A 130,006-nucleotide genomic window follows, 5' to 3' on the forward strand; every position below is an offset into this window, starting at 1 on the left:
CTGGAATGGTATATGGTCTGTGCTTGAGAAGGGTGTTGGACTAGAAGACCTCCAAGGTCCCCTCCAAATTTGTTATTCTGTTTTTCAGAGAGCAACAAAGTCCCCTAGATCTTACTATGCATTCTGAGAACGCCAGTAGTTCAAATGTAGTCTTAAACATAAATATTACAGTTGTGTTTAAAAGAATTTGGTTCTGTGTCATAATTTTTATCCAATTCAAAAGCTAGTACATAATACTGGTAGTTGTTTTATATATGAAACGTCTTTCTGTTGTCCTAGCAATCTGGCCATAATCATGCTGGCTTTTGTTCAGAAGACTACGGATAATATCAGTGCAGAACTTCTATCCATTATTGCAACTAGTTTTATAATGTTCATTATTATAAGCAAACACTTGCAAGATGCCATGAGCTACCTAGTTCCATCACTGAAAGCCATTTTCACTAATATTGATATTTTTAAATGAATAGGACTGGTGATCAAATAGATCCAAAAACAGTCCATCTATACTTTTCATAGAAGCAAACAAGAAGCTTCCAGCTCTACAAACAGGTTAGAAACTGTCAGAGCTGAAGAAGCTTCTTGGATGAGAAGTGAAATGTCTTCAAAAGAAAAAGAAAAAAAAAACAAGAAAAAAACAAGAAAGCCCAGTTGCCTCCTGAAAAAGCACCTTTGGGACAACCATGACCCAGATGACTGAGAATCGCTACAGACTTTAAGCAGGTTAGAAAATTATCCTATGGCATCAGAATTTCCCCACACGCTCTGCCCACAATGTCCATTGAGTAACACACTGAATATGGGTATTAGAGAAAATTAATAAATTACTTAACAATAAATTATCTATAGGAAATAGCCTTACTACCAATTTCATAGTACCAAAACCTATACTGCCTATTTTTAACTCGCAGGTACTTTTCCAATGCTTAGGCAGATACAAATTTTTACATGAAATTCTATGAATTGAACCTGGAATGATCTGAATATATAATATTGTGCCAATAAATATTTACCCCATTTATTATGTCTATTAGAATTGTTTAGAGCCGAGGTGGCGCAGTGGTTAAATGCAGCACTGCAGGCTACTTCAGCTGACTGCAGTTCTGCAGTTCGGCGGTTCAAATCTCATCGGCTCAAGGTTGACTCAGCCCTCCATCCTTCCGAGGTGGGTAAAATGAGGACCCGGATTGTTGGGGGCAATATGCTGACTCTGTAAACCGCTTAGAGAGGGCTGAAAGCCCTATGAAGCGGTATATAAGTCTAACTGCTATTTAGTAATTTAATAGCATTGAATGGCACCCCATAATAAACATAAAAATGATTAATACTTCCAACTGGAATAAATATAAAATCATTCAAAACCAATATAAAATACAATTAGAAAATGAAAATAAAGAGAATAGTCTATGGCAATGATGGCTAATTTTTTTGTCTTTGCGTGCCGAAAGGTGCCCACACCCATAATGCAATGTGCAAGTGACACCCCTCTATGCGCCCCATTCCCCTATGCATGCACGTGCAACCCCCGCCCCATTTTGAGCCTAGCAGGTCTCCCTGATGGGACAAAAATGGGGCATGTATGCGCGCTGCATCCCCTGCACCCCTGTACCCCTCACATCTCCCACATGCATGGTAGAAACCCCAAAATCAGCTGGCTGGCGGAAGGCGTGTGCGCATGCGCAGTAGAGCTGAGCGGGATGACAGTTCACGTGCCCGCAGAGGGCTCCACATGCCACCTGTCGCATGCATGCCATAGGTTCGCCATCACGGGTCTCTGGTGTAAAAAAGCATTGTAATAAACTGCAAAAGATAGGCTACTGTTGTTCAATACATTAAGCTACAAACCAACTACCATGTGTTTTAGCCCAATGTTTTTTGTAAACTGAGCCTGTGTCATTAGTTATGTTTCACTGTGTGTGTCAAAAAATAGGGTCTGTTGGCAAGAGAAGTGGGAGAGAGACTTTTTGCCCCAATCTTCCATTGTTGTTTGCAAGTGTCCCTGAAAAACTCTGACCAAGGATGGATAGAGAGCATGCGTGCAGCAGCCTCAGGGGCCAGTGTGAGAAGGACAGAGTCCTACCCCTACTATTAACTGTGAACAGTACATTGCATATAATTCCACGTTTTATGCTTCAAGAGCTGAAAGATATCATTTTAAAACTGGAGCAGGAAAAGATAAATCCAGACTGTTTTTTGGATGGTCATGGGTGTGTTGAAGATATCATCCATTTTTGTGGGGTTGCTGAGGGATAGCTTGCTAATGTCTTCTCGTCATTTCTGTTGACAGCTAGACTGTCCTATTACAGGTGCTAATGTACTGTACAATTATAACATCAGTTACCATTCTTGTAAGACATCACTGGAACAATTTTGTATAGCATGCAATTATATTCTGACCAAATAGTTACTAATTTACACATTTTATTCAACTTAACATTTTAATTTTCCAGTACATAGCTGCTAGTCCATAGACATGAGTCATGATGTGTAATGTTTAAGAAGCTGCATGATTTTTTGCTTTTGCTGAAACAAATATAGTTATATTTTCAAAAAACATTAAAATGCTTTTCAACTGTTGCTAATAAAGAGTATTGAAAAGAGTTATAAGCCATATCTATGATGTTAGATTTTCTGTGACTATACATAAAGAACAGTTCATAATATTTCATGAAAGGTGCAAACCACTTCATGACATTAAAAGTAACAATACATTAAGTGCTTGAAACTTACAGAATAGTAGAAGACCAACTACCTACTCCGTTAAAAAAAGACTAACAGCTAGTGCTGGTGCAAAGCAAAAAGGCCGAGTAAAAGTTGTAGTAACAGTAGTCTTTATCTTCATAGGTTCAAAATGTTAAAGGCATGCTGAATAAAAGCCACTTCTGCTAATTGGGAAAAATGGCATGGCTAAAAGTGTTACAGGTACACATCACATTGACATATGTTTGTCAATCTATGGTAAAGTAAGATTGTGAAAGCCTGATACTCAGAAAGATCCCATTGCTTTTGAATTGTTGGAAGAAGATTATTGAGAATACTTTGGACAGAAAGAAAATCTAATATTAGATGAAATAAAATCAGATTTTCACCAAAACACTCATCAGCACTCATTCTAAACACAACGTGAGACGGCTATAGAATCGTGGGAGAAAACGTTGAGAGGCCAAGAGAAGGCAAGGTAATTCGATGCATTCCCCGATAACACAAAGATGAGCTTCCAACAACTCAAAGGAGCAGTTACTGACAACCACAGCCACCTGGTCACAAAACGTCTTGACCGAACGATTTAACCAAGAACAGTCCTGAAAGGAACGCCGTCAGAATAGCTGCTGTGAGCGGTAGCGGGAGAGCTGTTGCCCTCCAGTTGTCTTTGCTCTTGTTGCCGGCCTGATTCATCAGGCTCTTCATAGGCTTGAGGGAGCTTTCAGGTGCAGCCACATTTTGCACAGCCCCCGCCCACCCATTACAAACCCAGAAGTTCGGTCCTAGGCGATGCAATACCCTTCTCTTTTCCCTAGAGGTCCCTAAGGAGTCTCTCGCTTCCTTTGTTCTGAATGGGGCCCTTCCCTTCTCCGGTTGCAGAATCGGAACATGCGCAGGAGAGCCCCGTGTGCCCTACCTCCACTACCACGGCCGCCGGGATGGCGATACCGCCATAGTGCCCGGATGTAACAGCCGAAGCGTCAGGTTCGCCCCCTCCCCTTTCGAACCTGTATATAGCGCAGCCAGCTTCTCCGGGTTGGGCGACACCATTTGGGGGGAGTGCGGGAGGGGGGAAGGCTACACGTCGTGAACGCTGCGCTCCGCTGGCGGAGGCCGCATCCTATCCACCCCGCGGAAGGAAACCGGCAAGCTGGTCGGCTGGCTGTTTGGATTTGCTTTTCAGGTCTTTGTTGTTCCGGCGTTTCTGGGAAGGCATCCCTACGGCCTCGGGTTCCCCGGGTTATTGGCGTCAGCGACCCTCCCGGTGTTGTCGCTGCACCGCAAGGGACACCCCCACCCCGGCGAGCTGAGTAACAATGAGCAATTCAAGGAACAACCGAGTGATGGTGGAGGGCGTCGGTGCCCGCGTCGTGCGGGGCCCCGACTGGAAATGGGGCAAGCAGGATGGCGGCGAGGGCCACGTGGGCACTGTGCGCAGTTTCGAAAGCCCCGAGGAGGTAGTGGTGGTCTGGGACAACGGCACGGCCGCCAATTACCGCTGCTCGGGAGCCTACGACCTGCGCATCCTCGACAGCGCGCCCACAGGTGAGAGGGAAGTGGGAGAGCCAAGATTAGTAACAGAGTTGGAAGGGACCTTGGAGGTCATCCAGTCCAACCCAGGAGACCTGTACTAGGGATTCGAACCGCCGAACTGGGGACCTTTCTGATCGACGAGCTCAGTGTCTTAGCCACGGCGGGCGCTCGGGGTGGGGGTTTAGGTCTTGGGGGAGAAGTGTACGGGTTTTAATTCTCTTTAGGGTTCAGCGAGTCTCCCTGCCGGCGGTGCGACTGTAGACGCCGTCGGGACACTTGGGAGTTTCCCAAGAGCGGGCGAGGGTTGTTAACGACTCAGACGAGGCCTTGTTTCTCCGCAGGGTTCCTAATCAAGGAACTCCCTGCTTAAGAGGGGTGTGAACGGGGAAGCCCATGGCAGAAGTTGCACAGGGACCTTAAGAGCTCAGTCAATGTTAGAGCACAGAAAATGTTGAAGGGTCATTTAATAGGAAAGGAAAGAGGTGTGTAATGAAATTGACCCAGAGTGTCAATTGAAAATGCAGGTTATTACTGGGGATGGAGTGCACCCCACTCTTCTGCCTTCAGGCAGTGGAGTTAAATCCTACATGTCTAGGTTTGCCCCTTTGGAGGTTAATTTCTATGTAAGAAGTTAGCTCAATTGGAACTTTTTAGTAAGATTTGGAGTTTCTTAAGTTTAATGGAAAAAACGCCCCCTTTATTCTGTGGGACACACATGCACAGGACATATGATTGTGCTATATAAAAAGGATTTTCTGAAGCAATATTGCAAAGCATCTTTCATCTTGGACTTTTCTTCGAGAGACTGTTTCAGCATCCTTTTAAAAATAAGTATAGTGTTGAAGTTAAATATTGGGAAGGTTCTTTTTTTGTCTTTGTAATAAGGTCATTATGTCACTGAGTTACTCATTTTTTAAAAATAGTTTTTGATCCAAGTTTGGAAAGTTTTATCCCAATGCTTAAGATACATTTAGTCTTGGAGAAGATGCCCATTGTAGCTTATTCAGCAACAGGGAAATAAATTTATATTTACATTGCTGTTTTACAATAGTGAGGAAATGTCCATTGTCTATGGCCTTATTTTCTCAAATAATTATTTTAATATGAAAAATATCAGGTTTTTAGAAATCAGTTGTTACTGAATTAATGACACTTCTGATATTTTATGTATTCAATTTCTATAGCTGTCCATCTAAACCAATGGCTTTAGGCAGCTTACAATTAAAAAATATGCAATATTAATCTTTTATAACAAAAACAATAGAAAATGAAATAAATATTCATTGAAAATAAACATGCATTCTAGCAGAGATACTAAGCTAGCTAACAATGAAGCCAGGGAATGGGGCACTTAGCACATTCAGTACCCTAGGCTCAGGAACAGCTAGATTTCTAGAGCTTTATGAAAGGCAAATAGAGTTTGGGCCATTCTCATGTCGGAGTTGAATATCCACCAATATTCCCACGAATAAGGGGCTACTGCAGACAATGGCCATCTTCTAATTCCTACCAGCCAGCACTGACTGTCAGGATCTGCAGCATGCTGAATTGCTAAATTGAATTGGATAAGTAGAGATTCTTGGAAAAAGGTAGTCTCTCAAGTAACCCATGTAGGACTTTAAAGGCTTAACCAGCACCTTGAATTACACCTGGAAACATACCAGTAAAGGTACTCTAGTAGTAGTGGTGTTACACTTGCCATAAATCTGGAAACATTTACCACCTGCGCAGTTATATTCTGTTCCAGTTCTATACCAGTTTCTGAATACTCTTCAGTATTAGCCCCATGTAGAACATGTTTCAGTAATCTTGATAAGAGGTTACAGTAGTGTGAGATACTGTGCTACTAACAGCATTCCGGTCCAAGAATAGGTGTAGTAGGTGCACACACCCTCAAAGGTGTGCAAAGACTCTCCTAACCATGGCTGCCATCTGCTGTTTGAGCAGGAGCTATGAGTCTAGGACAGGGGTGACAAACTGGAGGCCCTCAGGCTGGATGCATCACATGCAGACCACGCCCACCCCAGCTCCGCAAATGGGGAAAATGTCACAAAACATCACATGACAGCAACTTGATGTGGTGAGTTTGACACCCATGGTTTAGGAGGACCCCCAGATTGCACAAGAGGTCTGCCAGGGGTAGTGCAGCTCCATCCAGAATTAAGGATGGAATTACCTGTATGTAGATATTGGACTGCCCTTTTTATTATTAAACAATTACCATTGAAGGCAGCTTCATTTTTTATGATTAAGAGATACATGTTTGAAATCTCATTAAATTGGTGAACATAGTACTAGAGCTTAAACTCAGATGTGGGATGGAAAAAAGATTGCTAATAGCTTCTGTAGAAAGCTTTTCATTTCATTAAACTGTACATTTTTAGAAATTGATTAGCAACATAATTAGAACTACTAGATACCAGATAAATTAGGTTCTGTTAGAATTAGGACTGGTGAGATTCACTCTCGTGCTTTCAGTTCCTTCATAGTCTCCCTTAAGATTTCAATATGCAAGAGAGGTGTTTACTATTGAAGTATCATGTTCATATTAGAAAAATGAGAATTCCAGTTGCCAGTTTAATTCCAGTTTAATTTAGTGGGTCTTATTCCCATGTAAGCGCACATAGAATCCTATTTTACTTTTAGAATATACAAGTAGTCCTTGACTTACAACCATTTAGCAAGTGACCTTTCAAAGTTACAACAGCACTGAAAACCTTGACTTATAGCCATTTTTCACACTTTATAAACATTATAGCATCCCTGTGGTCACATGATCAAAATTCAGCTCTGATAGTTGCAGTGAACTGGGGTAATGTGATCATCTTTTGCCACTTCTGACAAGCAAAAGATAATGGGGAAGCCAGATTCAGTAAACAATAATTTTTGTAACTTAACAACTGCAACGATACACTTAAACCGTGGCAAGAGAAGTTGTAAAATTGGACAAAATTCACTTAACAACTGTCTGACCGTGTTTCCCTGAAAATACGACATGTCCTGCTAATAAGGCCAGGCCTGGTTTTTGAGGTGGGTATAAATATACACTCTCCCTCAAAACTAAGCCCTAGTGTAAGGGTGCCATGGCAAGTACAGGAGAAAGTTCTTCCCTTCCCCAGTCACCTCAGCGCTTCTCGGCTCCTTAATTGGATCAATTGAGCCGATCCAGCTGCCATTCAAAAAACAGCTGATTTGCGGGTGCTGCTCAGGCTATGGCCTCTGGCAAGTGCGGCTGCTTTTGCCATCAATTGCGGCCCCAAAAGCAGCAGGAGGCCAAGTGATGTACCCCACACGGCTTGCACCGGCCTTCCGAAGGGTACTGTAGCAGCAGCTGTCCACATTTTTTTTAATCATTATTTCGTCCCAACCCACGTGACCCAGTGAGCCACATGGATCAGGACAAAATAAGGGTAAAAAAATTGTGGATAGCTGTTGCTACAGTACCCTTCGGAAGGCCGGCTTGAGTCTCCTGCTGCAAAAGTGGCTGCGCCTGAGACTGCTTTTGGGAGAGGAGGCAAAGGGGAAGCAATCAGCTTCATCTCGCCCTTTCCCTCAGCCCCCCTTCGGCTGAGCTCAAGCAGAGAGGTGGCCCGCAGGGTGGGAGGAGTTGGGCTGCGAGACATGCGTCCTACCCGAGACTTGCAGCTCTGTCGTGTTCCTCACTGTTTTGTCCAGGAAGTTGAACTGGCGAGATTTTTTTTTACAGGGTGCTTCCTGTAAAACTCCTCCCACCCTGCCCCAATGCTAACAGAATCCAGGCTGCTTCCTTTCCCCACCGTCTCTTTAGCGAGACGGGTGGCAGGTGGGGTGGAGGAGAAGTGAGAGGCGTGGAGCGAGACGTGGCTTCTCTTGCCGTCTCTTCTCTCCCCCCCCTCGCCAGGCATGGCAGGCTTCCTCTGCAGCTTCCAAGCCGGGGCAGAGAGGAGGCAAAACGATCATCCCTGGGGATGAATCAGACGCTTCACTGGAGAAATTGCTCCATGCCAGCCCAGGCTTCCTAAATCTCTTGCTCCTCAGATTGTCCCCCTCAAAGAAAGCCCAACCTGACACAGAGCGATGATGGAACACGTCACAGCAGTGCCGGCCAGCTGCTCGGCCGGCACAAAGAACAGGGAGGTGAGGCGATGGGGGCGACAGGACATGCAGTCCCATGCTTGCTGCCTCCTACATCCCCAAAATAATAAGCCCCGCCCTGATAATAAGGCCAAGGGCATATTTCATGGGTGAAAAGAAAATAAGACCCTGTCTTATTTTCGGGGAAACATGGTAGCAATGGAAATTTGGGGCTCAATTGTAGTTTTAAGTCAAGGATTGCTTGTTCCCTTGGCCAAATATTTTATTTATAGCTTTTATAAACACATTTTGATTCATCAAATATTTTATACTTTTTAATGGCACTGTCTTTTTTAAGTATAATATTATTAATATTCAGTATAAAATATAGAAGCTGGTGAATATCTGTGGTTTCATCTTTATTACGTTATGGATCAATGCTTTTAGCAATTAGGAGTTTCAGTTGAATCTAGTTTTCTAGAATAAAGAGGATCTCCATAGATGTCCAGAATGTTATGAATTCTAGTCATTTAAATATTGTTTAATTGTTGGTATTACTTATGCAAATCATTGTAATACTATAGGAATTTGATTATAAAATTAGAATTGTGTATTTGATACTAAGATAGCCATATATATTCTTGTGTAACAATAATTTGGTAGGAAATGCCAGGCTAGTTCAGTGATGCATTAGATTCAATAAGGCATTTGTGTTTGGTAGGCCCAGCTCTAAAGTTTGAAATAGAAGGGAAGGCAACGTAATAATGATGGAACTCACCTAATGATGTTGAAGATTTCTTGTAACTTACTAATTCTGAGAAGAATTCAGACTCAGACAGAGAACTGACGTAGCTGCCCTTTTAAGAATGCTGTTCCTATCTGTGATGTTTGCTCTTTTTTTCTTGTTAATTTCTTTAATTGACTCCTAGTTCTATTATTTTGTGATATTACAGTTTTGTTCTTTCTCTTTCTATACCATGAAGAGAAAAGCCCATTTAATTTATAGTAACTATATTCTTTTTTAAAGATATAGTGTCTAGAGCCATGGACTGTTTTTATAATATATTTATATATAAATGTTGATGATAATAACTGAAGTTTAATCAGTTCTAATATGTAAAGAGTACCTGTAGTGTATTTGCCTATCTGGCAGATTGGATTGTGTTTAATATGTAATTATAGACCCAGTATCTTATATACATTCATATTTGATCATTTGACATAATTAGTATCTGAAGCTATTATGTGATTAAATTGAATAATGTGGGCATTATAGGATGTGGTTTGAAAAGTAATTGAAATTATAATATACTCAATGCCTAAACCTCAGTGTTTTTGTGTTTGTTTTCATATGTTCTGTTTAAAATACTATGTTAGTTGTATAACTATTTATAGGTATTAAACATGATGGGACTATGTGCGATACTTGTCGCCAGCAACCAATAATTGGTATTCGATGGAAATGTGCGGAATGTACAAATTATGATTTATGCACAGTATGTTATCATGGGGATAAACATCATCTAAGACACCGCTTTTACAGAATAACCACACCTGGAAGTGAAAGGTAACATATAATTAATTTTAAAACTATATTATTTAGAAAAGTTCCTGCATCTAAAATGTTCATTAAAGTGAAATATACTGTTTTACATTAAAGCAAGTCTTAGATTTTGGCAACGAATATTTTTAAATAACTTATTTTTGATTGGGCATCTCTTTAACCTATCATCAATATTATATTTTAGGGTATTACTGGAATCTCGCCGTAAATCAAAGAAAATTACTGCAAGAGGAATCTTTACAGGTGCCAGAGTGGTACGAGGAGTTGATTGGCAATGGGAAGATCAGGATGGTGGCAATGGACGCAGGGGCAAAGTAAGAGTTCAGAGTACCATTACTGTTTCCTGGACAGTTCATGACTAGTAGCATAATATATGTTTAATATTTCTTTGTATTTTCCTTCTAACTAGCATCATTTATCTGTTCTCTGTGCCTTTAAAATATAAATATTGATATGTTTACTGACTCATCCTGGTGTGAGTCACTAACAGTATAATAATACTGTAGTATACTGAGGTGATGGTATAATAAAATTATTTGATGAACAGGTAGTTAAAATTCATGATGAATATGATAAAACCAGACTATAGTATATTTCTAAGAGGTGTTTTATGGCAGAAAATTTGTTGGTCCATCTCAATTGCATCTGATCAATGATGACGTGTAATACTTCTTTCTTGGTAAAGATGCTAATCAATCTTCCTCAGAAAACTTAATGACATAATGTTTAGTGCAAGGTGTCAAACTCACGCCATGTTGTCATCATGAACATATCAGGATTCCCCCCCCCCCCCCTTTGCTAAACTGGGCATGGGTGTTGCCAGTGCATGATGCATTGTTCTTGTGGGCTGGGAGTTTGACAGCCCTGATTTAGTGGACTTCTTGAATATTGTGGTTGGCTTATTTATCTTTGATTATGTAGTCTACATGTTTATTACTTTTTAACTTATGAGCAGACTACTTGAAAAAACATGACCTCCAAAAATACAACTGTTATTAAGTTTTGAGTGGGGCTTCATTACCTAAATCACATATTGTAAGAATATAAAATACTAATAGGAAATATTGCTGCCTTAAAAAGAAGCAATAGTGATAACTGCTTTTAAAAAAATAAGAGGAGACCCACTGAACTGTACTGACCTTAAGATAGTTTGATTAGGCTTCAGCCTTGCAGCCCATAAGTGGTTGTGGGTCACATTGCAGTTTTTGTTTTTGGCTACAAGGTAGAGGTTCATGTAGTTACCCTGACAGATGACTGTTAGGGAATAGAGAAAGAGTGCATTCCTGCTTTTTTGATTTTGATTAGTGTTTGCTGATTAACCATAATATTCTTCTAACAGCTTGCCAGACAAGACTTGTGGCACCATGTTTAAGTGATTTGGGTCCTTTCCAAATGACTCAATATAAGGAATTGGTGTGGAAAATGGGAGGGATGTCTCTGTTTTGCCTGCTGGTCTTTGGAGAATTCCATTGGTCCCTCATATTTTTAGTCATCGGTGCAAAGACATAGAATATTATTCAAATGCTACTTTAATGGATTTCTTTTTATAGTTCTTTGTTCTTTTTTTTAATGATGGTTTGTATTGTAATATATTAGCAGATTTTTGGGTGTAACCAATTCAGTGTTTTTAGAAAAATAACAAAGATTCTTGCCGATTGTGGGATGATCATGGTTTTATTTTTTTATTTTTGGTAATAAGCATGTATCCTTTTTATTTTGCTAGGTAACTGAAATCCAAGATTGGAGTGCATCAAGTCCACATAGTGCAGCATATGTTTTATGGGACAATGGAGCTAAAAACCTTTACAGAGTTGGCTTTGAGGGCATGGTAAGAAGTAAAACAATACAAAGAACCGAAGTATTTCATGATGAAGTAATAACAGCCTGTGCTGTGCTATTTTCTTTTGTGTTATCCTTCTGTCAGTTTGCATGCTATTAGGCGCTTCATTGTTCCTACAGCTATAGGGATAACTAATGCATATGCATAAGTCTGATTTCAGCCTAATTTTTAAGGTGGCTTCTATCTTTGTATCTATAATATGTATTGTTCTAAATAGGTGACATTTCTATAAAATAAAGCTAATATATTTAATAGTAGAGATTGCTGTAAAACAGTTCCGTGTTGTAGTTAAATATTTGGATTATTCATAAAACTTTAATTAATGTTAATGCATTATAGTCATTATTTTTTGCTTGAATAATTTTGGTTTCAGTGATACTAGGGCTACAGCTAACATTTTATTTTGTTTTATTTCACATGTACATTATTTCTGCAATCATTACATAACAAGAATATTCTTGTTAGTGAGCATTTTTTAGTATTAGTAAAATTATTCATTTCTTGTGAAAATTGGTTTTATTGGAGTTTGTTGTCTTTATACAAATTGATACACTAATCAAGATGCAAAAACCTCCCATTTTCTGTTTGGTAATAAAATAGTGTGATGCAAATGTTGGGAAAAGTGTATTTTGTTCAATATTACGAATTAGTATAAATAAGCCATCATGTTAATCTTGCAACATAAACAGAGCATAATCAGCCAAGGTGCTTTGTTGATTTTAAAATCACTTTTTGAAAAGTTTTACATTTGAAATTCATGGTGTTGCATGTTCAAACATAACTATAGTTAAAAATAGCTTACTAAGTTCCATACATGTACATGATTTCCTCCCATGCTTTGATTTTTTTTGTTTTGTTCTTGTTACCAAATTGCAGGGTGCAAGTGTGCAAATGCAGAGGTTCTGCCTTGTATTGCGTAGTTTTTGGAAGTATCAGTTACTGATTTTTAAGATTGTTGTATTTATATTATTCAAAGGAGAAGACATTATTCTTTGCATCTTGCATATGCCAGTTTACATTTCTGGAACTTTTGTCTCTTGACAAAAAAGAAACAGTTCTTTGTAGTAGCACATGATTGGTGTATACACCACCTGTCCCTTTATTTGCTCCCTGAGTTGCAGTTGATACAAATTAAAACCCAGCTTTCTTCCCATTTGCTTCCTACTTCAATATATATGCTTTGAACAACCTTTGTTCAGCGCATATTGCTTCAGAGATAGAATCAGATTTGGATTAGGCATGGCAAGAACAATTAGATAAGAGGAAAATTAGAATTTGTTGCTAGGTGTACTAGCTGGAGATACTCTTTAGATTGATTGATTGATTATTTATTTATCTCCCCCTACAAGATGACCTGTATGTACACTGTAAGCTTGCAAGACTGTCTTATTTTGTACATTTTTATTTGACTTTGCAAACGCACATGTTCCCAAATGTTTGAGAAAACTCTGATTCAGCATTATCACTGATTTTATAAGAGATTAATGTGCCTCAGTTAGACAAGGCTTTGTTGAATGTGTATAGAGAAGGAACTTGGTATGATTAAAATGAGAAAGAAATGAAACTTTTGATAATCATAATAGCAATAGCAAGCAATGGCATTTAGATTTATATATCGCTTCCCAGTGTTTTACAACCCTCTCTAAGTGGTTTACAGTATCAGCATATTGTCCCCAACAATCCGGGTCCTCATTTTACCGATCTCTCCGAAGGATGGAAGGATGAGTCAGCCTTGACCTGGTGACTTGAACTGCCAAACTGCTGGCAGCTGCCAATCCGCAGAAGTAGCCTGCAGTACTGCATTCTAACCACTGTGCCAGCACAACTCAAATGGCTATATCCTGAGTTATAATTTCAAGGCTTGAGAATTAATTTAAAATTGTCCTTTTCCAAATAGTTTGTACAGATTTACTACAAAATAAATGGCAGAATTTCCTTTTTTTTGTTTGCCCTGAACTAAAGAACAAATAGGGCAAAGGTTACGCAACAATTCCTTACATATTTACTGGTAATAAGCTTCACTTAAAATAATCAGACTTGCATCTGAGGAAACGTACTATGAATTTTCATAGTAGAACACTCTTAACATCTATAGGAAAGTATTAGTCTGCTATTACTTTATGAATTATTGAAAGCTTTAAAAATACCATTTATCAAGTCATAATAATTATCTCACTCAATCTTACGATGCATATATTGGTTCAGAGTTAAATCCTCTGTATGGATTTTTATTTCTTCTAGTCAGACCTTAAATGTGTCCAGGATTCAAAAGGAGGATCCTTCTATCGAGATCACTGTCCTGTGCTTGGTAAGATACAGAATCTGAATTCTGATACTCAATGCATAAAGCTAAAGGGATATATGTGTAGGCAATTTAATAGATGATTGATGACATTCATGACAGTGGTTATAAGAAAAATGCCTGCTTACGTAAGGAATCTATAACTCTTAGAGGTAAATGCAATAAGTGAATGTTGTTTATTGGGATTCACAAATATAGTGATCGCTGGACTCCCTGTCAAGGAATGCAGAAGAGCAAGGCTGCAAGTTAAATGTTTTCTGAAATTATACATTACTTCATTACTTCTACAGCCATAACCTAGCATCTGATGAGAATGTGGGTAATCTTACTATGGACTTATTTGGAGCTGCTAAATTCTATTTCTTTAACATGATTCCAAGCCTGCCATTTCTACTGATGCTGGTACCTCTTAACAAAAAGTGTCCATTATTATGCCATTATATTGATTTCATTCATACTAAGGAAAAGAGAAGAATCTGATTATCTGCGTCTTTCCCTTCCAGGTCATCAGGCAGAAATAGTTTGTCTTCTTTCACTGTAGAATTCAGAATCCTTTAGAGCAATCATATGCAAAGATAGAACATTATGTGCTGCCCAGAGAACATTTTACTTAATATTTATTGTATTTTTCCAGACTATAATTGCATAAGTTTGTCACATGAAGTGGTAATACTATTCCCTGATTTCACTTTTAGTTATGTAATGCTGCTATGTTTCTACATTACTGAGATTAGACTAATAAAATAGCAATGTACCCTTCTATATGATTATGAATTATGTGTGTTTATGGATGAAATTTCCAAAGCATACATTCTCTTTAAATTCTTAACTTTAGGAGAACAGAATGGCAACAGAAATCCTGGTGGTTTACAGATTGGTGATCTAGTAAACATTGATCTTGACTTAGAAATTGTTCAGTCATTGCAACATGGTCATGGAGGATGGACTGATGGAATGTTTGAAACCTTAACAACTACTGGCACAGTTTGTGGAATAGATGAAGATCATGACATTGTTGTACAATATCCAAGTGGGAATAGGTATATTAATTTATTTTTCATAAAGCAAATCATTCTTATTATACAAGTGTTTAATTAGTGTTTTATATTTACTGTTGTGTCTTGCAAGATCTCTAAATAAGAATGGAAATGCTAATTCATGTTGATGATGTGGCTTTCGGGTAAATGCCTTGGGCTTTATTTTATATTCATTGCCCTGTATAGCAGGGATGTCAAACTGGTGGCCTGCAGGTCGGATGCATCATGTGATGCGATTGAGTTTGACACCTATGCTGTATAGTATTACTAGGAAATATTTCCACCAATTAATAGCAGCTTAAAGTATATTCCATGAGTAATCTGCATTACTTTTGTTATAAACACATCAAAATACTATAACAAATAAGAATGTTATATTTTTATGTTTATTTTTTTATATGTTTTATACACAAATTAGATCCTTTAAATTACCCCCTCAAATAGAATTTTCAGGAATATAATAATTAATATAGCCCAGAAATATCTTTAGATTCTCCATTCTGCATTCTGTGTCATTTGTCCATTTCTTATGTCTTGCAACAAAATTATAATTATTAATAGCATCTATATTAGTTTTGCTTTATATATATATACACAATAAAGATTATTTCTATTTTTTGTAAAACTTTGTACATCTGCTATTTACCTTGACTGGAGAAGTGCCTGTTTAAAATATTTAGTTTAGAACCTCTTTAACAGTATGATAAAGGAAGGTTGGTTCAGGGGTGGGTTCCGGCTGCTGCTACTGCTGGTTCACTCAGGGATGCGCTTTCTACCCGTGCTTGATGCACGCTATGCATGCATGCACAGTACTAAAAATGCTGTGCATCCGCAGAAGCAAAAAACAAGGTGGTGGTGCCTGTGGTGCAGCCGAGAGAACCGGTTCGGGGGCATAGCAGGCCGAATTACTACCTACTTGGCCGAACTGGTCTGAACCAGTAGGAACCCAGCTCTGGGTTGGTGTTACTCACGAGCACTACTTAACCAACAGTTCAAATTTGAATAGTACATTTTCATCCCTTTCCAAATACTTTTGTAAAGAAAACTACCCAATTCTTTTTCTTTAAGAATATTTGATCTACTTCTGTTTCCTGCTACAGTCTAACAGCACTTTTATAGCTTCAGCCTGAAAATCTGTGCAGTTCCTTACCTAGAGGCATTAGGTACACAAATATTTTTCAGGGGAAACTGTCAGCAACAGTATCCTTAACTCTTTGTTCAGTTAATTCTCCTTCCTCTAGTCATAAACAACTCTTTGTTGAGATCATACTACATAGAACAAGGAAACATTTTTCTAGACCCCTTAGACAGTTTTTGCTTAGAATACTTAAAAATCTGATTTATGACTACATTCTTAAAAATTAATATATGAGCAGTTTTATTTTTCAAATATCAGACTAAATTAAAAGGCATGCTGAGTCAGACCAAAGGTTTATCCAGCATTGTGTTTTCTATAGTGGCCAAACAGATGCCTATAGGTTGTCTTATGCTATTGAATGATATAATTATTTTGTTATTGTTGGGTTTTTCTTTAAAAAAAAAACTTTCCCATTTAGCTTTAAAGGATGACCCAGGTTTCCAGTATTGTGAGAAAAAGTATTTTTTCTTTCTTTCTGACTTCCTTTACGATGTATTACAGTAATTTGCTTAATTCCCATATTTCCAATGTTTCATCCAAGGGGAGATCTTTAGTGTCTTGGTCATGGAGTTGGAAGGAGCGGTTTAGACTCTTGATTCCAATCTACTAGTTCATGCGGAAATCCAAATTAATCTACTTCTACCATAGGGCTCTCTTGCTTCTGTTTAAACATACCCAATGAAGAAAAGTTTATCAAAATTGTTCTCATTCTAAAAAAATTGCTTTGGCTTTCTTTTTTGTGAAACTGATATTGGCAGTCATATATTTTAAAATCCTTTTTAAAATTATTGTTAGATGAGATGTGCAAAATGTTTTCAATAAGGACACTTTTTTGAATTCAGACCATTGTTTCAGGTTTAAAACAAATCACTCTGAACTCGTAGCAAACTTTACCAGAAATGTTCCAACCTGCAACAGAGTAAGCTTGAAACAGCTCTGGTAAAGTCAAAACAAATTTGTTAAGTTTCTTTTTTAAGTTGAAAAAGACTACATTGAATTCTGAGAATACCTCTAATACTTAACATGAATTTATCTTTTTTCACAATTGTCACACATTAAGACAGTGTTTTCCTAGTTATGTTTTACAGCTTAAAATCCCTTTGCTAGTCAGTCATTACAAGCTGATGCTATTTTTTGTCTGTATACATTCCATATAAAGTTATGATATTGTTTTTCCCTCTAGTTTATATTGAACTATATTTGCAATTTTAATTTCCATTCTCCAAGTTTTTTTATTCATACGCCAATACTTTTTTATTCAGGCCTTTGAAGTACATTAGGGTCAAGAAACAGACATCAGAGGGAATTCAGGAATGCTACTTTATTGTTACAGGATATAATAACAGAATCTTAAAAGCCTCTCAAATTTTCTTTCAGCTCTATTTTATACCAAACAAAATTAAGGCAGAATTAATCTGAGCTTCTTTCCTACATTTTCTTCTTTCTCAGGACTGAGTTGATATTTCTCTTCCCTTAATGATTCATTCCTTTACCAAGTCTAGCTCTTCATTCTTTTACACTTTTGCTACTGTTGCTGCTGCTGCTGCTTGTTGTTAGCTTGGTATTTATTATTGTCAACTACCTAACTGATAACTGAGATGCAAATTAATATCAGCTCAAGTACAAGCACATTTTGCAACATCAACTCTATTTCTTACATCCATCAGTCTGTTTATTCTTAGCCTATGCTTTTTTTCTGAAACAACATTTTGTAAAATGTTTTCTTTTGTCCATGACTATTAAATTTGCATTAATAAAAGCTGTAAAAAGTTTTAGAAAGTTCAAATATCTGTCAGCTTTATCTGTCAGTTCATCCTAACTGCATAGTTAATGGTGCTTTGAAAGATTTGTAAGACCTATCTTTTGAGCACTACCACGATTCTTTAATAAGATTTATTCTACTACCTCCTTGATATTCATTAGAGTATCAGCAGGTCTACTTAGAATAAACCTTAATGTAACTGGCTTGTAAAGTACTGGATTGCCTTTAAATTGCTTGATTTTTTAAAAAAATCCTTGAATCATTTTCACTTGAACTAATAATTTGTATCCTAAAAGCAATGTTATAAAAACAATAGCAATAGCAATTAGACTTATTTACCGCTTCATAGTGATTTCCAGCCCTCTCTAATAATAATCAAGCATCTTTTGCAAATGGGAGGCAAAACTGAACTGTGCAGTTATGCTTTCATAAAACTATAAAACCACTTGCCATAATAATGTTATTTTTACTTTTTAGATGGACCTTTAACCCTGCTGTTCTTACTAAAGCCAATGTTGTCCGAAGTGGAGATGGTGTGCAAGGTGCTGAAGGTGGTGCTTCACAATTTCAAGTGGGTGATCTTGTCCAAGTTTGTTATGACTTAGAAAGAATTAAGTTGCTTCAAAGGGGACATGGTGAATGGGCTGAAGCAATGCTTCCTGTAAGTTTATATAAATATATTTGTTGTTATGTAATTTGAAATAAAATGTAGATAAGTTTATTTCAGAACTGAAGTGAAATCTTTCAATGAATGACAGTGAAATTTTAGAAAATTATGCAAATTATGTCCACTGGAGATAGGTTTCTCATTCTGGATAAATCCTATTGATAATCAGGTATAATGAATCAATCAGGAAGAAATGACTTTCTGTTTGGATAGTTTATTCCAGCAGTTACCATTATGACACAGTAAACAATGCCCTGTTCCCTTGAAAATAAGACCTATCCTGAAAATAAGGCCTATCATGTTTTCACACATGCGCCTAATATAAGCCCTACTCCAAAATAAGCCCTACTTAGGAGTTCGCGCAGCCTGCCGGCCACTCATTCTATCTGGTTGCTCTCAGAGCTACAGTTGTGAGGTGTGGTGGTAGAGCTGCCCCATGCACCCAGCACCGGCTTACCTCAGGGCTCCTGCAGCTAGGCCATTCACGCCTCAACACCTGCCTCATGATGACAGCACTGGCAACCATGTGCAACAGCAGCCCACATGGCTGATGGCCTACTTTTTCTGCTTGCTCATGGCCACAATGGAGCAGGAGACCAAGTGGTGTGTTGTTGCCATGGCTGTGAGGCAAGGCAGGTATCGGGCGTGTCCTAGCTGTGAGGGCCCTGAGGTAAGCCACTGCGGGGTGTGGGGCAGCTCCACCATCACTACCCCGCCTTGCGGCAGCAGCATTAATATACCACATGGACTCCTGCCTCACTATAAACAAATAGAAAAAGTGGGCCCTCCTGGGGGGGGGGAATAAGACACTCTGTAAAATAAGCCCTAGTGTTTATTTTGGGGCCCAAAAGAAAATAAGACTCGGTCCTATTTTCGAGGAAACACAGGTAGTTATGAATTTGGAATGAAGTTTGATGGAAATATTAGGTCTACCTATTTTTTAAGCATTATTGAGTATTGACTAGGAATATTGTTGAATATGAATCACAGGTAGTCCTCAACTTACAACCACTTGTTTGAAGTTTCAATGGCTCTGAAAAAAGTGACCAATGACCGTTTTTCAGACTTTCAATCATTGTAATGTTCCCGAGATCAGGTGATCAAAATTTGGATGTTTGGCAACTGGTTCATGTTTATGATGGTTTGCTGTGCCGCAGGGTCATGTGATCATCTTTTGCAACCTTCTGACGAGCAAAATCAATGGGGAAGCCAGATTCAATTAACAACCATGTTACTAACTTAATAACTGCAATGGTTCACTTAACTCTGGCAAGAAACATTATAAAACGGGGCAAAATTCACTTAACAAATGTCTTGCTTAGCAACATAAATTTGGTGCTTAATTGTGGCCGTAGGTTGAGGACTATATGTATAACATTCATTCTCTCAACTATATCTTGCTTTATCTTCTAGGATTAGACATTTGTACAATGAATTTCTAGTATCTTAAATATGTGAAAATCATCTGGTAGAACAGATTTCCCCAACTTTGTGGACCGGCAGGAGAGGGGCAGAGGAGATGATTCGTGCAAGCAGCCATAAAGTGTACACAGCTCCATTTGCCCAAACGTGCCACACAAATGTAGTGCGCACACAACACTCACCTGTTGCTCGCGCAAGTGAGGATATGTATGTTTATGGGCTCTCCAGCTGTTTCCACAGCCCAGTTGCAAAATCCTCACAGGTTGGGGAACTCTGCGGTAGAAGATCACTTAGCTAAAATGAGTTGTATTATTTGATTACTGAATTTATTGAAAATAATAAAAATATTTTATTGAAATGATAATAGAAATTAGCTTATTTTTTTACATACCAATGATCTGCAATCATTCATTATTAGGTCAACCTTCACAGAACTTTATTGAAATATAGCGTAAGATGCCCATATAAAATGGTGATTTTATAAATAAAATAATATAAATAATATTAGTTTTCTTTAATCTAGACCCTAGGTAAAGTTGGAAGGGTCCAGCAGATCTACTCGGATAGTGACTTAAAAGTAGAGGTTTGTGGAACGTCTTGGACATACAATCCAGCTGCTGTGTCAAAGGTAGCCTCCGCAGGATCAGCTATAAGCAATGCATCTGGTGGTAAGTTACAAGCTAATAAATACTAAAGAAATTAACATTTTGAAGTCAGCTATGTTTCTTAGTTTTAAATTTTTGTTGCTGTCTTTTAAGAGCAGTTTCATTTAGAATAGTTCTAAAATACACAGTGTGCAGTCTACTCTTGGATATTTTGTTAGATACATGAATTACGATTTTATTTATTTATTTATTTAATCAATTTATGTGACCTCCTGACTCATAAATTGGAGCCTTGGTTAACTAACAGATAATTAAATATGGAATAAAAGGAACCAATGAACATAAAAACCACAAAACCACAGCACATACAATGCATTGGAGGCCAATTACAGCATGTTCTCATTCCAAAGCCAGTTACCTCAATGGGCTTTTCTCCTGATCTGCAGAGAAAAAAACAGGCTATTATTACAGACGCATTCTTCTTCTGTCCTTTTGGCTCCATCAGTTTTTATTCAACAACTTTATCCCTACTGTACAGTAATTGTTCAAATGATAAAATGTTTTAAGTTTTATTATCCCTATCTTTTGTTTGCTATTTTCATTTTTATTCTTCACCGATTTCTGTAATTTCACTTCCCCCACCCCCCTGGCAATATTATATTAATGGTTTGTCACATAGTTAGCTAGATGTTCAGGCTGGGTTTGACATCTTTATTCATCTATCGAGTCCTTCCATAGGACTGGGATAAGCAAATGTCAATATTTGATAGTGAAAGATAATGTCACAGGATGTAAACTGTTCCGAGTAAAGCTGCCTTTTGCAATTGACTGATGGTGAATTTGTCGATGTTCAAGTGGTGCTCCAGTTGTTCTATTTCTAATTGCAGGTCTTTGTATTTTGTTATCTTCCCTAGTTCTTTCTGTTGTCTCCAGATACTGCCACATCTACTATCAGGCTTTTTTGTCTTTCTTATCAATAGTTATTATGTCTGGGGTGTTATGTGTCAGGTCCATGTCTGTTTGAATTCTAAAGTTCCAGAGCAATTTAGCTTCTTCATTTTCTATAACTTTCTCTATTTTATGATCCCAACAGTTCTTGGTTGTCCACAAATGGTATTTCTTGCAAATCTTCCAATGCATCATTGTTGCTACTTTGTCATGCTGTTATTTGTCTGTTAAGCTGTCTTATAGCAGGTAACCAAATGATCCATTGTTTCTTCAGCTTCTTTGCAGAGTTGGCACGCTGTCTTCTCAATTCTGTATGCATTTGTTCTTAAGGCTTGGTCTTGTACAGCTAGAATTAGCTCCTCTGTCTTTTTCTTCAATTTTTATGCTCTTAGTCATTGCCAGGTGTTCTTAGTATCTGCTTTGCCTGCTATTTTTTAAAATGAATTGGCCATGTAAAATATTTTGTCTTTCCATGTGTTTTTTCTGTTCTTCGTTTAGTCTTTCTTGTAGTTTGGTCTCTAAGTACTCATAAGCCTTCCTGGTATAATTTCATTGCATCTTCTTCACTGTCCTTGAAATATTCTTCCAATGCTCTTTTTTCTTCAACAATCTGATGTATTTGCAACATCCCACATTCACTTATTTTGCTTGGTAAATAGAATTTGTCAATATAACTACAAGGATGAAGGGCATGATTTATTGTCATTATTTTTGGGTCTTTCTATCCAGGGCCTATAGTTCTGCTTGAGTCCAGTCCACTATTCAGTTGTGTACCTAATGAATGGAATTGCCCAGGTATTAATTGCCTTGATATTATTTCCTTCACTGAGTTTGGACTTTTAAGATCTTCCTCACTCTCTTGATTTATTCACTTTTAACCTTTTCATGGACTTAGTATTCTTGATGATATCAGCTTGAAGGATTCCCAAGTCTTCATCCAGACTCTTGATGTTATTTCTATAGGGCATTTTGGTTCCTTCAGTTTTCATTACTTTTTGCCATTTTAATGGTGAGCATAGCACATTTGTCAAGTCAAAAATCCATTTCAATATCTTGGATGTATATATGGACACTGTTGAGCACTATTCTATTTATAATGGTTTATTGCATAAGTCACCCAGATGTTCAGACTGGATTTGGCATTTTTGCCGCAAGAGTAAGCTTTTCCAAGTAAAGCTGCTTTTGCAATTGACTGATGGTGAATTTGTCAATGGTGATGGTATTCAAGTGGTGCTCTAATTGTTTGGGTTAGCATCCAAGGTGTCTATTACTATTGGTACTACCTTTACTTTCTATTGTCCCTATTGCAGTTCTTTTTATTTTGTTATTGTTTCCTGTAACAGGAATAACTTTCTAACCTTCATTATCTAGCAGGTGATAAATAACATTTAAGCTTGCTCTTGGTAGACTCATGAATATCTGCTCCACTATAATGTTTCCATTGTAGGAAATGCTAGTATGCAGTCATGATCTAGGCAAGGAGCAAACTTTAAATAATAGTGAAATATTGTTTGTTACATGTATATTAAATAAAAATACTTTGTTTAAATGCAACACTACGTTCAGATACTATACATTGGTAATATTAATTGTTTCACTTAATATTCACAGAGAGATTGTCCCAGTTGCTGAAAAAATTATTTGAAACTCAAGAATCTGGGGATCTTAATGAGGAGCTGGTTAAAGCAGCTGCTAATGGGGATGTAGCAAAAGTGGAAGATTTGCTTAAAAGACCTGATGTGGATGTGAGTATTTAATTATATCATTCCTAATAAGAGGAATTAAGAGTTTCTGATCAATAATTAAAGATTCTTGTAAAGATAAAACATTTTGTATCGTGTTTCCCTGAAAATAAGACAGAGTCTTATTTTCTTTTGATCCCTGAAATAGGCACTTGGCATTTTCGGAGAGGTCTTATTATTTTTGAGGTGTGGGAGGCTGTGAGCATAGTCACCTCATGGCTGCTGCTGTGTTGCAATATTTTTGGGGAGGCTTATTTTCAGGAAAGGGCTTATTTTAGCGCATGCACTCAAAAGCCTGATTGGACTTATTATTCGGGGACATCTTTCAGGGAAACAGGGTAATCAAAATAAAGATAGATTGTTCTTTCACAATCTTTCCTGTTGTAAATAGGAAATTAATTATGTTTAAAAATAGGAAGACCTATCCACTTTAACATTTGGTTCGTTACTTTTTGAATGCACTGTTTTGTTTCAAATGTTTCAAAGATTAGCCTCCTAAGATGTTTACATTATAATGTCCTGTAGAGCCAAGGTGGCGCAGTGGTTAAATGCAGCACTGCAGGCTACTGCTAGATCAGCAGGTCAGCGGTTCAAATCTCACCGGCTCAGGGTTGACTCAGCCTTCCATCCTTCCGAGGTGGGTAAAATGAGGACCCAGATTGTTGGGGGCAATATGCTGACTCTCTGTAAACCTCTTAGAGAGGCCTGAAAGGCCTATGAAGCGGTATATAAGTCTACTGCTATTGCTGTAAATAATTATTTTGTTTTGGAGTGATGTAAAGTTTTAAAAAACAAGTAATTAATCCAATCTTCTCGAGTTACCCTCAACATGCCACCTGGATAATTTTTTCCAATTCAGTTTTTTTTAATTAATATTTTCATACTTCATATGTTCATATCCTGCTGTTTTTCACAATTTATGGCAGTGTGCATAAATTGAAAATATTTTAATAGATCTAAGATATATTTCCTCCATTATTACATGTAGTAAATTAAAGATAATTTGGAAAGACAATTGATCAGATCTCTAAAAGGTATTTTTTACAATGTAAATATGTTTACATATTTGTAATTTACATATGTAATTTACATATGTAAATATGTTGCCTTTTAACTTCTAACTTCTTGACATTATACTGCTATTAATGAGCATGGCTATATTCTTAATGTCTCATTTTAAACTTCTTTGATCTTATTAATATATTTTAGGTGAATGGACAATGCGCTGGACACACTGCTATGCAGGCTGCAAGTCAAAATGGACATGTCGACATTTTGAAATTGCTTCTGAAACAGAATGTGGATGTAGAAGCAGAGGTATCTTAAAGCTTAAATGTTTAACAATACTTAGTAAAATGTATTTATTATATATTATAAAATATAAATATCTATTATATTTTAAAGCATTTTAAAACATAAAATTGCCTAATGTTATGGATTATTGTTTGTAAAATAATATTTATTTTATTGCTAGTTATGCAATTATTTTACTAGCTTATTGAATGAGTCCCTTTCATATGATTTAATTTGGTAGTAGCCAGTGGTTTTTGGGGGGGTGGGATGGGGTGGGTTATTTAAGGATTTCAAACTTTTAAAAAGAAAATCATTCCCCCATGTAAAATAAAGTCAGTACAATAAAATACAGGTATACTCATTCAACTGATTAACCAATTAACTATGGTTACTTGAACCAATTTTGCTGAATTGAGATTAATAGATATTTCCCTATAAAGGGGAAGAAACTTGAAATTTACAGATTATATTACTGCTACACCATGGATGGTTCTTTGCACTAGAAATTGAGTTATTGACTAGGCTGATCCAGGAAGTATCGGAAGTTATTAATACAGCAGTTCATAAGTAAAGTTCCTCTCTTATAAACAATTGGCTATGACTTGCAACTAATATTTAACATCAAAATAAGTTGCTAGGAGCCATGGTGGTGCAGTGGCTGAGGTGGTGCAGTGGTTAGGGTGCAGTACTGCAACCACTTCAGCTGACTGCTAGTTCTGCAGCTCGGTGATTCAAATCTCACCATCTCAGGGTTGACTCAGCCTTCCATCCTTCCGAGGTGGGTAAAATGAGGACCCATGTTGTTGGGGGCAATATGCTGACTCTGTTAACCACTTATAGAGTAAAGCACTTTGAAGCGGTATGCATGTCTAAGTGCTATTGTTTTATATGTTAATTCTGTCTCAATGTGAAGTAGAACTTTACACACACGTCATCTGCTACTGATGCTTTACATCATTGCATCCTTTTATTAACTATATACAACAATTTAGAAGTCTCCCATTAAACTGTAGAACAAAAATATTATGCAGCTGAATTTTAATTATTTAGGACAAAGATGGAGACAGGGCTGTTCATCATGCAGCCTTTGGTGATGAAGGAGCTGTGATAGAAGTTTTACATAGAGGCAGTGCAGATCTCAATGCTCGCAATAAGCGTAGACAGACACCACTTCATATTGCTGTGAATAAAGGTCATCTCCAAGTTGTGAAGACGTTACTGGACTTTGGTTGCCATCCTAGTCTCCAGGTAATTTAATTGCTCTTTAATTTTTATTTATTTGTTATGAACTCAGTTTGAGCATTTTTTCATACGTACATAACTTTGAAATATTAAATAGGGTTAGCCTCCAAGTTATAATTTGGTGTGTAATATCAGAACATGGTAATGTTCAGCTTTCCATCCTTCCTATGAGGATGTATGGAAGTGTTGAATATACTGAAGGTGATGGTAGTTTAGATATGATGTAGATGAATAAATTAAGAACAGTATTTTGGGTTTCTATAAAATCTGAACAATTATTTCTAAATAGAAAAGTACACCATTGTAAACAGGAATTCTTTTGTGGTCCTTTAATTTTGTGAAACTGTTGGCCTGTTTTTGTTTTACCTGCCTTTGCTACCACCCAAACATAGTGATGATTTGATGTAGATGTTTGTCAAGAGAAACAGGAGAAATTAATAAAAGAACAGGGTGTCTAACTAAATATGCTGTTGGCTAAATTCAGCAAAGCTCTTATTATATTCTTATATCAGGATATTTCTTTTTAAATGAACTTTGCTGGGTTTTCTTTTGGATAGATGGGGGAGATTGATTTAGTTAAAATGTCTTTCTATAGAAATGTATTGCATTATATGTTAATTTGATTTTTTACATTATTTTTTATTAGGATGCTAAAATGGCATTTTTCTTTCTATTCAAAAAGGCAGCATCAAATGAACTTTCTCTGAAATTGCTTTCAAGACATTATCTGTTTTCTTATTGCTTTGATAGATCATATCCATGAATATTTTCTGTAGGTGTTCTATATCTGTTTATGTGCTTGAGGCTAGCTCTACACTTTATGGCCTGAAACAAAAGCCTTTCCCTTTCTATTGGGATTATTTGCCAGAAATATGCTTCATCAGCATTCCATATCAACCTTAGTTTATATAGTCAGTGATAAAAGGTATATTAAATCACTTGTATTTTACAATATTATTATTGAGTAAGCTTAAAATATTTTAGGGCAATTCTTTTCCTGCATCTGTAATATAATATCTCTGTGCTTAAGGGAAACAGAATTATATTGATGTCTTCTATGATATAAGGCATCTTAACATTTACACAGAAGATATTGTTAAGTTGTGCTAATTTAAGATCAATTCGGTTCAAAATTATACAGATGTATTCTGTCCAAACATCAACATTTTTTTTCATATCTAGCTCTTTTTTTCTTGACGTTTGATAGGTTGTTAGACAGGGAGATAAAGAAATTGATACAAATTGACTAATATTTATTTTTAGGATTCTGAGGGTGATACTCCTCTGCATGACGCAATAAGCAAAAAGCGTGATGACATTTTAGCAGTCCTTCTGGAAGCTGGAGCAGATGTCACTATTACAAATAACAATGGATTTAATGCTCTTCATCATGCTGCATTACGGGGAAATCCAAGGTACTGTGTAGGTTTATTGCCTTTAATTTTGATAAGCATAATGTTATAGTAAAAATGTTAACATTAATTCAGAAGAATTTAACATTAATTTTTCTGTAGCTTGGTAGTTGACATATTAAAATTATATAATCGTACACTATAGAATTAATGTAGTGGGTATTTGAACAAATGCAGGTTATACTAAATTATCCATATAGTTAATTGTTTTATGTGCGGTCAGGTGTTTGTTCTCATGCAACTACAATATGTAAAAGTATCATGACGCAATCTAGACTTACATTTACTTTATTTCGTAAAGACTAAGACTAGATAAAAGAATGTGAACGTGCAAATGTAATGTGAAGCAGCATTGTGACAACAAATACATGTCCGAGTTCTATCCCATCAGCTTTCTTACTCAGACTAAGAAGTGAATTTGAGGCATGCTGTTTAAATTGGGCAGAGGGATGGAATAAAAGCTTGTAGAATAACAGGGCATATACATAGGTTACAAACCAAGTATAACAGTATAACATTTTGCTTTTTCTGTTGTGATGTTAAAACTCAGAATCACCCATTGAAACTAATTATGGAGGATGTTTAAGTCCAATAAAACAAAATACTACATTTAGCACCTCCAAGGATCTTTGTCTTTCTGTTTAAATATTGTAGTTGTGCTATAAGCTATGCCTCATTGGGTACGTGACAGGAATTACAATATAGGAAGAAAAGGAGTGGGCTTTTATCTGATCTTCTCTCCCTTGTCACCCCCCTCCTCCATTCACACTACTGACTACTTTATGGAATGAATAATTATCAGAACTGTGAAAAGCCTTTAAAGAAGTGCTTCGTAACATGTGGACATATATACAAAGCCTTTCTTTTCAAATTGCTAAAGTATGCTTGCAAAGCTTGTGCAGCTGCTCTTGACTATTTCCATATGTGTGGTCATACACAAACCACTTAGCTTTGCTTTTGCCTCTTTCGAAGCAGCTGCATGAGCCTTGCAAATGTTATGGCTTCTTTAATGATTTGTGAATAAATGCTTCAAATGGGCTTATGCATATTATGAAGCCTCTCTTTTAAAGGCTTTGTCCAAGCCTTATTGTTAAGCTGTGGAATTTGCTGCTATCAGACATGATGGCTGACTGATTTAAAAATGGTAGGAGAAATTCATTGAAGTTAATTCCATCGGTGCCTACGATTCTTGTTGGCTGTATAGTTCTTTTGGGATTGTAGATAAGATAAAGATGCCTTTGAATTAAGCTTGACTCCTGATGAATTCATATACCATATTTTTCGGACTATAAGATGCTCAGGAGTATAAGAGGTACCTAGCTTTTGGGGAGGAAAACAAGCATCCATCCGGTATTCATTTGGCCCATTTGCCACAGCCCATTCACTGCCATGACCTATTCGCTGCTTGCCATTCACTGCTATGCCTGTTTGCCACCGCCTATTCGCCACCACTGCCTGTTCCCCGCTAGGGCCGATTCGTCGTTGTGCCCCGTTGTAGAACAGCTGATTGGTGCCACACCAACTCCCCTTCTCCCCTCACCAGAATATTCGCTGTATAAGATGCACAGACTTTTCCACCCACATTTTTTGCATCTTATACTCTGAAAAATAAAGTAGTTGATAACTAAAACATCAAAGCAAAATGGAATTGTCAGCCTCTTTTTCTGAGCTGTTTTTTGACTCTCTAGACCAACTTATAGCTCTGGTATTTTTTTTCTTTCTCCTGTCTTCTGAGCATTGATACTTGCTGAAATAGAATCATAGGCTGATATATTAAATGTCATCTGAGAAGCAACAACAGTATAGGATTATCACTGTCCTATCCATGTTTGGTCTAATGCATCTGGTTGGTCACTCTGCACAGTTGAAAAATGAGTGCTGGACTGGACAGGCCACTGGCCCAATTCACTAGCACTCTTGTGCCTGTGAAGCACTTTATAACATCATACATTTTCCGATCTCAGCCACAGATTCTCTTTAGATCTACTTTTTTAAAAGCTCAGTTTTCAGACTATGATAATTCAAAACTTGTAATTAAGTTTATAAGCCATAATTTAGGTCATTGCTAGCTGATATGTCAGTGTAACTAAAATTGCCCTTGCCCAAAAGGGAATAGAAGTGAATGTATAAAGAGGGCTATTGGCTGAATTTTTAAAATGATATTCTGTAATCATTAACTACCTGCTCATTTAGAAATTCTATCCATATTTCTCTCTTAATTGGTATACTACCTGATTAAGACAATAGCAATTAATGGTATTCAGAACCAAAGTGAGAAAGGTTTATTGGATTTAGCATGGACGTGTCTGTTGTACTTGTCAGTAGCATATTTTTGGCATGCTTCGAGACCAGGAAAAGACCCAACTTTTAAAATGCCATTGAAAGCTTCAGTGAGATGTTCATGCTAAATTTAAAGCACCTTTTCCATTTTGGATTTGAATACTGTGCACTACTGTGCAGAAGAATATGTGCCTGTTTTCAGAAATGGCACTACTTTTTGTAAGTTAATATCACCTTAATAAATTATTAGAAGCCATAGTTAACAATCTGTGATTTGCAATATCTGAAATCTTTGGCATACCATGGGCCAGAGCTTTGGCTAGTGCATTTGGCACTTAACAACATTCACATTAACCATTATAGAATGATTAATGATGTGATGCTAGTAGTCAGAAGCCTGTAGTTCTGTATTTGGATGAAAACATGTCTTCCACAGATATCTCAATTATGAAAGGAAGTAGTAGAATCAAAGGTGTACGTATCTATTTGGCAACACATCTTTTTAGATTGGAGTTAGCGTATTAATTCAAAACTAGCCTTCAGAACTTGTGCTGAAAGCTACAAAGTAATAGATGGGAAAATACATTATCTAATAGTAATTCACTGAAGCCTTGTAATTTAATGGCATTTTTATTCAGATGCCAGCTTAATTTATATTTTTGGACAGACAATGTTAATTTAATGGTGAAAAAACGATGTTGAATACCTTTTTGTCACACTTTTTGTTATTGATAGTAATTTAATTCTTTATTTTGTTGCATAATGCAGAAAGGGAAAAATCAGCTTTAAATGTATCTTGAGCTTCTGTAGATGATAAAAACATTGTCTGTGAGATCCCATCTGTATACCATAAGGGAAAAGATCCAAAGTTCAGCCAAAATTCCAAAAATGAACAGTAAAACATAAATATAATTCTCTTACCTAATTTCATTCTGCATCTGTTATTTTTAGACAAATTGCATTTAAATCTGAAGATTGCCCCTAAGTTACTATAGCTAATAGGGAACGATAAATTTTACTCTTTTAAAAACTCTTTCAGTTAGTCATCACTACCTCATACCCATGTTTCTCTGATAATCTGACCGGGTATTAAATGTGTCTGTCTGGCTGACCATTTTAATGAGATTATTTTGGGGGTAGGGCTTATATTACGAGCATCCTGAAAAATCATGCTAGGGCTAATTTTCCAGTTGGGTCTTATTTTTTGGGAAATGGTATTTTGCTTTATTAAGTTAATAAAGTATGCTAGATTTTTCAACAGAGTAAGATGGTACTAGACTTTATGGCAGGCACAGCAATAAATATTGACTGTACAAACAACCCCATAAACTCACAAATACAACATTGTAAGATAAACTCTTTTATTGCAAAAAGATAAAAGCCACATGTTGTGAAAATCTATATACTACAGATCTCAGGTTGCCACCTCCTCCTTCTCTCCCTCTTCCTCCATTTAAATTCTAGAGTTTTTCTTTCTGCTTTTTTGCATCTAGAGAAATTTGAACATTGTCTTCCTTTACTTGAGATTTTGAAATATCATTCATTGTTTATATAATGGCTTTATCTAACCCGAGAATTTCCAATTCTTGTTATAGCTTTGTCCTGGGCATGGAAATAAATTTCTAGGAAAGCAAACATGCAATCATGAGCCTAGCATTGAAAGATTCAAGAACAAGGTTCAAATACATAAAATGCTTTTATTGAAAAAGGTGCTGCCTTAATAACAAAGATCAACTACTACAGTTTTTATTAATCCAACTATGTTAATATGTCAGGTTCAGGGTTTACATTTTTTGTCTCTTATTTCCCCTTATGTGATAAATGATGCTTTCATGCCCATTCTAAGAGTACCTGTAAAACGTTTGGATACAATCTTATTTTTTTAAACACTTTTGATAATCACTTTTGGTGGTGAATTCTGGAGTGAATGTGGACCACCAACAGCAGACCCAGTCTAAGTCTTCCTTCTGTGTTCCAGGTTATTTCCTCTGTTGATAGCAAAACTGTTCATGCCATACCAGCTGTCTAATTAGTTCCAAAATGCTTAAAATTCAGGTAGAGGATGATGATCCATCACCAGTTCTGAAATTACATTAGCTTCTGGTCCAGTCAGTTCAGAATACAGAAGAGGTGTCTTCACAGAATAAAATTCCTACAGTACATGTTCGATTTCTAATTCATATCTTTTCTTTTGGAAGCATAGTATCTAGCAATGTAGCTAAGCAAGATCGAACCAACTTATTATTTGGATAAATAATGGCTAAGAAATAGCTGTACTGTAGGCTAAAGTGAGAAGTTGAAATTGGAACAAAGTAATAGCAAACCACTTCAGTATTCTTGCCAAGAAAACCAAATGAATATATCTATAAAACCCTCAGCAATCAAACTTGACTTGGAAAATAAGAAAAAGAACAGTTATGTTAACCTTCCCAGAATAGGTTCTGATGGTCAGTTTTGTATAAGTTTTCTATTTTTAATATTCCTATTATTACAAATAAGTTGATAAAACCCTTGTCCTGTAGTGATCAATACATAGCTACAGCTGGTTGAAGGGGACCAAATCCATTAAACATGTGATTTGATTCCATTTTACCAGCTTAAGCAAAGCATTGAAAACCTAGTTTTGCCATCAAATTATATGCGTGAGCCAGTTTCTTGGCCATGGTTATAATGAAGGTGTGATGTCAGGAGTGTTCTCTGCTGCTATTTTATGTTGTTTATGTTGTTTCTAATTTCAATTGTACTTCTTTTTTACTGGTTTTAATTCTATTTTAACAGTTAGATGCCCAGAACAGATAGGTGCCCATAGAAATTTATTAAATAAATAAATGGAAGTTTAGGAAACATACCGCTGTTTCTCCATTAAATAAATATCAGATAATGGGGAATCATATATTCCTTTACTTTTAATTTTTGTTTATAATGCTTCATTTTTATATTATTAAAAATAGAAAAAAATAAACTTCAGACTAAGCCATCGAAGAAAATAATTATGCCTTGCAAAAATTCTTCTTAGTTATTTGCATTTCTTGGTTGAGAATGTGAATATATTTTTACTGAAGTTTACTGAAAAGAATTAATTAGAGAACAGTTTCACAAGTATAACTGTTTGTTCTCAAGTATAACTCTGGTTAATATTTCCAGAATGAGTTTTATTTTTAAATACTTTTTCTGTTCTATACATATTCTATCTGCATCTGTTTTTGAAAAATGATTTCACTGTTTTTGACATATAGTTATACTTCAACATATAATTTAATATGCATATATTTTAGTTAATAAAATGGGATTCATTTTTAAGTGTAGAACAGCATCTTATATGAAGACTTGTGAACTTTAAGCCATGCTAAATTGGGGTAAGATTAATCTGGGCTGTAATGCATAACTTGTATGAAATCTTTTATTGCAAAAACAGAGTTCTCTAAATATACAGTATGTTTATGCTTAGAGTTTAATAGAAATTTATCCTATATAAAACTTGAACATTGAAAACTGTATCTATTTTTGTCAGTAATATAGGACTGCATTGTCCAGCTGTTCAAGTATTCTTTTAGATGGCAACAGTTTTCATCTACTGGCTATATCAGGGCAAAAAGTGACCATGGAAAGAAGTATAGCAGCATTTGATAATGTCAGCATCTGTTATCCTTGTCAGTCAAATGGTTGAGATGTCTGAATTACAACTGTGTCAGCAGATGTCCAGAGTTCAGTTTGTACTTAGTTAGAATTCAGCAACTGACATAAGTAAGGGAGGTGACATTTTAACATGACTGCCAATGTTCAAAGAAGTATTAAGATTTGTTTTTATAAAGCTGCATACATAATTCTATGTAAGGCTTGCTTTAGTGCTGGTGTATAATTATGTTTTGGGCAAAAGCACAAAGTATGTTATTCACTTTATAAATCATCAGCGTTTTTAAAATGTGACTCTACAGAAGTTAATATTTAATTTATTGCTCACATGACTTATTATTAGAAATAGGCTGTGCTTCATAGAATTCAGGCAGGTTTGCCAACTTTGTTGCTAATGAAGGCTGTTCTCTGATCATCAATCTGTTGATTATGGAATAAAATGTGTTAATGACAATATCAATATTTATTTATGCTTTGCACATTTACTCAATGAATTATAATTAATTTTTTAATGAAGGTATAGAACAATTTATTTGCAGGAAAATTTTTAATTTCTGTTTAAATAACAAATGTATTGTTAAATTCTTAAGAACTAGTGATATCTTTTTTCTGGCAGAAAAATCTGTATCTGAATAAACTGAATAAGATCTTAAGAGATGGCAATTAGAAATTAAATATGAATTAAATATGAAGCCCAAGAGCCTAGGTGTCATATACTATCAAGTTTAATCCCACTTAGCCTACTTTGAATTTTCAGTCAGAAAACTATATATTTTACATACTAACATCCTTTGTATAACTAGGAAAACTTCCATGTAACTAAACATGAGGGATTAAAATAAATTCTTTTTAAAATAATGATTTACCTAAACAGTATTGATTTTCTCCTAAAAGTAATTAGGTTAATATTAAATAATGGGAATGCTGACCTTTTAGCTGTACAATTATTCTCTGAACAGAATGACATAAAAATGTTCTACCTTAAAGAACATATTAATTAATTTTGCAAATAGGAATGATACTGAATCTGCCAAACATAAACTGATTTACTTTTAGAGGTGGTTTGCTGCCAGTTCGGCTCGGATTGGCCGAACTGGTAGTAGTGGTGGCGGGAGGCTTTGCATATGCGCAGAAGCATTGAGCGCACGTGGGAGCACGCCTGAACTGGTAGTAACAAAATTGGCAACCCACCGTTTACTTTCATCTGAAGAAATAAACTGTTTCAAGATATAGACATACAGGTTATTCATATCTAATTTGCTTGCTATAACATCTTTTTAGTCATAGACCAAAGCAAAGTAAAACAAAAAGGAACCATGTTAGAAAAAAGAAAATACAAAATTGTCTAATCCACACACATTTCTAGGATGTGAGCTGTTACCATCTGGCAAAAATTCTTCTTACATTTTGAACATTTAAAGGTGGGTGAAGATTGCTTTGGCAATTACAGAATACAGTAATATTTCCCTATCAAAAATAATACTATATTTGTTAAATAAATATGATATACTATTCAGATGTAATTTTGATTAATGTACATTTAATATAACAAGGAACTTTATTTAATTCATCATTTTTTTTTATTTCCAGCTGCAGACATGGTTTCAAATAGGTGGAAAAGCCATGTGTTGCAAGCAATCTCCTCTTCTTTTGGAGGCTGTAATATCTCTCAGGCTAGTCCTGCCAAATAGCAGCACAATTCCCCACAGATTTTTTTTTCATAAAATGAAATAAAAGAGAGACTTTAAGCAGCCAGTAGGCTAATTATGTCCCTGAAAAGATGCTAAAAGAGGAAATTTTGGCCCTGCTTCAGCTCAGTGTGCAACAAATCTCTTTATATATCAAGCCAATTAAATTCTATTGACATGCTTGCAAATGGAAAAAAGCATGAAATGATTATAGGGTCCCATTTTGCCTGTGCTAGCTAGTTAGCTGTCTCACTCTGTGTGTGTGTGTGTGTGTGTGTAATTAATTCTTTATCTTTAACTAATTTGCTGTAGTTGTTAAAACACCAGGCTAGGGACCAAGTGACTCTGAGTCTAATCCACCTCACAGGGTTGTTGTTGTGGGAAGAGCAAGGTGTATTATGTGTATTTGCCGTCTTGAGTTACATATAAAAAATAATAAAGTTAGGGTAAAAATAAATAAAACATGCAAGAGTACATGATGCTTCCCCTCTCCCCTCCCAAAATGAGATAAAGTCAATGTGGGCAATGCTTGAGCTGTGTAACTGGGCTATAAACATATTAATAAACTCCTGCACTGAATCTTCAGTGGAAATGAGGCAATTTTAGACACATACAGTTGTGTCAAATGCAACAAAGGTGCCAATGTGCAATAAATGCTTGGTGGATTTATAATGGAAAAGTTAGGTACAAAAACAGAGATAAGTCTTTGTTGCAATACGTTCGTTTTAGCATACATGAAAAAGCCTTGTTTTTGAACCATATTTTATGTTCCCAGGTTCGTATTATAAGCAATATTCTTGATTGATCATTTTAATATTAATGTGGATGGTTAGACAAGAGATCACATTGGGACTTTTTTTTTTAAGGTTCAAAAGGAATACTTATTGTGATTTTCAAAATTAAGATCCAGAAATAATTCTGTAATTATTTTATTTGTGTGCTGTTGCACTGTATGTTGTGTTGTGAGTGTTTTTATTTAGGTTTTGAATTAATAAAACAAATAAATAAATGATTGAGCAATATTGTTAATATCAATTCTTTAAACAATTGTCCCATTATTTCCCCCCTCCCTCTAGTATGTTCTTTTATGCTAATATTCATTTGATCCTTTTACATGTTATCTTCACTTTTAAAAAACCACGACTTTCACGTGAAATATAGTTTATTTTTCTTTTACTGGTTGTTCACTCCTGCCAAAAGTACATACTTCTTTACATTCCATAATATTGTATGTCCATATGGGTACATAAAGAAGTATGTGCTCTGGGCAGGTTTTCATAGCTGCTATCTGCTGGATAAAACTGAACAACATTTTGTTCCCTTTTTAAACTAAAGTATAAAATTGTTGTTCCTGGTGAATTTTAAAAACACATTTTTCTCCTGTTTCTTAGTACCTGGCCTTATTGCTGAGAATTAAAGCCTGTATTTTACTTGTACAATAATTTAAAACACATTTTAAAAAACGTTGTTTCATGAAGATTCAGATGCTTGTTAGGTTTCTCTTGCCTTTATTGGCTATTAAGCCTGGTGAACTGGATGATTTCACCAAAGTTTGTTTATACAAAATACCTTCGTGAAATGGTAATACGTATTCATGTATTCCACTCTAAGCTTGCATTATCATTGGTCTTCATTCATATTTTATCATATTTATATTAGTATCTGCTGAAGTGGAAAAAAATGATCTATTTTATAATGATGTATGCCTTTGGGAAGAATCTCAATTGTCGTATTTTATAATTAATGAGAATATAGACGAATAAATAGCTGACTATATTCCAAGAAAGAAAATAAGTTGTAAATGTGAAGATTTGGCCTTTACTTTTAATTCAAACCAATGTGAACTAGTTTTTGCAGAACATTTTTAAATTAGAAAAGTTCATATTAAAATGTATTTTTTCATGTCACAATTGTTATAAGTTTAGTAGCTCATATATCTTCACAGGTTTAGTTGACTGATACGGTAGTTTATCTCTGGTTTCATATTAATCATAAGACAGGGAAAAAACCCAATATCAGGTTACAAAAAAAATTGGATTAAAAAAAATATGTAGAGAATTCATTTTAAATGATACATAAATCCTTTTGTAAAGTAGGTTTATAATCAGAACAAGAACATTCATCCAGTACTTACACATTTTCAAAAATTAGGAAAAAAAGCTCCAGTTGATGATGTTAAAGAAAACCAGTTGTTCAGTTTCTGCAGCTCAAGAGAAAAACCTAGTGCAGCTGATAGAGAGCAAATCAGAGACTAGCAGGAGCTAGCACAATTCTATAAGAAGAAACAGCAATGCAGCAGAACAATTACAACTTGCTTGTTTCAAATTTAAATTATATCACTCATGCTCTAAAATAATATTTTTAATCTCTTAGTAAAAGTACTTTATTACTAAATCATGGCTTATCCTACCCTTTTATATACAATGGAATGGATCCAGAATATAATGTAAAAGTAGCAATGGGGTAATGCATTTCTGCAAAATTAATATTTTTTGAAATGCTAACTTACTAGTAGATATAATACTTAAAATACAATTGACAAGATTTTTTTCTGCAACAGTATTAAGCTATAATATTACTCAAAGCTGATTACTTTCCATATTAACACTTTACACTAGAAATTTTTGATCTTTAAGCACACTAGTAGTATGTTAAGCTGCAATTGAGATTAATATATAAAAAACACAAATTATTAAAAAAATACATGCAGATATGAATCCTTTAAATCTGTGGAATAATTCAGGTCTTCTAATGCTCTATTACCTGTAAGCTTATCATGCAGCATTTGCAGTTGGATGACCTAGAGAGAGACATCAGCAGCAGCCATCTCATCTTGAATGTTCACTCTATCGCTGATTCAGCTCTTCATTATGTGGGAGGGGGGAAGCAATAGAGAGGTGAAAATGAATACATATTTCACTATAAAGCAAGTATAATTAAAATATGAGCACGTATCTTACAAGGTATATGTCGTGTTTTCCTAACCATTTAGGTGTTGTGCATAGAACTAAGTTTCTTGAACCTGCTGGACAGAAAACAGAAATATCCTCTGTAGATGCTAGAAAAACCCAAAGAAGGATAATCTCATCTTGTTTAGATAATTGAAAATAATTCAAAAATGTTCATGAGATTGTAAAAAAAACCCAAAAAACAGCATACACCTTTATCCATCCCCCTTTCTCAAGCAAGTATTGTTTCTTTCTTCATAGATAGAGGACTTGATTTCTTCATGCTTGAATTTTAGTTCCCAGACACGTTGCTTGTAGTTATTTTTCATTTTTAGAGGTCAAACACTGCTCTTGAGGTCAGGACTTCCACATGCATGCTGTTTAGCATGAATCCATTTGCTACTCAGGGCACTAGCAAAACTATTTCAGCTTTATATGCAGCCAGGCATTTGAAACATCCACTCCCAGGCTGTCTTTTGCCTCTCTCTTCCCTGACCATATTTAGTCAACCATTGCAAAAAATAGTATCTCAACTGTTGGTTGCTGTTCCAGGAACAGACAGGGTGCCTCTGTCTTTTACTCTGCCTATTGATGGCTCAACCTTAAGTTTTACTACTCACTTCCTAAGTATATCTGTGATATCAAATTAAATTGCAATTTAAGTTTTTCTAATTATTATTGTTTCATTGAGGTTCAAATTCTGATAGTCACTGTGTTTATTCTTCTAGAAATAAAAGCAAGAGGAAATTCAGAATGAAGTAACATTTCAAAAACTTCAGAAAACTTTGTTTTGTGAAAAAATAATTAAATACACTGTGGAGTAAAGAATCAAACCTTTGTAATAATCAGGATGGCAGAAACTATGTTCTTAGTTTTAACTGTAAATTGATAATTGAAGTTTTAACTTATAACTTGTAGTTTATTTTAGAAAACTACAGCATATTTTAGGAATATGTGTCTATATAATAACAATGTGCTCGTCTTTAAAAAAACATTTTTGTAATTTCATTTGTACATTAAATGTGGTTTGTGTTCTGTCTTGACAAAATGTCAATAACAATTAGATCTGTAAAATATTCTACAAGTGTATAACTTTTCTCTGATTGCTCATTTTGTGGAGAGCTGATGATTGATAAGATACAGAGGTTAGTAGTCCATCACTCATGAGATAGTGTAAGTAATTGGACTCCTCTGTCAAGTATCTTTAAATAACCACCCAGAAAGAATAGTTTATATGTACGATAGATGTATCTCTATATTTGCATCCCCCCCCCCAATAAACCTACCGTACCTTGATAAATCTATGTAGCAATGCCCATATTTGTTCCATGTTTGTTTTATGGCACCCCATATATGGAATGGATACGTTGGGTGATAGGTATATGATTCTCCCCTCCCCATTGTGTTTATTGTTCCTTTAACTTTTTTTTTAAAGACTATTTGAAAGCGCTCAAAAATCTTTCTGATGAATCTATTTGTGGATTTTAATTATCCACAAATAGATTACCTTGAAAAATGTTTTTGAAATAGGATATAAATATATTTAAATGGTAAACTGCACCAAGGGTTTCTGGTCCTCAGTTTTTCTAGCTTTTATATTATGATCATTGTGAAAAAAAAATATATATAACGTCTGGCAAAGAAAGGAAGACTTAAGAGCATTTGAAGTTGCCTTTTAAAAAGAATAGTTTTGAAGGGTAAATTAAGTTTTTAAGAGGGGAAGACTGAAAGATACACATTCCCCAAGATGCACAAAAGTACCCACACATATATACTTGTTATACAGACCACCACCCCCAGCTACACAGAAGTATTGCAACATCTCATATTGCCACTATGAAGTCTGATACAAAATTCAATTCATATATAATTGGAGAAAGAAAGTATGTAATGTCAGCATGGTAGATTGAAGCACAGCAGGTGGTGTATGAACTGCAAGAACATAATTCTCAAAAATGAAGTAATGATATTTGAGGCAAGTAGGGGGGAGAATAAACGTGAGATACAGGATAGTGTTGAAAATAGAGACTTCCTTCCCATTTTCAAAGCATACCATTACTAGATTTTATATATTTATTTCTCTGATTTCTAGGCTGCCCATTCATGGTAACTAGGCAGTTATAAATGTCTGTATATATATTGCATGTGGCAAACTGAGTAGGATAGTTGAAAAATGCATTTTTAAATGAAATTATACATACATTTTCTCAGAAGTAAGCCTTATTGAGTTCAGGAGAATTAAATCATTACCCTATTAATGATTGTAAAATAGCTATTAGTACTGAAAGTGTATTAAACTAACATATTTTTATGGTGATATATAAGACAATATGAATAAAACTCATAAGATCTGGACATGGATTACTAGAATAGCTAATATGGATTTCATTACATTATCTAATTGAGAAAGAATGTTAAGGTTTAATAGAATGGATAGTATTTTATATAAAATCAGTTTTTCAGTAATAATAAAAACTCCTGGCAATATAATCACTGCGTTTTGGGATGTTACACTTAAATGGAAAATTGTATTCCTTCTAGAAGTTAATACTGATATAATCATTTTCATTTTGGTCTGTTTCAGTGCAATGCGAGTGTTACTGTCTAAGCTTCCAAGACCATGGATTGTAGATGAAAAAAAAGATGATGGATACACTGCTTTGCATTTGGCAGCACTTAATAATCATGTGGAAGTAGCAGAACTTTTGGTTCATCAGGTAAAATTTCCTATTAATTAAGTTTATACCAGAAAGAAAGAATGTTTTATTTGTTACAAATAGATGCATACATTGCTTACAATCCATTTTCTACGTCCGAATAAAACTAGAGTTTTTTTTACTAATTATTAAGACATTTATATGTCACCACTGATTCTCTTAGTGATAGCAAAGTGGGATAACACAGATTTCCAAAAACTAAGCTTTAATATAATCAGCTATTTTATGTTGTAGTTGGATATTTTATTGATATGTTGGAGATGCATATATTTCTTTTTTCTAATTTATATAGCCACTTTTGTGAGATGAATCCCTTAGTTAAACAATTGAAAAATATAGTTTATTCAAAGAAAAGAGCACTGAACCTTATAAGATCCATATTTGCTCAGAATTAAATGAAATTGACTGTACTATAGAAAGCATCTAGGTTAAAGCAAGTAGAAAATCTAATGAATGAATTTGAAATTGACATTTCAATTGAATTTGAAACAATGAAACTGCTTACATTGGCTTTATCTAAACAAAAAGAACATATGAATAAATATAGTTCAACTATGTTCAAAATAAAATAAAGGAAAAAAGATCACTATACCAGCTATTGTAACCTTGGGATAATGACAAAATAGCAGCTAGTAACCAAGATAAAATAAGAAAATTGAGCCATCACTGTGCTCACTCTTCTCCAACAAAACAGCATGTATGAAAAGCCAGATGAACGGATAGAATTGAAACTTGTTCCTGAATTTTTAAAAAAAGCTATAGAATGCCCATTTATTTTGAATGAATTAAGTCATATAAATTGCATCCTAGATTACCAAATGAACTGTTTTGGGTTTATTTCCTTCCATTCAATCATGTCCAAGTCCTTGCTAATTTAATTAATCACATTTTTGGTCAGGCAGTTTAGATTTTGTGAAAGCTACAGGCATAATACATCTTAATTTAAGCAGTTTATGGACAAGAGTATCCCATGACAGTCTGATTAGCAAAATGCTTAATTGTAATCTGGTTGGCATGACCCTTTAATTGATACTTAATTGGAAATCATACTTGAGCAATGTTCATAAATGGTTTCTCAACAAAATATGAGACATAATGTGTGGGATATAATAATCATAAATTGGATGGTTAGTTAGGTGTCTTAGTATCCCAGGATACAAAAATAAAATAAAGAAGCTTAATTAATTAGAAAAATTGGCTAAAAATAATATTATTAAATTGAACCTAGATATACAAAAGAAACTGTTTGAAGGTTTAAAAATTAAAAGGGAACTACAGATTATAAACCAATGACCTGGAAAATATTTTCTTATTGGATCTACAAAAGAGGCTTGTTAAAAATTTGAAGAGATCTGTGTAATAGAATAAATTAAAGAGAAAACTTATGACAATATTTGCTTGATGTAAAAATTTAGACTGTTAGAAGAAAAAGGAAGGAATATAAAGTTGATTTATTCGATCAAGGTTAAAATAAGTAATTTTTTGCAATGTTCCGACAAGAAACATCTGACATAGAAAAGTTGATATTTTATGGATTTTCTTACAGTAGATAAAGGATGGAATATGGAGTGAAGAATTACCTATTTAACTTTATAGGAGTAGATTAGTTAAATTTGTTTATACTTGTAATAAAGCTTGGAAATAACTTCTTTATTTTTCTTTTTCTTTTTTCTGCACTATTTATCTTTTTTCCTATTCTCTTCTCTTTCTCTAAGTTTAGTTTGTATTAGTTTTTATTATTGTATTTAAAATTCTTAATAAACATATTCTAAAAAGTACACCTTCTTGTAGAGGTGCCTGCCCTCTAGAACAAGTCTCCCCTTGTGAATTGGATTATACACCATCTCCTTGTTTAATGGTCACTAGACAAACATGTGACTCAGAGAGAGAGGGTTTCTGCAAAAATAACTGGTTGCTTCTTTCTCATTTAGATAAAGTTGTCTCACAATGGGTCCTGTGCCTGACCTATTTCCCCCTTCTTTTCATTTTGTTCACCAATACCCCCTTTTTGGTGCCCTTGCAGAGCAGAGAGTTTGCTTAAACAATGTATTTCTTTCCATGCTGCTTTCCTCCACAGAGTAGTGATTCCCTAAAAAGTACTAACCTCAAGTGAACAAGCCTCTATAAACTTAATTAGTTTATTAGAACTTTCCCACTAGCTCATACTGCTGCCCCCAACTGACCAGACCTTAATCAGTTTCACGCTGAAAGCTTTTGTTGTCAGACTCTGAAATTTGGTGGTAAATGCAGGCACTGGTCAGAAAATGATTTAGCATCATATTTCTGAGTGGCCACTAAATGAGGTAGCCCTAAACAAAGAGTGGCTGTACTGTAAAAAATATTAAGTTATTTCAGTAGATCAAATTCTTTTTAAATTTTGAAAACAACAAATGAAACATTTCATAAACTTTCCATATCAAATATTGATTCATGCTAAATATTGATAAATACAAAATAGAAATAATATGAAAATTAATTCAGTTTCATAAAATACATGTATAGATTTTTTAGTTGGTTTTAACAGTGGAGAAATAATAGTCTAGAATTTTTAATTATGCTATCATATACTTTCTTTTGTGAATTATCCTGATAGTTCAGTTCAATTAATATGAGTAACATTTGAGATTTCTCTTTCAGGGCACAGCTAACTTGGATATTCAGAATGTAAATCAACAAACTGCACTGCACCTTGCTGTTGAAAGACAGCACACTCAAATAGTGCGGGTAAGGCAATAATAATGTACCATAAGAATGTACTTATCAACTCTACTATTCTTGTGCCGTATATTTCTAAATGGATTTCTAAAAGGATTATGGAGTAAGAGAATTTCTCTCCATTTTCATGCTCTTATTTTCTTTCCAGAGAGGTTAATAGGAAATGTGGTCTGTTTAAATGAGAGTCTAGTTGCTTTTCCACTTATATATCATGCTTAAATTATTTTTAAATATATTATCAATATATTTAATATTGATCAAAAATAAAACACTGCTTATTCTATTTCTGATTTAATCTTCCATGCACATGAGATATATAAGTAAATTCTATTACCGAATAACCACACTATAGAGATTGAGTGGGGAAAAGTGATAATCATAGTAAGAGAGAAGAGGATGGAAAATGAACATAGAGGAAGAACCAAATTATTAGAAGGATCTGGAAAATAAAGAGGGTGAGGAATGTAGTGGTTGGACTATTGATTAAAGATACACTGCAACTTTTAATTGCAAGATACTGATTATAAAATAGAGGTTAGTTCAATGTAATTATTAAAATCTGCTTGCCATATTATGTTTCTGTATATTTTTGCATATAATATCATTACACCAACATATTTGGAAAATTGCATTGGTCATGTTGGTAATTTTTCATGTATTTACAACAGTGATGTGCGGTGACGGTTACCGTTGGTGAGGCAAGACCGCAGCAGCGGCGAGAAGCAACGTCCCCGGCACTGTGTCCGACAGGCGTCTCGCATTTATGGCGGACATAAATGTGAGACGCCTGTCGGACACAGTGGCGGGGGTGTTGCTTCTCGCCGCCGTCGCGCTCCACCGCCTTGCCCCCCCCGCCTCCTCCGACAAACAATCCTGATGCCCCGGCCTGCAGCCAGCCCAGCACCGAGCCTGGACTCACCGCTCTTCTCCTCCTCCTCCTCGTCCCCGCTCGGTGCTGGGCTGGCTGCAGGCCAGGGCATCAGGATTGTTTGTCGGAGGAGGCGGGGCAAGGCGGTGGAGCGCGACGGCAGCGAGAAGCATCTCAGATGGAGCCAGGACACCCGGAAGACAAGCCAGCACTTAAAGGCATGCCGAAGTGCCGGCTTGTCTTCCGGGTGTCCCGGCTCCATCTGAGATGCTTCTCGCCACTGTCGCGCTCCACCGCCTTGCCCCCACCCCCTACCTCCTCATACGGACAGTCACAATCCTGCTGCCCCAGCCTGCAGCCAGCCCGCCCGACCTGCTCCCTACCTGGACTCACCACTCTCCTCCTCCCCGCTCGGTGCTGGGCTTTAAAGGGGTCTCCCCTCCCCAGCCAGCCAGCCCACCCAGCCAATTCCTCCCACCACCACCACTGTGTCCAACAGGCCAGGTGTCTCGCGTTTATGGCGGACATAAATGCGAGATGCCTGGCCTGTTGAAACACAGCGGCGAGAACGTTCCTGCCGCTTCCGTGCTCCGCCGCCTCGCCCCCCTGCCTCCTCCGACCCCACCGCTGTGAAGAAAGAAAAAAACACACACACACAAACCTCACAATAAAAAAATATTTTTTTTATTAAATTACAAATTACAAATTAAATTACAATAAATTTGAACCCCCCCTCCCTCCGTCTGATCCACCTTTTCCAGCTGTGGAAACTCTCTCAACTCTCCTCTTGTCCGCCCAATGTAAGCGTGCTCAACGTAAGCTCATAAGGCATGATTCGCTGCTCCCCGGTCAGGAGGCGGGAGAATCAGTGCCTCTTTTGCATATGAAAGTTTTCGCTTGTTAACTCCTCCTTAACTTTTAAAAGGCGAACAATTCCTTAGGCAAAAGAGGCCCCGAGTTCTCTGGCCTCCTCCCATAGTTAACACTGAGAGCAGACACCAAGCCACTGTGACTTTGAATCTGGTAGCAACTACCCTGGCTTTAATTATTTAAAAAAATATATTTAAAATTCTTCCTTTCCCTCAGGAGACTGGTGAGGCCCCGCCTCCCCTGCCTCTAGTGACTGCACGTCCCTGATTTACAATAATAGAGAATTGGAGCAATTTCCTTTTGGATATCCATTGTTACCTACTTACTGTTTAACCATATTTATGGTTAATTTATATTCAGTGAGCATATCAATTAATGAAAATAAGAGTAAAGGAAAAGTTTAAAGCATAGGCTACACAATCTAATTAAGAAGAAACTGTTTTAATAGCCTTGTTTAATAGCTAAGCTTATCAGCTGTTTTTAATTTTCAAGATGTTTTTAAGAAATGTAATTCTATTTATTGCAAAAGGTATTCAAAATCTTGAAATTTTTATTTGCTTTCAGCTTCTAGTTCGTGCGGGCGCTAAATTGGATATTCAGGATAAAGATGGGGATACTCCCTTGCATGAGGCCCTGCGACATCATACTTTGTCGCAGCTTCGCCAGCTCCAAGACATGCAAGATGTGGGCAAGGTAGATACAGCTTGGGAGCCCTCCAAGAATACAGTAAGAAAACTTTTATTTCTTCTCTGTTAAATTTTGTCTTTGCAGTGGGCTGTAAAGGCTCTTTTGCCTTGATCTGCTTTCTGTTCTCTGAAAAGAGTTATTTAAAGATTCTGTGCCAGTAAGTAAATATTATTTGATAACACAATAAACCTGAATGTGTATATGGCAAAAGCTATATTAAAAGTTTTTAAATGTTTCAATTTCATTTAATTGACTTTTGAAATCTTTAAACATCAATATATATATAATTAAAGAAGATAATTTGAATAGAGGTGACCTAAAACATTTGCAGTTTGGTGTGTGTGTGTGTCCATATATGTACATATGTGTAAATTGTAAGTATTTAGTATGTGTGATGACATTTCTGTTGCAAAAAGTATCTCGGATCAAGCAGCATATACATTTAATATTAAATAATACAATACAATAGCAGAGTTGGAAGGGACCTTGGAGGTCTTCTAGTCCAACCCCCTGCCTAGGCAGGAAACCCTATACCGTTTCAGACAGATGGCTATCCAACATCTTCTTAAAGACTTGCAGTGTTGGGGCATTCACAACTTCTGGAGGCAAGCTGTTCCACTGTTTAATTGTTCTAACTGTCAGGAAATTTCTCCTCAGTTTTAAGTTGCTTCTCTCCTTGATTAGTTTCTACCCATTGCTTCTTGTTCTACCCTCTGGTGCCTTGGAGAATAGTTTGACTCCTTCTTCTTTGTGGCAACCCCTGAGATATTGGAACACTGCTATCATGTCTCCCCTAGTCCTTCTTTCTCTTAAATTAGACATACCCAGTTCCTGCAACCGTTCTTCATATGTTTTAGTCTCCAATCCCCTAATCATCTTTGTTGCTCTTCTCTGCACTCTTTCCAGAGTCTCCACATCTTTTCTACATTGTGGCGACCAGAACTGAATGCAGTATTCCAAGTGTGGCCTTACCAAGGCATTATAAAGTGGTATTAACACTTCACGTGATCTTGATTCTATCCCTCTATTTATGCAGCCTAGAACTGTGTTGGCTTTTTTGGCAGCTGCTGCATTCTGCTTGCTCATATTTAAATGGTTGTCCACTAGAACTCCAAGATACCTTTCACAGTTACTACTACTGAGCAAGGTACCACCTATATTGTACCTGTGCATTTCATTTCTCTTGCCTAAATGTAGAACCTTACTCTTTTCACCATTGAATTTCATTTTATTAGATAGTGCCCAATGTTCAAGTTTGTCAAGACCCTTCTGTATCTTTAGCCTGTCTTCTGGAGTGTTGGCTATTCCTGCCAGCTTGGTGTCATCTGTAAATTTAATGAGTTCCCCATTTATTCTCTCATCCAAATCATTGATGAAGATGTTGAAGAGTACTGGGCCTAAAACGGAGCCTTGGGGTACTCCACTGCATACTTTTCTCCATGTAGATGCAGTTCCACTGAGGACTACATGTTGAGTGCGGTTGGTCAGCCAGTTACGAATCCATCTGGTGGTGATGCTGTCTAACCCACATTCTTCTACTTTATCTAGTAGTAGGTTATGGTCTACCTTATCAAGTGCCTTACTGAAGTCCAAGTAAACTATATCGACGGCATTCCTCTGGTCCACTAATTTTGTCACATTATCAAAGAATGTATATGTCTCCTTTATGTATTGGAGTCAAATGTATTGTTTCTATATTCAATAACTTTATATTCAATAACTAGTTTAAAGTAGAGTTATTAAAAAGGATTGCAGAGAAATGTTGCATTAATATTATAACAGTGCTAGCAGGAGGGTTAATTGCTGAGTTTTAAAATATGAACAATGTCAGAATTGTAATACTGAAAATAACTTTGAGAATCAGGAAAAACAGCTTGTAACCAAGACAATGGTCTGATAAGAGAAATCTGAGTCCAAAGCAGGAATGTAATTTGAGAAATCACCTCAGACCTGACCCTCCCTAGTTTTCTTGAATGTAAAGGCAGAGGGGAGAGACTCATTCAGACTTGCAAGGTTTTTGTGTAATCTTATAATAAAAGTAGTATTAGCATCCATAAATTTGGTTTTGTGGTCTCAACTATCAGGAAAACTCTGACAAAGGACCCTTTCAGATAAAGGGCTGACAGGATAAAAATGCATAAAAGGTTAATATAGGATTTAAGATTTTTCAGCATAAATTAGGTCAGCATTTCCTCCTTCTCTTCCGCCCTTCCCTTTCTCTAGTGTTTAACAACCTTTGTTTTGAAATTTCAGATTTTCAGTCTTAATAGGCATGGTTTTTCTCTTTTCTTTGCCAAATTGTATTAGGGCTTACATGGAGAGCGTTGCTCAGACCCAGAGGTCACAGTTCTTTTTTGAGCCAGCCAGCCAGCCAGCCCAAAGTAAAGTGGAAGAAAAAAGATGGTGGGGGCTTGTGGTGGGCTGAGGATAGACAATGGGAAAAGTAGAAGGAAAAGGCAGGGGAGGAAATCAGGCATAGGAGAAAAGAAAAAAAGTGGGGAAAGCAATAGAAGAAAGTGGGGAAATACGATATGTATATGCAACCCAAAGAGTCAAAAGGTGTGTGTTTGATGGGGAAAAATTGGAGAACTATTTTGCAGTCATCCTTCATTGTAAATATACATTTTGTAATGTTTGGGATCCTATTGGAAGGTAACAAATGTTGAAAGACGTAATTTTGGAAGAAATTACTTAAAAATGATTTGGGGAAATTGACTCATCTGTTTACAAAAATGTGTAGGGGGCAGAAGATTTGTTCCACATGATAAGCCCGTTGTGAGGGTGACAGCATGTCAGTCACACTTTTCCAAAAATACCTAGAGACCTAAAGGGAGATTAAAGAAATCCAGACTAAAGATATCTTAATTTTGTAGAACATTGCATTCTAGAACTGCATTTACTAAAATTTATTAATAGTAATTATATCTGCACACAGGTACCAGATTTTTTTTTATTTTTGATGATATTTTATGCCCATGAATACAAATTCAAAGAAGTTGCTTGTTTACTTTCTTCCAGTTGATAATGGGATTGGGGACTCAGGGAGCAGAGAAGAAAAGTGCAGCATCTATTGCTTGTTTCCTGGCAGCCAATGGAGCTGACCTTGGTATTCGTAACAAGAAGGGCCAGTCACCGCTTGACCTATGTCCTGATCCTAGCCTCTGTAAAGCATTGGCTAAATGCCACAAAGAAAAAATCAGGTTTGTATTACAAGAAACTACTCTACAGTACTTACGTTTCACTACATAGTCTATTTTGTACAGATTTGTTAGATAGTGCTTTACTTTAACCTGGGTTAAATTTAATCATAGTTGCTTCACGGGTATTTTAATTATTTAAATTGTTGTCATTCTAGTCAGTAGACAGCTTGTTGTACTAGAAAGATTGATGTATAAATTAAATGGGAAACATTTCCCCTGGCCAATTCTGCTATATTTATAGCAATAGCACTTAGACTTATATACCACTTCACAGTGCTTTACAGCCCTCTCTAAGTGGTTTACAGAGTCAGCATATTGCCTCCTATAATCTGGGTCCCCATTTTATCAACCTCGGAAGGATGGAAGGCTGAGTCAACCTTGAGCTTGATGAGATTCGAACTGCCAAAATGAGACAGCTGGCAGGCAGCAGAAGTAACCTGCAGTACTGCATTCTAACCAATCAGTCTTTATTTAATCAACCACTTTTTTAAAAAAAGACCATATTTTCTTCAGTATACTTTAAACATATTTTTTTTATGCTGACTAGGTTAAAGAACTAACGGCTTCATTCATACAGCATAGTAAACTCTGATTAGTTTGAATCTGGTTTTTTATGCCTTAGCACATTATCTCTGTTACAATTAAATATGTAACAGAAAAACACAAACAAGGATTTATTTCTCCGTCAAGTGAAGGATGTTGTACAATCAGTTTTATGTAGTTTTATGTAAGTATCTACTGTTGTATCTTCAGAGTGATTTGGTTGTTTTAAGTGAGCCAGGTGGTAACTGCAACTCAGTTTACAACTGAAAGATAAAATCTTACTGACCTCACCAAGATGTGCTTCCAAGTCAGCAGATAAATTTGCAAACTCGGCCATCATTTTCTAAAATGCTTTCTGTAAGATTGTCAGAAAGTATCATATTGTTATTTTCCTAAATTTATAATTACAAATCATTACAAATGTTAATAATACTCCTAATTTTGGATATTATATTCAGTGTGCACATAAATATCTGAATGTAGGCTTGTGTTTAGTGGGCAGGTTGGTTCCCGGAGTCCTTCTATGATCAGCAATGATTCCGAAACCTTAGAAGAATGTATGGTATGTTCTGACATGAAGAGAGATACTCTATTTGGGCCATGTGGGCACATTGCTACTTGTTCCTTGTGTTCACCAAGAGTCAAGAAATGCCTCATTTGCAAAGACCATGTTCAATCAAGAACAAAGGTGTGTGCTTTATTTCATCATTTACCTTTAAAATGAAACATATAGCAAATGCTTAAACAAAGAACAGATATTCCAATTGTTTATAGTTTAAACTCTTGTCAGAAGGAATTAATTATCTTTACAACAGTAGTTCTCCCCATAGTCTTATTTAATGATGTATTCTATTAAATCTAGCATGTACAGTCCTGATTTAGTGAAACCAGAACATCTGGTTCAGCATTCCATTTCTGAAAATGACAACCAGATTCTTTTAAGTAAAAGCAATAATAATTCCTTGTTTTTGCTTCTACATATAGAAGGTTCATGTTGGGATAATTGTAATTGTTTGATAAACGTATCTTCACAGATTTTCTGATTTTTCATATAAAATCATTAAAGTTAGGTAAAACTTCTCTAACTTGAAAAGGAGACAAGGAGGATTAAACTTTGTTAAAATAAATTAAAAGGTGAAGGAGGGCTCTCAGGGCACCAGTCAGCCCCACAGAGGAGCCCTGACTCCTTTTTTGGAAAGCCAGAACTGACCTCCAAAAGGAGAATATTCCACAGGGCAGGAGCAATGGTAGAAAAGTTGGGATTCTTTAACTGACAGGATCTGCAATATGCCTTCCCTGTCTGCTTGCCAAGTGACCAAATTTTGCTCATGTGACTAAGAGAATGCTGCTATGGCCATAAATACAAGGATCAGTTATAAGTCACTTTTCTCAGTGCTGTTGTAACTTTGAATAGTCACTAAACAAATGGTTTAAGTCCAGAACTACCTGTAAACAGTAGTATATACAGGGATGTATATGCATATATGTACATTAAATCATATTTTTAAGTGTGATGTTAGCTCACTTAGATTGGGTTTAAAACATAGGAGCTGTTTTTCTTTCCTCAGTAATTTGCAAATTTTCCTTCCTTACTGGTTTTTTCCTAATTCTAAATAAGAATGAGCAAGTTAAAAAGTAATGGGCCTTATGTGGAATTTGGGGAACTTACTTAGCTTTGAACATTGTCACTTGATTCATTCTCTTGAACTAGTTATCAATCCATCACTCATGCTGCTTTTACTGTTTATTCAGGAAACTTCAGTGAGGCACTTTTTAAAGTATGGAAACACACAGTGCGTAAATGATCATCCTCTCTATCATTTTTGAAACTTCTGCAAAGTTAGTTTTGCAGAAACAATATTGACTCATCAGGAAAATTTGTCTTTCTGCATGCTAGATGTTATCTTTAATAGGTCTTCCTACCACTTAACAAGCATTTAATTGAAGAACTAAATGCTATAAAGTTACTTTATTTTGTTTTTACAGATTGAAGAATGTGTTGTATGCTCAGATAAAAAAGCTGCAGTACTCTTTCAGCCTTGTGGACACATGTGTGCTTGTGAAAGTAAGTTAACAGTTGTTTCTTAAGAGGAATCCAGCAAGTTATTTAAATTGACTTGACATTAGGTGGTTATTACCGTATTTTTCGGAGTATAAGACAGACGTTTTTACCCCAAAAAAGAGGGTGAAAATCTGGGTGCGTCTTATACTCTGAATGTAGCCTCACTCTCCTGATCTGCGCGTCACATTTTCTGGTGGTTCCAGGCTGCGGGGATCCTCACTTCCACTTGGATTTTGATAACGATCTTTTTTGCCTTTAAAACAAACCCTAACACCCTATGCTATTTAACTGGACGGGGTGGGGTGGGGTATGATTTTCATGGGGGCAGAAGAGGAACTTGGCACCGAAGGCTCCACTCCTGAAACAGCCCATCTTCCTACCTACAATTGTAGGCATTGAAAGCCTGGCTTTCTTGCAGCAAGTCCGATAGAGACGCAGCACTGTAGTCCTTCTGGATGCTGCCATCTCATAAACACGTTGCGGGCTTCCCAGAAAGCCCCCTACACCTTTGCTGCTTCCTGAAGCGGCCCTGAGAAGTATGAGGGTCAGGATTCAGTTGGCGAAGCGGGCACTGTACAGGAGGCGTAAGACAGTTGCCATGATCTCCACCTCCTTGAACGCCTTCCTTTCAGATCTGCTGCCTTCCACCAACCTCTTCCCTACATATTCATACAATAAGACAGCTTTATTATCATGACAGCCGTTTGAGCGGAAGGTGAACTGCTTTCGCTTCTGATTGTGCTCCATCTGGATGGGGAAGCTGCCACTGCGAGGCTCCCCTCTTTCCTCTGCTTCTGGCTGCTTTGCCTTTGTCCGTGCATGGTGGGGAAGAGTCCAGAGGGGAGCTCGGGAGGGGGGGGGGGAAGAGCGTGGAATGGAGATTCATCCCCCCTAATCCTGATCAAGCAGTCCTTGCAAGCCAGCTGTCAGGGGAGCAATCCATGTGGTTCTCCTACCAGGAAACTTTGTAATGAGAAGAGTGGGAAGGAGGAAAGAAACCCGGCTGTGAAGCCTGTACTTGGTGACAGGAACCAAAGCAGCCTTCCTCACGCCAGGTTTTTGGTATCGGGAAGGAAAGCTTTTTCGGGTGGCACGACCACTATTCCCTCCCTGAATGCAGGCACTGCAGACTCACTTTCTCTTTCCTCCTGGCCAGATCTACGGCCTGAAACGCCTTCATTTCAGATCTGCCGGTGTCCACACAGGCCGTTTTTGCAATTGGGGGGGGAATAGTGCTGCTGCCACCTGAAAAGACTTTCCTTCCCGATAACAAAAACCTTCGCAGTCAGAGGGGTTTCCCCCCACACACACACACACTTCCCATTACAAAGTTTCCTGGTAGGAGAATCACATGGATTGCTCCCCTGACAGCTGGCCTGCAAGGACTGCTTGATCAGGATTGGTGGGGATGGATCCCCATTCCACGCTCTCCCCCACCCCGCCCAAGGTGTAGGGGGCTTGCTGGGAAGCCCGGTAACATGTTTATGAGATGGCAGTGTCCAGAAGGACTAAAGTGCTGCATCTCTATTGGACTTGCTGCAAGAAAGTCAGGCTTTCTATGCCTACAATTATAGGTAGGAAGACGGGGTGTTTCGGGAGTGGAGCCTTCGGTGCCAAGTCCCTCTTCTGCCCCCATGAAAATCATACCCCACCCCATCCAGTTAAATAACATAGGGTGATAGGGTTTGTTTTAAATGGATAAAAAGCTTGTTATCAAAATCCAAGTGGAAGTGAGGATCCCTGCAGCCTGGAACCACCCGAAAATGGGAGGCACAGAGGTGGCTATGGTGTGTGGCAATCCCTGCAGCCTGGAACAGCTGAGTGGGGGTATTCCACCTGCTGTTTGCTGCAAGGATGCTAGCCTGATTAATATTGATGGATGCTGGTAGGCAGAGGCAGAAACTTTTTTTCTTGTTTTACTCCCCCAAAATTAAGGTGCGTTGGTGTGTCTTATACTCCGAAAAATAGGGTATATAAACGCTGATCTTTGAGTTTGCTATATTTGGCAAAAACCTTTACTATCTATTAAAATTGAATTTAAGTTTGGTTAAGGCATACTAGTTTTAATTTTTTTTCTTTGCAGATTGTGCCAGCCTTATGAAAAAATGTGTGCAATGTCGGGCAGTGGTAGAACGAAGAGTTCCTTTTATTATGTGCTGTGGTGGGAAAGGTACCGAAGAAACCATAGATGACATTAGTGAGTTGTTGTTGTTGTTGTTGTTGCTCTGCTGCTGCTGCTCCTCCTCCTCCCCCTCCTCCTCTTCTTGTTCTTCTTCTCTTCTTCTTCTTCTTCTTGTTCTTCTCTTCTTCTTCTTCATAGTAGTAATAATAGTAATAGAATGTATACATGACAGCCGCAACCATTGTAGTGTTTTAGCTAGAAGTCTTTGGAATTTTATTTTTAATTCTTAACTAAGAAACCTATGAATCAAATCAAAAGGGTGTTGAATCTATATCCTAATAAGTTTGAGAAACTGAAAAGCAATGCACGAAGCCATTTCAGTTTACATTTTTTCTCCAGCACTTTGGAAATAGAGCTTCACACCCTTCAGCCTTTTCTCATAAGAAAAATGCATGAACTGTTTATCATTTCCAAAGAAGTGATAGTGATTAGAAGACATTGTCAATATGGTGTAATAATTAAGATGCTTGTCTGGCATTGGGGAGAGTCAAGTTCAAATCTATCTTTATAGAAGCTCACTGGGTGATTTTTGGACAAATGATTCTTTGTCAGCAAACTGTATCACACAGGTGGTTGCAATAGGAAAGAGGAGGAAAGCCTAACAAATACATAAACTAAAAATTTATCTACTTAAAGCTTTAACTACTCAATTACAAATATTGGCTTTTTGTAGTGATCTGTTTAAATTCACACACCGAAGCTGAATTCTGATAATAAATTTCAGAATTCAGAAGATTAGTATGTAGATAGGATGGATACATATCAGGGGTGAAATTCAGCAGGTTCTGGCAGTTTCTGGAGAACCGGTAGCGGAAATTTTGAGTAGTTCAGAGAACCGGCAAATACCATCTCTGGCTGGCTCCAGAGTGGGGAGGGAGTGGGGATTTTGCAGTATCCTTTCCCCAGGAGTGAGGAGGGAATGGGGATTTTGCGGTACCCTTCCCCTGCCACGCCCACCAAGCCACACCCGCGGAACCAGTAGTTTAAAAAAATGAATTTCACCACTGATATATATTTGTTGGTTCTTTTAATATCAGCTGTAAAAAAAGCTGTTAAAATCCACAAATGAAAATATATCAACCAGGCTAGATGAACATTTGAAGTAACTTTGGATGAAGATGATAATGATGATTCTTCAAGCATTGTCTGTCATTATTTCCTCCTCTGTGCATTATTTAGCAAGTGGAAACATTCCTGTTATGCAGAAGGATAAGGATAATACTAATGTCAATGCTGACGTGCAGAAATTACAGCAGCAGTTGCAAGACATAAAGGAACAGGTAAATTAAATCAAATATGACAATAATATACTTTGTTAGAAAACAATTATGTGAATATTTTCAGGGTAAGTGCTACATAATGAAAAATTCAAATAATACACATATTGAGGGCAAAATATTCTTCAAGTTTACTAGATTCCATAAACATCAGGGATTTGTCCAGGTAGTCACCAGGTGTCAACACTAACTCAAGGGCTAAATAAATAAATATTTTAATAATAGATATTTTCCTGACTTTTTAAAAAATAAAATATACAGAATATACAGAAATATATTTCTTTATATCTCAGAAAAGCATAGTGTGATATAAATGTAAAAAGTAGAACTTGCATGTGTAAGTACAATTGGTGTGCAAGATTAAAGATTTTGAGGCATTATTTCCATTAAATCTTAAATGGTATTTTACATGGACAAACATCTTTGCAGATACCTACTTTATAAAGTATAAAATCAGGAAATACTGTATATCTTTGCCTGAGATTTAAAAAAAAAAATTTGGAGAGTATTTTTTCCTTTCATTGTACCTTATTGTCAGACATGAAGACATTCACTTTCTTGAAATAAACCAATCTGAAATATAATTAAAAAAAATAGACAGTGCTTGTGAGGCTTTCCTTTGAAGCCTTAATAGACAGCAGTGTTAAATTCAACTCTATTTCTTTTGAACTAGGGGAGTGAGGAAGTTCTACTGCGATGCTACTGCTTGGGGAAGTATCCATCATGATAATAAATATATTTATCCCTCATTCTCTCTGCCCATTTCTGCTTTAGGGAATAGTCACCTTCAGCAGTTGTAACCGCCATGGTATAATGTGAGTCCTTCATTAGGTGATTTCTTATTTGATAGTTGTCTTAAGTTCTGTATAATAATGTATTAAAATAGTGTATTTAATATAAGCTAAACTACTTTTAGGTAGAATGATGTTAACTCTCCTTATATTTGCCATTTGTTTCTGCAGTTTGAGTTTTCTGGAAGTATATGTATACAAGATTAAGTACTATAGTTGATTATTGTACTCCCAAGGAAACGTTTATTTCTTCATTTCTCTTTACAGACCATGTGCCCTGTATGCTTGGACCGCCTGAAGAATATGATCTTTCTCTGCGGTCATGGAACCTGTCAGCTTTGTGGGGATCGAATGAGTGAATGTCCTATCTGTCGAAAGGCTATTGAACGAAGAATTCTTTTGTATTAAAATGTCAAGGGTCTTATGCTTGTGACATTATGATTACATTTTGCTTTTTGGATCCCCATAAATTAGTATGAAAGGTAGTTGTAAAGATATGTCTAGCATTACAGGAAGAGTTACATTGTAAATGCTGATGTCTACAACACAGATTATTATTTGCACAATCAACTTCTACCATGAAGAAATTTAAAGTAAGATTGGATTACTTATCAACACAGTTTGTTTATATCTTCTTCTCCAGAACCCCTTTATGTTAAAGGGATAATCCTGATTTTCTAGCTTGGCATTTTTGTTTTACACGTAGACTCTTAATTTCAATGATATTAATTTTTATAATGTCAGTTGCTTTTGTGTACAAATATTTTTAATTTTCTAATTTTCATAGTAATAATGTCGGTCAAACTACAACAACAAGCTAAAGAATCTAGCTAAGTTGAGGAATTAAAACATTTGACATAATAACTAAATAGCATTTCAGTATTACATATTGCCTTTAAAATCTGAAAGCTGATAATTCTGCATGGTCAGTGGGTTTATGTTGTTGTTTTTTAAGAAAAAGGAGATCAAAAGTAATTTAGCATGCATTCTCATGACATATTGATCCTTCTATAATTTTCTATTAGAAATACTTTTTCCAGAACTCAGGGAAATTCCAGATGTGTTTGAAAACAATACAGGCTGTTACTAGTAATAAAAAGAGAACTGTGCAAGCAAACTCTTACGCTTGAAGGCTATTTTGAATCTCACCTGATGAACCAATGTTTAGGACAGTGACAAAATATATTATATTATTTGCATAGTTATTGTTTTAAAGATGCTTTCTGGCTACAGGGTTATATCCATAATTTGTCATATTTAGACTTTGTTTTAAGTCAATGAATATTGAATTAGTTAAAAATTATAGTAAGTCTAGTTAACTACTTTGCAAAAAGCAAATATATATCAAGATTATATAACAACTGTAGCAAGAATGTTCATTATTTTTGCAAATGTCACAATATTTGTCATCTGCCTTTACTATCAATCCCTCTGGGATTTGAGATAATTCCGTTAATATCTTCATTTTAATAGAAATATGGAAGGACTTAAGACATGTTTTGAATACTCCGTGGTATGATAAATTGGAACACCAAATATTAAATTACTTTCTAAAGATGATGCATGATTTTTACATTTGTAACTGACAGAAGTGCCAGTTCTTGTATTTATCATCAGTGAATTCTTATAAGCATATGAGTTGCTTTTCCTCTTAATTATTTAAGAAAATTGCTTGTGGGAGTATTGGATATTTGGTGAAATTACCAATCTTTGCCAAGTTTTTTTTGTATGTTTAGTTGCTACTGCTACTACTGCAGATTGCATTGTAGCAGTGTTGATCATGTATTATACCAACTTTTCCTGGCCCAGGAACCTACCTGTATCTCTAATTTTATTTTATTTTTTTTAAAAATCTTTTTCTTAAAGCATATAAGCCTGAAAGTAGGCACATTATTTCTCTGTTAGGGTTACACTACCACACTGTTTTCAGCATTTTCCTCCTAAAATTTCTCTGGGCTTAATATTTTGGTTCTGCCCTTTCCAGGAATGATGTTTGTCTATTTCTGCAACCCTTGGAGGGCAAGGTTTTCTCTTTTTTTTTAAGTTATCCTTTCCTGATATATTGTAGAACACTACACCAATATATAGTTGTAGAGATTCATTTAGTAAAATGTCTCATATATTGACAATATTTTTGGTAATGAAAGTGTTTTAAGACTTAACTTTTGAAACTGCCAGATATCCAGATTTCTGTATTGGTATAATGAAATTTGCATACATACAAATTTGGAATAAACACTTGAGTATATTATGCTTAATTCTTAATAAACATAGATAAGAATGACATGATTTTGCAGCATAACCTTCTTTTAGCTGCATTAACATTATTGGCCCTTTGGAACTTAATTATATTAGTTTAAAAGGAAGCATAAAAAGAAATTGGTTTGGGAATGAAGTATAAATCTGTTAAATCAGTGAACAAACCAAACAGAAACCACTGTTTTAAGTTGGTGGTTATAATCACTGTAATATTTCTTTATTGCTGTTCCTTCATAGCCCTTGCCAGGATTTGATTGGGAATTTTTTTACAACTGTGCTTGGGAAAGGGCTAGAAAAATCTTTTTTTTCCATCTCTGAATATTAGATGCAACATGGCACCATTATCACTTGCCATTTAATCTATAATTTCATATGAAGTATAGATCTCAGCTAAAACATTCAGCTTAATTTTTGAATTTTCTTGCTTCTCTTTCCTATTTTTTGTAACATCTTATCTGAAAAAGAGTTCTGGAGAATTCAAGCATTTGCATATCCTTTTATGGCATTTTGGTTGCAATAAAAATATTTACCCCAACTACAGAATTTGGTTATTTTTTTCTTCATGAATTGTTATAATTGTTTTACGCTCACTTTCTGTCAAATATACTCAAAATTATACATTTTTAGAACATTCTTTTTGTTTTGATTGGGAAATTCATTCCTGACTTGCGTAATAGTCTTTCTAATTTAATTATTTCCACAGGCATTAGCATGCTTATATACAGAAATATTTTTAGACTAGTATTTATGTATATAATAATTCAGAGGTATCCAATATCTAAATATAAACAATTGTTTAAATTGATTTGGGATCAAGTTTATGTTAGGAAATATGCTAAACATAGCATATATGTGTTGAATAATATCCCCCCCCCCCAAAAAAAAAAGGATAGTTACCAAAGATTCAGTAGCCAAATTTCTTGTTGCTTACAGACTTACTGTCCATATCCAACCCTGCCTCAGTTTCTGGAATACAGTTAGGATAGCTCTCTCCTTGTTAATATTGAGAAGACAGAAGAAACTGCCGCCTTCATGCAGTGTCTAGGAACCAAACACAATCAAATGGAAGAAAAAACAATAATGCATGTAAGATGTTCAATATTGGAAAGAATGATAAGAAGTGCTATACTGACCTCAAATAAAATATATGACTCATATTGAATCTTAACTTTTAGATTGCATAATAATTATGTTAAGCTAATAATGTTGAAGCAAAAGGACACAGTTTTTCGAGATTCCTTTGTTAAGTAGTTAAATAGATTTATTTAACATTTGTATAATGCATCTAATTGTTAAAACATATGAAACTAGATGTTGGATTTAAATTTTTACTTGTATTAAAATGCAAGTTGAAAGTTGAAATGGATAGCCACATCAAACTATTTTATAAATATATATTATAATTTTGTCAGGAAACTAAATGGCAACACAACAAGCAAGGTATGTGGAACACAGTTTGCTTCCTTCAAGATCTCCAGCAATGTGCCAACTCCAGTGCTTAACAACCATGGTTCTTTAACTGTTTAACCCCATTATCCTTTTTCCCAGTCTCAATATCATTAGGCTCACAAAAAAACCTCCAATTCTCATGTTTTACATCTCAGCAGCAGCAGTCCCAAACTCATAATTGGTGAGTCTTCAATTCATAAACAAGCTATTACTAAATGCTTCATTACATATATACACTTGAATATGCCCCAATTGTCTTCTTGGGCATAATTACCCCTCACTTTAAGAATTGCTTTACACTGTGCCAATGTTTTTCTGCAGCTGTATATATTGGAACTGAAAGGGACAACCAGCAAAACCTTACAAAATGACTGGCACTATTTCATAGCTAATGTGGGAAAAGTGCAATGTGCTTACTAGGAGTTTCAGTTTTTATTTCTTTGGTGTACAATATACAGTGGAAAATGATAAGACACACTCATTTCCCACACATGCAATTCATAACATACACATACAGCTATGAAAAAGTCCTGCATGCTTTACAGTTTATGACATTTTTTGGATAGGCCATTGATTTTATGATATTTTATGCTAACTACTATGCAAATATTATATTTAAATAAATGCTGGTGGTTTTAAGTGAAAAGCATAAGCTTTTTGCAATTTGGTGCTGTTTGGATGGGGATTGTGAATTTTCTTCCATGCTTACAACGCATGCTTACAATGACTATGAAAACAGATTAACTGATGCATACCCAGTGGCATACGTGTTGCAATTACTAAGGCCGATGCTAGTGTTTTATTAACATTTTTATTGTTTGTGGCCCTGAAAAGGACCATCTAGGTAACCAAACATGGTTACTAATATGAAATTGGCCAGCTCTTATTGCTTATCACCAGGCGGCATTGCTTTGCCATAGACTGTATAAGCCTTTGCATGTGATCTTTGGTGACAATGTGGTGCCAGGCTGCAGTAATGGATTCAATCAGCTCTTGCTTGGTCTTCGGATGTTTCTTGTTTATTTCATAACCAATCTTGGCCCACAAGTTCTCAATTGGGTTCAAATCCGGGCTCTGAGCTGGCCAATCCAGGAGTTGAACACCATGCTTCTTCATCCACTGCAGGACAGACTTGGCTCGATGACAAGGAGCATTGTCATCCTGGAAGTAAAAGTCCTTCCCTACAAGTTGCTGAGCTGAAGGAAGCATGGTCTTTTCCAGGACTTCAACATACTGCTTGGAATTCATGACTCCCTGCACAATTTGTATCTGACCAATACCAGAAGCAGCGATACAGCCCCAGATCATCATGTGCAATGGATGCTTTACAGATAGATTCAGGCAGTATGGCCTAAATTCTTCAGCTGGAAATGTTCTGACATATTTATTGCACTGATTCTCAGTTAAGTAGAAATTGCTCTCATCACTGAAGATGACCTTGGCCCACTGTTCGTTGGTCCACTTGGCATACTTCTTGGCCCACACACGTCTCGATGAGAGCAATGAACGTCTGTGAGCAAAGATTTACTTCGAGCTCTGCAGCCTTTGAGCCTTCTGACACTTGTGCACACTTGCATCACATGTTTCACCCCAAATCTGAGGTGAGGTGAGTTTCCTGTCAGCCATCAAAATGCATTGCAGAGCCCGATCTTGCTATTTTGTCGACTTTGTCAGAGCCTGTCATCCACTGAACCAGTTATTTGATATTTTTCAACCACTCTGCTCACTGTGGTGGGATGGCATTTCACTCTCTTGGCTATTTCTTTACAGTAATAACCCTCTTCATGAAGCACAATGATGTGATGCCGCTGCTCAGTACTGGTGAAAGCAAAGGCCTTCTCGATGCTTTTCATGCCTATTTATAGTCAGAGAGTATGACAACATTGATTGGCTCATAGATTTAGCCCCTCTGCATTTTGATTGGTCAGCCAAAGCTTGCTGCTGTTTGGCTACTTTCAATCCTAACATTCTCGAAAATTCAAGTTGTGTTTATTTTAGCACATAAACTCACTCAAAACCTTAAAAAAACTTTGGTTATATTAATAAAAATTATGTATCTCGATCCGATTACAGAAATTTTTATAAGTACTAATTTTGTGTGGTTTCTACGAGTGAAAAGTTGGTTAAACGTCAGCCTGGACAACAAAAGGCACATCCATGTCTGGGTGCTTTAGGACTGGTTCCTTCGCAAAGAGGCGTTTCAACTTCTTGAAAGCAGCTTGACAGTCCATAGTCCAGTCCAGCGGTTTGCTAGGTTTAGGCTTAGCCCCTCCTTTCGATTTAAGGAGGTTAGTTATAGAGAGAGCTATCTTAGCGAAGGAGGGAATAAACTGACGATAGAAGTTAGCAAATCCCCAAAATCTCTGTAATTGCTTACCTGTATGTGGGGCCTCCCCCCCGTTCTGTGACAGCCTTGACCTTAGCGGGGTCCATTTCTATCCCCTTGTGGAAGATTCGATAGCCCAGGTAATCAACTTTTTCCTGATGAAATTCGCACTTGGACAATTTGGCATAAAGTTCTGCTGCTCGGAGTTTCTTCAGAACTGTGAGAACAAGCTTCACGTGTTCTTCATGTGTTTCTGTGTAAATAAGGATATCGTCTAAATAGACCATTACGCCTTTGTAAAGATGGTCGTGTAAAACCTCATTAATCAGTTGCATGAAGACTGCTGGCACCCCCAGGAGGCCAAATGGCATTACTCGAAATTGAAAGCAACCAAGGGGGCAGTTGAAAGCAGTTTTCCATTCATCCCCCTCTTTAATTCTGACCCTATAGTATGCTTCCCTTAGGTCCAATTTAGTGAAAATCCGGACCTTCCCCAGTTGGGCCAGCATGTCCATCAGTGGTAAAGGATAGAGGTTATGAGCAGATATGCAGTTTAAGTTTTTGAAATTAACACAATCTGAAGGAGCAATCTTTCTTTTCTCTGAACAATACTAGCGCAGCTACCTTGGGCCTTGCTGGTTCAATGAAACCCCTTTCTAAGTTTTTATCAATGAATTTCCTCATTTCTTCCATCTCGCTAGGGGTCATTGAATATATTTGGGGCTTTGGAAGCTTTACTCCAGGCAAAATATCAATGGTGCAATCTGTGGGCCTGTGAGGGGGTAATTTATCAGAAGATTTTTCACTAAAAACATCCTTGAGGTCCCAATATTCCTTTGGAATTCTCTCCTCCCCCTCAAATTTTTCCTGCCCCCTGGCTGCCTGTGTGGGGGCAGTAGTATCAGAATCTGGAGCTTCAGTCTTCCCCACAGGGGGTGTGGTTGTCCGAATTCGTAACCACCCCTCTCTCCAGTTAATGTGTGGGTTCCATCTACGGAGCCAGGGGAGTCCTAAAATAAGGGGCCGGTCCATCCCAGATGCCACAATAAAAGTTATCATTTCTTGGTGGGTACCCATCCACATCTCGATGGGCTCAGTAGAAAAATGAACAGGACCTCCCCCCACAATAGAGCCATCTATTTGGCAAAAAGCAATAGGGATTTTTAAAGCTTTTAGTTTCAAGCCCAGCTTCTCAACCATTTCAGGGCTTATCATGCAGCGGGAGCAACCAGAATCTAAAAGAGCCATAAGTTTTTCTTTTGCGCCAGAAGAGGGCACTCTAAGCTCAAGGGGAATAAGCATGGGGCCAGAGCGGGAACTTACAGCGATCAGCATCTTCATAGTCACTATCATCAGATGAGCTGGGACTTCCGTTTCCCCCCTCCTCTGTCTCAAAGCGGCGAGAAGGTTCTTCCCCAGCCAAGGTGGTTTCCCTTCTCTTGCCTGGAGGCTTCTCAGGTTTCCTCTCCCTCCGGGGGGTGGAGCAGAGGGTGTCAGTTTGACTCGGCAATTCACAGCACGATGCCCCTCCTTCCCACAGCGGAAACAAGCGGAGGGCTTGGGCTTGCCTGCAAAACCTCCCCTACCCTCTTTTTCACTTTTTGGCAGGGGGCTTTTAGGGAGGGTGGAGGGGATGCCTCAACTTCTCTCTCTTCCATGCAATGAAGACTGGTTAAATCAAGCTCGATATCTGCAGCATTCTCATACCAAAGCTCCAAGCGGCGGGGAATGCATCTGTTTATGCACTGCTGCTAAACATCTTTATCTAAGCCATCAGCAAATCGATCCAACAAGGCTTCTTCAGACCATCCCCTCATATAGGCCGACAACTCCTGGAATTCCTGCACATATTCAGGCACAGTCTTTTTTCCCTGTCTGAGGGTTGTAAATTTTAGCCTAGCTCGACGCTCGGTGAGGGGGTCGTCAAACCTTCACCTCATTGCCGCCATAAAGTCATCAAAATTCCTCAGGAGAAGGGAGTCACTATTATGTAATCCGACCATCCAGTCTGCTGCTTTCTTCTCTAGGGACATTAACACTATTCTCACTTTAGATTCATCAGAGTCCAAATCAGGCCCATATATTTGCATATAATTCCAGACCTGAATAATAAACAACCCCAGACCGCTGGGCTCTCCATCATACTTTACGCTTAAGGGTGGGACCTTAGCCATCCGGCGTCGCTTGCCCCCCCCCTTGCTCTCGGAATGTTTCTAGCCGCAGGGGGAGAGGTCGGTGCTGGGTTTTACTTGCTCCTGTGTCATTGTGATCCTTAGGAGAAAAAAGCCAAGGGTAGTAACTGAAGCCATTTTCAGCTGTTCTCCCTATCACATTTTTCAGTAAGCTACAGCTAGCTGGGGAATTCTGGGAGTAGAAGCCCATATACCGGTATCTTAAAAGTAGATGAATTTGACAAACACTAATTTAGTTGTAGCTCTTTTAAAATAATAAAGTTGCTAAACCAATATGGTAAAGTGAGTAGCAAAAAAAATTAGTACCTGATTGTCCTATGTTCATTTGAATAGAAAGATGAAACATCAAGCTAGATATAGCATTTTTCTATGGAAAAAGCATAATTTGAATTGAGAGATTCAGACAGGAAGAAGAGATTAATCTTCACCCTGAGGTTCCTGTTTATCTTTGGAAGAAAAGCATACAGTAATCATATTACTACTTCCTTGGCCAAATAAAGGCTAACCCTAACCCTTATTTTAATTAGAGGGGGGAGTTCCACTCCTCACAATATGTCATAGCCATAGCCAGGATCTCTTGGTTTCTCAGCCTCTAATCGTCATCAGTTTAAATGCAATCAGTGACTTCTTGCCGCATCTGGAAACACACAGCAACTAAGTAATTATAGCTTAATTGCAAGAATTTATGCTAGTCCTCAAGTTTTTATTAAGCCACTAACAAGCACGTTAAGTTCTTCATTTCTCCTATCAGCCAGGATAAGGTCATTATTATTAGATTTGATTATGAACTCTAAACAAATTTTATTGCCTCGGGAGTTAGATTTTAAGAACTGGCATTTTATTCCACTGCATATGACTTAGCAATATGAATCAAACTGCATTGCTTGCAAATATTGACCCATTCTCATGTTATGAATATCTACAAGCTTCAAGGGCTTCCTTATTAATTTGCAAAACAATGTTCTTGTGTAGTGCTCTGCTTCTACAGATCGAATCTGCCCACTGAAAAGAGAAACTCAGATGGTTTAGAGAACAGTAAAAGCAGAAATCATTCCAGTTTGCAATGCTAATGGGCAAAGTCCATTTAGATGAAGTGATTTCCATTGGATACTCCTACAAGCCTTTTGTTTTGAGCATCAGATAGGGTCACCATATCATATGGCCCCAAGCTGGCAACAAAGAGGTACTGGAAATTCTTAACTCTTTTTTGGCTAATATTATAGAATAACTTAGCTACTGCAGGTCTGAATTGGAAATACTTTCAAATTATAAAAGATAGAGCAAGATTAAGTAATACCATAGCAGAAATGAAAGACCACTAACCTTTGCTTTAGTTGAAAACGTGCCGGTCTTCTTGGTGCTTTTTTCAGGGATTGAATCTTGTTCTTGATAACTAAGGTTTGTTCATTAAGCTATTTCTTAAATTTCATGAGGACTATAATGTTCTTATCGTGAACATGAAACCTTTCTCCTGCCTGTGTTTTTCTTTCCACAAATTTACTTTTTCCCATCTTGGTGCCTGCTAGTGCATATGCATTCTACTGAACTGCACAACCTGGTTCTGAAAAATCTGCTATCAATGCTATAACCAAATGTCATTCCAACATACTGAGAATTTGAACAAGTTTAATACAATACAATAGCAGAGTTGGAAGGGACCTTGGAGGTCTTCTAGTCCAACCCCCTGCCTAGACAGGAAACTGTATACCATTTCAGACAAATGGCTATCCAGCATCTTCTTAAATACTTCCAGTGTTGGGGCATTCACAACTTCTGGAGGCAAGCTGTTTAACTGATTAAGTGTTCTAACTGTCAGGAAATTTCTCCTCAGTTCTAAGCTGCTTCTCTCCTTGATTAGTTTCCACCCATTGCTTCTTGTTCTACCCTCAGGTGCCCTGGAGAATAGTTCGACTCCCTCTTCTTTGTGGCAAAGAATATTTGAGATATTGGAACACTGCTATCATGTCTCCCCTAGTCCTTCTTTCTCTTAAACTAGACATACCCAGTTCCTGCAACTGTTCTTCATATGATTTAGTTTCCAGACCTCTAATCATCTTTGTTGCTCTTCTCTGCACACTTTCCAGAGTCTCCACATCTTTTCTACATCATGGCAACCAAAACTGAATGCATTATTCCAAGTGTGGCCTTACCAAGGCATTATAAAGTGGTATTAACCCTTCACATGATCTTGATTCTATCCCTCTGTTTATGTAGCCTAGAACTGTGTTGGCTTTTTTGGCAGCTGCTGCGCACTGCTGGCTCATATTTAAATGGTTGTCCACTAGGACTCCAAGATCCCTTTCACAGTTACTACTACTGAGCAAGGTACCACCTATACTGTACCTGTGCATTTCATTTCTCTTGCCTAAATGTAGAACCTTACTCTTTTCGCCATTGAATTTCATTTTATTTGACTGAAGGATCAGGATTACTCAACAAGTAGTCCCCGTCTCTGTGCATTTAGTGATATTATCCACTAGAGAGCGGTAGTGCACTCCAGTGCTAAGATAAATCCTATCACAATGCAAAACGTTGAGCTAATTTATTGAATAAATTTGTCTATGTTACTTTTCCAAAGCTGAAAAATGCTAAGTTCTTAATTTCTCTTATGAGCCAGAATAATCAGTAAAATGTTTCTTGTGCATTTAATTTAATTTAACCACCTTCCTTCTAGTACTGTTTCTGTTAGATTATCCATGATGATGATGATGATGATGATGATGATGATGATGATGATGATGTCCAATCAGTCATGACTGATTCTTGGCAATTCTGTGGTCCGTGTCTTCCCACATCTTCTGATCTTGCAGAACTTATCTAAGGTTTTCTATGCACTGGCTGGTATCAGCTTTGATGGGGTCCAGCCATCGTGTTTGGCAGCCCAGATTATTCCAATTCCATATCAATTACATTTTCCTCTATTTTCCCCCCTCCTTGACAAATGATATGCAAAAGAGGCCTTTACGTACAATACCTTTCACATATGAGACTACATTCTTATAGGGCCACTTGTGGATTGATTTGTTTATTAAACATTCTGCATAACCTAAAGAATTCTTAGCAGAATATATCAAAAAGAAAATTAAAAACATAATAAGTAAATCACAACAATGTAAAAGTAATCATAAACATAGATAAACTTAAAAAAAACCGTGACCCGTCAAAACCGCGGTAGACAAAACCGCGCTCGACGAAAGCGCATACCTGACGTCATCAGCAGCGCGACGAAAAAAATTAAAAATAAATTAAATTGAAATTAAAATAAAATTAAAGCAAGCCGATTCACATAAAGGTAAGGGTTAGGTTTAGGGTTAGGGTTAGGGTTAGGTTAAGGGTTAGGGTTAGGGTTAGGGTTACGTTAAGCGTTAGGGTTAGGTTTAGCGTTAGGTTAAGGGTTAGCGTTAGGTTTAGCGTTAGGTTAAGGGTTAGGTTTAAGGTTAGGTTTAGGGTTAGGTTAAGGGTTAGGTTTAGGGTTAGGTTTGGTGGGGTTAGGGTAAGGTTTTCGCTTTAATTTAAAATTTACTGCTCACAGCGCGATGTTTTCGTCGCGCTGTTATGACATCACGTACGGGCTTTCGTCGAGCGCGCTTTTGTCTACCGCGGTTTTGTGGTGGAACCAAAAAAACAAACCATGCTAGGTGCACACAGCCAGTCAATTAGGTTCCAAAGCATGTTGAAACAATTTTGATGTTTGATGTCTGCTGTTTCTTAAACTGCAACAAGGTGGGAGCTGCACATACTTCTATGGGGGAGAGTATTTCATAAAGTGGCAGCAATAGAGTGTAATGGCTGAAATCAGACAGAAATTTCTTTCTAGGACCCCTCTGGCTTACTTACCAACATAAGTGGCAGGAGCAGGTTCCTCACCTGACATCACCCTGAAAAGTCCAAAGGAACTTAGCAAGGAAATTTTGCTCACCACTTACAAGGATAAAATGAAATCGAGTAGAGACAGTTGGTTCCTAAGCAACCAACTAAGACAAAATCTAATAAGGAAATTGCACAAACTAATGTGGAGATAAGCACTTAATTGATCAATATTTCTCACTTGCTAACAAGAAAAATTTTTCCAACATCTGCATGCTCAAGGAAGGTTTTTTAACAAAAAACACAAAAACTCTGCTCTCTCTATGCAGCCAAATTTATCCAGTTTTTCCTGCATGGTTCAAGATCCTGACAGTAAATCAGAGCCCTAGAATTTCCCTTGTCACAACTCAAAATCTTCATATAAGATTTTCCTTTCTGTTCTCTGTTTCTCTTTCTTTGCAAGTTAGAGCTCAACGATCATTGTTCCAATAAAGTGAAATCTTCCTCTGGGTATTGGGCTCCATCTTTTGCATTTGGGGCAAGAGAAAGGGGCGGGAGTTCTTGATTTCACCAGGTGGGCAATTCGTCTCCGGCAAAACTATTCAGGAGACTATTCTTTGCCTTGAAGTATGCTCTGAAAAATCTTAAGGCAAGATTTAGGCTGTGTGTTCTTTTGTAAAACCACTGATGAGGTGATTATCTTTCTTGGCATGTTCGAACTGGAGGTAATATGCAAAGAGAACAAAAAAAAAACATACTGTAACTTGCAGCATTTCTTTGCTATCCAGGGAATGTCCTAAAGGTGCTTTTTCAAAAGGCAACTGGACTTTGTTTTTTCTTGAAGACGCTTCACTTCTCATCCAAGAATGAGAAAAAGCATCTTCAAAGAAAACGAAGCCCAGTTGCCTTTTGAAAAAGCACCTTTGAGGCAACCATGACCTGGATGACACAGAATCTCCATAAATATTCAGGGAATGGCATCAGCCTACTCTCTTGGAGTCATCTAGTTCCTATAAGCTTTCCAAACCTATCCTTTTCATATCAATAAAAAGCAGCTTTTCTTCAAAATATATTCAGTTTCCTATATTTTTGGTGCTCTTTTCCCCGTTTTGTTCCTTCAGAATTTTAATTTTTAATTTTTTGCTTTATTAAAGTGTTATAAATTTATATTTTCATTAAAAAAACCTTTCTAAAAATTTTATCTTCCTTTTTATATTTAAAAAATGGAAACATTTTTTATTGAGATAATTTTATTCATTTCAATGTTTTGAATATATAGGTAAGGAGAACATAAATAAAAATGGTTAAAGTTGCCAGGGGATTTTAAAAATTACCTTGGGGAAATGTCCTTGTCCTCTGACTTTAAGCAACAATATGAAACTCACAAAAAATACCCTGCTTATCTGCCTGCACAAAAAAGTAAAAATGTTTTTTTACGAAAGGAAATAGAAATTGTATAGAACCAACGAACAGTCTAAATGTGTAGCCTGTGCTATATAGTTCTTCAAACTAATGGTATAAACTTCCTTTTTTTAATCCCCTGCCTTTTTTTAATTCAAAAAGTGTAAATAATTCAGGGCAATCCTATCAGTTTTGGCATACAACTTTTTTGTAGAATCAGGCTATATATTATATATATATAATTTGCAGCAAAGTATTTCTGGATCTCTTTCCCATTACAGGCTATGAATAGAATAGAATAGAATAGAATAGAATAATAGGGTTGGAAGGGACCTTGGAGGTCTTGTAGTCCAACTCCGTGCTAAGGCAGGAAACCCTATACCAATTCAGACAAATAGAATGGTTGGGTATTGAGGACAGGAGAAGAAAATCCTTGGTTGTTCCATTGTGCCAATGTTCAATAGTACCTATCAATTCCATGTTTTATGAGCAAGAGTCAGGATCTCTCGAAATGTATTACTGAACTGCAACTCTTGGATGAGTCTTTACTCTTCTGTACCATTTGGTGTCACTGTAATCACTAGATTTGAAAAATTGAGCTTTCAAGTATTCCTAGGTCAACAGTGATATGATACAGAATGGAATATAGACACACATTCCCAAGCCCTGTTATACTGAAATTTGATTTTGAGCAGGAACTTGGAAAAAAAGAAAATAGGATGTTTCAAAGCTCATTTTCTGTCTTCTGTCCTTTCCACTGATATGAGCACAAATGTGACTATTTTGATCTATTAGGCATTAATATTGATTATGCTGTTTAAAATGGTCCATATTTGCTGGTCCATCTTGAATGAAGTTTACTAAAAGGACGTACTGTATATACTCGAGTATAAGCCTAGTTTTTCAGCCCACTTTTTGGGCTGAAAAAAGCCGCCTCGGCTTATACTCGAGTCAGTGAAAAATTTGCCCGAAATGGAGGAGAAAAATGGGCGGGGCCATGCCGCTGGGTGACACTCGTGAATGGCCCAGTGCCCCTGTGAGTTTCCCCTCCCTCTGTGTCAGTTTGCCGCGCAGCGCGCACCGCACCATCCCCCCTCCTCACGTTCTAATGTAATGCAGGGCTGTCTTACGATTCCCCTTCCTCCCCCTCCTGCCGCTCTGCAATGATGTCCCACCTCCTCCTTGTTATGGCAAGCAGCCACATAGCGATGTCCCACCTCCTCTGGTACAGTGATCCAATGATAGGAATCACTGTGCCGTGTGTCATAGGAGGCGGGACATCGCTCCCGCGGCTGCACGGGACATCATCATCACAGCGGGACATCAGCATCATGAGGTGAGTGAAGTATTTCATTGAATACACCGCTAGTTTACTGTTTTTCTTTGAAATAAATATTCAAAAACATTATTGGTATCTATTTTTATTTTTGAAATTTACCGGTAGCTGCTGCATTTCCCACCCTAGGCTTATACTCGAGTCAATAACTTTTCCAGTTTTTTGTGGTAAAATTAGGTGCCTCGGCTTATATTCGGGTCGGCCTATACTCGAGTATATACGGTACCCATATTTATCTAATTCACGTTTAGTAGAGCAAAATTCACTCTAAAAAGACTGACCTATGAAGCTGGTGCCACAAACATGTACAACACATACATTCCCAACAACCCTTCCCACTTTCCCACCCATATCCCTACATGCAAATCAGGCACAGAAACTCTGAATGGTTTAAATGACACATATTTCATGAGGTCTGCACTTTTTAGAGATGCTTTTTAAGCAGTAGCCATGACTAAGACTCAAGACTGTCTCTGTGTATATGTGTTATCACAATGATGACAGTTTAAACAGACCTTATCTGTGTATATTCAATCAATATTTATGAGGACTGATAAAGCTGTGTTCTATGTTCATGGAAACACTATTGCTTAGATGACACAAGGTTGATATTAATATTCACTGGCTCTTGTTTTCTTACTGTGTTCATGAGAAGATTTATCCAAGGCATAAAAATGAATCTTTTAAAAGCTGCTAGACCAGGGGTGTCAAACTTATGTCGTAACAATGGCGTCACATGATGTATCAGGACTTCTCTCCCCCCCCTTTGTTAAACCGGGTGTGGGCATGGCCAGCATGTGATGCATCCGGCCCGCGGGCTATGAGTTTGACAACCCTGTGCTAGACTCAACTCATTGTTTTATCTCAGCTGGTTGCCATATTTACATTTCATATTGAACTTTTGTGTCTTCTTTAATGATCTGGAAAGTTTGGCTGATCTATGCTTCACAGAAGCCATGAGTGAGAGCAAAACACGGGTCCTGGAAGTTGTAAGGCAGTCACAATCTATGGTGCAGCTGCTTCAAAAGCTTTCCTAGGCCATCTATGTATCATGCATGTGCAGTGATGGCTGCTTTACTTCACGTTCCCAGGAAACAATGTTGCTGGGATACGCACACAGAGATAGCAGGTGCAATCAGAGAAATGTCTAGCATTATGCTGCTCCTTTCTTTATCTAGAACTTGATTCACTGCATTATTTCAAGACTGTTCCTGTGTTGGATGCTTACTTTAACATCATGAATAGCTTGAGGACAGGGGGCCTTGGAGACAGGTAGTAGTGGTTATCTAGTTATAATTTGCACTGGAATCTTTTTTGCATAGGTGAGCATTGTTTTTCCCCCTATGGTGGTGCTGAGACTACATTATTGTTTTCCTTTGACAAATGCCTGCCTCTCCATCTATCCAGCCACTCACTTTCTTTTTCTTGTGGCAACAATTCATAGCTGAGAAGAAAACTTAATTTAAAAAACTTCTGCCTGTCTCCCTCCCCATCTTTTGATTTGTACATTGCTTTCCTGATGATACTTTTATTTATGTGTTAATGATTTGTTTTTAATTCTGGGAGTGAAAATGTCAAGGTGTCAGTTGCAACCATACAATCAAAATCCTTCCCTTTTTATGTGCTCTGTGTACTGCTCTATGGTTTGGGTTTTGGGGGAGAAGACTTCATATCACTGTTGAGTCATGGTGACTGCATGGATGAGTCCCTGTGGTTTTCTTGGAAGTGGTTTGCTGTGAACTGCTTCCTAGGGTTGAGACAATTTGCTGTATATTTCATGTTTTACAATTGGGCAACTGTAACCAGCTTAAGCATTTTGGGATGTGAACTGGAAAGGTGGGACAGAAATGTCTTAATCAAAAACAAACTCACCAAGGACTTTCTTATAGAGAATTCTCTAAAAGAATTGTTGTTAGTCCCCCCCCCCCCAATTAATATGCTATAGATCACTCTTCCCTTTGTGACAGGACAGCAACTCCCAGAATTCCTACCTGATATGCAGAAGGAAATTGTGGAAGTTGCTTTGCCAAACACCTCAAGGATGCCAAGCCATGAAAGGGGGTAAATAAGTTCTAGTGTTTGTTTAACTTCAGTGCTGTTATCCTACCATATTCCCATAGGATAGCTTGCCTAAGCAAGCATGAAGAATTACACCTTAAGTTGTTCCTAAATAGTTCCTTGCACCATGCCAGTCATGCATTGAAATTGACTTGGTTTATGCCTATTAATCATCATCATTATCATCCTTGCATTTTTCCTGCAGGTGCAGGGTCTGCTTTTTGGCTCAACAAGCGCCATCTTGCATGATCAAGCATGATATCTGAGTCCAACTGGGCATTTTTCATGTCTGCATTTATTGTGTCTTCCCATAAATGCAAATCCTTACTTCATTTTCCTTTTCTTTCCCCTTTCTATCCATTTCTTTCTCCCCCACCCCTCTGTTTTTATTTTTAAGTATGTTAATTTTTTTTTAAAGGAAAAAAATTACCATCACTTTTCCTAATGTGGTTTGAGCAAGTCTATGGTAGTTGACTTCCTAGAATGGTGGGTTTCATCATCTGGAAAACTACTTGACTGAAAGGTCTGAGGCACAGAATGGTATGGGAGATATCCTCTTCTATGGTATGCTCTCAGTATCTTCTCTTCTACTGTAATATGTTTCAAGCATGGAACAGTATAGGAGGTGACGAGGAGGGGGTTCTTAGGGCTCCTGCTTGGTGAAAGCCTTCATATGATCTATCAGTTGGGTTACTTCTGAACATGGGTCTGTGCTTCTGAAAAAACATTAAAACCATATCCAATAATAGTCTACATGACAGGTTGCAGATATAGAGGAGGGACTTGGGATCAAGCAGGAGGGAGATCTTCTGACATCTGCTCCACACTCATAACCCATCAATCAGGCTGTTTCTTGATGCAGGTTTAGTGCACTTTTGAAAGAGTGCTAAACCCTGTACTAAATTGGTGTTTGCAAGGAGCTCACTTAAGACCACACAGGTACATTGGAAAGCCCTAATCAGATATTACTGTCCAGAATCTAGGAGTCTACTCTCTCATGCAGCCCAGCCAAAATGGAAGACAGCTCCCAATGCTAGGAGTGTGGGATCATTCCTGCAGGAGCATAAAGTGGCCAGTAGGAATTTGCTAGATCTCACCACCTTATTGGTGTTGTCTGCTAGATCAGTGTTTCTTAATTTTGACGACTTTAAGTCCTGTGGACTTAAGTCACCAAGGTTGAGAAACACAGTGCTAGATTATGTTCATGAGAAAAATTGTGCCAGGAGAAAACAGGAAGCACTATTGGAAAATTGGAACAGCTAAGGATGACCCAATTTGGCAGAGATATGAGTTGAGGATGAAGTAGACAACATCATGTGACACATGACAGAAAAAAAATGTTATTGGAGCATGTTTGTGCCACCATGAAAAAGTAACAAGAGATTCTTTTAGAAAGCTTACTATTGTGGTTGTATCTGCTTGGTAAAAGCTCTGACAATTGCAGGCAGATTCGGTAAGGGCACCTACCTCAGTAAAACAGGTCAGGTTCATCTAGCCCAAGACCTTTTTTTAAAAAAAATTACATCAATGAGTGAACATCAAAACACTAAGACTCAGTTGAACTATTTCACAATTTCCTCTCCTCACATTCTCTATAGTTGGTGGTTGCTTGGGTTAACAATAGTTGCATTTATAACATGATGTTGTCCTTGTAAATTGACATATAAGGGAGTATCATGAGCTTAGGTCACCTGCTCATACAGAGGAGGTTTCATTCTTTTTGTTTTAATCCTTCCATTCTTTTGGATGTTCACTCAGAAGTCGTATTTGATCATTTGTGGAAAGCAATATCCTGATGTTCTGCCAAATATTGGCCGTGGTAGAATTACTAGAAGTGGTTAGGAAACAATAAAGGCAGTGTGTCTTCCATTAGATGATAGAGAAAGAGGATGGTTTCATTTTTATAATGTAATTATGTATATAAGTCCTTACCTGTTAGAAATAAGAAAAAAGACTCTGTTTCTCTGTGGAGTGAGAAACTTTATGCTTTTGGTCAATTGTTGTTCCAGAGATGGGCCATCTTTTCACTGTTAGAGTTTATGGATAGAGTTCCATCAAGATCTCTAGCATGATTTTAAATTCAACAAAGATGCTTATATTATTTCCATTTCCTTCAGCTGATGCTCTTAACTTCCATGAATTTTCTTTTCTCCCACCCTTTCTGTCTCTCAATTACTCTATTGCTGCGCCTTTTCCTCTCTGTCTAATGTGTTGGATCTATAAATTTCAACCTCAGCCAGTATGGGGCAATGGGAATCATAGTCCCATTTGTATGAGTCTGTAAACACCATGTTGGGAAGCCTGCCAAGCCATATACACATAAATATATTTGCTAAAGGTGCTTTATAACTATAAGGGCATTTTTGGAAACAATTGTTTAATGGATATAATGCACATTTAATCTAGCATGTGAAGCAACCACTCACCATGTAGAAGAGCAACATAAATAACTTTGGCAGAGATGCAAGTGACTCTATTCTCAAATATGGCCAGGGTCATGATTCCGACAAGTCAGGAACTAATAGTTGCTGAAACTTTCTAAAATAAAGATGTTACATTTGGAATTTTTCCCCTTCTACACATGTAAGAAACAATTTGGTCAGATGGCCCTTGAGTGGAAGAAATGCAGTTTAGATTGTTGTTGTTAGTTGCAAAGTTGTGTCTGACCCATTGTGACCCCATGGACAACATTCCTCCAGGCCTTCCTATCCTCTACCATCCTCTGGAGTCCATTCAAGCTCACGGCAACTGCTTCGGTGACTCCATCCAGCCACCTAATTGTCTGTAGTCCCTTTCTTCTTTTGCCCTCAGTCGTTCCCAGCATTAGGTTCTTCTCCAGTGAGTCCTTCCTTCTCATTAGGTGGCCAAAGTATTTGAGTTTCATCTTCAGGATCTGGCCTTCTAAAGAGCAACCCTCCAAGAATTCTCAGCTATGACCACATTGGTTGTGGAATTCTGGAAATTCAATCCCTCCAATATGGAGAGTGCCAGACTGGGAAAGGCTGACATGTTCAATTTCAGATGCTATCTAGAACTTTGAGACTGTTCTCAATTGATGGAAGGAGTGAAGAAAATGTTCATACCAGTCCTGCTTTGAAGATGCTTTGTGGGAGACTGGCTGGCTGAATCCAAAGAAATTCTAGGTGTGGTGAAGGATGAAGAGGAAAGAAGAGGATTTCTTGGGAAATCAAGAACTTTATTGCTCTTTTAAACTGAACCTCAAGTGCCAAAGTGGGCTATATTGGTTAAGCGAGGTTTAATCCATGGAAAGTTGAGAGCGGGAAATGAAATAAATATCAGAGTGCTACAATACAAACAAACAACTCCAGCCCACTCGGTGTTGCAGTTCCTCCCCTGCTGAGAACAAACCCCCTATTGTGGCAGACACATTACGAGGCAGGGCTGTGGCCAAAAGCTTAAGTGGAAAGCTAATCCCAACCAATTCGTGTTCTGCTCACAGCAATGTGTGCCAGATTGCTGTCCTAGTTCAAATGCTGCAACTGAGACATGGCACAGCACGAAGGCCTCCCACAAAAGGCCTGCACAAGAGAAGCCAACTTAAGTGTACCCAATCCTCTCCTCTCTTAATGTAGGCACACCAGCCCCACTCCCTCCTTTAGGGTTGCATTGTTTCTCTTTAATGAAACCACAGCTTAGGCTACAAGCAATATGGTGGAGGATATGGGTGTGCTCAATAACTTTACTGACTTTTGTATTGCCAGCTTATTGATTCACAAGCCTATTGTAGCAAATCAAGCTTTGAATTTGCTGGAAATGACCATCTGATTCTGTTGAAGCTGATCTTACTATTATGTCATCTTATCACATATAGTAATAGATTTTAATTATTAATCACATTGAGATCAGAATGTTTCTTTTTAATAAACATAAGGCCCATCTGTTTACTTCAGAATGTTTTCCTTTAATGCCTCTATTCCTCACTCCTTTTTTTGGTTGATTTTCACATTTGGGTTGCATTATATGAGTGTTACAGCACAAAATTAATTTGAAATCTTGCCGCCAACCTTCAAGTTGCTAGCTATCTGGATCCATCTAAAGACATTTAAGTGAATCTTTCGCTCACAAACGTTAATATGCAGAGCAAATATATAGAAGAACAAAAAGCAAAGCACTTGAGTGGGTCTGTGTACTTTCTCTCGTTCTTTCACATATATTTTATTTCTTTCTCATCTCCTCCAGAGATGGTAGTTTCTTCTCTATCATAATGAAAACTTGCCAATATTATTGCTGATCTGCAAAGTATTGAAATAAGGATTTCTTTTCAGCTAAAAGGTTGCTATTTAATTCCCTATTATTACCATTTCTACCAGCATTTTACACGTACAACTCAATGATCTGTTGCACATCTTCCCTAGGATAATTATCCCATACTCACTAAATCTTGGATCAATGTTAACTAGGATATGCATTTTATTTAAATGTTATATGCAGTCAGTAGGGTGATAACTACAGTGCCCTGCAAGGATCTTGGATATGCAGATATGCTTGGTATGTTTAGAAGAGATTCAAAGCCACTAACATATCTTTCAACATACTTTGAGGATGGGTCAGTCTCACGAATGAAGGCAAACTCCCAGGAAAATATTGCAAGATCCAATCTGGGTTGGTCACCGGAACCAGAGGTTTAGTCTTCTGAGCTTTCAGACTTGTGCTGGAGCGCATCCTCAAGGAACTTCTCTCTACCGGAGTGTGTGCTTTGGGCTATTCTATGCATCTCTCAATCTGTAATAACTCTCTGCCTTCCACTGGTGTTGATCAATTATAGACCAGTTGAAAGAGTATTTGTTGCAAATAATGAATTTGGATTCAGAAATTTAAATTAGGAATTATATGTGTATAGAAATGCTTTAGAAAAGTTTTTTAGACCCCAGCTATGATATAATTAAATTATTGGACCTATATCAGTTATAAACATATGAAACTGATTATTGATAGTGTTTTATAAAGCTGTTGATCTCCAGAATGCTTGTTTATAACCTAAACCAATCTTACATATCCCAATTTTCACCTAGCAAATCAATGATTGTAATACTAACAAGGAAAACAATGGCATAAATAGCAGGCATGTCTGCTGTCTCCAAATCATTATTGTCTATTCCTTGGGGGGGGGGGGTTGTTAGCATCTGTATGTTGTTAGCCTGGGAATGCCTATTCTATCATTTAGTTACCTTATGCATGGGAAGGGCCTGTTGTTTGATGTGCCTTCACTTTAATGTAAAGCACACCATTACTAGGTTAATGATCATGAGCCATCACTGAGTCACTTTGAAAAGGTGGCAGTGATGAATGGAGCCGGCAGCTCTGAGGGAGGTTGATCACTGAATGCAGTGAAGTTTATTTAAACTGGGCTTGATAATGGGCCTGTATTTGAGATGGGATGTTTCTAGTCACTATTTAGACAGCAGACATTCCCTGACATGATATTCCCTCCCTGCCCTCTTATCTTTACACAGAGTGAGTAAAGCTAAGGCTGCTCTCTGTTGTAGATCTATGGATAGGGGGTAGCATGTGATATGAAGTGGCAACCCTCTACTTTAGAGGCTATACTAGAATATGGAAAATATGTAGAAAGAATAGTTAGTCTTCCATTGCCCAAGCCTCTCTTTGATATATTCACTTTTTCTGACATGAAAATTTACAATTCATTTCCTTAGCATACTATTTGAAAAATCCACACATTTGCCAAAACATTGTCCAGAGTCCTCTGGTCATTTATGAAAAACAATAATATACACACACACCCCAGTGGTATGCTACATTTCTGAGCACCATCTCCATAATCCATAATCTCCATAATCATAGACTGATCTGAGGGGTAACTGGTCTGAGGGGTAACGAGATCATACCCCTGTCATGGTCAGACCACTGCCTACTGAGGCTAGACTTCCGGAGGCCAAACCCCCACCGTGGGGAGGAGGAACCGACCAGGTGATTCCGCCCCAGGCGACTTATGGACCCTTTAAGGTTCCAGACGGAGCTCGGGGTTATTCCTGATACTCTCGACCACAGTTCGGCGGAGACCCTTGTTGCTGCCTGGCACTCGGCAGCATCAGAGTCTCTTGACCGGATTGCGCCACTACGGCCCCTCCGGGCCGGCAGATCCCGGAGGCCCCCTTGGTTTACCGAGGAGCTCCGGGAGATGAAGCGCTGGAGGAGACGCCTAGAGCACTTGTGGAGGTCCGATAGGTCCGAATCGAACCAAGCACTTCTGACAGCATGCACCAAGGAATACATCAGGGCATTAAGGACAACTAAAAAAACACACATTGCCACCTTGGTTGCGTCCGCCGAGTCCCGCCCAGCCGCCCTGTTTAAGATAACCCGCTCCCTCCTAAATAGGAGGGAGACGGGGGACCCCTTACAGGGTAAGGCTGAGGAGTATGTCCAGTTCTTGGCGGACAAAGTTGCTCGGTTTCGGTCGGACCTGGACTCCACTCCCGCAGATCCAGCCGAGACACAAGGGAATAGCTTGGCAGACCATCTGTGGGTTGAGTTTCAGGATGTTGCCTCCGGGGATGTGGACAAGGCTATGCAAGCTGTGAGCGCCTCCACCTGTATACTGGACCCGTGTCCCTCCTGGCTGGTTGCCAACAGCAGTGAGGTGACACGAGGCTGGATCCACGCGGTTGTTACCGCTTCCCTTCAGGAGGGGCACTTCCCCGCCGCACTTAAAGCGGCAGTGGTGAGACCCCTCCTGAAGAAACCATCCCTGGATCCAGCCGTTCTTAATAACTATCGTCCAGTCTCCAACCTTCCCTTTGTTGGGAAGGTTGTTGAGAAGGTGGTGGCCTTCCAGCTTCAGCGTACCTTGGAGGAAGCTAACTATCTTGACCCCTTCCAGTCCGGCTTCAGGCCCGGTTACAGCACAGAAACTGCTTTGGTCGCATTGACCGATGATCTCTGGAGAGCCAGAGATGGAGGCCATGCGTCCATCCTGGTTCTCCTTGACCTCTCAGCGGCTTTCGATACCATCGACCATGGTATCCTTCTGCGACGACTGCGGGAGGTGGGAGTGGGAGGCACTGTTCTGCGGTGGTTCTCCTCCTACCTCTCGGACAGGTCGCAGTCGGTGTTGGTGGGGGGGGCAGAGATCGTCCCCGAGGCCCCTAACTTATGGGGTGCCGCAGGGTTCGGTCTTATCCCCCCTACTATTTAACATATACATGAAACCGCTGGGCGAGATCATTCGGAGGCACGGGATAAAATACCATCAATACGCGGACGATACACAGCTGTATCTGTCCGCCCCGTGCCAACTCAATGAAGCGGTGGACGTGATGAACCGGGGTCTTGAGGCCGTTAAGGACTGGATGAGAGCTAACAAACTGGTACTCAACCCAGACAAGACCGAGTGGCTGTTGTGTTTCCCTCCCAACAATTTGGCCAACGTTCCATCAATCAGGCTGGGGGTCAAAATTTATACCCCTCAGACAGGGTCCACAACTTGGGAGTCCTCCTGGACCCACAGCTGACTTTTGACCACCATTTGTCAGCTGTGACCAGGGGGGCATTTGCCCAGGTTCGCCTGGTGCGCCAGTTGCGGCCCTACCTGAACCGGGAGGCTCTCACAACAGTCACTCGAGCCCTTGTGATCTCTAGGCTGGAATACTGCAATGTGCTCTACATGGGGCTGCCCTTGAAGAGCATCCGGCGACTTCAGCTAGTCCAGAATGCAGCCGCGCGAGTGATTGTGGGCGCACCGTGGTTCGCCCACATAACACCGATCCTCCATGAGCTGCGCTGGCTACCTGTTGATCTCCGGGTGCGCTTCAAGGTGCTACTCACCACTCATAAAGCCCTTCATGGTAGTGGATCTGACTATTTGAGAGACCGCCTTCTGCCAATTACCTCCCTTCGTCCCATCAGATCGCATAGAGTAGGCCTCCTCCGAATTCCATCCGCCAGTCAGTGCCAACTGGCGACTACGCGGAGGAGAGCCTTCTCGGTTGCAGCTCCGACGCTTTGGAACGATCTCCCCATGGAGATTCGCACCCTCACCACCGTCCAGACCTTCCGCACAGCCCTCAAGATCTGGCTATCCCGTCAGGCCTGGGGATAAGATCCTAATCTCGCCCCGCCCGAATGCCGAATGAATGTTGTGTTTTATTGGTTATTTTCCTTTATTCACATTTCTTTTGTGTCCTGTCTTACACTCCCCTCCTATGAAATGTAAGCCGCCCTGAGTCCCCTTAGGGAAAAGGGCAGCCTATAAATGTCAATAAAATGAAAAAATGAAAATGAAAATGATGTGGATGAAGGGATTTGACAACTTATATATCTGTAATAAACTAGCTTGAAAGAGGCTTTTCGGGATTTAAAAAAAGCATTTCTGTATTAGATGCAAATGATGTGTCAGCCCTGTGAGGTAAGCCACAACAAGAAACCGAACCGAATCAGAACTCTATTTTATTGACATAGGCTATAGAAATATAAAACATATAAAATAATATAAAAGTCTGACTGATTTATCCTCTTCCTTCTTTCCCCCGTACACTAGGTAAATTAGAAAGGAGCCTCTTTCTCACACTTTCCCTATTGCCCTGGCCTAAAATATACTTCTGTTTCTGCAGGCATTATGGTCTCTGCCTAATTTTCCCAAGATTCTCTCTGTGGTTTTTTACAATAACCAATCCAGCATCATACACTTTGATCAGTTATTGTAGTTCAATATGATTGCCATGTATACATGTGAACCAACAACTACACTACAGTGGATTTTTAACATATGTATATTCAGGATCACATACAGATTGATTTCTTTTTAAAAGTCAGAAAATGCACCCTGAGTTGCTGTTTTAAGCATTCCTTCCACTGTAATGAAAAAAAAAATCACTTTATTCTAGCTAATATTATAGAGCTAGCTTATATTATGCTAAAGGTATGAAATTTGGGTTGTAAAAACCTAAATGACCACTGCATTCCAGTAAAGAGTTGAGGATAACAGTAGCCCTCTAGGGATCCTCTGGATGTTTGCAGTAGCCTTCCAGGTTACTGAAGACAACTGATTCTTTCCACAGAAATAAGTCAGATCAACTTAATGTTGCAAAAATACTACAATTTGGGGCCTGTGTTGCCCCATACTTTTATTATAGGAAGCTGTTCTGACAACTAAATGACAACTTTATAAGTCGTGTCCCATTTTTATTCATTGAAGGAAACATTTAAATAGTAGAATAATAAAATTATTGTTTAAAAAGAAAGTGCTGCCCCCATTTTGAAGGGAGTTCATACTGGGGTATAAAAATAATATATAGTAATATATAATAATATGTTTAATCATATATATGAATATATATGAATAATAGATGCAATATGTAATAATAATTACTACATACACAAATGATATAGAATAATATACATACAGGGTTATAAAAATAATATCTAATTAACTTGGACTTTTAGCTTGGGTGACACATCTGAGGAATAGTTTTTAGAAGGGAAAACAAGGTCAAGTGATTCACTGATCCTCTGCACCAGATGGACCCTCACCACAAATTTGGACCAAAATGAATTTCCAATGGCCCAGGACTCTGATTAAACTTACCAGTACAAGGTTACATGATTGATGCTCCCTTTTGGTTAGGCATCAGAAAGCAAGAGGCACAAAAATATAAGCTTACAAAGCAGAGTGTGAAGCCGGATCGAGTTTTGGAGGCCACAGTTGAATAAATGTTATTAACTTAATACTCCCGGATGCCTTAAAGACAGAAATTCTGACTAAGAATTGCTATAGATTCTAATATGAAGCGCTTTGTCTATGGATAATTCATTAATGGAAGCAAAGTCTACTGGTTAAGTGTGTTTTGAAGCCTCACTGATGCATCAGCGGTGGTATATCAATATAACCTGATATCACTCTTGCCTTTGTTCTCTGAAACACTGATTGGATCTAGGCTCGTTTACCTTTCAGCTTCTGGACTGATTTAGTATCTTCTGTGCATTTCTCTAACTGTGAGTAATCATTTCTGGAATTGTAGCTCGAGCCATGAAATCATACTTTCATTGCGTCTGATATCATCCCAGGCATCATCTTGGGAGGCTACAAGAAGGCTATTTTAATGGAGGCATTCACTTATTGTGCTGGGAAACCCAGCTACTGCACCAGGATTTCCCTAGAGTATGCATTCTGTGTGTTAAGTGAGAAGGAAACAGCCTCCTAATCAGAAGCCATGATAACAGAGATAATGGCTTGGCAGTGAGAAGAGTACTACAGATGGAAGGGCTTAAGGGTCCTGTCCACATTGGAATTGCTATCATCTTCCCACAGGAATATCAAAGGCAGCAGAGGAAACTCAATGTTGCTTTTCTCATATAACTGACTATATGCCTTTCAGCTGTAACTGGCAAATAGCTGCAGTGTAACTGGAAGAGGCAGTCAGAGAAGGCGATGCCTTAGCACTGAGAGCAGCAAGGACCCAAGATAAATAAAACTGTTGGTGAGAGTGACTAGGGATAGGTCAAGTGAAGGGTCACTAAAAGGCCAAGATGCCTCAGATCTGAATATTTTGGTTGTCTATTTACCCAGTGGAGAAAGACAGAGTGCTGAAACACTCCATGAGCTTCATATTCCTGGGTACAGACACAGCTTCTTGGCTAGCAGAGGTGAGGGGAGAAAGTAAAAAGGAAAAAAGGGGGTGTCCATTAGAAATGCTCCCTTTATAGGTTGCATGGAGGCATAATAATAGAGGGTTTCAGCTCACGAGGAAGCACCAATCATGTATGTATGCAGGCTTCTTACTACAACCCTTGCCTTGATACCGGCATTACAAAGGAAGAAGAGGGAACTGCCTGAATGCCATAGTAACTCAATGTTGGATCACAGTCCCCACCTCAGAATAAGATACTCTCCGTTGTTTTTCTTCGATACACATTTTACATGGAATTTTCAAGCCAGATTTTGGGCTAAACTTTATTTTACCTTTATGTTAAAAGGAAAGGCTAAATTAAAAAAAAGGTGAATAATTCACTTGTACGCAGCAAGTATTTATTTATTAATTAATCAGATTTATATACTGTACCTGTCCCTTTCACCATAGGTGACTCTCAGCATGGGATAAATATAGCTATAACTATAGACAAACATACAGACACAATACACAAATTTGTATAGGGCAAATACACAAATTTGTATAGGGCAAATTTAGCTGTTCTCATGAATGTCTTAACTCACAGCAGTTGAATATTGAACTATTATATACAATAAAAGTCTTTTACATTGATTCTGAACTTAAAATCCTTAGTTCATGAACTGAGATATCAGATGTACAGAAGAATTCTTGTTTTGGCAGAGAGCGAGTTGCTATTAATTGCAGTGGAAAAATATTTCCATATATAAAGTAATGCCTTATCAGAATTTATTCATTTAATGAAACCAATAAAGAAGTCATTCAGATGCAGTACATACACTGGAGACCTACAGTATGGAGACCTTCTGTATCTGAAATAAACTTTGACTGGTATATAATGACTTCATGATCACAATAGAGTTATCCCTGCAAGACTATGTCTCCTCAAAATCATATTTTCAAGGGGACTTTGTTTATACAAGGCATAGAGGACATGACTCTCAAAATGTCAAATTTACAACCACCAGCCATCTTAACCCATGATGAGAGACACTGGGAGCAGCAATTCAGCAACATTTTGAAGGTCATGCATCTGTCTAGCTCATAATGTTTGTTACAGGAATTCTGGAATTCTTTAAAATCTCCAGCAAGGGGAAAAAATGACCATTAAGAATTGATCAATTTATCAATCTGCTCTTACTAACAATACATTTCTCCTACCTGGAACTGAAACCTATGTTCAAGTAATGAAAATTCATCAAATTGATATTACACTTCACATGCACTCAAGTTCCAAACTCTTTGATACTTTTTCCTCCAAGTGGGTAAGAAGCACTTCCTTTTCAGTTTATCTCAGAGATTAACTGTTTAAAAAAAACCCAGTCAGTAGAAAGTACTCTCCTTAAAAATATTGCTATTTACAAACATATAAATAGATAAAATTACAGAGTTAAAAATCATTATCTATGAGAGTTACTTACCAAAAGACAATATTGACCAAATCAATGGATTCTTCAGATGTTTCTCTTTTGTCCTGTAATATGAATGGCTTAGTAGTATTTATTTAAACTAACTTGAAAATAATTTCCATTATTTGTGGAATGAGGAGCAATCTGAAAAAAAATGAGATATCTGAATTAACGTCAAAGTATCACCACATTGCTGGTACCATTTGAAAAGAAGGGAAAGAAATGTAATATGATGGAGACACTAATTTACATTTTGTATTTCCTTTTATTACAACTCGGAATCATCTTATCAAAGAGATGAGCAGCATATACATTTAATAAATAAATAATAATTTACATGGTTTGTTATTTATTGAATCTATTACAGTAGCCTGGTTCATATAACACTAAAACATAAAATGTAGTTTATAAATTATAACGATTGAATTCATTTATCATATTGAATTGAACCAAATAAATCAGATTATAGCTTTGAATGGGGTTTGAACCCAGCTACTAAATTTTCTTTCCAAAATGGAATTATTATGTCTGATACACTTTCTGAGAAGTGACTTGCTATCTTGGTAATAGTTGCGTAAAAGAAAGAAAAGAACTTCATATTAATTCTAATTTTGAAAATTAACTCAAGCACTATTAGAAGGAATTATTATGATGGCTAGGGTTAACTATTTTTATTTTCTTCTGTGAAGGTCCTCAAAAATTTCCTCCTGATACTTAGTGTTAAGAACAAAAAGGCAGCCCCATTGTTCTGATTTATGACTATCAGAAACTGAGGCAGGAAGTTGCCTCCACTGCGGTAGCCCCAAACCCCACCTTATGTCAATAAGCCATTGAAACAGAAGGCTACAAGTCCTTTGTACAGAGTGGTATTGAACATTCAGACCAACCAAGTTTTATGTAGAAAGGAAAACACTGACAGATTTTTTCCATATGCAAGTAGATTAACTGTCATTCTACTGTGTTCTCCTCTTTCTCTTTTTCATTTTATCAGAAATGTAAAAAGCTCCTGTTAGTTTATTTACTTATTTGCTTAGGGGTTAAGGTAAAGGTAAAGGTTCCCTTCACACATATGTGCTAGTCGTTCCTGACTCTAGGGGGAAGAGCACATCTCCATTTTAAAGCCGAAGAGCCAGTGCTATCCGAAGACATCTCCATGGTCATGTGGGTGACATGACTAAATGACCAAGGTGCACGGAACTCTCTTATCTTCCCACCCAAAAAGGTGGTCCCTATTTTTCTACTTGAATTTTTACGTGCTTTCGAACTGCTAGGTTGGCAGAAGCTGGGACAAGTAGCGGGAGCTCACCCCGTTACGCAGCATTAGAGATTCAAACTGCTGAACTGCCGACCTTTCTGATCAGCAAGCATCTTAGCCACTGAGCCACCGCATCACTCTGCTTAGGGGTTAGAATGAACCAAAAATTATGAACTGAGATGTGGGCACACTACGAATTCTTCATAGTGCAATTAATGTATTTTTATCTAAACTAAATCTAAACTTTTTTAGATTTCATGAAGTTTTATTAACTTTAAACTTGGTGTTTGTTTCCTTTTGTAAGTTTGGAACTAAGATGCACAATTCAAATAAATGGTCATAAACAGAGGTGGGCTGTGCCAGTTTGGACGGTTCAGGTGAACCAGTAGTTCCCACAAGTGGCTGGGCCTGTCCATCCGCCCTGGTGCTATCCTGTCCTATATAATCATCATTTTTTCGATGCTGCACACACTCTCACATTTTTGGTTCTGGGTGAACCGGTTGTTACAGTATGTGACACCCACCTTTGGTCCTAAACCATAAGTAGAGGATCTATTTATGGAGCCTCGGAACCTAATCCTATGATATCTTAAGAAAGTTATAGGATGATGCCTCTGTTGTGAAGCTGAAAATATACTGTGTTTGAAGGGGGTGGGTGGGAATTTGACCTTAGAATCTTCTTCCAGTGTGCACAACATTCACTCCAATACTCAAAGAGGAAAATAATATGTACCAATGGAAGAGAATATATGTAATTCAGGGTAAACCTAGAGTCCTTGATGATCTCTATGCTTGGTTCTTTCAAACCCCATTCCTTTCAAGCACTGAAGATGATACTTAGTTGGTAACAAAATGTCTGCAAGCAAACAACTAAGCTAAGAGAACACCAAGGATTCCACAAGAAGACATGTGGCAGGAAGGGCCACAGTTTTGCTATATTATACCTTTCTGGACAGTGACACATGCTCAAACTGGTTTTTCATTGATGGTAGTAGTGAGAATTCCTTTACATCAGTGTTTTTACAAAATTGTAATCTTTAACTTCAACTACCCGCCTTGCTGGCTAGGGAACTTGGGGGCTGAAGTCCCTACACCTTAAAGTTGCCAAGTTTGAAAACACAGATTAAAAGAAATAAGAAGAATGAAGAGAGAAAGAAACACAATGTTGCTTTTGCTTCTAACTCACTTATGTCCCATTCTTGATATTTAATAACATAGGAACAGAATTTCAGCAGAATAAGTGGGGGAGGGAGGGAGGGAGAGAGAGAGAAAGAAAGAAAGAAAAAAGAAAAGAGGAAGGAGGAAGGAGGGGGAAGAAGAATTATGACAGGTATAGGTTGGTTTTCTCAGCGGTAATTTTCCCCTCTATCTTCAACAATCACACACACACACACACCATTATGTGTGTGGCAACAAAATATGGTTACAGGAAACAAAAGATTGAAGTAATACAGAATTCACTCACTCCAGACTGAATTGTGTTGTCCTGAGAAAATCTGACTTACAAAGCATACTTGATAGGGTTGCCAAGCTTTTCCTTTTCAGAAATTGAGGAAGGCACAAGAAACAAGCATGTTTAAAAACTGCAATAAAGGTTACATTAAAGAATTTACAACACGTGCTTTGTGTCTCTCTCTGTGAGTCTTCCCTTCTTTGATGGATCACCAAAAGTAAAATAAATCAGAATATAATGAAATGGCTATAAGTATTTGTATAAGGTCTTGGTTTTTGTATTTGTTCTTAATCTGAGCATTTGTGCCTCTGACTCAGCTATAGAGCAGAGGAGCATGCATTCAAATTGAATTAAATATTGTTTTGGTTAAAACAGCATTGCATTCCCCACCTTGCAGCAGCTGAATAGTTGTTATGGCTAGAAGAGAAAATTGGTCAGCCTGTATCATCTTCAAGGTTTTGGTGATGCTCATGAGCCCTAAAACCTTGATAATTGCAACAATGTGGATAAGAAGTAGAGAAAGTAGCAGATGTCTGACCTTGCCCGACTTGTTGCTACTCTCCTTGCAGGAGCAAATTATATCTTTCCAAGGTTGCAGTCTTAAAGTGGAGACAACTACTGAATTTCTGCAGAAATCAATATCTTGAAAGTATTATTATGAATCAGTAAGGCAACACAATATCAAGGCAATAAAGTAAGAACTAAAATGCCTGGAAATAAAATTAGAATCTCCCTTCTTCAAAAGTTATGAAATTATAGGATAATACTAAAAAGTTCAGCTCAGTAGCTTGGCTATTCTTATATTGGGAGATGCTTCTTTAAAATGTCCTCAGTGAAGGCAAAGAAGCCTATGAAATGTTACATCAGATCTGGCACTTTGGGTGCTCTGTTTGAAACACTGCGCTCCTTCTTTTTCTATTTACCTTTTTTTACCAATTGTGTCTTCAGTCTTCTCATTTATTGATTCCAATAAATTTATTCATTCTAATGTTCTTATGTTGCATTATGTTAAGTATATTCTAATTATTTTGATTGGGGCCTTTAATTCTGACCTAAGTTTTCATATAAACTAACATTTTCTGACATTTGTTAAGACTGTAAAAAGCAGTAGGATGGTGATTTTTCTCCAGATAATTTATCATTAAAATTGGAGGGGGGCCAATTGTTAGATTAATTGAGAACCTCAGGAGGCAGATAATGATGGCAGTTTTTTGAGGGGAGAAGAGGACTGTCATTATTTTGCCATCCTTTTGGGAAAATTTTCATGGAACAATTTTTATGATCAATTTGAATTAGTAATTTAAAGAATAGTTAGTACTGTCATATTATAGTGATTTATTTAGTGCAGTGGTTCTCAACCTTCCCAATGCTGCGATCCTTTAATACAGTTCCTCATGTTGTGGTGACACCCAACCATAAAATTGGTGTCTCAGTTCCTAAGACCATTGAAAATATGTGTTTTCCGATGGTTTTAGGCAACCCCTGTGGGTCGGGACCCCTTTGGGGGGTCGAATGACCCACAGGTTGAGAACCACTGATTTAGTGTATTAAGCAGGGGTGAAATCAACTTACCTTCGCTACCAGTTTGCAAATGTGAGTGCGTGCATGCGTGTGCGCTTCGCTTGCATCTGCCACCTTCGCGCATGTGCAGAGCATCAAAAATGGGATGTGATGATGTCCGGGTGGGTGGGCGAGCCTCCTGCCACCACCGCTACTGGTTCGCCTGAACTGGATAGAACTGGCTGAATTGCATCATTGGTATTAAGAGATCTATTGACTTTCTAAACTGCCTCACTGTTCCGTGTAGCCCTATTTTCAAATAATGCTTTGATCTAGATATTGCACTTTGCTCCAGATTACTCTTCCCTCTTGAATTTCATGTAAACATTATGGACTATTTCTTTCACAATGTCTTTTTACCAGTGCCATCTTAAATTTAGAATGCCTAATCTGGAATTGAATTCCATTTATTCCCCCATTCCCAAACATTTATCTATTTGATCATGCTTCATTTCCACTGGCAATATTGATGTAGCAATATTGGTATATGCGGTCTCAATATTATATGGACTCTCCAGAGATTTATTGTTGAATTTATTTACCAAAACCATGTAACACTGATAAAGGCATTTACAAGTTGCATTGCATTTATAATAACGTTGATTTTCATATTTTTAACAGCAACTCTCAAATGCTGTTTTTAGATCTATATTTTTTTTAAAAAGCCCACATGGCCAGATTGTACACTCTACTAAATGTTTTCCTTCCCTTTGATAGTTCTAATAAAGAGTGAGATACTTTTATATGACTGACATGTTCTCATATTTAAACTATTTCTGTAGTTAACCCTCCCCCCCATATTTAGCTGTGAACAAAGTCTTCTCAAAATGTTGAATTGCTGAAGAAAAAATGCTATTTATAGCAACTGACAAGCATTTTAAAAAAAGACTCAGGGAGAACCCACATCATAAACAGTAACCAGTAAAAAAAAGCATGCAAGAAGATTAATTTACCAATAACAATTCAATAAAAAGCATTCAAGGATTCCTGTGAAACTTTCCATAGTCATCCCCCCCACCCCAGGGATGTGTTCTGGCCACCATTACTACTGGTTTGGCACCTGAAAAATTTTGCCCATTTGCATTTAAAACCATCTGCAGATTTGTACAACATTTAAAAAGGAATAAAAATTACATTTTTTCAATGAACATTGTTCTGCGCATGTCCAGAACAGAAAATCAAGATGGGGCTGCCAAGGATAGAACCGGTATGGTCACGTGTCCGCCGGAGTTACTAGTGATTCGGCCGAACCGGTCCAAATAGGAAGGAACCCGCCTCTATCCCACCCAAAGAAACATAATTCTATTTGTGTGTGATTTATTAGAAGTCAACAGAACTTATAATGTTATCTAAACTGTCTATAAAATGTTGGACTGGGACTAGGAAAACTCAAGTTTTAGCCCACATCAGCCATGAAAGATTTCTAGGTGACTTTGGATCACTCACTTTCTCTCAGCCCATTTTCTCTCAGCCTACTACTGATGTTGTTCTGAGGGGAAAATGGGTAGAAGCAATGCTATGTGCCACCTTAAGTTGCTCAATGAAAGCTGAGAAATATATCTAATAAATAAATGCAATCATTTATAATCCTTTTCAATGTTAATTATTATATTTTCATACCCTTTGTATTTGTAATGTCGGATTGTCTTTTAATTATTTAATTAAATTGGTCATTTTAATTGAAATATGTTTAGTAAATTAAAGAGAAAATAGCTTTGTGCTCTGTACTCTCTTTTTTTTTTACCCTCAAGTACTCTGATCCTTATTTAATTCAGAAGTAATAATATAATTTTGTTTGTAAATGCATCTTTGTTTCTTCTCCCTTCCAAAATGTTATAATTTGAAGCGGGGTGAAATTCAGTAGGTTCTGACAAATTCTGGAGAACTGCTGGTGGAAATTTTGAGTAGTTCAGAGAATACCACCTCTAGCTGGCCCCAGAGTGGTGGGGGGAGGGAATAGAGATTTTGCAATATCCTTCCCCTGCCGCACCCACCAAGCCACGCCCACAGAACCAGTAGTTAAAAAAATGCATTTCACCACTGGGTTGGAGGCACAAATATGTTGCTTGGCGGTAAATGCAAGAATGACAAAATAACAATATTCCTTTCTGGCCTGTATTTAAGATGTCTGCCACCTGTGTGTCATGACAAGAGGGTTATAAACATGTATATGAAAGAAAGATAAGGTTTTCTCCTGTGAACTGGGGTCCTTGTCCATTCACAATGACTGCTGTTGGGAACAAGTAATCAGGAAGACACCAGATACCAGCTCCTGAAAAACATGAGTGGCTTTGATGAATAATTTCGCTTCACAGGGATTGCTGGCTTCTTCTTATGCTTGAACAGGGTTATATGAAAACAATTATATTAGCAATATTAAAAGAATCAAAGCTAAAACCTCAGCCCTAAGAGACATAGCATTGGCCATTAAGTTCAATCTTCAGTAAGATGTTGTTGCTTTTGCTTCTGTTGAGATTTTATTTGCTATTCCTACTTAAAGAATCCTAGGATACTTTCTTTCAACCTAATTCCTAGTCTAGGTGACCAGGGAAGCCATATGACCAATTTCCATGGGAACCACAGAAACGAAAGCTTGGAGCTGAATCATCACTGTGAACTGAAGAACTTTTGCTCCAGAATTTATTATAAGAGATTGCCCAGGAAATATCTGGAGAGTTGGCTTCCCTCCCCCTCCAGTTTTCTCTGGGAAAATATTAAAGTTGTATTCATAATTGCCATCATCGACTTGCTCAAGCCTTTCCTAGACATAAATGTACCAGATCACATTATTTTGGCATTTAGTGGAAGCTAGAGGTTAATCTATTGGAGAGAGATTGACTTTATATTTCTTGCTTTGGGTAGGGGAATTAGATTAAAATTGGAGTTAGCAACCTGGGTGATTTCCATCAGCCCCAACCAATTAGCTAATTGCAAACAATTGTGCGAGCTATATTCCAAATGATTGTATTCCAATTCTGTTGTCCCTGGACTAGATCTTCAGTCTTTTGCTGAATGTATCAAAGAATCTCACTGCTGCTGTATATTCCAGAAGGGAAACTGCCATTAAACTTACAAGAAAACCTTGTCGTCAGCTTGACATATTAGAATTTGTTCTTTACTCACAAACCAGGATAGCCCAGGGCATGCAGGCTCCATTTGGCTTCCCTTCCAGGGTTCCACAGCCACCCTCTTATCATGATGATGCACGTTTTTCATTCACTGGGAGTGAAAGCATGGCACAACTCCCAGCACCTTGTACTACTGCCAAGACAAAATGAAAGACCAAATGTTTAAACTCATGTATATAAGCCCCTTAAGAATAAAGCAAAAGTGATTTGGGAAGGGAGAAGGGAGAAAAGTGGAAAAGCTCTGGATGTGCATTTTTGAAGGGAAAAGAAAAGCTATATGGAGGGAAATAAAGACATATACGGATGCTCTGCCTAGTTCAGCTGGAGGGCTTGGCTCCCTTGAATGTCCTCAGTCCTATCACAAGAGCCAAGGACACAATGAACTGTAGAGAACGTTCACTAACTTGACTACTGGGCCAAAATATATCCTCTGACTCTGACAGGCTGTCAACTCTGTGATATTTGGCCCTCCCACTGACATTGCTCATGTAGCTGACAGCTTTCAGCATTCACATTTGCCTAGTTTTGCTTTGCTTACTTGGAAATAATAGATTAAAAACTTGGAACTAAATTGCAGAACTGGAGGAGATGAAAAACTCACGCTACGTTGCAACTGCCATCACCCCTTTTGGCTAAATGCCCAGTTGGTTGTTCAGATAGCATAAAATATATTCCTCTCAGCTATGAAGAACATTCACAAGGATCGTTTAACAATTAATAAGGTTATTGTACTACAAAGAATGGAAATTGTGGCCTAAATATAACATGGAGCCATTTTACATCTGCTTTCAGCTAGCCATTTTAAGAGTGGTCTCATTTGCTTCTACCATTTTCCATGTGAGGCAATGCTTCTTTTACTTTTCCGGATATGAAATTAAACCTTGTAAAACTGATTGATTGGAGTGACTGGATCATTCAAATATTCATTTGCAGATGGAATAAGAGAGATGTTCAGTGAGGGAACTTAATTAGATACACTAGATTTAAAACTCAGAAGATTTAAAACACTGAGTCTGGGGAACTCAGACACAAAACAGGTTAGGCAGAAAATAAACATAGGGTCAGTCAAAAAGGGCTCAAATCCCTATATACCAATGCACAAAGTTTTGATGAATAAACGGGGTGAACTAAAAAAATCCAAGTACATGAGGATAGGAGGGTAGATAAGATATTGTTGCCATTTCAGAAACTTTGGTGGGATGAAACCAATGAATGGAATATACAGCTTGAGCCATTTAAATGGTTTAAAAGAAACAGACTTAATAAAAGAGGAGGTGGAGTTGTGCTATATATGAGGAATAACATCTCTACAGAAACACAACAGAACAATGATGAAAACCATCTTCAATGCATTTGCTGTATAAAAGAAAAAAAGAATGACATTGTCATAAACATACACTACAGGGTACTAACCAAACAGAGGAAATAGATGAACTTTTTGCTAATCAGTTAACTAAGATATCTAGGAAGCAAACCACAATAGTTATGGAGGACTTAACTACCCTGAGATCAACTGGGGGAAAAACTCTGCACCTAGTGGAAGATCAGATTCCTGACAAACTAGCCGACAACCTTTTCTCCCAAAAGGTAGAAAAGGGAACTAGAAGGTCAGCCATACTGGACTTAATTTTCACTAACAGAGAAGAAACTACAGAAAACTTGAGGGGGAGTGACCATACAATTTTGGAATTCAACATTATGCAAGCACAATTAACAGAACAAAGTCAAACTAGGGTCTTTAAACAAGCTGATTCCAATAAATGTAGAGAGAGCTTGGGAAGGATTCCATGGATGAGAATCCTCCAGGGGAAAACAATCCAAGAAGCTTGAAAAACTTTGAAAAGTGAGATTATAAAAGCCCAGTCTAGCACAATTCCAATGAAGAAGAAAAATAAGACATCTCATGGCTTCACAAAGAACTCTGATAAACTGAAAGATGAAAAGGACAAGTATAAAAAGTGGAAAGAATGGCACATAACTAAGGCAGATTATCTGGTAAGACTTGTGGGCTTTGAAGGTCATTAAAAGGCAAGCTTCAAACTGATAATGTTGGCACCATACACTCTGGAAATGACTTTGGAAGCCAGAGACGGGACATGGACACAGAATACTCATATATCAGTGGTGGGTTGTAGGCGGTATGCCCCTGTACGGGCATACCAGATACTGCCCGGAGCACCAGGTACCATTCTGGTACGATGCTCCGGAGGACCCACCCACCCACCCATGCTCCTTACCATACAGCGCCTGTGCGACACTCCGCCGAGCAGCAGAAGCTTTGCAGAGGCTTATGGAAGCATCACTTGAAGGTAAGCTGCATGCACGCACTGCGCACATGTGCACGTGTGCCACGCGTGTTCATGTGGAGGACGCCAGGCCCCGGAACCCACACTGCCATATATCTGGTAAAACCTTATTTGTTTCATATGCTTGTATTCAAAGAGAACATCCCTGAAAGAGATCACTATCCTATTATATCAAAGATAATGTTGCTAATCCTTCTCTACAATCAAGGTTTCTCATGTGCAATTCCAATCTTGACAAGGCAGTTCCAAGAAATGCAATATTCCCAACACTGAATTTCCTACTTCAAGGAGGAAAAGAAATAGCAAAGATCTTTCCGCCATGCAACTACTAAAGGTATCTAAAGGCTGAAACGAAAGAGACCTGACACAGAGACATGCAACTACTCTGTATAGCCTATGTCAACATTTCTGGATAAAACAACATCATTGTTTTGTGACTCCCAAGGTAACATTCTAAATGTTGCCAAATTCTTAAGGAACAAAAATACATTAAGATTAGGAAGAGAATGTCATATGACAATGATGGATGTGTAGATGAGGGTGGAGGGAAGGGGCAGAGTGAATATTCAGATGGAAAAGCAATGCAAACTTACCTTCAGTTCACTTTAAAAGCCTAGTAAATCATTACACTTTTTATTATTTACCTGGAACAAAATTCCCTAGTGGAGGAGGGGATACACAACTCCGAGGGCACATTCTTTGTATTTTTTCCCAGTGGCTTGTTCAGCACTTTTCCTGAAACTCAGAACAATCCAAACTGATATATTAATAAATTAGAAATATCATAAAGTTAGATTTTGCCTATATGATGGGCTTATTTTCTAAGGCTCAAGGTGCCAATGCCAGGTGGGAATTTTGAGAAAGGAGGTAATTCTCACACAGCTTGAGGAAGACAAAGGTTGCATTTACACCTGGCCAGAAGGTTTAATCATCTACTATTTCCAAACATTGCAAGCTAACAATCTGCTGTGTCTGAGATCATAAAACATATCACAAAGTGGAGACAGAAGAATTGGGGCTCAGTTGACCAGAGCTTATCTTTTCAGAGTTGCAAGCTGGTTGGGAAATTTTTGTCCAGTTTTGCAAATGCCTCTTAAAGCAGCTTTTCTTTCTCCTTTCTCCCCCCCTTTTATTTGTGACTTTTTTTTTTTTGAGAAAACAGGCATCCACAGAGAATTTTGCTCATAACTTGAATGAGCAGGTTAAGGTAACTTTAAGTTTAAAAACTTCAAGAGAAGCAGGCAGAACCCATTTGTGTGAAGAAAAGGTGAATAAAATGCTGTTGTTGGTTATTTCCCTGAAGTGTTTCTGTAGCTTTTATATAGATAAGCCAGAATTTGTCACTTCCCTGAGCACATCAACTTAAAAAAAATCAAGGATCTATTAAAATGTTAAAGCTGCCATTGGATCTTTATTTTCTTCTCTTCAGCAAGCATTCACAAATCATTTCCATTCAGTGATTATTTCAACCAAATACAACTTGTGTTCTCTCTAGTAGTCCCCTATCTGTAAAATGGGAGTGTAAATATATTAAAGATAAGAAGGTGTTCCAATGTTTTCAGACTGGATTACATGCCTAAAGTAGCTGGGTAGATCTAGATGAGATAAAAATTATCTGCTGTATATTATTTGTTAAAAACGCATGCCATATTTGCTGAAAATCATGTTCATTTAATGAGTTTCATGTTCATTGGTTCATTGATTGTTCCAAACTGCAATATATATTTTTCCTTTTGGAAGTACTTCTGGTCTGGAAATGACACATTTATTTTGTCACTGCATTGCTCTGAATAGGCAATTATAATTATTCTCGTCTGAACACTTCTTCATGCTTGAAAATACAAGCTACAGATTTTGAACATAAAGGTCCTTTTGAGTTTAAAAAAATATTTTTTGTTCAATGAGGCTGCTCTGATCATTCTGCATGGGTTCCAAACCCAAAAACAGTTCTGCAAATGGTTGGACTAAATAAATATTTTGAACGCAAAATTAAGTGTCTGAATCTGAAATATTTTGCACGCTTCTGTGCGTGCAATTTGTGATAAAAAATGCTATTTTTATCCTTTTCAAAAAGTGTGGCCCTCTGGGGGCCTGCTATGCTGCCTTGATGAAAATAATGTTTCAAGATCTCTCTTGATTGGTTCATTACAGCATATGCTCAGAATCTGTGGTTGTCATCAATTTACAGTGCAAATAGAATCAAAAGTACAATAAAATCCTATTCAACTTTAAAATAAAAAACAAGCAATAAAATTATTTGGATAATAAAATAATGGAGGTGGCATCCATAGCACCAACTTTACACTGCAGTGTGTTATAAATCAAAACCCTCTGTTAGATTTTTTTCCCAAGCTTTTCTAGTAGGATGCCAAGATGGGTGCCAACCCATTTTTGGATGAAGTTGTTCTGCAGGGATGGGAGCCACCATAGAGAAGCACTTTTATCTCAAGAATAGATGGAATAGTTAATAAGCCACCTGTGCATAAAGCAGGCCCCTTTCACTTGGAAACCTATCACAGGTGCAATGTGGCCGCAACAGTTCTTTTTCCTTACACGTGGGCTGCTAATTTTGCAGGAATTGCAGTTCCAGAGTAGTCTTCAAATGCAATCTCATGTAAGAAGTATTTCAATCCTCTAATGATGATAGGCATGATGAATTGTCAGGACCTTCCATTGTAGCTAGTTCTGCAACTGGTGCACTTATTGAAGCTGAGGACAGAAGTCTTCCAACCAAGGTATTCACCAGCAAATCCAGCATTATCAGTGAGTTTAGGATAGCTCTGAAATTATGGACTTACTTCTTCGGGGAAATGCCACCCATCCAGAGATAAAACTGAAGCAGAGAACCATATGATTTCTTAATAAACAGAAGCTCTTTCTTGTTCAATTGCAGTTTGTTTGAACTCATCCAAATCCCCATAAACATTTGGATTCTGGGTTAAGGCTTCCACAGCATCTCCAATTTTGCCTTGGTGGAGAAATGAGCTGGGTATCATCAGAATACTGATGAAACCTCATTCTAAACCAACAGATAAATTCTCCAATTTGTTTAATATACATTAGATATTAAAGAGTAAAGGTGAGATAACTTAGTCATACAAAAATGAAAAAAGAACACCCATTTCCTTTCCTCTACCACTATAACCATTTATTTTAGTTTTTGCTGTTTATGTCTTCAAGTCAGAGTTGACCTCTGGCAACCACATTGCCAAATCCATTCAATCTTCTTGGCAACTATTTGCTGATATAGTTTGCCACTGCACTGTCACTAGAGTTAACAAAGAATGACTGGTTCAAAGTCATCAAACTACCTTTATGCCTGAGTCTTAGCCCTGTAAGGTAGTACTGATAAGAAGCACAACCAGAAATACTAGTGACAGTATTATTGTAAGGTTAAATTAACAGAATCTTGCAAGTCTGAAAGTATTCCTATCCTTTCATTTTACTGTCCAAAAATCTTCTGAAATGGTTCCTATGCTCTCTTTCCTTCAGTGAGCTGAGATACCTTTTACATGCTAGTTGTCCAGACTGCAGCTCTCCTTTCTGTTTCCCAAGATCATTGCTAGATACCATTACATCCAGGTAGGACTAGATCTTGTAATCTCTTTAGGACTAGATCTTGTAGTCCCCAAAATTCTAGCCCGGTGTCTTTAAAAACCTCATCAAAGTCAGAGATGGGTTGCTCCCGGGTCAACCTCAATCGGATGAACCAGTAGTGGTGGAGGTGGGATGCTCCACACACACACACACGGATGCTTCTCCACATGTGCAGAAGTGATGCATGTGAGCACAAGCGCACATGAGCGAACTGGTAATAAAAAAATGGAAATCCACCACTCATCAAAGTGGGTGTCACTAAAAGAACCATTGTAAAATCATGCCAACAACCCATAGTCCTTGGAAGTGTCCAGAAGGATATAATGGTCGATTGTACCAAATGCTACTGATAAATCAAATATCAGGAGGCACATATTATCTCCATCCAGGCCCTAATGAAGGCAATCAATGCTGTTTCCATTTTATATTTTGGTTGGAACCCTGAGTAAAAAAGATCTAGATAATCAATCTTCTCTTTTGTAAATTGTAATTGCAGTTGCAGCATTTTCTCAACAATGTTCTGTTTTAGGGCAGTAATTTTACATTATAGTTGAATCTAGGAAAGCCACTTCAGAAAATACCACACCATCACTACCTTAATGAAGTAGATGCAAACCCTTCATTTAAGGTAGCATTGATTGTTTTTCATATCTAGTTTAATTATAATTCATTGATAACATGCATGCATTCAACTTCCATTTTTCTTTTACCAAGCTGTGTCATTATCTATCCAAAATTTCCTGCATAGTTTCCCCCTGCAACTATTGAAATATTCTATTTAAAACTAGCTTCCTCCAACCATAAATGCAAAATCTCCAAAAAGGTTGGCAAGGCTGTAATGAAATAATTTCTCAAATATTATCTTTTTTCCTGTATGGTCATTCATTATTGGATAGTTGTCTTTGGAAAAGGTGATTTGCTGTAATTGGGCAAATTCAACCACCAGGAATAAGTTTTATTTACATGTCTTCTTTACATGTCTTCAAAAAGGAATAAACCAATCTCTTAGCTTACAAAACATAGGATAAGTACAATGTATCGCTAAATAAAATGAGTTCCATGAGCAGGATACATTGGTGGTGGGTTGCAGGCAGTATGCCCACCTGCCCACGTATGCTCCTTACCGGTGTTTAAAGTCTTTGGCGCTTCTGAGCATATGCAAGATGCGTGCAGCACCTGCACGACGCTCTACCAAGCAGCTGGAGCATCACTGGACAGCAAGATGCATGCACGCGCTGCACGCATCCATGTGGATGCCGCCAGGCATCCACCACTGATTGGCTTCCCACCACTGATTGGCTTCCTTCTCAATCCCATCAAATCTCACAGAACAGATCCCTTTTGAAAGCACTAGGATGATTAGAAAAGAATATATTTTAATTCATTACTTTATTTGCATCAAAATGTAGGAAGCCCTTTCTCAAATAAATAAATACATCTTCCAAGACTTGTTAAGAATCAAAAGCATGCTCCTAGTGCATAAAACAGAACCTTGTATTTTATACTAGAAGTAGTCCTCATTTAGAGACTGCCTATTTTAACAACCATTCACTATTACAATAGTGATAAAAAAGTAACTTTGTGACCAGTTCTAGCATAATGACCTTCAAAGGTCTATATAAACAAAAGAAACCTAAAGCAAGAGATAAGCATTGCTGCAATTTCACTTAGGAACTGCTTTCACTTAATGATCAAGTTACCAGTCCAAATTGTGGTCATTAAAGGAGGACTACTTGCATTAGCAAGACCTGTAGGTAGTATTTATTTATTTTATTAAATTTAAATGTCACCTATCACACCATGAGGGATGTACTGATGCTGTGCATGTCAATCAGAAAGGTCGGCAGTTCGGCGGTTCGAATCCCTAGTGCCAAGTAATGGAGTGAGCTCCCATTACTTGTCCCAGTTTCTGCTAACCTAGCAATTTGAAAGTATGTAAAAATGCAAGTAGAAAAATATGAACCACCTTTGGTGGGAAGGTAACAGCGTTCCATGTGCCTTCGGGGTTTAGTCTAGCTGGCCACATGACCACAGACATCTCTTCAGACAGGGCTGGCTCTTTGGCTTTGAAACGGAGATGAGCACAGCCCGCCTAGACTCAGGAACAACTAGCACATATGTGCGAGGAGAATCTTTACCTTTTCCTATCTCATCGTCAAGGATGTCAAGTCAACTTACAACAAGATAAAAATTTGTTTCTTTGTCGCTTTAGTTATCCAAGCAATGCTCAAGAACTTTCTCCAATACTACAGTTCAAGCACATTGATTTGCCTCTTATCTAGTTTTTTCATGGTCCACCTTTCACAATACCTCTTCTACTGTAAACCATTATTTTTAAATAGAAAATAATCTTTTAGCTCACTTTTCACTGTATTCGCTCTGTCTAGGACGGTTAAGCAAATATTCAGAAACTTCCTTCAAACTATTTGGTTCTGAGTGCTTATATAATTATTTTCCCTGCCTTGAAGAGAACAATTTTAGGTCACATCTTCTTAGAACTCTTATTTATTGATTTATTATTTACAATATTCTAAGAAACCATTTTAATGGGATGCCCAGGAAATAAACTTTGCACTACAAGGGCAATCCAAGTTCACCTGTTATAGTACAAAGCTTTACAAGGGCAACATTGTGCAGGGATAGACACACAAACCTGTACAACCAGTTTTAACCACCAGTATGCTCTAAGTACTTACTTCACTGCTTTCCTTTCAGCTTTTCAATACGAAAAATATAGATAAAGAACTCATTCAAAATCACCTCTATGTTTACTTGGAAGAAAGTTGGCACAAGATTACATCCAGAATCAGTCAAATATTAATAAAGGAATCTGAACAAAAAAAGAGAAGTTTTTAAGAACACAATCACACTGGCTTTATTTCAGTATTTAAAAATTATAAGCACTGAGGTCACAAATCAGGTAAAATTTCTATTGTATATAGATTATAGAGTGCCTTTCCAAATTTAAAAGAAAAAAAAATCTCAGTGCCGAATTCATACTGGATCAAAAATAGCACCAATTATATATCATATCCCATTCCCACCTAATGATTAGAAAATGAGCTGCCATGTGAAAGAAGAAGAAAAATCTTCATAGATTGGACTGCTAGGCTGACAAAGTCTGAGATTCAAAGGGAGGACCAAGTGACATCCCAAGGAAGATGTCACAATATAAAGGTTTTTTGAAAGACAAAAGAAAATCTGGTGCTGCTTAGGTCAGAAATCAGTAATAATGGGGAAAAAAACATAAAGTCAAAGAGCCAGGAAACATGAGGTATGAGAGGAAATCAACCACCATGTCCAAAAGCCAAAGAGCATTCTCATGAGTTCAATATGGCAAGCAGAGCAGTCAGCCTGAAAATCAACAGAAAACGATCCAAAGCTTGCAAAACCAGTTCTGCCCATGCCATGAAATAAAACCACATGATGAGCCAATAGAAAATATAAATTCTGACATCCACCTTGGCCAAGCGATCGATGCCATGCAGACAGTTGACCAAGAAGTATCGTGCTAAGAACAGTGCATGTTCGATTTTAACTCCATATAATCAATCTTCCATCAGGTGAAAAACACTAAAGGAAGAATTAACACCATCAACACCATAGTAGTTAAATCATCAATTGACCTACAGCTGCAGAGTGTGGAGCCTAACAAAGCTGGAAGAGAAGAAACTGTGACAGTGGGTGTGCCAGCAGAGAGGGCTCTTGAGTGCCACCTCTGGCATGCGTGCCATAGGTTTGCCATCACGGACCTATGAGATGGAAAGATAAAATATAGAAAAATGTTGGCCCCAGTTGGAATACTCTAGCATTGGATCCTATGTAATACAGACATCTGCCTGTATTGCTTCAGACTTCAAAGCTGGCTGAGGAATTATGGCAGTTGAAGTCCTCCAGGCTTCAAGTTGCCAAGGTTGGAGACCCCTGTATTAGCCTATTGAACATAATAAATACAATAACCAAAGTAGTGAGGAACAACTGTTAAAATTGTTTCCGATTTTACTGGAAAAATATCGCTGCCTTTGTCAAAAAGAATTTTTAAGGAGATTGATTTGACTAGCCAGAGATATTACAAACATTGACAATTACAACTGCTGTTTAATTGGAGCAAGCATACTTATTTGAAGCTTTTCCAAGAGTCTTTAAAAAAAAAACCCGCAGATGCTTTAAAACAAGTATTAAGAACACATTGCTTTAATAATTTGGTTCATTACTGTAGCACAGTCAAAATCATGTCCTCAAACACATCATGAAAGAAAATAGCCGTGTATACAGAGTTTGCTCAGAAAAGGCAAGATGGTGTAAATTCACTGTATAATTTAATCTCCCCTCCTTTTTTTAACCCCAAATGCCATAAACAACAACAAAAATCCCTTGTGGGTGTTCCTGAAAGTCCTAATAACTTTCCCAAGTGTTTTCCTGCACATTTCCTGCACTTCATGACATTCATAACACATTGTTGAAATATCTATTCCACTGGGTCATGATGAAGATTTCAGCAATAGCACATATTGCATTGACTTAAAAACTAACAGCATCTGTTCTTTCAAGTTAAAATATGCTTGGAAGAGACAATTCTCCTCAAGATATGATCAAAAGCAGCTCACGTGAAATGGCATTACAATTAATAGGGGCCTCAGTATTCCCTTTTGTGTATCCAATCAACTCCAATCAGCCCTCATCAGTCCCTTCTTCACAATTTAATTCGGCAGTGAAAGGTGAGAAAGGTCCCAAAGCTATACTGTTAGATTTTTCAAAAGTGAAGGTGAGAATATGTATTGGACACACTTGTCCTGTTAAAGTTAATCTGGCATGTCATCCTGGTGCCAACATTCTCTGAAATCCCAGCAACAAGAGGCCACTATAATCTTACCTAATGTGATTTTACTGCTTTGAATCCCTGCCCAGTTCCTCATGGCATTCCATCTTACCACATCATTACAAGGGAACGACCTTTATCTTGAAAACTTTAAGAGTGTTAGTTTTAAAGATGATTTACCACCCTTGACAAGGACTTGATTTCTTAAATTAAGGCTGAGCTATTGTTACCATTAGGCATCTCACCGAATGCAGAGCCATGCCTAAGACCTAGACCATATATTGTAAATCCTTCAGTATGGATCAAGTTGCTCATAAAACAAGGAGCAGAACCCAGTCTCCTAATTGGATTTCTGCTGCTCTGGATGTCAGCATGGGCTTGAAAACTACCTGATTGAGAGGGTGAGGAAAATAGAACTGGCGCCCGGCCGGTTGAAGCTGAGGCACATCTCTGAGCCTAGAAATTATCTATCTTTCTGCCTCATATTCAGTCTGCTCAACCACAAATACTCAATTGACTGAAATAACTTTTTTTCCATTTAGCTTTTTAGCTTAGAAACAGAAAGAACTGTCTACTGGGAGTGCATCTTATTTTGTTTTTTTTTATAAAGTAGGTTGATCTTGATATTAAACTTGATGACTGTAATACACAAGTACAAAATACTGTAAATTCATTGACCTAACAGTCTTGTGAAAAGCCTATAGCATTCAGACACTCAGAATATTAGACAAAACAAGATATTCACATGTAGATGTACAGCATAGATAGTGTATATATGTACAGGTTGTTAAGCAGGACCATGATAAAAATTGTTGTGGCCAAATTATTAAACATCATCTGTATGTGATAAGCAGCAAAATGAGTATTATCAAAATATTTACTGGAGAATAAATGCATTTATGATGTAGTCAAGATATATTAATCAGATTAACACTCAGTAATTGACTACTGCATTTATTCCTACTACACATACTTAGGGATTTTTAATTCACAGACTGTACATTTACTCTAAGGATTTTATTATTGCAATGGTTGCTTGTGAAGATAACTGGATCAGGATGACTATGCAATTGGGAGGAGGACCCCTTTCCTAAACTGGTTAATTTATAAGTTCTCTGAGCTTAAAAACAGAAAAATGATCTCCCACACCACAGAACTGTGTGTGAAATTCAGAGGGGAAAAATAACGTTAAGCATTACCAAATTTTGCACAGTAATCCTGATCCAGATAGAGAACCCACAAAATGTCTTTTTAAAATCAGCTACACTCTGTGTATCAAATTGTGTAATTTGTGTTTTGTCTCTATAATGGCACTGCAAGGCTACCATCTTATATAAGCATATAAAGAATGAGTCTCTTTGACCTTTTTGGAGTAGAAATCTTTATTTCTGAGTAGAAATGCAAAAGGTTGCATTGTTATTAATCAATTAATTACATTAATTGCTATCAATCAATCAAATAATTAATTTTTTTTTAAATTAAAGTAGATATTGGAGAGGTAGGAGAAAAAATGCGTAAAGAATCTTATTGAGATACTTTATGTTGATCATTCTCATTTGCTGTACTTCAAATCCAATACCTTTGGATAGCTCTAGACTCAGGGATGTGACTTTCACCAAATGTATGAATCAATGGCTAAATTTGGGGTGGAAGGATTTTTCAGAATCCCTTATTTTCATTTTAGATTCCTCGCTTTAGTGATATTGCTGTTATATTATTTTTCTGAAGGTGCAAAGATTCTTTTTTTTTAGAACTTGGCTGCCTTTATCAAATTAAAAAAGAAGTACATCAAAAGTAATAGTAGGTGACAAATGTTAATATTTGTCAAAGGCTCCTGCTTTGATCTTTCATTTTTATTTCTTAAGAGCTTGACAAATGTGGTCTGTGGTTTGGCTTCAAACATCTTCCGTCCCTAAAGTGCTTTGCTCAGTGTCTAATCCATTTGATCCCCTGCTTGCTTTCCTCTGTCATTCTATGGGGGGAAAAGTGGGCAGCAACCAAATTTCAAACACTGCTGTAATGAAATAATTTCAGTTAAAAAGGAAATATTATTTTGTTTCTTTTCCGAAAGATTGGGTTTATTTGTTCAAGTGTCCTCCCGGCAACTTTTAAGTAAAAGCTCTGTTATTTATTACTGACAGCTTGATTTCATCTGTCTTCCTTTTGTGCAGTGACATTTTCATCTTTTTTTTTTTAATCAACAGACAAATTAGTTTAGAAAAATGGTTTGTCAAAAGATCTGGTATAATCTGCGAGCAAAATGAATAAAGCAGAGTCCAATGAGGTGAAGTGTTCCACAAACATGTTTAGCTATAAACAGATTGAAAAACTATAGCAATTATGGTTATAAAATGATAGTTAAAAAAATCTCTTGAGTAAACATTAGAGCAGGTGAGAGGAAGCTTCTTAGAAATGAAAACCGTATTGAGCAACAGTAACCTCTTAGTAGAAAAAATAATAATAATAAGAAGGAAATCTCCCTGCTTCCATATGCTTGCAGTGTCAGGCAGAATAACAGAGTTGGAAGAGACCTTAGAGATCTTCTATTCCAAACACCAGTTTGGAAGCCCTGCACAATTCTATTCCAAACACCAGTAGAAAGCCCTGCACAATTCCAGATAAGTGGCTGTTTTCTTCTTAAAAGCCTCCGGTGATGAAGCACCCACAACTTCTGAAGGCAAGTCATTCCACTGGTTAATTGTTCCCACTGTTAGGAAATTTCTCTTTAGTTCTAGATTGTTTCTCTCCTTGATTAGTTTCCATCATTGTTTCTTATCTTGCCTTCTGATACTTTGGAAAATAGCTGACCCCCTCTTTGTGGCAGCTCCTCAAATATTGGAACACTGCTATCATGTCACCTCTAGTCTTTCTTTTCACTTGGCTAGACATACCCAATTCCTGCAATTGCTCTTTTGGCTGCCGCCACCCACTGTATATGAATTTTTGAGTTCATATGAAGGCTACTGTACTACCCCCAAATGCTAATTTACTCTGGATTTTCATGGCCCATGTTCTTAAAAGTTTAAAAAAATAATAGAAATTAACTTTTGTCCATTAATCTTTTATGTATTCATCTGTTGTTGCTGTCAACATGAATAGAATTGAATGGAATGGAATGACATAGAATAGAATAGAATAGAATAGAATAGAATAGAAGCTGGAAGTGACCTTGGAGGTCTTCTAGTCCAGGCCCCTGCACAAGCAGGAGAACCTACGGGTATACCATTTCAGATAAGTGGCTATCTAATCTAGTGGTTCCCAATCATTTTTTGGGCATGCTCCACCTAAGCATCTCTAAAATCCTGATGCCACCCGCCCTCCCCCGGGACATATACTTCTTACTTTACTCAAAAAGTGAACTTACTCATGCAGAGGAAGTCTAAAAGGCCATTAACTTGGTTTAAACAAGGTTCATTTTATCCCCATTAAAAATCAAATTGCCCCCCTGTGTTCCCAACATTGGCCCCACGTTGGGAACCATTGGTCTAGTCTCTTTTTAAAAACCTGCAGTGATGGAGCACACACCATTTCTGAAGGCAAGCTGATCCACTCATTAATTGTCTTCACTGTTAGGAAGTTTCTCCTAAATTTCAGGTTGTTTCTCTCTTTGATTAGTTTCCAACCATTGTTTCTTGTCCTGCCTTCTGGTGCTTTGGAGAATAATTTGACCTCCTCTTCTTTGTGGCAGCCCCTCAAATACTGGAATACTGCTATCATGTCAACCCTAACTCTTCTTTTCTTTAGGCTAGCCAAACCCAAAACCTGCAGCTGTTCTTCATATGGTTTAGTCTCCAGGCCTTTAATCATCTTAGTTGCTATTCTTGGAACTTTTTTCCAAAATCTCAAACCTTTTTTGTAGTATGGGTGGGGCTGCAGTATGCCGGGTGTGATCTTATTAGGGTTTTATAAAGCAGCACTAATATTTCACATAATCTCAATTCTATGCCCCTGTTTATGCAGCCCAGAATTATATTAGCTTTTTTGACTGGTGCTGCACAATGATGGCTCATACTTAAGAGATCATCCACTTAGGACTCCAGGTTGGACTGTATATGGGGGAGGATGGCCTGTTTCTACACTTTGAAGAAAATAGAAATAATACTGTTTACCATTTGAAGACTACCTTTTGGTGGGGAGAGGGGTTAAGAATACATAAAACTTGTTGCCCTGATTGCTAAACTCTATTCTGCAACAGTAATGAGGTCATATAGTGTTCTATTTACTTATTGTACAGTAAATTAAAGAAAGTGATTGATGGGTTTTGTTTTCCCTCTTACCAAGTATTGGCTGCCCATCAGAAAACTACCACAAATCACTCTTCCTAAATGAGTGGCGCAATTATGAATAGGTGTGTGATGAGCATGTTTAAGCCGTCTATGTAATTGGCTAATAGTTTGCAAATTCCACCCTTCCAATCTGTCTATTGAGCTATTTCGACATACAGCTCTACAGGTAAGTCCTCAACTTGCAACCACAGTTGGGACTGCAATTACAGTCGCTAAGCCATGCAGTTGTTAAGTGAGTTGTCATGTGACGGATCTACTTTTATGACCATTTTAACCACTGTCATTAAACAAATTGCCACAGTTCTAAAGCAAATCTTGTGATCATTAAGCAAATCACATGGTTGTTAACAAATCTGACTTCCCCTTATTCCCTTTGTTTGTCAGAAATCAGCTGAAAAGGTTGCACATGACACAAGATGATGTAAAAGTGAGCTGGTTGCCAAGCACCTGAATTATAATCAGGTGACTTTGGGGTGGTGGTGAAGTGATGGTCATCACCTTAAAGAGTAGTTGTAAGTTCCTTTGTTATGTATCATCTTAAATTGTCATTAAATAAAGGGTCATAATTTGAGGATTACCAGGAGTGTTCCTTTGAAACAGCATTGAAACCATGTCCAAAAATAGCTTGGCTAATAGGTGCAAGCTGGCGGCTTTGGGAGACACTGGCCAGTGGGGAGGAGGGGCTAGGCTAGTGCCAATAATTACCTGTGTGTAGGCAGGAGGAGACAATTCTGTGGATCCACATGGTGAAGGCGAGGCAAGGCAAGCACTATGTATAGAAATCACCATTGATTGAGAATACATAGTGGAAAAGAGAGTCTTGAGAGTTAACAAAGATGATCACATAAGATGTAGCAGAAGGGAGCAAATGTAATATGTGAGTTCTACCTTTCACTATTTCTAGGGAGGAATGATACTGGTGCCCTTTCTAGCCTTGTGGTCAGCGGCACCGAAAGGAAACCGGAAATGGAATGGAGTAGCAAAATTATGTTCCTCCGAGTCATTAAAACAGTGAAAAGCAAAACTCCCTTTTGGTAGCAGCAGTGGAAGGCCTCAAAGTGCAGGGGTTGTATTCATTTTCTTTCCCTACTGGTTCACAAATGTGAGCGCATACGCCACTTCCACGCATGTGCTTTCGGTGGAAAAAAGGGCCTAAATGGGATGCCGTAGAGCTGAGGTGGGTAGGCAGGGCCACCTGCGATTTCCACTACCAGTTCGGGCAAACTGGTCCGAACCGGTAGAATACCATCAGTGTCACAATGGTGAGTGAATGGACAATACACAACTATGAGACCTCATTTTAAAAAATCAGGTCTTGCACTCTTTCCTTTTTATAAGGAGCACACAAAAGAAATGGGATTAAAAAATATAAATAAATAACCCTGTAAATTCTATGGAAACTGAGGATCACACATAATATGAGCCGATGACAGCAGAAGTTAAGCGCTGGTCCCTCCCAAATGGGCATAAGTCTGCAGCAGCCTAAAACATCCATGGGAATAGGGCAGGTTCCTTCCCAAACATATCTGTGGCCACATTGTTGGTAAAACATGCCTGTAATAGACACAAGGAATAACTCTGGGGATCAGGAGAAAGAAAAAGAACTACAAACACACAATTAAAAAAAATATCTGAGTTTGGGCCAGAACTGTAACTTGAGAAACCAAGACCTTAATTACTAAGCCAACTGGGTGACTTTAGCTTAGTCTCTCTCTCTCTTAGCCCTAAGAAGAAAAATCACTTCTAAAATCTTTCCCAAAAATCTAGAAGGGACTAGCACAGGCAGTTACCAAAAATCAATACTGACTCAATGGCAGGAAAAGGCAACTTTAAATTGTTTCAAAATAATGGCCTGGAAAGACTCAAAAGCAACAAGATGAGATTATTGCATAAGAAATGACCCCATGTCCATGCCATGATTACAGGACATGAGGATAGCCTCTTCAATTGATATAACAATTTATACTCCTATTGCTTCTTTCCAACATTTTTCGTTTTCTTTGCTTGTTAATCAAATCAAAGTAGGAATTAGTCAGACTTGGCTTTAAACAGGACTGAAGCTTAGGAATTTAGCAATGTATTTGCTTTAGAAAGTTTCTGCAGAGGTGTTAATTTCTATCACTGTTTTCACAGGCATTTCCTCCAATAAAACACTGACTTCAATAAAATACTGACTTTGTTGGTATGCAAGGTGCATTACTCTCTTTTTAAAAGCAATTTCAGGGTTGTAGATTTGCAACTTGAATAGATTTGGAAAGTCAAAGTCTGTGTGTTAAATGTGGTTGGCAGGCATTCGGCAAGTTAAGCATAGTTTTCAAGAACAACCTTCCCCTATGCCTGAAGAGAAAAGTTTTCGATCAGTGTGTGCTACCTGCTCTAACATATGCCGGTGAAACATGGACACTAACTTCACAATCAATACAAAAGCTATAAAAGGAATATAGAGCCATGGCAAGATACATGTTCAGCATTACAAGACAAGATAGAAAGACCTACACATGAATTAGAGAACCAAAGAACGTATACAATATCATCAAGAGAGTAAAAGAAATAGAAATGGGCTGGTCACATAGCAATAAGAACACATGACAGGTGGACCAAGGCAGTCATAGAATGGATCCCACTCGATAAAAAACAACCACAAAAGAGACCTAAAGCAAGATGGATTAACAACATCAGCAAAAACTTTCTATAACTCAATTGGCTAAAGAAATCTCAGAATTGTATAGGCCCATGATGGTGAACCTATGGTACATGTGCCAAGGTGGTACGCAGAGTTCCAGCACACATGTGTGTGCAGGCCACCTGATTTTCAGCCTTCTGGAGGGCCGGGGGATGCCATTTCCGCCCTCCCCAGGCTTCACGAAAGCCTCTGGAGCCTGGGGAGTGTGAAAAACAGGTCCAATGGGCTAACCGGAAGTTCAGAAACAATCCGTTTCTGGCTTCCGGAGGGCCTCCGGGGGGCTGTGGGAGGCCGTTTTTGCGGAGGCCCTGTTTTTCACCCTCCCCAGGCTCCAGAGGATTTCCTGAAGCCTGGGAAGGGCAAAAACTCCCCCCCCCCCGGGAGGGAATCATATGCACATGCGCAGGGGGGTCACACGTGCATGCATCGGTGGGCAGAGCACATTGCATTGTGGATGTGGGACACGCGGTGTGTGCTATCACAAGTGTACGCACAATTTTGGCACATCTTTACAAAAAGGTTCGCCATCACTGCTGTAGGTTGAAAACATACAGAAGAGGCCTTCGTTCTGCAGTGGATAGACCAGGGATAGTCAGCCTTTTTATACCTACCGCCCACTTTTGTGTATCTGTTAGTAGTAAAATTTTCTAACCGCCCACCGGTTCCACAGTAATGGTGATTTATAAAGTAGGGAAGTAACTTTACTTTATAAAATTTATAAAGCAGAGTTACAGCAAACCCCTACCGCCCACCATGAAAGCTGGAACGCCCACTAGTGGTCGGTAGGGACCAGGTTGACTACCACTGGGATAGACAATGGCTAAAAGGAGGAGGAGGAGGGGAAGAGGAGGACTTTTGTAACTGTTCATTATCTTGCCATTTATTTGTAATTTTGAATAACAACACACAGATGTGGGGTGAAGGGGAGGCAAAGCACAAAATGTTTTGAGAAAGGAGAAACGTTCCATTTTGAAACTGGTTCCCAAAGGAATGGCTGGATTGAAGCAATGGATTGTCAGCTATAAAGGCCAGGCTCAGCTTGCATCATTGGGTTCCCTGGTGCTCTTCTAGAGTATATGCAGATCTTTCTCTACTAACTGCAATGGCAAAGCTCAACAGAGTTGGACTGCTGCACCAACTGACATTAATCATCAACTTATTCTTCTTATTCTCTAATGTATCTTGAGAGCAAGGATTTCTTTGGCTCGTCATCCTCTCTGCAATTAGGTTTATCTTTTCTTGACAAGGATAAGAGGTTCAGGCTCTATTGTTCTATTTCTGAGATTACTGGAGTAGGCACTTGAGTCATTTGCATGGTCACCTTTTATGTTCTTGTTTGTGTAAGCTCAGATAGAATCGTGATTTGCTCAGTGGTGACAGTCAAGCTGGCTACACTTCAAAAGTTTTAGGCCAGTCTACTAGTTAGTCTTCAAGAGTCTTGCAATGAATTGCTTTATTCACATTTTCTATGTCCACTGTGAGATATAGAAGATCTCCTTTCATAAATCAAGTAGTGTACCAGTGGCTTTAAGACATGATGTATCATAATCATCCATTCAGTTTCACTACCACATAACTGATATAAGAATATATAACTAATCTCCTCAGGGGTTGTGTCAGAAGTGGGTTGCTGCCGGTTTGGCCTGGATTGGCCGGATCTGTAGTAGCGACGGGGGGAGGCTCCGCCCACCCGCCCAGATACTTCTGTGCATGCGGAGAAGCATCACACACACTCCCCCGAACCAGTAGTTAAAAAATTGGCAACCCGCCTCTGAATTGTGTATATCTATAACTTTATCCATTATAATGAATGATCTATAAGTGGGCAGAATTCAAGGTATAATCTGAAACGTCTGGTAGAAAAGCAGAATAAAAATTAAATTAAAAATCTGAATTGTTCTACTTCCCTGAAATTCCACTACTTGGATGGAGAATTTTCCTGCCCGGTGAGGTAATTTTATTTTCATATTATGTTTCATGGGATATCCTTTATTTACCCAATGCTTTCCTGTCCACTCTTTTCAAGCTCTGCGGCATGCATATTTTATACACACAAAGGTGACTTTTCCTTCCTTTAATGACCATGGCTTATCGGTGCAGGCAACTGATACTGGACTCATAAATATGTCACTCTCCTCCCTCTTTGACTCACAGTCCTCTCCTTTACAAGAAGATCTCTCTTCTCTTTTACTCCCTTGCCCTGGCCCAGGGTATCCCATCATCTATTTGCATCTTCTTTAATCCTGCAAATTCTCCATTGGTTAATAGAAATAAATCACTAATGTAAACCATCGGTAAAAGTCATTGTAATGAGCCATATACAGTAGATATAAATGCAAGGTCAGTGGAGCCAGTGCCTTCCGTTTCTAATTAAATATTTCCTGTAAACTGATGTCAACTGTGCATCTTGTAAGAACATTTGAGGCAGGAGCTTGAACTCCCAAGGACCCGGTTGTCTCAAAACCTGTTTCCTGCTTAACAACATTTAACAAGGAGACCGAAACATGCACCATCAGCAACAAAAGTCATTGTAAGCAGTTCCAATGTGCAAAGGTACTTGGTTTCCTCCCTGAGACATTAAGCTTAGCCTAGCCAGCCGGCCTTTCTGACAAGTGGGAAAGAGTCTTGCCTGGCTCACTCTCCCTTTCTTTCTCCTCCCAGCCCTGGAACAGGTTTCCCCTCAATTATTTTTTTAAATCTGGACTTAGTAGTCAAAGCGGTATGAGAAAATATTTCAGGGATTCAGCAGAAGCTTTGCATAAAAAACATGTCCATTTCAAAGCTGAGCCTTTCTCAATTGGGATGAGAAAAGCACTTGAAGTCCTTGATCTTGTTTTGGGGGTGCTATGTTGGCTCATCTTACCAGCAAACCCATGAGACAATATTTTTTCCCTGCCCCAAAGTTCCTGTTTTTTACCCATCATTAGCAGATGAAATAAAAGTTAGCTCCCCCCTTCTTTATATTCGGTGGATAGAGAAGGTGAGTGAGTGGCCAAAAATTCCAAAAAGGAATGTTTCAAAATGTTTCCTGATGGTTTTCACTCTACTTTTCAACTTTGTCAACTTTAGGATGTGTGCACTCAGAATACTCCAGCCAGGAGAAGACAAGAAGTCACCACTTTTTATTTCTTCCTATAAACCAGGCAGTTGTTACCAAACTTAGGCTGGAATACAGGGTGCGAGCTCTTGTGGAAGAAGTCAAGATTTCCTCTCTTTCAAGCCCAGCCTCCTTGCATCATCCTGCCAGCCCACATGAGAAGCCATCCAGCCTGGGATGGGCAATGCTGAGGTCAATGGATAATATAGTATTAGCATTTAGCAATAGCACTTAGACGTATATACTGCTTCACAGTGCTTTTACTGCACTCTCTAAACAGTTTACAGAGTCAGCATATTGCCCCCAACAATCTGGGTCCTCATTTTACCGACCTCAGAAGAATGGAAGCAGCGGTGAAATCCAGCAGGTTCTGGAGAACCGGTAGCTGAAATTTTGAGTAGTTTGGAGAACTGGCAAATGCCACCTCTGGCTGGTCTCAGAGTGGGGTGGGAATTGAGATTTTGCAGTATCCTTCCCCTGGAGTGGGGTAGGAATGGAGATTTGCAGTATCTTTCCCCTGCCACACCCACCAAACCACGCCCACCAAACCACACCACGCCCACCAAGCCACGGCCACAGAACCAGTAGTAAAAAAAAATGCATTTCACCACTGGATGGAAGGCTGAGTCAACCATGAGTCAACCTTGATCAAACTCCTGGCAGTGAGGTGAATTAGCCGGCAATACTGCATTCTAACCACTGTGCCACCACTTATTATAGTTCTGATTCAGTGTAACACGTTTCCTAATATGGTCTTTACACAGCATACTAAATCTTCAGTGTGTCATTGTTTTTCACTTTTTCCTTTATGCTAATGGAAGCATAAATCTCCTGTGTTCAGAGTGAAAAGCAGGCTTTCTCCTGTTCCAGCCATTTATTTTGCAAAACCCGCTCTCCTTATTTGGCCATTTAAAACGAAACATTCCTACTCCTGTGGGACTGTTGTTCAACTTTTGGGGGTTTTTTGGAGTGGGATATTTTGATAGGCACATGGGGATCATGTCATATATATTTTTTCAGATGCTGTTTTTGAAGTTGTTTTACATAAAAGTTTTTTTTCCTGAATCCTCTATTTTATCCAAATAAGCATATTTTTATTTTGTTGGTAGTTACTTTGAGAGCTCTTTCATTGAAGACATAAAAGTAATTTTAATACTGTATAAATACAACCCCAGCTTTGCATAATTTAAAGTAAGCAAAGAATTTTATGAAGAAATGGAAATGATTTATCGGTCTACAAAATGTCATATTATGCTAAACCTTGAATGGCACTTTAAAAAAATGGGTTTTCTTGAGTTTAGTTTGACTCTTGAGGCATGCATGGAAACATCAGTGTCATTTTATTGGGAACTGTAAGAAATAGTTTGTCATTATTTTCCAATTTACAGATTTCCTCATCCAGAACTAAGTAGATAGATCGTGATTAACAGTTTCAAGATCAGCCAATGTTAGACACTGCTTCTTGCTATGACCTGAATGGCAGTATTCCTGGGGGAAAAGTATAAAGTCTTTGGACCACAGATTTTTTTCTCTTCAGTTAGCAATAGTAGCAATAGCAGTTAGACTTATATACCGCTTCATAGGGCTTTCAGCCCTCTCTAAGCAGTTTACAGAGTCGGCATATTGCCCCCACAATCTGGGTCCTCATTTTACCCACCTTGGAAGGATGGAAGGCTGAGTCAACCCTGAGTCGGTGAGATTTGAACCGCCGAACTGCAGAACTAGCAGTCAGCTGAAGTGGCTGCAGTACTGCATCCTAACAACTGCGCCACCTCGGCTCTCTCAGTTATTATTTCTGCATCAGGCTTACATAATTGCTATCTAAATCAGTGTTTCTCAACCTCAAAATTTTTAAGATTTGTGGTCTTCAATGCCCAGAATTCCCCAGTCACTGATTTAGACTAATAAATGTATTAATAATAATACAGTTAATGTATAAAACTTGCCTAAGTTTTTATAGATCTCTCATTTAAGTACTGTATGTATTTATAGGATTTCTACAGATTTTGCATGGCAGCATCCAGACTGCTTGTTTGGTGCAATAGGCACCACAGTACAAGTATCCAGAAGACTTGTTAGTGTAGGATTTATATCTCATGATACATCAATTGTCTTTTTTTTAAAAACCAGAACAATGTGGTTTCATTTTGCACCACCATTCCCAATTCTTCTGCCCTTATTTTTCTTTAGTGTGTAGTTCTCAGGTTTGTGTGTCACAGGATGAATGTGTCTGTCTTTAAAATCTAACTAGAAAGAAGAAGTCATATAATGTGAGAGGATACCCCACCCTTCAGATTAAACATACAAGTTATTGCTCATGTTACGGGACTATCCTACACCTGGTATACTGCTTCACAAGATGAGAGAATGATATGGCTAGAAGAGATTCAAAAGTCAATAAATCTAACCCTTTTCTCAAGACAGGATCAACACTGTAGATTTATAATGACACACCTGTCCATTTAATACTTTAAATACCTTGGCAAATAGATTTTGTACTAGTTAACCTCCCCCTGACATTCTCCTTGTGCCTGTGTGTGTTTATGGTTTGTTTTTTTAATGGAGAAGAATTGGTGACTTTTTAAAGACTGAATCCGAGTTCTCCTGTGACTCTATGATAAATCACAAATGTAACATAGGGTGATTTCCAGCTCAGTGGCCCATGTTAATCTTCCTGCAGCAAATAAACAATGGAGCCTTCAGCTCCTGGCAGAAGCTTTCATGGATTGTAACCCTCTAATATTATCTTAACTTGCTAGACTGTTACGTGCCTATGAACACTGAGAAAAAGCCACTGTACAAGTAGAATCAGGTAGCAATGAAGTGCATGTATGAATATCTGTATATATCTGCAATGGTACATGCTAATGACAATTCATTAAAAAAAAGTAGCCATCAGAGAAACATCTCAAAAAAGGCTAAGAGGTGAACAGAAAACCATTGCCTTATGTTTGTGTTTAAATCAAATGAAGAAGAATTATTAGTTCATCTGTTTTAGCCTCTTTGGAATTTCTTTGTGGTTATAATACAAATCTTTAAGTAAGCAGAAGAACATCCCAAAAATCTGAAATGCTGCCTCCTGATTTTGTAAAAAGCTTCTATTTTATCATTTGCAATAGCTATGAGAGTTTTCAAGTTATGTATAATTCTTTATTATGCAGAAAGAAATTTAATTCCCCAAAAGACAGAAATCATAAATGTCCAGACAGTTACAGGATATAAAGCATTAACATATACAATACAGCGCAAAATTAAATGGGTGTAAATCTTAAATTTAAATTTTGATATCTCCCTGTAACATCTCGTGTTTATTAGTCATAACCTAATCAATGCCCATTCTAACTGGAAAGAAAGAGAAAGGAAGGTGTCACAAAACTGAAACAACATAAAGTTACCCGTTGACACAACCAAATCCTGTCATCATGAAAACAGAATGTAGAAAGAGTTTACAAATGTCATCTATGTACCACTAACCATGAAAAAATTGACAGCAGCCACCTTGCTTTAATAGATTATTTACATTTCCTCATATCTGTCATCAGCCAGTGCTATCTTTTGTGTATTCTTGCAGTTTGAGATTAAAGAGGCTGCTTCAAGAAGACAAGATTTCTGGAAGCATTTGTTTAGCTGCTGGACTAGTCAGTAGCTGTAATATTTGGTTAAGCCCCAGGTAACCAAGCATGATTTAGCGGATTAAGCAATCCATGAAGATGCTTTTAAAAGCTTCTTCTCTGCATGCATGTGTGTTCAAGTATGCATAGTAATTATTATACTGTACAAACTATCCAAGAAACTAAGTAGCAGTGTGTGTTTGTGTGAGATGCCTCCTGCATCACAACTATTCACTGATTAAAACACAGTCTTTCTTGCAATTGTGCTTTCTATATATTCTGAGTTGATTTACCACCCCTTTCAGATAAGGTATCCTTTTCTCAATAAATGAAATTAGATAATTACTCACAAGTAAATACTGTACTGTCATCCTTTCATTTGAAAATGCTTTTATTAATGTTTTCAGCAAAATCAGAATAATATGGCTGAGGTAAAACCCACACAGAATAAAAACAAAAAATCAAAATTTTAAAAAATCAGCCCAGCCAATCCTTGAAAGCACAATTTCAACTAGAAAACATGAACTGCAACAGCTTGGTCTAGACTAAATTAGTTTTGCACTAAAGACTCATTTAAATTTTTGAGAATTAAGTTAATAATGTATCTCTCTGATTTCAAGATATCAATGTGAAAATTAATTTGATCAGGATCCAAGCTATGAACTCCATTTAACATGGCATGTTCAGATAACAGATCGTAATAGTTTCCTCTTAAATACATTCTAGCAATTGGGGAATACTGAAATCAGAGTGACTATTTGCAATGAGTATGGTCCAGAAATGAAATACTTCTTCATACCAATAAAGAAAATACAACTCTTTCAACATTTCTGTGAGAGTGATGGGCTCTATGGATCAGGATCAATGCTTAGAAGATTAAACAATTCCTCCTGATATAATCATAGTATCAGTTCCTAAGAAAATCTGGGACTGAATTGTTACTATTATTTAATAGAAATGCCACTGGCAATAATCAAGTAGGAAATATTTGAGTGTACTCTCATAAATTCAGAAAAGACACAAAAAGTTTATACAAGCCATCAAACGCTATTGCAGCTAGTGTGCTGCATCTGTGAGACAGGTTAAGGATTACAGCTTTGGACTGCTTCCATCTTTGCTAGCCATTGGGATAAACCTAGAATAGCAAAAAAATAATAATAATCAACATTAAAATCTTCCTCTCTCCTTTCTTCTTTTTCATAAAAGCATTTCATTCTCAAAAGCTGAGGTAGTCAAGTACAGATTCTCCCCATCAATCTATTAAAAATCCAGTTTTAGGAAGCAGAAAAGGAAGGAAACTAAAACTTCTGTCAAAGCAAAGAGGTGAGATTAGCATTATTAAAGCATTCTTTTGAGAAAAGAATGATAGTTTGACTTAACAGACATTCCACGACCTCTTCTTTCCATAATGTTTCTTCTGCAGTATATAATTTCTTTATAATGTTAAATATGGGAAAGAGGTTTGCGAATGCCCGGTTTAAAAAGTTAACTGAGCTGGTAATTAATACAACTAGAACAAACAATGATTTGGTGACTGTTTAATACCATAGTTTTGCCAAATGGGATTTACTGAAATAGGCATTAATTATGTCCACTTCATTTTGTTTGGAAGGACATCTGTGACCAGATTAACAGTTCATACGTCTATTGGTATGAATTATACAGAAGAAAATTAAGTCTTATGTTCCGTTTACTGTATTTATTGGAAAACCATTAGTGACATCAACCAATATTTTTGAACCAAGAGGAGGCATTTCTATTCTTGTGTACATTTACATTATGTGTTAGAGCAGGGGTGTTGAACTCAAGGCCACAGGGTGCTTAGATCTGGCCTATGGGGCTGCCTTGGAAACAGTAAAGGCCCAGTCCATGGTACCTCTGCCAGCAAAATCAGGCTCCCAAGTTCCATTTTCAGCTGCGATGGCCTCCTGCAACCCTCTACCAGTGAAAATGGAACTTGCAGCACTCCCGAGTTCCCTTTTCACTGGCAGAGAGTAGCAGGATGCCGTCACAGCCAAAAACGAGCTTGGGAGCCCATTTTTGCTGACAGAGCGCTTGGGCCGCCACAGGCGACCGCACAAGTGATGTTGATCTGGCCATGCCTACCATGGCCATGCCCACCTTGGCCCCCTGAGATCAAACGCAACCCTGGTGCATCCCTCAATGAAATTGAGTTTGACACCCCTGTGTTAGAGTTTATTGCTTGTTGTACTCCCTTGGGTTCATAATAGTCTAAATCTGCCTGCCTAATCCTGCCCCACTCCAGTTTGTAATCCTCTTTTCCCATGTAATCAGAGTCACTGTGTCTGGAGGCCTCCATGCTTCAAGTTCAGCCTTTTTACGTGAAATGTATGGCTCTATAAAAGTATAGACTGCAGCATTTCCTTCCCAACTCACACTCCAGAACGATTTATCTCAATAGCCATTTGTCACTGACTGTTTTTCACACAAACAGTGGGTTAAATCCAATAGAAGGTTCCTCTACCACCCTGATGCATAAAATAATCCAAAAGACCATCCTCTACACCCTTTTCCACAAGACGCTGCATCAACTCCTGTATTTCCTTTATTTATCCAACCATGTGTTGCCAGGTTGCAAAATTTCTAAATACGTAATAAACAGAAGGAGTAATTAGGTGCCACCTTAGGCCTTTAAATAATATTATTACAACCTGTCTTGTTTTCCACATGGAAAATGAAAAAACAATGGCAAAAAGGTCAGCCTATTCATAGATTCCACAGTAGGTAACTCTCGCCCAGACATTTCCTATTTTGGCAGTTCATTGGCAGGGCTGTGTGTAATGGATGTGTGTCGTTAGACAGCGAATGGCTCTAAATATAAAGCTTTTATAGACACATCGAATCAAACTTGGAATTTCAAAAGAGAGTATTAGAATTGGTGCCATGCTTGCAATAATATGTAGTAATGTATAAACAATTTGGTTCCTACTCTTTTTGGTTACTTGGTTTGATGAGGGACTCACAAAAATCTGTGAATATATCTACACATAACCAGGCATCCCCACTTGTGTTTTTGTGTGTGTGTGTGTGTGTTTTGAAATAACACAATAGTGAGAAATTCATGTAATATAATTGTATATATAAAAATAACTTTCATTGTTGCCAGTTGTAACTCAGCAACATTTAAAGGCCAGACTTTCTCTACCCTATGCAGACTAGCGTATTATTTTTGAAGCCGTGGAGTATAACTCCCTGCTCAGCAGAGAAATCCAAATTAAAGCTTCTGGGATAATGGCTATTCAATTTCTATTTAAAGACATCTAGGAAAAAAGAATCCAAACCTCCTAACATATTTGGTTCTTCTGCAATGTTGCTAACACAAAGCAGCAAAAGCTTGCAGAAGGAAAAGTGCACTATTCCATTGTGGAGCCAGCAAACTGGCTGATCAAATTCAGAAATTCTAGTTCTGATTCTCAAACTAGTCATATGGGACATGCTCCCCTTTTCTATCCCACAGTCAGATTTTACCTATTCATAGGATTTACCAGTGAGCAAGTTTCACTGAATAATTACAATACAAATCACATTATACTGTTCATTTCCATTAGGTTTCACTATTTAGAATTATGCAAATATTCAGCCTCTATGGCACCTTTCTATAAGCTGGCTAAAAAAATGGATAATAATCAAATCACAATACAATACATAAAACTACAAATATCCACAGCCAAAACATGTAGGTTAATTTTCCAAAGCTGCTTTTTAAGCATTTGTAAGTTCTCTACTGTGCTTCCATCATATGCTGAATGTTGTAAACGTGAGGAGACTTAAAGATACCTTTCCTTAATTTATTTTTAAAGTGCTCCCACCTTAATTCCACTTTTAGTGCAATTGGTTCATTCTGTATATATAATAGACCCTTAAATATTTACTTCTGCACCAACACTTAATCCTGCATGTTTTACAGAACATGTATTTCAGTTCAGCAGCCAAGCTTAAACATAATTTCACAGCTTTAAAATGATTTCTTTCAATAAAAGTATGTTAACACAACTCTTGCTTCAGGCAGCTACATAATACTGTGGCTTCACTCAGCATCCCAGAAGATTAAAACTAACCACATCTTCAATGCCACCTGCCAGATCTAAGGCCTGACACCTCTACATAGTTTATTCAAAGAATAATTTTTATAGCATTATTTTATAGCTTTATTTTTTCAGAGCTAATATTACACAAATCTACATAGATCAAATGTTTCTACAAGTAAGGGGTGAGTGGGAAGCATACCTTTGCTTCTGAGTTCTATCAAAAAGAATATATGGCTATCAGTGGTTGCCCCAAAGAAGAGGGAATCAAGCTATTCTCCAAAGCACCTGAGGGTAGGACAAGAAGCAATGGGTGGAAGTAAATCAAGGAGAGAAGTAACTTAGAACTAAGGAGAAATTTCCTGACAGAACAATTAATCAGTGGAACAACTTGCCTCCAGAAGTTGTGAATGTTCCAACACTGGAAGTTTTTAAGAAGATGTTGGATAACCATTTATCTGAAGTGGTGTAGGGTTTTCTGCCTAAGCAGGGGGTTGGAACTAGAAGACGTCCAAGGTCCCTTCCAACTCTGTTATTTCATTTTATTCTATTCTATTTTTGTGAAAAAGCTAGCAATAAATCATTAACTTTTATTCTTTTTCAATAAATATATTTGGATCCTTAAAGCTGCATAGTTGGTGTCAAATTTATCATTTTATTTATTTATAAAATTTACAGGCCACTCATCTTACCTGAAGGTAACTTTATTTCTATAATTATTGCAAACGGGTCTTTTGTGTTCAAGTTTTGGAATCTGAACTCCTCACTTAAGGCCTGTTTCATACATTAATGTTTACATATTGTTAAAACATTTTACACATAAAGCCATACTGTTTGTTATGCATGTGTGTGTGTGTGTTTGTCTGTAATAGTGAGCAATAATGAGTTGCTATTCAATCAGTTTTCAAGTAGGGTTGCAATTTCCTATGATCCTGAGGGACCAGGGATTATATTTTGGTTTGGGTAGTTAAATACTATGGACCAGCCTTGTACTCAATTAGATCCGCCTTGTACCTAATTTATTTTCTGAGGATGTGTTACTTACAAAAATGATTTATATTGTTGAAATTAAAAAAGTTTAGATAGATTGTGATAGATTGCACATTGTTGGGGGGAAAGCTTCAGTGAAACCTATTTCTAAGCTGAATGTGTAAAATGGCATTCACAGAGCATTACCAGTTGTTTTCAAACCATCTTAGGAATTGTATCCCCACCATTAATGTTATCTATAAATCCTTAAATCATATTATAAGCTACCTCTCATCATGCCAGGACTCATGAACTTTTCAAATTCAAATTAGAATTTGTCTCATAAACTATCTGCTATGCATGATGTAGTTTTGCACAAATAATTTGTAGAATCTGAAATTATGCAAAGTACTCAGTGACACTTTTAACAGTTGAGTGGAAGGCTTGATTTCCTTCCTGTATAAATCTGGACCCATGTCTGTTATGCCATGCTCTATTAGTTTTAGTGTTGATGGAGAACATGTTATGCCTAATTTAGACATATTTCTACCTCCTTAAAATAATTGTAGTCAATAACTATTTACAGGCCAAACTCAACATGGATCTGTATACTAATATTAGTATTAATTTTATTATTTGTACTATTTGTCTAAAGGTCACAAGAGCAAAGTGACAAGCACCAGGAAAATTAGGAGAATTTACAATTTTCCCAATCACATAGTGGCAGCTGAATGCCCTACAGAATGTATGAAGTAATTGCCATTTCCGGAGCAAGGCACAAAAACTGCCTTCATATGGGATTTGATTTATTTAAAGTGTCATTTGATTCCTAATGAAGAGAATATTTTTTACATTCCTTTTGACAAAAAGCTAATGTTCAAAGAGCACTCAGGGAAAGAAGCTCAAAAGTTATTGGTTGCAATATTGAAATGAAAATAACTTGAATTCTTATTCTCACTTTTGGTCAAGTCTTGAAACCATGAACCACTCCAGAAGGGTCAAGCCTTCATGCAGGATATCTTCAGAACTTTTTTTTAGCAACACCTCTTCTCGTTCTTTTACTTTTCCAACCACTCAGTTGCTCAGAAGACAATATGGCATGAAAGATTTAGCACAACAGCTTCTGAATTATTAAGATATTCTTCCTCCCCCTGCGATTTCCACTGGTTGAAGTAGATTGGTTTTAGACTTCTGTATAAAAGACGGATGACAGCTGGTGCCCCTCCAGAAGCCACTTTTGTGTATTCACATCATTGGCTGTCTGGGGCTGTGAGGAACTGAACTTTAGCTGTCCCTGGATAACTAAGAGCTCCCCACTCCTGTTACAAAGAAGAAATCAATCTGAAATTTCCAATAAGAGTTATTTGGAAAGTCATATATTTAGGCACAACCTATCAGAAGTTATAGAGAATCAACTACTTGTTACCTTAGCATGCTTAACACGGTAATTTTGATGGCCAGCAGTAAAGAAAAATGATTAAACAATAGCCAGTATTACATCCCTTTCCTTTTGTTGGTGCAGAAAAACCTGGAAAAGGACATGAAATAAGCTCCATCTAGGAGCTCCATTTTTAGGAATTCCAAAGACTGAAGGTCACCAGGCGACCCATCTCCGACCTAAACAGAAAAAAAAATTACCTTTGGACGTAGCCTTTAAGTATATACCCTCTTCCCCAAACTCAGTGATTTGTACTGCTAAAAAATGGGCATCATGCATGGCACGGTGAATTTCCCACTTAATGGGCATATACCAAGATGCTCAGAGAAAAGGAAGTGCTGCAGGATGGCTGGTGAGTTCCGCATAGTTTAATGACACACCTAGTAATTCCAGGCAGTTCTCAGATGATATAGCTCTGTTGTGTGAACTCTGTGCAATTGACCTCTTCTTTGTATTGTTTTGCAGTGCTCTGTTTTCATTGGATAATACAGGCACAGATCCAATGTATATTGCAGTCAATATAAGTTGTGCTCTTTTACTGCTTAATAGTCCCAAATGAATAACTGACATCAACAGAAATAATTAAGTGATTTTCTTTTTAAAACACAGTAGGCACTTTGCACTCATGCTGTTTATTTCAATGATTAATGCATTTCCTTTCATGTGTTGTCAAAATAAAACGCTGCTAAGCTTCCTTGGAGAATTTCAGTGTCTAATACGTCATTCGGGATTCAGCCATTAGTTTACCACAGTATGTATTTTTGTTTTATTTTCTTTTGGATTTTTTTAGTCTGGAAATGTAGAACTCTTGTCTTTTGCAAATCTTGTGGATTATACAGATAAAAATGAATTAAAAACAACAATATTATTACTTTGTTTTTAAAAATAGTTTTCTATGTACTCCACCCCTTTTTATTTCTCTACAAAACAACTATTCATGAAAGAGGATTGAAATATTACTTCGATATTTTCACTTACTAAATAACATTAGCTGCGCTAGAAAGTCTAAAACTTATTTGTGACTGACATATTTGATTCATGACTGAAACTCAAATAACATATGTTGTTTAATTTGTGCTATCAACTGCCAAAGTTCTCTTACCAGATTTATGTTCCCATGGGGTAGTATAATATTTATTATTTTATTATTTTATTTTATTTGTCAACAAGTTCAAGGAAACAAGTATGAAAACACATGAAAAAATGGCACAAATAAATGGATATAAATAAGCAAAGCATAGCCACAAACACATAAAAGGAGTACATATAAATGGGACAGTAGGACAGGTTTATGGTAGGCATGCTGGTGCGCTTATGCATGCCGACTCAATGCCTGAGCATTGGATTAAAATCAGAAAACCTACATTCAGATTTTCATTTAGAAAATCAGTGGGCCACCCAAAACTCAATTATCATCTTATCTCACGAGATGTTATATGAATGAAATGAAAGAGAGAACAGAAAGAATACTGAATCATACCTTAAGTTTTTGAGAGAAAGATAGGATATGCATATATATAAACAGATTTTGTCTGTGGACTGGACTTTCTAATCCTCCAGATATGTTGGGCTTCAGCTTCAATGTTGGTTGGGAATTTTGAAAGATATTTAGAACATCTAAATAGGATCCAGTTAAGAAAATAATGTAATCAAAAATATGATTCTAAGTTACAAAACATGGAAGAACAAATAAGAAAAATAAACACAAATATAAAGGGCATGGATTATGGATTATTTGTTTATTTGGAGTTATTTTTTAAATGTAAAAAGCTCTTGCTATTGTCATTTGATCATTTCTTTCTAAAGTGTTTTTTGCTATTTTCAGAGTAGTTGTTTGATCATGTTGCAATTTAATGTGTCTTTAACAAAACCATTGCCTGTAATCAAAGCCGGGATATTTGTCTTGCTTTGCATTGCAGTTCCAGCTCTGCCATAATGTTCTTAAAGTCAAAAAGAGAGAAAAATTAAAAAATGGGAAACAAGGATTCTTGAAATAATACTTAGCAAAGAAATAAAAAAATATGGGAACAATCAGATGCAGAGAAACCGAAGAATATTGAAAAAGAATTCTGTGAGGGAAAAAAAGACAATGTGCACACCATTTGCTAAAAGCAAGAAAGCAAAAGAGGGGGGAGAGAAAGGAGAGAGAGAGAGAGAGAGAGAGGGAGAGGGAGAGGGAGAGAGAGAGAGAGAGAGAGAACAAAACAAAGAGATAAAGAGACAAAGAGACAAAGTACAGACAATTGATGAAGTGGAGGAAATTGTGAAATTGTCTAAAGTACTATTTTCAGTGTTGAAAAACATTACCGAAATTTCCAATATACTCATGATGTGTCCAAAGTCCATAGAAGTGGATCTCACATTAGAGCAAGCGTAACAAGGTCATACTGTATGAGCTATATGCACAACAAATAATTGTTAATACAAAGGTTGCCTTAAACTGGTAGGTAAGAAATGAAATCTAAATCAGGAATCATAAAAATTGAGAGACCCCCCCCCCCGAATTAAGCTTTTAGTGGAATTATTTGTTCTCAATTGATTGAAACTCTCTGAGTTGCTATCCACTTGCTCTAAATTATATTACTGGGGGAAAAACTGATATAACCACAGGTAGTTCTCAACTTATGACCACAGTTGAGCCCAAAATTTATGTTACTACCGTGTTTCCCTGAAAACAAGACAGACTTTTATTTTCTTTTGACCCCCGAAATAAGCACTTGGCCTTATTTTCGGAGAGGTCTTATTATTTTTGAGGTGCAGGAGGTAGCGAGTGTGGTCACCTCATGGCTGCTACTAGGTTGCAATATTTCAGGGAAGGGCTTATTTTAGCACATGTTCTCAAAAGCCTGATTGGGCTTATTATACGGGGAGGTCTTATTTTCAGGGAAACAGGGTAATTGAGACATTTGTTAAGTGAATTTTCCCCCATTTTACAATCTTTCTTGCCACAGTTGTTACTGAATCATTGCAGTTGTTAAGTTAGTAACCCAGTTGTTAAGTGAATCTGGTTTACCTATTGATTTTGTTTATCAGAAGGTCACAAAAGGTGATCACATGCTCCTAGGACACTGCAGCTGTCATAAATATGACTCAGTTGCAAAAAAAAAATCTGAATTTTGATCATGTGACCATGATGTTGCTGCAATGGTCATAAGTGGAGAAAATAGTTGTAAGTCACTTTTTTCAGTGATGTTGTAACTTTGAATGGTCACTAAATGAACTGTTGTAAGTTGAGGACTACCTGGACTGTAGTGGTGGATTTTTCACAGAAGGTCTATAAGCTCAGCTTCGTTCTCTAAAGCAAATAGTTTGAGTTTTTCTTTCTTTTTTTAAATGATGCTTTCAGTTGGCAATGATGGGTGATAGCGCTCAGGATTCAAGCGAATTAAAAGAGTTTTAAAAGCTTGGATTTTTCATGTTCCCAACCTATTGATGCAAGTTATGTCCCAAAATATGTTTACTCGTGGTATCTTCCCCAGTTTTTGAAATTGTGCTCCCATCACTATAGTATCAGAAACCTATTATTACCATTACTGAAAATGCAGAAATCATAATTCACTACAACATTCACGTCATGTTTCTTTTCTCAGAAAACTCTTGTATGTCATACATCAGAGGTTTTCCTCCCTATCTAAGCAGTACTCCATCACTGCAAGCAACAGCCAAATGAATGTTTTTTCCATTTCTTAAAAGTTGTTTCCCATTGTAGAATCAAAAGGAAATTGTTTTGAAGATTTTTGATGGAAGCATCAATCAACAATTTCTGCTAAAGTTTCCAGATAGAAATATATATTCAGTGATAAAAAATATGTAGAGGATCATGTTTAAAAAGGCTGAGAAAAGCAATCATATACATCTGTATCAATACAGTTACGTGAAATTATAAATATAGTCATTTAAGATACTGAATAAATCATTTAAGACAAGTTTGCTTTGAAAAGCCACTATCGTAATAAAAGAGATGCAGCTGTAAGCCACAGTGATGTATATTGAGACTAGGGATATGTTTTTCCTACCTTATCTTTCCCTTATATTTGAAATAGGAAATCTGTAATCTTCCAGAAGTTGCTGAACTACAAATTCAGCAACAACTGAATTGCTTCTGGGTCAACATGTCTATTTTATGAAGCTCACATAAAATAAAGCCGCACACTTTGCAAGATCTATATGCCCAAACTTTGGAAGAACAAAGTATAGGTTGGCTATAGAAAAAGCAGGAGCATTCCCCCCTCCCCCCCAAGAGGACTGAAAAGGGGATTTTGGAGGGCTCACACACACACATTTGGGTAAATTATTGACTTATTCCCAAGACATGGCAGAAGATGATTTCTTTCGGAATGTACTGTTGTGTCCTAAGACAATTAAAGGCCTGGAGACTAAAACATATGAAGAATAGTGTAGGATTTGGGTTTGGTTAGTTTAGAGAACAGAATTAGGGCTGATAATGATAACAGTATTCCAGTATTTGAGAGGTTGCCACAAAGAGGAGGGCTTCAACTTATTTATCAAAGCACCAGAGGGCATTACAAGAAACAATGGGTGGAAACTAATCAAGGAGAGAAGCAGCTTGGAACGAAGAAGAAATTTCCTAACAGTGAGGACAATTAACCAGTGGAACAGCTTAGCTTCAGATGTGGGTTCTTCATCACTGGAGGTTTTTAAGAAGAGACTGGATAGTCACTTGTCTGAAATGGTATAGGGTCTCCTGCTTGAGCAGGGGGTTGGACTAGAAGGCCTCCAAGGTCCCTTCCAGCCCTATTCTGATTAATTGGTTGGTTGGTTGATTGGTTGATTGATTGCCTGGATTGTGTTGTTGTTTTTAAATGCAAGCATCACTGAATTCCTGAATGTTTTACAATTGATGATTTCAATGTTTTTAAAAAGTTTTAAATTATAAGCTTCCCAGAGTCATTGGATATGAGATGGGTGGCAAATACATTTTGTAATTAAATAAATAAGTAAAACAACCTATTTCCATCTACATCGCTTACCTGCTGTTTATAACACAACCCTTTCAGCAGTCCCAAGAAGGTTCCACAATCATTTGCCCCCTGATTCAGGTGACCCTAAGGTTACAGCAGTGGTGGGTTCCGGATTCCATTCCAACCAGTATGGTTGGAATGGCCCTGGCGTCACCCACATGCACTCGTGTGGCGCATGCATTGTAGCTGGAAATGACACTTCTGCAAACCTCCGCAACACTCCAGCTGCTCGGCGGAGCATCACACAGGAAGCGCCGACAGCTTTAAAAGACGGTAAGAAGCTCGGGTGGGCGGGCCCTCTGGAGTAGCGTACCGGAATGGTACCCGGTGCTCCGGGCAGAATCCGGTATGTCCATACCAGGGCGTACCGCCTGCAACCCATCACTGGGTTACAAATAAAAGCAAGTGGTCTCAATGGCTCTCAAACGACCAACCTTCATATTGCTAATGAACAGATGACTGTAAGGAATATAAATCCTTCCATTCCCCGCCATTCAATCAGAACTGAAGTTTCTTGGATGAGAAGCGAAATGTTTTCAAGAAAAAAAAACCCATGAAAGTCCAGTTGCCTTTAAAAAAAGCATCTTTGGGTCTTCATCCACAGTTTAATATGTAAATGAATTGACATGGGTGTGAAAAACTATGCTCTAAATCTTGCATACAAGTACAGTAGTTCTCCACTTATGACCACTCGACCATTCGTTATGTGAGCATTCAAAGTTATAATGCTGCTGAAAAAAAGTGGCATGCTCCTTGCACTTATAGTACTTAGACTTATATACCATTTCACAGTGCTTTTCAAGCCCTCTCTAAGCGGTTTACAGAGTCAGTATATTGCCCCCAACAATCTGGGTCCTCATTTTACCCACCTCGAAAGGATGGAAGGCTGAGTCTATCTTGAGCCTGGTGAGATTTGAACTGTCAAATTGCAGGCAGTCGGAAGTCAGCAGAAGTAGCCTGCAAAACTGCATTCTAACCATTGCGCCCCGGCAGCTCTAATTACCACCACAGGGTCCCAAAGGTCATGTGATCATAATTCAGCAGCTTGGTAACTGGCATGTCTCTATGTACTGCCCCAGAGTCTGGTGGTGATTTGCATAGCTGGACTCCAGTAAGCAAAGTCACTGGGAAAAGTAAGCTTTGCTTAATGAAACCATTTTCTAACACATGTGACAAAAAAGATCATAACATTGTGTACAGTCACATAATGACTCACTAAATGACTGCACTGCTTAATAATGAAAGTTCCAGTCCAATTGTGGTCAAAAATCAGGGACTACCTGTAATTTTGATGGCTCTTAGTTGGTTTGGCAATGCATCTTAAGACATAGCAATCTTATGCATGAGTCTCATAGCTAGACATTCATTTTTTCCCCTCCAGTCACTCTCCCTTGTATTTGAGAAAGTAAACTGCTGATCAGAGCTCTCTGGAGAAGTGATAGAAATAAAATCTGGCAGTCAGATGTATTAGAGATATTTCAATAACCAATAGCATGTGTTCATTTTCAAGAGAATAAATTGTTTTTAATTTATTGTAAAAAAAATGTAAAAAAATATTAAGTTTTTTTCCTCTCTCTTTTTTTATCTGAGTCAGTTTTAGCCACTGCCTTTTCAAAACATTTTTATTTCATTGCTTTATTTATATACCCCCTCTTGTTTTTAAATCTGTATGCTGTGTTCTGGCCTATGTAATATTTTTATTTTGCTATCCCTTGTAAATCCCTTATGAGGAGGATATTTATTTATTTATTTATTTATTTATTATTTATTTATTTATTTATTAGACTTATATACCGCTTCATAGGGCTTTCACCCTCTCTAAGCAGTTTACAAATTTTTTAGCAAATTGAGTCAGCAACTTGCCCCCACAGTCCGGGTCCTCATTTCACCCACCTCGGAAGGATGGAAGGCTGAGTCGACCTTGAGCTGGTGAGATTTGAACCACTGAACTGCAGATCACAGTCAGCTAAAGTGGCCTGCAGTACTGCACCCTAACCACTGCGCCACCTCGGCTCCTAGTTTTATTCCAAAACATGATTTTAAAAATACCAATAGTAATAATTATGAAATTGTTGTAATGAAACAATAAAGCATTTGGTATTACAATTACAGGTATATCCTCGACTTACAAAAGTTCATTTTGTGACCATTCAAAGTTACAACAGCACT

At 37.6% G+C, this 130,006-nt stretch overlaps 1 protein-coding gene and 1 long non-coding RNA gene across 4 annotated transcripts; one reads left to right on the forward strand and one right to left on the reverse strand.

The window, feature by feature from the left end:
- The first annotated feature begins 3,591 nt into the window (after window positions 1–3,591).
- MIB1 (mindbomb E3 ubiquitin protein ligase 1) lies at window positions 3,592–58,271 on the forward strand. 3 transcript variants are annotated; one of them, XR_004255850.1, is made up of 22 exons: window positions 3,592–4,248; window positions 9,685–9,856; window positions 10,038–10,167; window positions 11,577–11,681; window positions 13,935–14,001; window positions 14,831–15,035; window positions 18,410–18,593; window positions 20,545–20,689; window positions 23,186–23,319; window positions 24,526–24,633; window positions 25,660–25,857; window positions 27,115–27,266; window positions 40,397–40,529; window positions 43,167–43,253; window positions 45,547–45,708; window positions 48,688–48,869; window positions 49,908–50,100; window positions 51,399–51,477; window positions 53,558–53,671; window positions 54,836–54,936; window positions 55,607–55,748; window positions 55,992–56,082. XR_004255850.1 is itself a non-coding variant. In XM_032222563.1 (21 exons), the coding sequence occupies exons 1-21, from the start codon at window positions 4,020–4,022 to the stop codon at window positions 56,130–56,132; spliced, it is 3,021 nt and encodes a 1,006-aa protein (XP_032078454.1). In that variant the 5' UTR covers window positions 3,592–4,019; the 3' UTR covers window positions 56,133–58,271. The 3 variants fall into 3 exon arrangements, 2 of the variants coding, with proteins under 2 accessions (XP_032078454.1, XP_032078455.1); XM_032222563.1 differs by lacking the exon at window positions 55,607–55,748 and having other exon boundaries at window positions 55,992–58,271; XM_032222564.1 differs by lacking the exon at window positions 55,607–55,748 and having other exon boundaries at window positions 18,410–18,503; window positions 55,992–58,271.
- On the reverse strand, window positions 54,943–61,875 carry LOC116512213. The gene is made up of 3 exons (XR_004255851.1): window positions 61,810–61,875; window positions 58,881–59,024; window positions 54,943–55,506 (listed from the first exon to the last, which is right to left on the reverse strand). It is a non-coding gene; the product is annotated as an uncharacterized LOC116512213 (long non-coding RNA).
- Window positions 61,876–130,006: the final 68,131 nt, after the last annotated feature.

The sequence above is a fragment of the Thamnophis elegans genome, chromosome 8 (assembly GCF_009769535.1).
Source record: "Thamnophis elegans isolate rThaEle1 chromosome 8, rThaEle1.pri, whole genome shotgun sequence".
In the NCBI taxonomy this organism is placed as follows: Eukaryota; Metazoa; Chordata; class Lepidosauria; order Squamata; family Colubridae; genus Thamnophis; species Thamnophis elegans.

Bases quoted from the DNA above. Each gene is read 5' to 3' on its own strand.
- MIB1 (XM_032222563.1), top strand. From the start codon at position 4,020: ATGAGCAATTCAAGGAACAACCGAGTGATGGTGGAGGGCGTCGGTGCC. The intron at 40,530-43,166 runs GTAAAATTTCCT...TTTCTCTTTCAG, and splicing joins CAGAACTTTTGGTTCATCAG to GGCACAGCTAACTTGGATAT. The intron at 50,101-51,398 runs GTGTGTGCTTTA...TTGTTTTTACAG, and splicing joins ATGTTCAATCAAGAACAAAG to ATTGAAGAATGTGTTGTATG.